Source organism: Hypanus sabinus, chromosome 4 (genome assembly GCF_030144855.1).
Source record: "Hypanus sabinus isolate sHypSab1 chromosome 4, sHypSab1.hap1, whole genome shotgun sequence".
Classification (NCBI taxonomy): domain Eukaryota; kingdom Metazoa; phylum Chordata; class Chondrichthyes; order Myliobatiformes; family Dasyatidae; genus Hypanus; species Hypanus sabinus.
The window spans coordinates 74,979,593-75,081,145 of record NC_082709.1 but is presented as its reverse complement, the minus strand read 5'-3'; the positions used below and the strand labels follow the sequence as shown (position 1 = coordinate 75,081,145).

Below are 101,553 nucleotides of genomic sequence, written 5' to 3'. Positions count from 1 at the left end.
TGTCCTGAACATATTTGACAACTGAACATCACACCCTACCTCGCCAGTGAATTTTAGACATATTCCCTTCTTTTCTGCGCCCTGCACGATGGGAACCTATGGTTTCTAAAAGTTACCATATGAAGCTCATCACCTGCTCTGCTGCGACAGTTGATAGCCGTGGTAAAATAAGGGCAGATACTGCCTGGCCTGCTGAGTTCCTCGAACACTTAGTGTATGTTGTTCGGATTTCCAGCATCTGCAGATTTTCTCTAGCCTGTAGCGGTGCTTCCGCCAATTTTCTGACAGGAGTTTCGTAGCGCAGACAAGGCGGTGGGATTGCTGTGACTGACAGTAGATTCTGCCTATAATCCCTGCGGTTAACAAAAGACCTCGCCTTCTGATTGGTAGTTGCCCGAGGCCAAGGGGTGGGTTATTTGTGACAGCCCAGCGGTGGGCGGGGCAGTCGATGTGATCGACAATCTGGGTTGGTTGGCGCTTTGGGCGGTTGGAGCTGGTTGCTGTGGTTACCGAGGCCTAGTGGGTTGTCTGCACTGTGCGAACCCCGAGCTTGACTGAAGTTTAAGGCCCCATCAAACTGATTGAGGGATGGATTCGCGGTTCTTCAAAAACCCCTATTTGGACTATGAGGGCCCAGCATCTACAGAAAAACTGTTCGACTCCGCAGGACATGTGAGTGTGGGAGACAGGGTCCTAGAAGCTGCAGTCTGGCAGATGAGGATGGGGGGCGGGGTGTGGTGGTAAGGACGTAGCCCCGGTGATGCGAGGGAGTGTAGTCGGGTGCTGGGAGAGATGTGAATTGGATTTTTGATTGAGGGTTTTCTGTGTCGTGATGGGCCTGAGTCTAAGTCTAGGAGGGACAGCTGGTCAGTAGGATGCAGAGGAATCTCCTCTGGAGAGGAGGGGGCAGGACCGGGCGGGGGTAGTCCAGGGTGAAAGAACTAGGCTGGCCTGGGAAAGAGAGGGACCTGAATAACTACGGGTTGGATCTGGATCTGGGCCTGGGCTGGAACTTGACCCATGGATGCTTGCGTTCCCAGGCCTGCTCAGCTATCTGAAACAACACACACAAAATGTTGGAGGAATTTAGCAGGTCAGGCAGCATCTGTGGGGGTAAATGAACAGTCAATGTTTCTGGCCGTGATCCTTCACCAAGACCTGTCCTGATTGAAGGGTTTCAACAAGAAATAGATGCTGTCTGACTTGAGTTTCTTCAGCCTTTTGTGTGTGCTGCTTATCTGTTGTGTAACTTTTTTTGGAGGAGACAACCGTGATGCCTTTCCAGTGCTGCAAGGTGCATCCAAGAAGACCACAAGCTTTGAGCTGAGTCTGATCTCTTCATCTTCAGATATGCTTATCCTCATCAGCCAAAGTTGGTGCTGCCACATTTGAAGACAGTGATCAATTTTATCATTGACATTTGCTCATGCTGCATCCACAGCAATATGATAATTGATAAATGGTTGGTGAAAATGTCAATAAGTGAGGATTCTGTTATTAAAACAAGTAAAAATTTTGTACTAATTGTGTGTCTCCTTATAGTTGTAGTTATAACAAAACCTTGTGAATTGACCCCAAAGTGTGAATTTTTAGCAAAGTCCAAATTGCTCAATGACCAAAACACTAAAAGCCCATGGGAACTAAGGGAAGTTGATGTTGGAGACAAAATTTGTACATGATCATCAAGAATTTTGGGTAATCAGTTCCATTTTATATTTGTATTTATCTACAAACTTCTATATTTAATATATAATAACTTTATAGACCAATTTTCAAAAGACCATGTAGTTTGAAATGTTTTACATTGGGATAAAAGTACAATCATAAAAATTAAGTATAAAAAAACCCCCTGGAAATAAAAAACAAAAAGATGTTAGTTAAAAAGAAGGTTAAGGAAATAAGTTTTGAGCTGGTGTTTAAAATTGTCAGCTTAGTCTGCATCCCTTGTAGCTTCAGGTATTGAATTTCACAGTTTAGGAGCGTAGTTCAAAAATGCGATTGACATGTGAGAAAACTGGAAGCAACACCTGCAAATGAAATGCTAACCAACATGGTGAAGCTGCAACCCAGGACAACATGTATGCTGAACTGTGAGCATGACATATAGTAGAATGTGCACAACTAACTGTACAGATTACGCTCTGTGTCTTGTCACATCCATTTGTGAACAGCGGCATACATTTAGACAACTAACAGGAGTGCAGGTTCTGAGAACATCACCATCCTCAACATTGACAGGACTTAGTATGCGAATGGAAAGATAACGCTAAATTAAAGAAAGAGACATAAAAACCTTTCGCAAAATACTGATGGTCCAAGAGTCCCATGCAAGGAAGGAAGTAAAAGAAATCAGTAACATTGGGGACAAAGGATCTTCATCTTTCAAATGTTAAGTTAAAGGTCCATCCTTCCACATGCTTTAGTGAATGAGAATACATTGGCTTGGAATTGCAAACTGGGCATACCCAAACACAATTGCCATCTGTGTACCACAGAATAACTGCTGGAGTTTGGGTAATTGGGGTTCTAAATTGTGGTTGCCATAGGCTGATCAGTTTTCCAAAAATTCAGAAGATTGGGTCCATTCCACTGTTGGACGTGAGGTGCAAAATTGCAGCAAGAAAAATTTAAAACTGTAAAAAATGAGGGGTAGAGTTTTGACTCAGTGATAGTGAGTGCTCACAAGTATTTGGACTTGAGATTGAGTATTTTGTGGCTTCCTTTATCCTTTAAGGTGGTAAATGTTGTGGGTTTCAAAGGTGCAATCACAAGGGTTGCTATGCACCTTGTAGATAATGCCACAGCCATATTGAATAAATATTGAAGGTGGGAGATAGAGTGCCTGTCAGCCACATTATTTTCTGCTGAATGATAGGAAGTATCTTAAGTTGGAATGGCACTTAATAAATCAAGAGTATTTCTGTTTTTCTTTCTGGCACAGATTTAATAAAATGAACCAGTCTTTGTAAAATATTGTGCAATTCTAAACCTACAATCTTCAGAAATATTCTGCCAAAAATAGACTCTGCATGCACTACTGGGTGTGTCCCAGAGGCACTCCTTTGGAGAACTTGAAACAAATTCCCAAAATTAATTTTGATGTTTTTTGGATGCAATACAGACAGACAGCATACTTTATTGATCCCGAGGGAAACTGGATTTCATTAAAAGCGTATATTTTATTTTTGAATTTTTCACAGTGTTACAATCTAGCAAGGAAATGGTCTAGGTACTTTTTAAAGATTATTTTAATCAGTTTAACTGAAGATGAGGGATTGAGTCTTTAATGTGAAATGATTTTTTTTAGGATGAGTTAGTGATGTCAGACATAGGAGCACCAGTGAGTTCTCAAACTTGTATGCTATCCTGACCTACAAAGGCATGCTGCTGCTGCTATCTAATGGTATAAATCCAGGAGTTCCACCCAAAAACAGTGGAATTTTTTTTCTAGTTCTTAAAATTTTCAGTGTATGTATTCCATCCCTAAATGCTTCTAGAAGATGGTGGTAAGAATACCTGCGAACTGCTGCAGGCTTTCTGCTGAAGATACTTCCATAGTATCTGAAGTGGAATTTTTTTTACAGATACAGCGCAGAACAGGCCCATCCAGCCTAATAAGCTGTGCCGCCCAGCAACACACCTATTTAACCCTAGCCTAATCACAGGGCAATTTACAATGACCAATTAACCTGCTAATCTGTGGAACGTGGGAGGAAACCGAATACCCAGACAAGACCCACATGCTTCACGAGAAGGACGTTCATGGAGATGGTGCTGGAATTGAACTCTAACGCCCTGAACTGTAATAGTCATGCTATGCTAGCGTAGATCCAGGGCATTAAGGACGATACATTTCTAAGTGAGGATGACACAGGTCTTGGAGGGGAACATGCAGCTGGTGGTATTGCTTTATGCCTGCTGCCTGTGTCTTCATGGGCAAGGTTTTGGAAGCAGTGTAGGAGTGGCCTAGTGCGTTGATGGGTGGAGAGAATGAATATTGAAGTTAGAGAGTGTAGTATTAATTATGCAGGCTGCTTTGTCCCAAATGGTGCTGAACTTCTTCAGTTAAGAATATTTCTGGTTTTCTTTCTGGGAGAGAGTATGATCACTTTGATGTGGTTCTATTATAACCCATGTCAACAGTCTGAGGGAATTAGATTAGGCAAAACATGTAGAGATTACAGATGTCTAAGAATGAAAGGGTTGTAATGGAACGTGATTTTAACGTCGCTCATATTGGTTAAGAATGCCTTTGTGCAAAGAGACTGGATGGTGTGGAATTTGTTAAATTTATCTGAGAGAGTTTTCTCCAACAGTATGTAGATAGCCCTACTAGAGTGCGGGATGCACTGCACCTCCTTTTGGGAATGAAGTAAGATATATGAATGAGTGTAAGTAGGAGAGTAGTTTGGAACCAACAACCATAATTTGATTAGTTTTTAAAATAGTTATGGAAAAAGATAGTAGTTCATGAGTTAAAGTCCTAAACTGGAGCAAGGCAAATTATGAAGACATTTGACAGGATCATGCAAAAGTTGACTCAGACTGGCTGTTTGTAGGTAAGGAGATGTCTGGCAAGTGGGAGGCTTTTAGCATTGAGATATGGAGAGTTCAGAGACAGCATGTTCCTGGTGGAGTAGATAGAGAGACTGGCAGAATTTGGGAGCACTGGGATTGATATTGAGGCCTTGGCCAAGAAAAACGAGGAGCTGCATTATGGGTCTAGGCAGCTGTGATCAAGCAAGTCATATAATGACTATAAGGAGTACACCAGAAGGGGAAATTAGGACAGAAAGAGATATGAGATAGCTTTGGCATATAAAGTAAAGGAGAGTGTGAAGAAATTTTGCAATAATATTGAGAGGGTGACTAAGGAAGGAATAAGTCCCATTCAGGGTCAATGAGGCCATCTCTGTGTGGAGCCAAATAAGATGAACAAGATAACATTTAAAAGACATTGGATAGGAAGGTTTTTGACGGATATAGGGCAAATGGGACTGTTGTTAATGAACACCTTGGTCTGAATGGAAAATTGGGGTTAAATGGTCTATTTCCATTCTATATTACAGCAAGACCATGTAAAATAAATATTGCTGATCTTTATCTACCATGGAGAAGGTCTTGGAAGCTAAAGACTTAAGGGAAATGAATGGTGATGTCTTGGAACATGTCCACGTTATAAAAGAGAAAGTACTGGTTGTTCTTAAAGCATCTTTGGGTGGATGAATACCCAGAACCCAATTAGGTGTATCCTTAGACATTATGAGAAGTTGGGGGAGAAATTGCACAGCCCCTTGCAAAAATTTGCATCATCTTTAGCCATGGGCAAGGTATCAGAAGACTGAAGGATGGTTAATATTTCACTTTTATTTAAAAAGGGCCATAGAACTAAACACCAGTGGACCTGACCGAAGTGGCGAGAGAGTTGCTGGAGGGGTTTTTGGGTTTTTGAGGGACAGAGTGGACCAGCATTGGGAAGACTAGGGTAGATTAGAGATAGAATGGCTTTGTGCTTGGAAAATCATGTCATATTTGATGGAAGATTTTTTTTTGAAGAGGTGATAAAAACGTTTGACAAGGGCACAACAGTGTATATGAATTGTGTTGACTTTTGCAGTCTCTGATGAGGTCTCATGTGGTAGGATAGTTTGGCAGATTAGAACACATGGATTCAAGTTGGGCTCGCCAATTGAATACAAAATTGGCTTGGTGGAAGTGGACAGTTAATTTTTTCAGATTGGAAGCCTGTGTGTAGTGGCGTGCTTGAAGAATTTCTGCTGGGTCCACTGCTGTTTGTCATCTATATTAACAATCTAGATGAGTGTGTAGTTGGCCTTGTCTAGTAAGTTTGCAGATGACAACAATATTTGGTGGTACAGGAGATAGTGAAGAGGGTTATCTAAGATTACAAGAGTATCCCAGGTCAACTGTAGAAGTGGACCAAACGTAGTAGTTGGAATTTATCTTTGACAAGTGCAAGATGTACTTTGGTAAGTTAAACATGGCAGAGGATTTGCACAGTAAATTACGGGTCATTGAAAGTGGAGACGCAGGTTGACAGGCATTTGACACGCTTGTCTTCACAATCATGGCTTTGAGTACAGAAGTTGAGATGTCATGTTAGAGCTACAGAAGTCACAGCTGAAACCACACTTGGGAGTATTGCATTTGGTTCTGGTCATTCACCTATGGAAATGATGTTGTTAAGTTGGAAAGGGTGCAGAGGATTGTAGGGCCTATATTATGAAGAGAGCTGGATAGTCTCAGTCTGTTTCCCTAGGGCAGGGGTCAGCAACCTTTACCACTGAAAGAGCCACTTGGACCCGTTTCCCACAGAAAAGAAAACACTGGGAGCCGCAAAACCCGTTTGACATTTAAAATGAAATAACACTGCATACAACGTTTTTTTGCCTTTATGCTATGTATAAACAAACTATAATGTGTTGCATTTATGAAATTGATGAACTCCTGCAGAGAAAACGAAATTACATTTCTGCATGCAACAAAAACATTTTGAACTCCGAAAAAAAGACATTGGGTTGAAGGTTACTTTTAACTAAAATACTCAATGTCTATTTGAGTTCTTCTTGTATTTATGAAAAACGCTGAACTTAAATTTTCCGCCAGCAGCAAACCAAAAATAACATCAGCCAGCTGTCAACCTGAAAAATAAAAGGACTATTTCACTAAACAATGAAAAAATATGAATATTCCTAAAATAATAGGCAATTAAAATATGTATCATACTTGGTTAATGGGATTTCTGCTCCTGGACCTCAGCGCACAGCATCTGCACATCAGGGCTGTATGACGTCACCTTCATCTTTACACAGAATCGCAAGCTGTCATCTGTGAGGTGTGCTCAATGTTTGTTTTTAATAAAGTTCATGTTGGAGAACACCTGCTCACATACATATGTGGATCCAAAGATCGACAGGACTCCAAGCGCATACTTTTTAATGTTTACATAAATGTCGGGGATAGCATTCCATGTTTCGAACACAAGTTTGTCCGGTTTAGGGAGGTTTTCAATATCACTCCATTTGTGATTCTGAGCAAGAACGGCCTTCTGACGGGCAACATCTTCAAGGTCTGCTGTCAAGCGTCTAAACTTGGACACCCATATGTCTTTGTCGGCTATTTCGGCCAGTTCCATCTCAAGATCAGGTTTACTCACACCTGCCAATGCAGTCGTATTCAGTAGAGATGAATCGATGCTTGGGGGAGTGACCGGGAAGGATAATGTGTTTTTTTTCCTCTCTGAACTCACAGAAGCGTTTCCCAAACGATGTTTGCATTGCGATGATTGCAGAATGTAAATACTCCGAATTTATCATGTCGTGACCTTGTTTGAACTCTCTCAAATTGGGGAAGTGAGACAAAGTGCCTTTCTGTCAATCTCTGGCAAGCACTGTCAACTTGCGCTCGAATGCCAAAACATCCTCCAACATGTGTAGGGCTGTACGTCCTTTCCCCTGAAGAGCTGTGTTCAGCGTGTTCAGGTGCGCTGTCGTGTCTACCATGAAGTGTAGCTTTTCCAGCCCTTTGCTGCCCAGGAAAGTTTTCACTTCTTCCAGACACGCGACAAAGCGTTTCAGCACCTCCCCTCTGGACAGCCACCGGACTTTGTTGTGCAGCAGGAGATCAGAATATGCGCTTTCCAGCTCGTCCAGTAACAAACGGAATTGACGGTGATTTAAACTTTTTGCCATTATTTTATTGACAATCTGAATGACAACATCCATTACTTCTGTGCATTCCGGAGGAAATGTTTGAGCGCACAGTGCCTCTTGGTGCAAGATGCAGTGAAAAATCAGCAGCTTTCTGTCCAGCGACTTCTGCAGAAAAGCCATAATTCCCTTGTGCGTTCCCGTCATATTCGGTGCCCCCATCAGTAGCTACTGACACCAGGTGGGTTTATTCCTTTGGCTCTTAAACAATTCAAGACAGCCTCACAGATGTCCGCCCCCCATGTTTGGTCTTTTAGAGGTATCAACTCAATCAGTTCTTCCCGTGGCCCGGCAGAGTTTACATACCGGCAGAACAACGCTATTTGTTCAATATCACCTTTGTCTTTAGACTCGTCACAGGCAATCGAGTAGGCCACAGCTGAATTGATGTCTTTAATTTGCTGTCTTGTGATGTCTTCTGCCATTTTTATGGTTCTGTCTTTGACAGTCTTTACAGAGAGGGGCATATCCCTGATTTTCTGCACAATTTCACTCTTGTTTTTAAAGTCCGTGAATATATGTTCTGAAATCTTAATGAAAGATTCTTTTATATATTCACCATCTGTAAACTGCTTCCCGTGCCTGACTATTTCCTAAGCGGCAATATAACTAGCGTATGTCGTTGGTTTTCCGGACTTCATCCATTGCTTGAAATGATTTTTGCTCAGATCAACCTTCCGCATCAGTTCCGATACGGCTTTTTTTCTCTCATCTCCATCCGGATATTTTTGAGCAAAGGCTGCGTGTTTATTCTAGAAATGCTTTGCAACATTTGACTTTTTGTTGTTTGCTAGTTTCTCATTGCATATTAAGCATACCGGTAAACCAGTCTCGTCAGCAGTGAAAGCAAATGAATCTGTCCACGTATCATTAAATGTTCTGTTTTCTTCAGTCACTTTTCTTTTTTTTAGAATTCTCCATAGTTGGCCTACCTTGGATCGAAAAATTAAAGAAATCGCGCACTGACGGGTGTCAGGTATTGGCAGTGGTGACGTATATTAATAGCGATAAAAACACGTTGTAGCGGTGTGCTCACGCAGTCAGTAAACTGCAGTCGAATAACTTTATTTGAACTAAACAGCCTTGCTTTTAAGCCTCCCTCAACCTGGCCCCCATGGGCGCGGATGCTGCAAAAGACCAATTATTTCCCAAAGCAACAGGGAGCTGCAGCACAGAGGTAAAAGAGCCGCATGTGGCTCCGGAGCCGCGGGTTGCCAACCCCCGCCCTAGGGTAACGGAAGCTGAGGGCTAACCTTAAAGGAGTAGATTAATCATGAGGGACATAGATAAGATGAATCCTTACAGTCTTTTTTCTCCTCAACCATTGGGCTCCTGAACCAGTGTGGATAACCTAAGTAATCTCAACTCTAAACTGATTCTACAATCTATTGATTCACTTTCAAGGTTCTACAACTCAGGCTTTCAGTATTATTTATTGGTTGATGCACAAACTCATCTGTAGTTAACAGTCACTGTTCTGTGGCATTTGAACATCTTACAATTAAATGCTAGACAAATTACCTGCTCAGAGATTTTCCTGCTGTCTACGTTCCCCCAAGCGTAAATGCCAAGGACACACTAGTAGAACTTTACTGCATCGTCAGCTCTCTACAAAGCAAGCATCTGGACGCTCTCTTCATAATTGAAGAGAGACTTCATGACCATAATTAAAGGAGACTTCAGTCATGTTAACCTGCAGGATATTTTCACCCAAATTCTACCAAAACATCACCATTAGGGGAACAAATAGACATGATACTTACAAAGCCATCCCATGCCCTCATCTTGACCTTTCTGACCACATCTCCATAATGTTAATCCTAGCATACCAACTGCTGCTGAAAGTGGATAAACCAGTTAGAGCAACATCACTGTATGGCCTAATGAGGCAATCTTTATGCGTCAGGATTGTTTTGGATGGACTAGCTGGCAGATGTTCAAAGAGGCTCTGCCAGAAACAGGGAAGTCACAGGCCTTGAAGGATATACCTCATCTGTAACCGGCTGCATTTGTAAGTGTGTAGACGGCATTAGTTCTTCAAGTACAGTCATCTCATGGCCAACCAGAAGCCCTGCTGAATGCTGAGGTGTGCTGGGATAGTGCTTTCAAGTCTGGAGACAGAACAGCCAGGGGAACCCTCAACTTGGGCATCAGGAGGGCAAAGATCACCTATGCACAAAACTTCCAAAACACCTATCCAATAACAAGCCTCGGCATATGTAACTAGGCGTCAAGAGCATTACTGACAACGGGAGAAAAAAACAGCATCAACTGTACTAGTGACACCACCCTCCCTGACACTCTAAATAACTTTTATGCATGCTTCGAGGCATGCAACACAACACTAGCCACGAATGCTGCCCTCCCTTCCCGGTGAACAGCCACTTTCTGAAATAGCAGTAGATGTGAGAAGAACTCTGCACAGAGTCAACCCCAATAAGGCTGCCATGCCAGACAGCATCTCTAGCTGAGTACTCAGTGAGTGTGCACACCAACTCACCAATGTCTTCGCAGACATATTCAACACTTCACTTATCTAGGCTGCTGACCTCAGAGGTTTCAAAAGCCACTATAGTCTCTGTACCAAAGAACTCTACACCTTCAGAACTAAATGACTAGCATCTGGTGGCACTGACACCAATCATCATGAGGTGCTTTGAATGGCTGGTGAGACCCTTCGTTGGTCAGGGTTGATGGTAGACATTGTGCCCCAGCCGTCTACATGATGCACAAGCCAAGACAGTGTGATGTGGATAGAAAGCTATTTTCTATGAAGCAGGCTCTCCCTCTGCACACAGCTGATGAATCTAAAGTAATGGCAGAGACTGATACAATTTGGCTCCAGCAGCGTCACAGGAGTAGCCAGTCAGCATTGAACTTAACGTAGGACTGCCTTAGGGACTCCAGCTCCAGATTTTTCCTTGGTGTTTACTCCCAAAGCCTTTCCCATGAGTAGGTATAGCTGCAAGACAGCAGATGTTTGAGATCAGAGATCTCCTTTACCTAAATGAGCTGCTATCCATGGCTGATGAGCCCAACGGCCTAAAGCGACTGGTTTTAAGGTACCAGTAACCCATCTTTTCCCTTCTCCTGTCAGTAGAAATGGTTCTGCCGGGCTTAGTAGCTAAGCCACACATGAAGGCCTGGAGCTGGACTTGATCTTCAGAGGCTATTTGTGATACATGCCATTGGGAACATTTAATATGTAGTAGGAGCTTATCCCCACTGCCACTACTGGCTATAACAACCTTAAGGAACCAGAGGATGGTAATGATACACTTAAAAAAAAACTCCATTTTTGCCATACTGGACACCTAACAATATGCCTACCAACAGAGCCACTCTGCATATGACCCTGATACACCTAGAAAACAAGGACACTTGTGTCAGAATATTGTTTCTAGATTTCAATTCAGCGTTCAATACAAGTGAACAAAACTCCTTGATGTAAATACACCACTGTGCAACTGGGTGTTGGACTTCCTATCCAACAGACCTCAGATAGACAGGATGCACACCATTCCTTCCCTCCTGTCATTCTAAACACAGGTGATCCCCAGGGTTGTGTGCTGAGTCCATTGCTGTACGCTCTGCTCACACAGGACTACACGGCTAAACACTCGAATAATCATATTGTCAAGTTCAACAATGGTAGGACAGTGGTAGGGCGCATCACCAACTACAATGAGATAGCTACAGAGAAAAGGTAGATGAGCTTGATGCCTAATGCCATGCAAATAACTACTTCCTTAGTGTCAGCAAGACAAAGGAGATGGTTATTGACTTCAGGAGAACACGCGCCACTCACACACCCATTTACAGAAGTGGAAACTGCAAGCAGTTTCAAACTCCTGGGAGTGCACATCTCATACGACCTTTCAAAATCCCAGAATGCAACCTACGCAATCAAGAAAGCTCACAATGCTTCTACTTTCTGAGGAAACACACCAATGCTCCAGATGTACAGTAGAGGCCATCCTAACATACTGTAACACTGCATGGTATGGAAACTGCCCAATGCATCACTGGCACCAGCCTACCGGCCATCAAGGACATATATACAGAAATGTGCTGGAAAGGGGCCAGCAATGTCATGAAGGAACCCATCCACCCTGCTCATGTTCTGTTTGTCCCACTCCCATCAGGAAGTAGGCTACTTATTATTCATGCCAAAACCACCAGACTCAAAATCACCACCTTCTTTATCATTTCCTGTCAAGAGTCACCTTATGTACAGACATTCCTGAACCTACTATCATTTTATGTACATACAAAGTATGTACAGTATATAAGTTATCTTGTGTATTTATTTTTATTGTGATTTTTTAAAAATTAGTTTTCTTTATCTCAGTGTGTTTTAATCGGTTCTTTTGTATTTCTTCGTTTTACCGTGACTGCCTACAAGAAAATGAATCTCAAGGTGGTGACATATACATACTTGGGTAACAAATTTACTTTGGCCTCATTTTTCCAGTAGAGAGGAGCCTAAGCTAAAAGGCATAAGTTTCAGGTGAGAGGGAAAAGATTTTCCTCTATAATTCTATAATTCGATTATTTGCATCTTTGGCGTGTTAGGAGGTGATCCACTCAGTACAGGACATCAGCCTTTGACTATTCTTGTAGACACAGTACTTGTAGCTTGAACTGTAGTCAGTAGAGAGCCCTAAGATACCTGGTGATAGTATCACCATTAAATGTCAAGAATAGGTAGTTAGATACTTATTTGTTGGAAGCAGTCATTTTTGCCCATGAATGAATGTTATCTGTGTCTTGCAGTATGTAGGCATGGACTGAGTCACTTGTTGAGAAGTTGTGAATGGAATTGAACATCATGCAGTCATCAGCAGGTACCCCATGAAAGTCAATGATGAAGTAACTGTAGATGGCTGTACCCAAGATAATAGTCCTTCAGCAGTTACAACAATCTTCCATTGAGCAAGCTATTTTCCAACAATGACCGAAGTAAATTTATTATCAAAGCGCATGTATGCCACCATCCATTTTCTCAGAGGTATTCTCAGTAGAACAATAAAATAATATTAATGAAAAACTACACACAGTGACAAGCAACCAATGTGCAAAAGACAAGCTCTGCAAATAAAAAAAAACAAATAATAATGTTAAATAAGTAAATATATAAATAATGTTGACAACATGAGTTGTAAAGTCCTTGAAAGTGAGTCCATAAATTGTGGAATCTGTTCAGAGTTGAGGTGAATGAAGTTATCCATGATGACTCAGGAGCCTGATGGTTGAAAGGTAATAACTGTACCTGAACCTGGTGTTGTGGGGCTCAAAGCTCTTGTACCTCATTCCCAATGGCGGCAGCAGCAAGAAGAGAACATGGCCTGGATGGTGTGGGTCCTTGATGATGGATGCAGCTTTCTTGTGGCAGCACTCCATTGAGATGTGCTCAGTGATGGAGAGGGCTTTTCCTGTAAAGGACTGGGCTGTATCCACATTAGAACATTTTCCCTTGTGACCCATTGATTTCAGTTTTACCAAGATTCTTGGTTTCATTCTGCAGCAATGCCTGATGACAAAAATAATCATTCTCTGAAACATGGAGAAGAGCAGGTCACAGACAGGTTCTTTGGTCTATTATGCTAAGTTAATTAAACTAATAATTAAGTGCTTAACTAAAGAGCCTAAAGGTAAATATGGAGCAATAGGAAGAAGCTAAAATGCAGTGCTACAAGGGTAGTAATCACCGGATTACTGCCTGTGCTGCTTGGCAGTGATGGTAAGAATAGATTTGGTACATGAATGCATGAGAGTTAGTAAAGGCTGTCAGATTTGTGGATCATCAAGTTCTCATCTGGGTAAGGTATGACCTGTACAAAAAGGATGGCTTATACCTGAACTTGAGAGGGCTCAACGTCCTTGCAGGCGGGTTTGCTAAAACTGTTGGGTAGGCTTTAAATGAGATTGGCAGGGTTTTAGGAACCAAGGCATTAGGTCAGATGATGAAGCAGTTGGTGTAAATGTACAGTAGATGCATGTTGTGACTGCGAGACAGTGAAGCAGGTGACAGAAAGGTTTTTATACAGCAGGATAATTAGATATTCTTCTGGAGACCCTCTCGGTAGGGTCCCTTAAACACAAAGTGCAGCACATTTTTTTATAGGTGATTCAATACAATTTCAATAGTTACAATGGCATTGTTTACTTCCAATACTTTGGGTTGCCAGTGCTTCCTTTGAGTTACATATCTACAATGGGTGTCATCTTTGAATGTTCAAACTCTTTAGCTGGGATAAAGTCATTCACACAAATGGCCTAAAAGCTTTTGGGGAGAGAGATCCCAGACACCCAAAATTAATGTTGTGAGTGGCTGACTCTCTGAGTCCACAAATAACCGAAGTATTGATTAATCACCTACATCTGTGACCGTGTTTGATATGCCTAGTGACAACTTCAGTCTGGTCTGCCTGCTTGAATTCAGTTACAACGGTACAAATAACTTAGTCAGTGTTGCCTAGTTTGATGCAGGCCAATTAACGTAATCCTACTGTGTTATGTTTGGCTGATGTAGACAACATCTCATGGTGACATCTCATTGCTAAGCAGCTCTTGAGCAGCCAGCCCTGTGCCGTGGGCCTGTTCTCCGCAGACAGTGCTGTTTGTTTGCAAAGCTATCCTTTTAACTAATTATTGCTTGCAATTAACATTAACAACTGATGATAGCTTGTGTGAATTAATATCTGCTATATTCACAAAACTTGAGAACTCTACAAGAATACAATGTGCAGAGTAATTGAGGAAGGATAGGCAGTAGATAAGGCATAAATGCAGTCTGTTGGATGGGTTGAAATGTGTTTACTTTAATCCGAGAAGTATTAAGAACAAGGATGATGAACTTACAGCAAGAATCAGTACATAGAATTATGATGTTGTAGCCATTACCAAGACCTGGCTGATGCAGGGGCAGGATTGGCTGCTTGATATTTGGGAGCTTAGACATCGAGGTAAAAGAAGGGAAAAAGTGACATTGATAATCAGGGATAGTATCACAAAATGCAGAAAGGTTGGATATTATAGCGTAATTATCTATTGATTCAGTGTCGGTGGTAGTTAGAAACAGGAAGGGAGCAATCATTGTGTTGGGGATACTCTATTGAACGTCCAAATGCAACAGGGTACAGAAGAGTAGGTAATGGGCAGATTTTAGAAATGTGCACAAATAACTGTTGTTAGCATGGAAGACTCCAACTTCCCTAAATGACTCCTCCTTAGTGCATTGGTTTTAGTTGGGGCAGAATGTGTTAGTTTGTCCAGGAAGGATTCCTGACATAGTATATGTACAGGCTGACTAGAGGAGAGGCCTTACTGGATCTAGTACTAGATAATGAACCTGATCAGGTGACAGATCTGTTGGTGGGCGAGCATTTTGGAAGTAGTGACAACATCTCCCTGGCCTTTGGCATAAACAAAGGCAAGAGCAATAAGTATGAGAAAGTACTTAATTTTAGGAGTGATAATTACAATGATATTAGGCAGGACTTTTGAAACATATTGGGAACAGATTTCAGGGAAATACACAGTGAAAATGTGGAGATTGTTAAGGGAGCACTTGTATGGGGTTCTGGATAGGTTTGTTCCATTGAGACGGGAAGGATGCTAGTGTGTAGTTGACAGGACAGATGGAATATTTGGTCACAAGGAAGAAGGAAGTATACTTAAGGTCTGGGAAGAAAAAACCAGATGGGGTTCTTGTAAGTTATAAGGTAGCCAGGAAGGAGCTTAAGAAGTGAGTTGGCAGAGCTAGGAGGGTACGTGAATAGGACTAAGGAAACCCCAAGGTGTTCTATACATATGTGAAGAACAGGAGGATGACTAGAGTAAGGTAGGGCTGCTCAAGGATAAAAGGCTTGGAGGCAGACGATGTAGGGAAAATCCTAAGTGAATACTTTGCTTCATTGTTTACCAGGGAGAGGGACCTTGACAGATGTGAGGTCAGTGTAGAACAGACTGATATGCTGGAAGATGTTGAGGATAGGTAAGAGAAAGTGTCAGACAGGATATTACCTTGGATATTACAGGAATTGAAGGAAGAGGCTGTTGAGGCATTGATGATGATCTTTGTGGCCACAGGAGTAGTACCAGAAGATGGCAAATGTTATTTCTTTGTTCAGGAAAGGGAGTAGGACCATAGACAGTCATAGACCAGTGAATCTTATATTAGCGATTGCCAACTAATGAAAAGGATTCTTAGGGGCAGTATTTACGACCTTGTGGAGAACTAAAGTCTCATTAGGGATAATCAGCATGGCTTTGTGAGATGAAGGTTGTGCCTCAAGACCTGATCAATTCTTTTCAAGGAAGTGACAAAACAAAATGTTAAAAGTAGAGCAGTCGATGTGGTATAAATGGATTCATGGAAACTTGGCTGTGCGGATACAGAATTGGCTTGCTTACAGAATACGACGTGTGATAATAGATGGAATGTATTCTGCCTGGAGGTCAGTGACTAGTGGTGTTCCATAGGGATCTGTTGTGGAACCACTGCTGATTGTGATTTCTATTAGGTGACTTGGGCGAGGAAATAGAGGGTGGGTTAGTCAGTTTGCACATGACACAAATACTGATGGTGTTGATGATAGCATAGAAAGTTGTCATAGGTTACAACAGGACATTGAGGGGATGCAGAGCTGGGCTGAGAAGTAACAGATGGAATTCAGTCTGGAAAAGCGTGAAGTGATTTGCCTTGAAAGGTCGAACTTAAAGGCAGAGTACAGGGTGGCTACTAACAGGATTCTTAGCAGTGTGGAGAACCAGAGAGGTCTTGGGAATTCCACATCTATAGACTGCTCAAAGTTGCTGCACAAGTTGTTAATAAGATGTTTAAGAAAACATATGGTGTGTTGACCTTCATTACTTATGGGATTGAGTTCAAGGTCTGCAATGTAATATTGCAGCTCTATGAAACTATGGTTAGGGCACACACGGAGTATTGTGTTTAGTTCTGATCTCCCCATTATGAAAAGATGTGGAAGGTTTAGAGAGGGTGCAAAGGAGATTTAACAGAATGCTGCTCAGATAGAGAACATGTCTAATATGGAAAGGTTGCTTGAGCTAGGGCTTTTCGCTTTGAAAAGATGAGAAGCGACAATAGAGATGTATAAGACTATAAGAAGCATGAACAGGGTGGACAGCCAGCAACTTTTCTTGGGGTAGTAATTGATATCCTTTTAAGCTTACTGGAGGAAAGTTTAGGGGAGATGTCATGGGCAGATTTTTATACACAGAAAAATAGTAAGTGCCTGGAATGAACTGTTGGGGTTGGCGGTAGAGGCTGATAGAGTAGTGATATTTAAGAAGTTTACATAGGTACATGGATGAAAGAAAAATGGAGGGTCATGGGCTATGTCGGAGGGAGGAGTTAGATTGAACATGGAGCAGGGTTATACAGTGCTTATAAAAAGTATTCACCCTCTTTGAAAGTTTTCAAGTTTTTATTGTTTTACAACATTGAATCACAGTGGATTACATGGAGCAGGGTTATACAGTGCTTATAAAAAGTATTCACCCTCTTTGAAAGTTTTCAAGTTTTTATTGTTTTACAACATTGAATCACAGTGGATTTAATTTGGCTTTTTTGACACTGATCAAAAGAAAAAGACTCGTGTCAAAGTGAAAACTGATCTCTACAAAGTGATCTAAATTAATTACAAATATAAAACACAAAATAATTATTGCATAAATATTCAACCCCTTCAAGTCAGTATTTAGTAAATGTACCTTTGGCAGTAATTACAGCCTTAAGCCTTGTGTGGACAGGTCGCTATCAGCTTTGCACATCTGGATACTGCAACTTTTCCTCATTCTTCTTTACAAAAGTGCTCAACTTAGATTGCATGGGGATCATGAGTGAACATTCCTTTACAAGTCCAGCCACAAATTCTCAATTGGATTGAGGTCTTGACTCTGACTTGGCCACTCCAAGACATTAACTGTGTTGTTTTTAAGCCATTTCTCTGTAGGTTTGGCTTTATACTTGGGGTCATTGTCTTGCTGGAAAACAAATCTTCTCCTAAGTCATAGTTCTCTTGCAGACTGCATCAGGTTTTCCTCCAAGATTTACCTGTATTTTGCTGCATTCATTTTACCCTCCACCTTTAGAAGCCTTCCATGGCCTGCTGCAGTGCAGCATCTCCACATCATGCTTCATGGTAAGGATGATGCATTTTTGATGATGTGCGGTGCTTGGCTTACACCAAATATAGTGTTTAATCTGATGACCAAAAAGCTCAATTTTGGGTTCCTCAGGCCATAGAACCTTCTTCCAGCTGACTTCAGAGTCTCCCACATGCCTTCTGGCATACTGTAGTTGAGATTTCATGTGAGTTTATTTCAACTGTGGCTTTCTCTTAGCCATTCTCCCATGAAGCTGCGACTGGTGAAGCACCCGGGCAACAGTTGTTGTATGCACAGTCTCTCCCATCTCAGTCACTGAAGCTTGCAACTCCTCCAGAATTGTCATAGGTGCCTTGGTGGCCTCCCTCACTGGTCCCCTTCTTGCATGGTCACTCAGTTCTTGAGCACAGCCTGCTCTATGCAGATTTACAGCTGTGCCATATTTTTTCCATTTCTTGATGATTGCCTTAACTGTACTCCAAGGGATATTCAATGTCTTAGAAATTTTCTTGTATCCATCTACTGATTTGTGGTTTCCAGTAACCTTTTCACAGAGTTGCTTGAAGTGTTATTTTGCCTTCAAGGTGTAGTTTTTGCCAGGATACTGACTCCCCCTTAGTTGGACCTTCCAGATACAGGTATTTTTACTACAATCCATTGAAACACCTTGATTGCACACAGGTCTCAAAAAACAAATCTCCATTTAACTAACTATTTGACATCTAAAACCAATTGGCTGCACCCATGATGTTGTGGTGTGTCATATTAAGGGGGGGGGGATGGGGTGAATGCTTATGCAATCAATTATTTTGTGTTTTATATTTGTAAATGTTCTAGATTATTTTATAGAGATCAGTTTTTCTGTTGATCAATGTTTTAAAAAAAAACAAATTAAATCCACTGTGATTCAATGTTGCAAAATAGTAAAACATGAAAACTTCCAAAGGGAGAAGGTGAATACTTTTTTATAGGCAGTGTACTGTATATGTCAGCACATTATTGTTGCAGAAGATCCCATACTGTGCTAGACTATTCTGTGTTCTAAAACTAAACCTTTCTCCTGCAGTGTTAATATGCCCCTCTCATATTTGCACCCATTACTAAGCATGGAAGAACATTCCAGGTACACGCAACTCTGTGTAGTTTAAAAAAAAAAGGCCTGCGTATCTTCTCTGGTAAAGGCTTGTGATGTCTAAAGCTAAGTAATTCTGCCAAAACCCAACTAAGCATATGCGGATCAGTTATTTTATAAGTAAGTGTTTCTTGATTAAGTCATAGAGAGCTACAGCACAGAAACAAGCCCAAGCTGTTATTCTACCTAGTCCCATCAACCTGCACATGGACCATAGCCCTCCACCCCTCTCCCGTCTAATTACTTATCCAAGCTTTTCTTAAATGCTACAATTGATTCTGTATCCCCCACCTCTGCTGGCAGCTCGTTCCACACACTCACCACTCTCTGAGTGAAGAAGTTCCCCCTCATGTTTCACCATTAACCCATGACCTTTCGTTCTAGTCTCATCCAACCTCAGTAGAAAAAACCTATTTGTATTTAACCTATAATAATATTGTTGATGACACATTTAATGGTTGAGAGTTGACTGATTCATTTCTTGTGATCAGAGGATCACTGCAGGAAACGTTCTTTATCAAAGATAGATAAAACTAGAGGATATAGATTTTGGGTCAGGGATAAGAGATTTAGAGGGGATCTGAGAGGGAATTTTGTCATCTAAAGAATGGTATGTATCTGGAGTGCTCTGCAGAGGAAGTGTGGAAATAGTCACTGACAGCAGTTAAGATGTGTCTAGACAGGCACTTAAATGATCTGGGCATTGAAGGCTTTCCACCAAGTGCTGAAATATGGGATTAATATGGATGGGTGCCCGCTGTTAAGTACAGATATAGTGGTGCAAATAGGCCTTTTCCATGCAGTGTGATACACTGACTCCTTGATTAAGTTTTGGGAATAGAACATGCAGCTCAATTGTGAACAAGACATACCTTGGCAATTCTTAACATTCTGAGGGACTTGCCGTTGTTCATTTTGCACTGAAACCGGTAAGCTGGAGATGTGGCTGTTTTATACAGAACTATAACCAAGGAAAGTTTAGGAGAGATGTTACTGGCTCATTTTTTATACGGAGAGAGATAAGAGCTTGGAATGAATAGTCAGGATTAGTAGTAGAGGCTGTACTACAGTTCATCCATCTAGTCGTTGATGTACCCATGCATTCAGTATTCCTTGGTATTGTCTGCAGTGAACTGAATCTTCTGAAGATTGCTTTCTGTAGCGGTGAGAAGGTCGGCAGGACTGACTGCAGCTGTTCAGGAAGGCCATCGCCATCCAATGAAAAAAGGATTTTTTTTAAATTGTGTATACTACTAATATTAAACTAGTTAAGAGTCTAAAACTTGGCAAAGGAGCTTTCAGTGAAGTGTAAGGTGAATCATTTGGAGAGCACAAACTTTCCACACACAGTAAATGGTAGAATGGTAAGAAGTATAGAGACTATATGAAATAGATAATTTACAGATCCCCAATTATGGAAGGATTAAGAGATAAGATAAGCTGATAGATAAACTGTAAAAGATACTTCTATTGATTGAAGCATAGTCTACTAGATGAGGGATTCTGTTATGGTTGGAGATTTATGAAGCTAGGCTTTTTATTTGGAACTTCATTAAGAGCAGAACAGATGAAGATACCTGAATAAGTTGTGTGCTTTCTTTTCTGGTGATCTAATCTTTGAAAAAAAATCTCCTTTTATTAACTCTTTACAGTTAACCAGCAGCTTCATTCAACATCTGCAGAGCAAGATCAGTGATTTTCTGCAGTATATGGAAAATGGGCTTTTAAAAGCTGATCAAACTGATTGCAGCACCTACACTGGATGGGCAGGTACTGTGAGCACTGAATATCTGAAAATAATTACATATGTAAATTATATTGTCCTAAGGTAGAGAACACATAATATTACACATGAGAAGGTGTTAGAGATACAGACAACTATTTAATATAAGTAGTTCTGGAATAAACCGGTAGCCTTCTGAGTGAGAAAAAATTGGATAAAAGATTGGATAAAAAATTGGCTTAAAGGAAGAAAGTATTCTGCCTGGAGGTCGGTGAATAGTGGAGTGCAACAGGGATCTGTCCTGGGACCCTTGCTATTTGTGATTTTTATAAATGACCTGGATGTTGAGGTGGAAATTTGGGTGAGTAAGTTTGCAGATGACACAAAGATTGGAGGAGTTGTGGATGGAGCTATAGGTGGTCAAAGGTTACAAGACAATAAAGACAGGCTGCAGAGTTGGGCAAAAAAATGGTAGATGGAGTTCAATCCGGACAAGTGTGAGGTGATGCATTTTGGAAGGACAAAGCAGAAGACTGAGTACAGGATTAATGGTCAGTTACTTAAGAGTGTGGATGAACAAAGGGACCTTGGGGTTCAAATCCATACATTCCTCAAGGTCGCTGCACAGGTTGATAGGGTAGTTAAGAAGGCCTGTGGGATGCTAGGCTTCATTAACACGGGGATTGAGTTCAAGAGTAGAGAGGTTATGTTGCAACTCTACAAATCTCTGGTGACACCGTACTTAGAGTATTGTGTTCAATTCTGGTCACCTCATTATAGGAAGGATGTGGAAGCTATGCAGAGGGTGCAGGGGAGATTTACCAGGATGTTGCCTGGATTGGAGAACAAGTCATATGAAGCAAGGTTAGCAGAACTGGGACTTTTCTCTTTGGAGTGTAGAAGAATGAGAGGGGAGTTGATAGAGGTCTACAAGATTATGAGAGGCATGGATAGGGTGGATAGTCAGTACCTGTTTCCCAGGGCACCAATAACGAACACCAGAGGGCATATGTACAAAATTAAGGGAGGGAAGTTTAGGGAAGACATCGGGGTAAGTTTTTTACACAGAGGGTTGTGAGTGTCTGGAATGACTTGCCAGGAATGGTGGTGGAGGCTAAAACATTAGGGATATTTAGGAGCCTCTTGGACAGGCACATGGATGAAAGAAAAATGGAGGGATATGGGGTACTGTGGGTGTAGTACTTTTTTTTTAAGGATTATATGGTCAGCACAACATGGAGGGCTGAAGGAAGGGCCTGTACTGTGCTGTAGTGTTCTATGGTTCTATGGTTGAGAAGTCCAAGTGGCATTTGAAATTGAGTCTTGAGTGGCATGCTCCACAGCGTGTGCTACATAGTTGACGCCTTTCCCTTGAGATATTAAGCTATTCATATACACGCACAAATTCTGAAGATGTTGGAAATCCAAAGTAACACACACACAATGCTGGAGGAACTCAGCAGGTTAGGCAGTATCTTTGGAGAGGAATGGAGACCAAGAACCTTTATCAGGACTTGAAAGGAAGGGCAGGGAGGGAGGGGAGGAGTACAAGCTGGTAGGTGAAACCAGGCAAGGGGGAGAAGGTAGGTGGGTGCAGGAGGGAGAAGAAGTGAGAATCTGGGAGGTGATGGGTGGAAAAGGTAAAGGGCTGAAGAAGAAGGAATAATAGGAAAGGAGAAGGGACCATGGGAGAAAGAGGAGGAGATAGAAGTTCCTGTGCACTGTTTTGAAAGAGAAATGAGACATCTCTTGTACAATGATTATATTATTTTCACTATATTACCACTTAAGTTTCAATGAAAGGTCTCAACCCAAATTGTCGACTGTCCATTTCCCTCCAAAATCACTGAGTTCCACAAGCGGTTTGTTTTTTTATTTGTTGTATTATTGTTGTGTTTACTTTCAGCATGTAAGTTAGCTGCTGTGTCTGTTTTGCAACTGTGACCATACTTCGAAAGTACTTCATTGAGTAATGAAACAATTTTAGGATACCCTGAGGTTGTGAAAGCTACCGTTTTAAATACAGCCATAAATCTATATCAATTTATGTTTAAAACCTAAGCTTTGTATTACCTGATACATATTCTAGTTTAACGGTGTCCTGCATAACAGGATTTGACCCTGATGATAGACCTATCAATTTCTTTCTTGGTATAAATACTGCATATTCAAGAGGCATCTGGATAGGTTTTTGTCTGAAGATAGAATGAAGTTCAAAGGTTCATTTATATTCCATATATTCCATGTATTCCATATACAGGTCTGAAATTTGTATTCTCCAGATAGCCACAAAACAAAGAACATGAAAATTATTCAGACTTGCCCCCCCATACAAAAAAGAATAGCATCCTGATCATCAACCCCTCCCCCAAAACCCCCTTCCCTGCACAAAGCAAACAGAACATCAACCCCCAAACACCCTCCCCTCGCACAACAAAATGGAAAAGGAAAGAGTGATTTTAAAAGAACACAGAATATTAAAAACTGTAAATCTGAAAGGTCACTCAAAGATTCCTTCAACAACAATCAAAAGGCAGGCAGTTGGCGTTGAAACTCTTGCTTGCCTTCGGCATTTGTCTCAATGTCTCAATTTTCATCGATACTTGAATTGGTGATTAATAGATGCTTTAACCAACGAAATAGAGTCTAAAACATTTGGTTACACCCCATCTCGAAGTTTCTTTGCATCAAGACTATGCAAGTGCTCGCTTCCAGGAATCTTTTTGGAGACAGCAAAGTGCTGGATCACTTAAATGATCTCCAAACTGTAAATCACGGGCTCTAACAGTCCCAGAAGCACATTTAAGGCTAAAAACAGATGTAAAAGAGTAAAAAAGATATTTTCATTTGTTATCTGAAAAATGTTGTCCAAGGGAGCGTTTTATGCTGGTGCCATCTTGACTGGAAGATAAAGTAAAGAATAATGTGAGATAATTCCAAAATAAAGTCAAGATGAGCTAAAAATCAGGATATAGCAAAAACAGCAATAACATTTGAAAGCTGATGAACATTGTCTGAAACCAAGATCTTCCAGTGGAGTTGTAACACATGTTTGTAAGAGGCTGTGGTGAAGTATGTGTAACTTGGCTGCTGATTTCTTCATCAGCTTGACTGCATGAACGTGCATCACTGGGTTGTGTGGATTTCTACTGAATATTGATATTTTCTAGAACTGATTTCCAGGTGTAGTTTATATGTTTAGGACCATCACAATTTGTTTGCCCTCATTGCTGTTTGCATTGTGTTTCTTTGGAGTTGCTGATTTTGAGGTTTTATTGATTGTCTTTATATGGAAAAATACCAGTAAACATCAATAACCTTGGTGAAGGCAGTAGTGATGACAACACACATTGACTGGGCTTGAGGGGATTTGTTGGAAGTAGTGTAGTTTGATCAAGAGTTGAGAATGTTTTTGTCATTTTTTTATTTGCTATAGTTTCACTTACAATCAAAATTGGTGGCCGAATAGCATGTGACTAGTTCTTATCTATTAATTCTTATAACCTTGGAATTGGTTTGTGAGGACATTAATCAACAGCCATTCACTAAACAATGGTTACACACTAGGCTTATAGTTTTAAAGTATGGAAGTTGCTCAAAGATATTAGGACACTGATTTTCAGTTCTGTAGATCATTAGCTGTTTGCGAATAGTTAAATACTGTGTTTGCACGACAGAAACACTGAATTATTTAAATTGTTTTATCTGTTTATTACTCCTATAAAATAAAAGCAAGTACCATCTATGAAAGCAGATGAAATGCAAAACCTTTCCCTATCTCAAACACATTTTGTTCTTACTGGGGTTCAGTGCTGTATTTTAAGCTTTCACCACAACTCCCAGTTCAAGAATTCAGAACTGCCAACGACAGTACCATTCTGGTATCACTCCAGTTAACTTCTGCACCTGTGTCAAGACTTAAGTTGGGAAATTCATTTACTATTGTTGCATGTACCTACGTTCAGTGAAGAACTTGTCTTGCATATTTAGGTACAGTACAGTGAAAAACCTGTCTTGCATTCATTGCGACAGTGCATTGAGGTATACATGGTAAAACACTAGCTGACTACAGAACAATGTGCTGGAGTATAGAGAAAGTACAATGTGGGTAGACAATAAGGATGAAGGTCACAATGAGATAGATTGTGAGTCCATTTTATCATACTGGGGAACCATTCAGAAATCTTATACAGATTGAGTACCTCTTATCCGAAATGCTTGGAGCTGGAAGTATTTTGGATTTTGGAATACATAATGAGATAGCTTGGGATCACTATCTTTTCAGACTCTGAATTTATATGCTACCAGTAAGCAGTCTTTGTTTTACACTTGTTCATTACATATATGTACTTAACAGTAAAAGATGATTACATACCATTAGTATAATGTGTGCAGGGTAACAAAAGCAGCATTCTGGAGCTAGATTTTCATCATCAAAGTTAAAAGTAACTTTGCACCAAGCTGCAGCTCTTCAGAGAATGTGTTAAGGAACTGGACCTGTAGCTCAATGAGCTTTGGCTTATACAGGAGATTGAGGAAGTGGTCAGTTGGAGCTATAGGGAGTTAGACCACCCTAAGTTGGAGGAGGCGGGTAACTGGGTGACTGTCAGGAGAAGGAAGGGAAGTGGGTGGCCAGTTCAATGTACCTGTGTAGACATTCCCCTCAAGAATAAATATATCGCTTTGAATACTGTTGAGGGAGATGACCTACCAGGGTGGGGGGTGGAGGTGGGGTAGCTGCAGCGACTGGGTCTCTGGCGCCAAGTCTGGTGCCAAAGAGAATAGAGATGAAGAGGACTGCAGTGGTGATTGGAGATCGATAGTTAGAGCAACAGAGGAAAGATTCTGTGGGCGCGATAGAAACACCTGGATGGTATTTACCTCCTAGGTGCCAAGATCAGGGATGTTTCAGTTTGGGTCTACAGCATTCTAAAGCACCCAGAAGTCTTGGTACATATTGGCAACAAAATGACTCAGGTAGGTTAGGGGAAGAGGTCCTGAAGAGAGAGTTTAGGGAGCTATATAGAAAACTGATATGCAGGTCCTCCTGGGTAATAATCTTTGGATTAATTCTCGTACCACGTACCAGTGAGAGTGAGAATAGGGTGATGATTTGGCAGATGAATGTGTGGTAAGTGAACTGGTGCAGGGTCCAGGGGTTCAGATTTATGGATCATTTGGGATCTCTTCTCAGGAAGGTACAACCTGTACAAAGGGATGGGACCATTTGGCTGGGGGGGATTGGGAATAGGAATGATAGTGCTGAGGGTGGGGTAGTTGGTTACAAACAGGCAATGTGTAGTGGAGACTGCTAGTAAGAAGAGTCTGATGATGGCTAAAATTGTGATGATCAGGATGAGTTGCAATGTAAAAGGTGGACTACATTGAAAAGGATTAATGCAGGACTGAATGTGTTATTTTTGAATACAAGCAATATACAGAATAAGGTAGATGAGCTAATAGCACAATTAATATTGGCATATGTGATGTAGGCATCTCTAAATCATGGCTGCAAGAAGATCATAGCTGGGAGCTTAATATCCAAGGAAACTTTATATTGAAGAGGTAGGCAGAAGGGTTGGTGAGGGGGCTCTGTAGGGAAAAAAAATAAATCAAATCACCTTAGAAAGAGGTAACATAGGATTGGAGGTGTAGAATCATTGTTAGTAGAGTTAAGGAACTGCAAGGGTAAAAAAGACCTAATTGGAGTTATATCCAGACCTCCCAATGGGAGTAAAGATGTGGTCTGGAAATTGCAATCCAAGATAGAAAATGCATGTCAAAAGGGCAATGTTACAATAGTCCTGGGGGATTTTGATATGCAGGTCAATTAAGAAAATCAGGTTGGTGCTAGGTTACAGGAGGAAAAATTTGTAGAGTGTCTACTAGATGGGTTTTTAGACAGCATTCCGGAGGCCCAGTCAGCTTCAGGAGCAGAACATTTCAAAAAGGTTACTTGTAGGTCGACAAAGCTTGTATAAAAGGAGAGCTTCACAGTCATTTGGACATTACGGGGACCCAATCAGCAGCGGGAGCAAAGTACTTCGAATTAAATAAAAGTACAGAAGGGGCAAGCGGGACGGTCATTGTTGGAAGTAGGCCAATAGTGAGAGTAGGAGTGTCAGGCTTTGACTCAAGAGGCTTCAGCGAGAAGGGGCTGAGGCCAAAGAAACAGGTTAGGAGATCTGGTCTTGGTTGCCCATTGTACAGTGCAAGCAGAATGGCAGATACGGCAGTGGGATGCTCCTCGAGGATGTGAGAATTCATGGAACCTGATAGTCACCCTGATAACTACATCTGCAGGAAGTGCACCCAACTCCAGCTCATGAAAGATAGCATTAAGGAGCTGGAGCTGGAGTTAGATGAACTTAGGATCATCTGGGAGGCAAAGCAATTGATAGATTCAACTTTCGATCTGGTGGTTACACCCAGAGTGCCAAATTCGGGGAGTAGATAGGTGAACACCAAGAAAAGTAAAGGGAGAAGGAAGTAGGTGCAGGGTTCCTCTGTGGTCATTCCCTTCAGCAACTGGTATACCCCTTTGGATACTTCTGAGGGGGATGACCTATCTGGGCAAGGCAGCAGCAGCCAACCAATAATACTGTGGTCAGCTCGGAGCCTCAGAAGGGTAGGGTGAAGTCAGGCGGAGCAATAGTCATGGGGATTCGATAGGAGATTCTGCGGTGGCGAAAGAGATGCTAGGATAGTGTGTTACCTGCCGGGTGCAGGAAGTCTGAGCAGTTACAGAATATTATTGAAGGGGAGGGTGAGTAACCAGAGGATGTGGTACACATTAGTTCCAATGACATAGGCAGGAGAGGGGTAGTGGTCCTGCGCAGTAAGTTTAGGGAGTTAGGAAGGAGGCTGAAGAGCAGGTCTTCCAAGGTGGTAATCTCCGGATTGCTCCAAGTGCCATGAGCTAGGAAGGTCAAAACAGGAAGATAGTGCAGATGAATGAGTAGCTGAGGAGATGGTGTAGGGGACAGGGTTTCAAGTTCTTGGATCATTGGACCCTTTTCTGAGGAGGAGTGACCTGTACAAGTGGGATAGGTTACAGCTGAACTGGAGGATAACTGGGAGGGAGGTTTGCTAATCCTATCGGGGAGACTTTAAACTAGATATGCTGTGGAGTTGGAACTGAAGCAAAGAGGCAGAGGATGGGGGTTTAGCGCACAAGTAGAGACAGCTTGTCGGGAGTTTGTGAAGAAGGATAAGCAGATGATAGAGCAAAGATGCACTCAGCCAGATGATTTGAGATGTTTTTATTTTAATGCAAGGAATATCATAAGCAATGTGGAACCATGATGTTGTGGCTATTGCAGAGACTTGGATGTCTCAACCAGGAATGACTGCTGATTGTGCCAGGCTTTAGATGTTTGAAAAAGGACAGGGAGGGAGGCAAAAGAGGTGGGGAAGTGTCAACCTCACTACAGGAAGGATTTGGATACTATAGAGAGAGTGCAGAGGAGATTTACAAGGATGTTGCCTGAATTTGGGAACTGGCCTTATGAGAATAGGTTGAGTGAACTTGGCTTTTCCTCCTTGGAGCGTCAGAGGTTCAGAGGTGACTTGATAGTGGTGTATAAGCTGATGAGAGGCAGTGATCGTGTGGATAGCCAGAGGCTTTTTCCCAGGGCTGAAATGGCTAACATGAGGGGACATAGTTTTAAAGTGCTTGGAAGTAGGTACAAAGGGGATGTCAGAGGTAAGTTGTTCAGACAGAGAGTGCGGATGTGTGGAATGCACTGCCAGTGACAGTGTTAGAGGAGGATACAGTGGGGTCTTTTAAGAGAATCTTGGATAGGTACATGGAGCTTAGAAAAATAGAGGGCTATGTAGTAGGGAATTCTAGGCAGTTTCTAGAGTAGATTACATGGTCAGTACAACATTGTGGCTGAAGGGCCTGTAATGTGATGTAGATTTCTATGTTCTATTTTAACTCATGGTTGAGCCCATTAGGGGATCAGCATTTCTGGATTAAGTGTTGTGCAGTCAACTGGAATTGATTAGAGAACTTAAGATAAAGTAAACATCATCATAATATGATAGAATTCACCCTGCAATTTGAGAAAGAGAAGCTAAAGTCAGATGTTTCGCTATTATAGTGGAGTAAAAGGAAATACAGAGGCATGAGACATAAGCTGGCCACGTTTAATTGGAAGGGAACTGTAGCAGAGATGACAGCACAGCAGCAATGGCTAGAATTTCTGGGAGCAATTTGAAGGCATAGGTTATATGTATTACAAAGAAGTATTCTAAAGGCAGGGTGACACATCCATGGTGGACTAGAACAATCAAAGTAAACATAAAAGCCAAAGAGAAAGTATACAACGGAACAAAAAAAATAGTGAGAAGTTTGAGGATTGGGAAGCTTTTAAAAACCAGCAGAAGGGAGCTAAAGAAGTAACAAAGAAGGTAAAGATGGAATACAAAAGTAAGCTAGCCAATAATATTGAAAAAGATACCAAAAGCTTCTTCAGATATCTAAAGTGTAAAAGAGAAGCAAGAATAGATATTGGACCACTAGAAAATGTTGCTAGATAAGGAAATGGTGGATGAACTGAATAAGTATTTTACATCAGTCATCACTATAGATGCTTGAGAGTGTCAGGCAGAATGTATGAAGTGTGCCATTACTAGGGAGAAACTTCTTGGGAAACTGAAAGGTCTGAAGATAGTTAAGTCACCTGGACAAGGTGGTATACACCACAGGGGTCTGAAAAAGATGGCTGAAGAAATTGTAGAGGCATTAGTAATGATCTTTCAGGAATCAACAGATTCTGACATGTTTTTGGAGGATTGAAAAATAGTAAATGTCACTCAACTCTTTGAGAAGAAGGCAGAAGAAATCTTGCCTGGCAAATCTGTTGGAATTTATTGAAGAAACAACAAGCAGGATGGACAAAGGAGAATTGGTGGATGTTGTGTACTTAGATTTTCAGAAGGCCTTTGACAAGGTGCTGTACATGAACCTTCTTAACAAGCTAAGAGTCCATGGTATTACTGTAAATATACTAGCATGGATAGAGGACTGGCTGATTGGCAGTAGGTAAAGAGTGAGAATAAAGGGAGCCTTTTCAGGTTGGCTGCCAATAACTAGAAGTAATCCACAAGGGTCTGTGTTGGGACCAATTCTTTTTGCATTATATGTCAATGATTTGGATAATGGAATTGATGGCTTTGTGGCTAAGTTTGCAGACAATACAAAGATAGGTAGAGGGGTAGGTAGGTTTGAAGAAGCAGAGTGGCTACAGAAGGACTTTGATTGGAAGAATTGGCAAAGAAGTGGCAGATGGAATTTTGTGTTGGGAAGTGTATGGTCATGAACTTTGAAGAAATCAAAGCATAGACTATTTTCTAAATTATGAGAAAATTCAAAAATCTGGGGTGCAAAGAGACTTAGGAGTCCTTGTGTAGAATTCCTTATAGATTAATTTGCAGGTTGAATCGATGTTGAGGAAAGCAAATGTGATGTTGGCATTCATTTCAAGAGGACTGGAATATAAAAGCAAGGATGTAGTGTTGAGACTTTATGAAGCACTGGTGAGGCCTCACTTGGAGTATTGTGAGCAGGTTTGGGCCCTTTACTTAAGAAAGGATCTGCTGACATTGGAGAGAGTTCAAAGGAGGTTCACGAAAATTATCCCAAAATTGAAAGGCTTGGCAGATGAGGTGTGTTTGATGGCTTTGGGCCTGTACTCACTAGAATTCTGAAGAATGTGAGTTGACCTCATTGAAACTGATTGAATGTTGAAAGACCTTGATAGAGTGGATGTGGAGAGGATGTTTCCTATAGTGGGGAGACTAATTCCAAAGGCACAACTTCAAAATCAACAGGTGTCCTTGTATAAAGAAGATGAAGAATTTCTTCAGCCAGAGTGGTGAATCTGTGGTATTCGTTGCCACAGGCAGCTATGAAGGCTGAGTCATTGGGCATATTTGAGGCAGAGGTTAATGGGTTCTTAATTAGGGTCTGAAGGGATACAGAGGGAAGGCAGGACATTGGGACTGAGAGAGAAAATGGATCAGCCATGATGAAATGCAGAACAGACACAATGGGCCAAATGGCCTTATTATTTAAATACATCTTGTGGTTGTAAATTTTATTATCAAAGTATATATGCTACTATGTACAACCCTTAGATTCATTTTCTTGTTGATATACTCAAATCTATAGAATATTAACTGCAACATAATCAATGAAAGATCAGTCAGAGTGCAGTGGACAAACTGTACAAATACAAATGTAAATAAATAGCAATAAAGAATAAGAACATGAGATAAAGAGTCCTTGAAGGTGAGTTCATTGGTTGTGGGAACATTTCAAGGATGGAGCAACTGAAGTTGAGAGTAGTTATCTGCTTTTGTTCAAAGGCCTGATGGTTGAGGGATAGTAATTGTTTTTGGACCTGGTGGTGGGAGTCCTTGCTGATTCAAGTTGATTCAACTAGAATTTCTACTTTGCCCATGAGGTGACTTTCCAGAGATCATACCTACACCTCTTGCAGCCTTCTTGGTCTCCAGACATGAATGCCTCTGATCTGGCCCTCAGCATATTTTGAAACTTATGGTTTATACAGGCTTCTGATTGGAGAAGACTCTGAATGATTTAATGGGTACACACTCGTCTATGGCTGTTTTAATAAAGTCCATTACAATTATGGTGTATTAATTCAGATCTCTAAATATGTGCTTGAATACAGCCCAGTCCACAGACTCAAAGTAATCCTGTAATCGTTCCTCTTCTTCCTCTGATCACCTCTTTGTTGTCTAATCTCTGAAGCTTTGCTTCTTAGCCTCTGCCTGAATGCAGGTAGGAGGACAGTCAAGTGAACCATTTAACCAAAATGGGGACTGGGCAAGGAATGGAATGGTAGGCATTTCTTATCTTAGTATAACAGTGGTCTAGTAGGTTGGGATGCTTAAAAAATTTAATGCCATATCTTTCTTAAATTTCTTCAACCGGCCTTCTGAATATTCACAATTGCCCTCAATTTTCAGTTCGTCATGATAGATCCCATTCCGTTAAGTAGCATATATTTACTGTAACATTGAAGAAACATAATTGAGATCTTCACTCTTTGCTTTATGCAGTGTTTTTCTCTTTTTCATCTGTTCATTACACATGTGAGGTCACTTCTCTGAGCTCTCTGTGGTACAGAGATCTGTGCATCGCCTGGGAACCTTCCCAGCACCTTGTGGAGTTTTTCATTTGTGGCATCATGTCAGCACTCAAAAAACATTTGAATTTCAAATGATTTTGAATTTTGGAATTTCGTATAAGGGGTACTCAACCCTCAGCAGAAAGAAGGCATCCGTAAGCCTGGTTGTACACACTTTCAGGCTGTTGTATCTTCTGCCTCATGGAAGAAGAGAGAAGAGAAAATGTCTGGGGTGGATGGAATCCTTGATTATGCTGGCTGCTTTACTAAGGCAGTGCGAAGTATAGAGAGAGTCCATGGTTACTGCAATGTGTTAAGTTGTATCCACAATTCTCTGCAGTTTCTTGCAATCTTGGGCAAAGCAACTGCCATACCAAGCTGTGAAGTGTCTGGATATGATGCTTTCTATGATACATTGATAAAAATTGGTAAGACTGAAATAGGACATGAAAAAAATTCGTTATCTTTGGTGTTGGTGAGCTTTCTTGGTCATGGCATCAAAGTGGATGGAGCAAACGAGCTATTGGTCATACTCAGTCCCAGGAACTCTCAACTGTCTTAACCTCAGCAGCATTGATGTAAATAGGAGCATGAAGTAAATAATCAGTTCTTTTATTTTACTGACATTAAAGGAAAGATTGCTGTTATGACACCATGACACCATATCCCTTTTAAAATTCCTTCCTTTCACCTTTAAACTTTTGTCTTTATACCCCAACACAGGAAGAAGATTTTAACTATCTTTTATATAACTTCTATACTTCAATCATTTACCATTTGGCCTCTTTCGCTCCAGCAAAAATAAACCCAACCAGTCCAATCTTTCTCCACAACTAATGTCCTCTAATCCAGGTAACATGAATTGAATTGAATTGACTTTATTACTTATATCCTTCTTGTACATGAGTAAAAATCTTTACGTTACATCTCTGTCTAAATGTGCAATGTGCAATTTATAGTAATTTATAATAAATATCATGTTCAACAGGACAGTCAATATAAAATAGAAACACAGTTGTGTTAGTATGAATTAAGCAGTCTGATGGCCCGGTAGAAGAAGCTGTTCAAAAGGCTGTTGGACTTGGCTTTTATGCTGTGGTGCTGTTTCCCGGATGATAGCTGCTGAGACAGCATATGGTTGAGGTGACTCAGTCCCCAATTATTCTTCGGGCCCTTTTTACACATCTGTCTCTGTAAATGATCTGAATAGTGGGAAGCTCTCATCTACAGATATGTGGGGCTGTCCGTACCACTCTCTGCAGGGCCCTGCAATTGAAAGAAGTACAGTTCCCATACCAGGCAGCGATGCAGCCAGTCAGGATGCTCTCAATTGTGTCCCTATAGGAAGTTCTTAGGACTTGGGGGCCCATACCAAACTTCTTCAACTGTCTGAGCTGAAAAAGGCACTGTTCTGCCTTTTGCACCACACAGCCGGTATGTGCAGACCACATGAGATCCTCAGTGATGATCCTCAAGGAACTTAAAGTTGTTGACTCTGTCAACTCCAGATTCATTGATGTCAATAGGGGCTAGCCTGTCTCCATTCTGCCTGTAATCCATAACCAGATCCTTTGTCTTAGCAACATTGAGGGAGAGGTTGTTTTCTTGGACACCACTGTGTCAGGGTGATGACTTCCTTCTCTGTAGGCTGCCTCATTATTATTTGAGATTAGGCCAATCAGTGTAGTGTTGTCAGCAAATTTAGTTAGCAGATTGGAGCTATGGGTGGCAATACAGTCATGGGTATAGTAAAGGAGGGGGCTTAGCACCTATGTTTCCTTTACCTCCAATCTGGACATCATCCTGGTGAATGTCCTTTGCACTCTCAAGTCAAGTCACTTTTTATTGTCATTTCGACCATAATTGCTGGTACAGTACACAGTAAAAATGAGAACGTTTTTCAGGACCATGGTGTTACATGACACAGTAGAAAAACTAGACTGAACTACGTAAAAAAAAACAACACAGAGAAAGCTACACTAGACTACAGACCTACACAGGACTGCATAAAGTGCATAAAAACAGTACAGGCATTACAATAAATAATAAACAGGACAGTAGGGCAAGGTGTCAGTCCAGGCTTCGGGTATTTAGGAGTCTGATAGCTTGGGGGAAGAAACTGTTACATAGTCTGGTCGTGAGAGCCCGAATGCTTCGGAGCCTTTTCCCAGACAGCAGGAGGGAGAAGAGATTGTATGAGGGGTGCATGGGGTCCTTCATAATGTTGTTTCCTTTGCGGATGCAGCATGTAGTGCAGTCTTTCCACTGCAGTCACTTTCTTCCTTTAGTATAACAAGCAAAGTTACATAGTACTCTGTGCAGCCTCACCAATGTTTTGTAATGTTGCAATGTAACCTCTTAAATTTGGATACTGTGCCATGCCATGTGAAGGCAAAGGTGCCATATGCCTTCTTCACCACCCAATTTCTCCTGTTTTGCAACTTTCAGGGAATTATGAACTTGAACCCCAAGGTTCATATGTTCATTAACATTAAATGGTGTTAGAGGTACTTTGACCAAACTTCCTTGCTATCCACACTTTTCTATCATCCACAGACTTACTGATTATGCCTCTTGCATTCATATCCAAAACATCGATGTATGACACAAAACAGCAAAGGTCCCAGCACTGTTCCATCTTGTACCATACATTTCCATACTCCTGAACAACCTCAGCCCACTGCAGTTTGCCTACAGTTGAGACAGATCTACATCAGATACCACCTCCTTGGCCTTAGACTCATTTCTGAAGCATCTTGTCAGTAAAGACATCTATGTTAGACTATTGTTTATTGACTACAGTTTGGCCTTCAATACTATAATTCCAAGCAAACTCCTAGACCTGGGACTTAACACCTCCCTTTGAAACTGAATCATTGACTTTTTGATGAGCAGACCACAATTGTAAGGATAGGCAACAGCAATTTCATTATGTTTATCCTCAACACTGGTCCACCTTAAGGCTGCATTCTTAGTTCACTCTTGAGGCCACAGTCAAGAAAACTCACCAGCACCTCTTCTTCCTTATCTCCTTTGACCTTTACCAATTTGTATTGATGCAGCATAGGAAGAATCCAATCTGACTGCAAAAAACTGTACCAGAACACCGGTCTTCCCTCTATGGACTATGTATACATTCCTTTCTGCCTCGGTGAAGCAGCCAGAATTATCAAAGACCCCACCTTCTCTCTTCTCCCTCCCATCAGGCAGAAGGTACAAAAGCCTAGAAGCACATACCACCAGGCTCAAGGACAGCTTGAATTCCACAATTGTAAGACTATTGAATGGTTCCCTACTATGATAAGATGGACTCCTGACCTTAAAATCTACCTCATTATGAATCTGCACAATATTGTTTGCCTGCACTGCACTTTCTTTGTAGCTGCTGCACTTTATTCTGCACTCTGTTATTTTACCTGTATTACCTCAATGCACATATATAATGAATTGATGTGTATGAACAGTATGCAGACAAGATTTTCACTGCACTTTGGGGCATAACACAAATTCCCTATAAACTAGTTTTCCGTGCCCATTAACTTTCTGGACCAGCCTACCATGTAGGACCTTGTCAGATGCCTTACTGAAGTCTATATAGACAATGCTATCTCCCTACCTTCAGTCAATCTTTTTCGTAACTTCTTAACCAACTCAATCCAACAGTGAGACAGGATTCCCTGACACACAAAGCCATACTCACTATCCAACCAACCTGTCTTTCCAAATGTTCACAAATTCTATTTTTTTTGTTGGAATTTTTCAACAATAATTTCCAGGCCTCTTTGTACTTGTTAAAATTGGTCCTTTGTATTGCTTTACTACTTCTTTTCCTCCAGAAACTAATTCTTATTCAGCTGCAGAACTCAACAACAGCAGCAAGACTAGGAATTACTGTGCATCCACTGTATCTTTAAGGCACTGTTATGCCAGCTGTTTAAACTACTGCAGACTACCTGGTGAAGGGGCACCAGTAATGTGTTTGTTAGCAATTTCAGGACTTATAACCAGTGAAAATGTCTCAATTGCTATATACTTTTAAGTCTGAACAGCATGCAGTGTGGGAAGGGAACAAAGGCAGCAAAATTCTTGTGCCAGCTTTCTACACCCTTCCAGATGATGGAGGTAATCAATTTGAGTGTTGTCAAAGTTGTTTTCATGAGCTGCTTCAGTGAATCTTCTAGATGGTACCCCTGTCAACCACAATACTCTGGTTGTATTCCAACATTGTTTGCATGCTGCCTTTTATTCTAAATATCCTACCAGAATTTGATTCTGGAAACTACATTACTACACATATCTGGATTAATTTCCATCTGCCATCACTCCACCCAACTTTCCAGTGTCCTGCTATATACTTAAACAACCTTCTATGCTGTCTAATACTCCACCAGTTTATGTGTCATATGCAGACTTGCTAATCATACATCCTGCATTCTCATCCAGGCCATTTACCACAAGAATAAAGGTTCTGACTTTCATTTCTATGGTGCACCACTTATTGTAAATTTCCAGTCAGAAACGCACCTGCCCACCACTATCCTCTTACAACAAGCTGGAGGAACTCAGCAGGTCGGGGCAGCATCCGTGGAAATGAACAGTCAACGTTTTGGGCTGAGACCCTTCGTCAGGACTGAAGAGGAAGGGGGCAGGGGCCCTATAAAGAAGGTAGGGGGAGGGTGGGAAGAAGGCTGGGAGGTGCCAGGTGAAAAACCAATAAGAGGAAGAGCAAGGGGTGGGGGAGGGGATAGGCAGGAAAGGTGGTGAAAGAATGTAAAGGGAAAGCACTATGTGTAGTAGAAGAAGGCAGAATCAGAGAGGTGATAGGTAGCTGGAGGAGGAGGCAGAGTGAAACTGGGATGGGGGAAGGGAAAAGGAGGGAATTACCGGAAGTTCGAGAATTTAATGTTCATGCCAAGGGGCTGGAGTCTACCCAGACGGTATATGAAGTGTTGCTCCTCCAACATGAGTTTGGCCTCATTATGCCAGTAGAGGAGGCCATGTATGGACATATCTGAATGGGAATGTGAAGCAGATTTGAAGTGGGTGGCAACCGGGAGATCCTGTCTGTTGTGGCAGACAGAGCGGAGGTGCTCGACGAAGCGGTCCCCCAATCTGCATCGGTTCTCACTGATGTAGAGGAGGCCACACCAGGAGCACCAGATGCAATAGATGACCCCAACAGACTCACAAGTGAAGTGTTGCCTCACCTGGAAGGGCTGTTTGGGGCCCTGAATGGTGGTAGCAGAGAGGTGTGGGGACAGGTGTAGCACTTACGCTTGCAGGGTAAGTGCCAGGTGGGAGATCTGTGGGGAGGGATGTGTGGACCAGGCAGTTGCGGAGAATGGTCCCTGTGAAAAGGTATGTTTAGTGGTGGGGTCCTGTTTAAGGTGGCAGAAGTTGCGGAGGATAATACGCTGGATCTGGAGACTGGTGGGGTGGTAGGTGAGGACAAGGGGAACTTGGTCCCTGGAGTGGGGCCGAAGTGCGGGAAATGGAGGAGATGCGGGTGAAGGTGGCAGAGGAGAAACCACGGTTCTTAAAAGAGGACACTTGAGATGTCCTGGAACGGAAAGCCTCATCCTGGGAGCAGGATGGAATAGAGAATAGCATTTTTGCGTTTGGCAGGGTGGGAAAAGGTATAGTTGAGGTAGTTATGAGAGTCAGTGGGTTGATAGAAGATGTCAGTGGACAGTCTGTCTCCAGAGATGACCAAGAGATTGAGAAAGGGGAGAGAAATGTCCAAGATGGACCAAGTGAATTTGAGGGCTGGGTGGAAGTTAGAGGCAAAGTCGATGAAATTGACAAGCTCAGCATGGGTGCAGGAAACAGCACCAGTGTAGTCGATACGTCCATACATGGCCTCCTCTACCTATCACCTCTCTCATGATTCTGCCTTCTTCTACTACACATAGTGCTTTCCCCTTACATCTCTTCTTCACCTTTCCTGCCTATCCCCTCCCTGCTTCTCCTCCCCACCCCTTGATCTTCCTCATTGGTTTTTCACCTGGCACCTACCAGCCTTCTCCTTCCCACCCTCCCCCCACCATCTTTATAGGGCCCCTACCCCCTCCCTCTTCAGTCCTGACGAAGGGTCTCAGCCCGAAACGTTGACTATTCGTTTCCACGGATGCTGCCCAACCACATTTGGATCTTGTTGGCTAACACACTTCAGATCCCTTGTGCCTTAACTTTCTGCACCAGTTTACAATGCAGGACCTTGTCTAAAGATTAATTGTAACTTACTGAACTAAAACTACTTTTTTAGGTTGTAAGGAATACCTGTTTTGTTGTCTGTATGATTGCAATTATCTGTATAATTGTCCAATTATCTGTGAACATCCTTGCCTTTTGCCCTGAATGTTGATGGGTAAAGATATTATGATACAGCTGAAAATAGTTGGGCTGGGAACATGCTGTAAAGTAATTCTGTGACAAAGCCTTGGGTCTGACACCACTAGCTTCAACAGACACAACTACCCTCCAAAGTATTATGTAATAGTTTAGTCATGAGAGCATTAGCCTCAGTTTTCCATCTTCAGTCAATTCTGTTCTAATGTTGAAGGCAATCACTTTCACCTCAGCTCCAAAAATTCAGTCATCTATGTTTGGAACTAATTTATAATGAAATTTGGAAGTGCATAATTACAGCAAAACCTGAAATGATTATTGCATACGTCTGTTTCAGCTTTCCAACTCCCCCCCCCCCCAATATACTGCGAGGCTCAAGAATTTTTGGCTAATCTTGAACAATCAAGATACAATTAATCTGCTCCTCTGTTGAAATCAACATTTCATTTCATTGACCTGTCTCTCAGCGTCATATACTCTTTAGTTGTTTACAGAGTTTCTTTGCTAGTTTGGACCCACCCTTCTGCTGAAGCTGCTGATTTGGGAGTGTTGTTTCATGGATGTTGGTTACTCATCAGCTAGTTAAGCAAGTAGCCACTCCTAATATGATAGTCTAGTGTTAACAGTTGAGGGTAAATTAACAATTCGATTTTGATTCTGTTCATGTGTGTTTCCATTTTATGATCAGCATTAGAAACCAATGTTGATTTATTTTCCCTCCCCAGGCAAATTGATCATTGCCCTAAACCACAGGAAAATAAAAGCCAAGTTATTTTTGTTTTGTAATAGTCAGGAGTATAGTAATTATTTTGAACAAAGAAAGATCTTACAAACCAAAGTGAATTCAACAATTGGCTAGTTTATGATGAATGAGAGATGGTTATCAGGAGAATTCCACTTTCCCTTTGCACAAATGAAATCTTTTACATTCACACATAAAAGCAGTTTGGTGGTGATGTAAGTTGTTGAGCTGCCTCACCCAGAGGTCCAGACTAACATTCTAGAAATGTAAGTTCAAGCCTATCTTGATAGCTCTGGAATTTAAATTTTGTTAATAATGTGAAATTTTAGTTCAAAAATCAGTCATAGTAAGGATGAATATGAAACAATTGAGTTATTGTAAAAGCTCCTTTGGTTCACCACTATCATTTGAGGGAGGAAACCTGCATTCCTTACCCAGTTTAACCAATGTGTAACTCCAAAATGAGCAATGTGGATGACTGTTTAACTGCCCATAAAATGCCCAATCAAACAATTCCCTTGTATTGTAACCATTGCTTTGGAGCAGAATGACCATCCAGCAACCTAACCACTGACTTCAGTCACAGGAAGATTGTTCCCAGCTCAACTCACCTTGCAAGCAACTTCCTCCTCACAAATATCTGAACCATTGTGATTTAAATGGGTGTGTTGTCCCATGGTTTTGTTAAGTAACGGTCTGTCCTGGTGCTCATGGAATCAGTAAGCCATGCTCCTGTATCAGAAATGTACTATCAAAGAATGTACAGGTATATGTCACTATATACTACCCCAAAATTCATTTTCATGCAGGCATTCACAGTAGGACAAAGAAATGCAATAGATTCTTGAAAAACTACCCACAACAAAGATTGACAAAAAACCAATATGAAAAAGGCAAACAGTGCAAATACAAAAGAAAAAATTAAATAATAATATTAATAAATAACTAATACTGAGACATGAGTTGTAGAGTCCATGAAAGTGAGTCTGTAGGTTGCCGAATCAGTTCAAGAGTTGAGACAAGTGAAGTTATCTATACCTGTTCAGGAGCCTGGAGGGTATAGGGTAATAACTGTTCCTGAACCTGGTGGTGTGGAACCTAAGGATCCTGTTCCTCCTACCCAATGATCATAACTAGAAGAGAGCTTGGCCTGGATGATGGAAGTCCTTGATGGTGGATGCTGCTTTCTCATGGCAATGCACATGTAGATATGCTAAATGGTAGGGAGGGATTTTCCTGTGATGTACTGGACTGTATCCAGCTGTAGACTTTTCTGCTCCTATATATTGGTGTTTCAATAATGGGCCATGATGTAACCAGTCAGGATATTCTCCACTGTGCATCTGTAGAAGTTTGTCAAAGTTTTAGACAACATGCCAAATCTGTGCAAACTTAGAATGTAGAGATGCTGCCATGTCTTTCTGATAGCATTTGCGTACTGGTTCTCTGATGTGATAACGCCAAGGAATTTAAAGTAACTGACCCTCTCCATTTCTGATCCTCTAATGAGGGCTCTGCTTTTTTTGCTTCCTGTAGTCAATAATTAGCTCTGTGGTTTTGCTGGTGTTGCATGAGAGGTTGTTGTGGCACCATTCAACCAGATTTCCATTCTCCCCTATGTATGTTGATTCATTATCACCTTTGATTTGGCCAAAAACAGTGGTGTCATCAGCCAAATTAAGTGTGGCATTGGAGCTGTGCTTGGCCTCACAGTCATAGGTATAAAGTTAGTAGAGTAGGGGGCTAAGCACACAGCCTTATGGTGTACTTGTGCTGATGGTTATTGTTGCCAATCCATACTAACTGGAGTCTACAATTGAGGAAATTGAAAATCCATTTGCACAGGGAGGTGTGAAGGTCTAGGTCTTAAACCCCTTCCCAAAGTAACCTGAAGTACATCTCAGCTGACATAGTGACTTCCCTATCCTAATGCTTCTGGGAAACTGCAGCACTGTATTTTTCCTAACCTTGACATGTTCTAGTACATTAGCCTGTTCTACACTGACCTTATTTTTGTCAGTGGCACCCTCCTTGTGAACACTGAAGCAAAAGGACCTCTCTTATGTTTCCATCTCCAGGCACGTTTCTTTCTTTATCCCTAAAGCAGACTTGCCCTTGTGCAAGTCATCCTCCTGTTCTCACATGCATGTTGAATGCCTTGGAGTTTTCTTAATCCTACTTGCCAAGGTCTATTCATGTCCTTTCTAGCTCTCCAAAGTCCCTTCTCAATCTTCTTCCTAGTGACTACCTTATAATTCTCAAGAACCATTGGTGATTCTTGCTTCCTAAACCTGAAGTATGCTTCCTTCTTCCTCTTAACTAAACGTTCCACCTCTCTTGTCAACCATGGCTCCTTCAGCCTACCATCTTTTCTCTATCTATCTGGGCAAACCTATCCAGAACCCTGTGCAAGTGCTCCTTAAACAACTGCCACATTTCTATGGTGAATTTCCCTGAGAACATGGGTTCCCAATTTATGCCTCAAGGTTTCTGACTAATAGATCTTAATTAGCCCTTCCCCCAAGGTCAGGGAGTTGTGGTTGCTATCTCCAAAATGCTTATCCATGGAGAGGTCTGTCAGCTGGCCAGGCTCTTTACCTAGTAACAGATCCAATATGGCCTCTCCTTTAGTCAGCCTGTGCACATATTATGTCAGGAATCCTTCTAGACACACCTAACAAATTCTTAAAGATTTAAACTTCTGGCACTGAGGAGATACCAATGAATATTATGAAGTTGAAGTCACCCGTGACAACAGCTTTGTTATTTTTCCTTGCCAATATCTGCCTACTTATCTGTTCCTGGATGTTCCAGTGGCTGTTCGGGAACCTATAGGATACCGCCAATAAAGTCATTACTCTATTGCATCTTCCATTTCTGCAGCTGTTTTACCATCCTTGATTAACAAAACTACTCTTTCCCCTCCCCCACTTCTTTTAACTCCCTCCTTGTCCCTTCTGAAGCATCTGGACCTCAAAACATGAGCAGCCAATCCTGCCCTTGCAACAGTACAGTCTCTGTAATGGCCACAAAATCATAATTCCACATGCTGCTCTATGCTGAGTTCATCCCCCTTATTCTTAATGCTTCTCATGTCAAACACGTTTCAACCCATCCAGCTGAGAGAGGCAGAATCATAGGGAAGCTCTAACTACTGCCTGTCCTTCCTTACAGTCTCTTTGTGAATTGCACCTATCTTTACATCCATTGCTCCATCATCTGACCTAATTCTAGTTCCCATACCCCTGCCAACCTAGTTTAATCTCTCATCAACAACTCTAGTAAACCTGCCAGCAAGGATATTGGTCCTTTTGAGTTCAGGTGACAGGTCATACCTTACCCAGAAAAGATCCCGATGATTTGTAAATCAGAAACCCTGCCTCCTGCACCAACTCCTCAGTCATGCATTCATCGTACCCTCACTGGTGTGTAACACAGGTAGCAATTCAGAGATTACTTACCTTTGAGGTCCTGCTGAGCTTCCTTCCTCACTCTCTATATTCCCCCTTCAGGGTCTCATCCCTTATCCTGTCTATGTTATTGGTTCAAATTTGTACCACGACTTATGGCTGCTTTACCTTCTCCTTTAAGAATGCTGTGGACTTGATTGATCTGGCACCTGGGAGGCAACATACCGTCCAGGCATTTTATTGTAATCTACGGATTCTTTCTTTTATTCCCCTGACCAATGAATTGCCTATCACTACCGCTTTTTTCTCTCCTCTTCCCTTTTGGAGCCACTAAAATAGCCTCAGTGTTAGTGACCTGACCGCCGTGGAACACTTCTGTTCCGCCTAAAACTAACTTGTTTTCTCTCTTCCTCAATTGCAAAGAAGGGACTTTGCCCTGAATCTAACTATTTCTCCTTTCACAAATGCTGCCTGATCTGATAAAATGTTTCAGAATTTTCTGTTTTTCGACTGGGTTACAGGTTGTCATCATTGAAATAAGTCTTGAACCTATTACTAACTGGTTTTGAGAGCTCCCAGGTGAAGCAAGGAACATCTCCAATAGACCTATTCTGACTAAATGAGGCAGTGCTGCCATTAACAAAATATTGGATGGTGTGAGTGAAACAAGTTAATCTGTCATCTGTCATCATCTTGTTAATTATTGATTATATTTGTATTAAAAGGCATGGGGTGGTAGTAGGTGGAACATAGCTCTGTCCAGGACCCCTGCTCTTTGTGATTTTTATAAATGACTTGAATGAAGAAGTGGAGAGATAGCTAATAAATTTGCAGATGACACAAAGTTGAAGGTGTTGTGGATAGAGTGGGTTGTTGTGGGTTTACAATGAGATATAGACAGGTGTTGAGTTAGTTGAATAAGTGGAAAGTGGAATCCAGTCCGAAAAAGTGTGAAGTGATGCTCAGGAAAATCTAATTTGAAGTTGAGTACAAGGCAGGATTTGTAGCATTATGGAGGAATGAAGGACCTTGGGGTCCAAGTTCATAGATCCCTCAAAGTTGTTGCGCAAGTTGATAGGATGGTTAAGAAGGTGTATGATGTGCTCACCTTTGTTAGTTCGGGGTTTGAGTTCAAGATCTGTGAAATAATGTTGCAACTCTATAAAACTCTGGTTAGACCACACTTGGAGTAATGTGTTCAGTTCTGGTCACCTCTTTTTTTTAGAATGATATGGAAGTTTTAGAGAGAGTGCAGAAGAGATTTATCACCATGCTGCTTGGATTAAAGACCATGTCGCACGAGTAAAGTTGAGTGAGCTAGAGCTTTTATCTTTGAGGTGGCAGGATGAGAGATGACGTTGTTACAGGAGGCATAGATGGACTGGACAGCCAACATATTTTTCCTAGGCACCAGTGGCCAATGCCAGGAGGCATGCATTCAAAATGAGAGAAGGAAAGTTTAGGGGAGATGCCAGAGGTAGGTTTTTTTACACAGCGAGTGGTGGGTGCCTGGATTACACAGCTGGGGTGGTGGGAAATGCTGGTACTGCAGGAGTATTTAAAAGACTCCAAGATAGCCACATGAATTTAAGAAGAATGGAGGTTACAAGCTATGTAGGAGGGAAGTGGGTAGACTGATCATGGAGGAGGTTTATATAAGTTGACTCAGCTTCATAGGCTGACAGGCCCATGTATGTACTATTCAGTGCTCTATGTTAGTTAAATAGTATAATTGTATTAACAGCAGTTTGTGAATCTTCAGGAGTACTATCTAGAAATATCATGGGTAACCTATAGCTGCACTTGGAAAGTGTCAATATTGACAATTGGTCATGTTCTTGGCCCAAATTATTGACTATATCTGAGAAAGTACCCCTTTCATGAGAAGGGTTAAGCCATTTTGGCCTTTCTTCATAAACTGATTTCGGACACAATAGTTTATGCCTGATTGTTTGGCAATGGAAATGCTTTATAACTTCTTGTGTATAACGATGTATTTGTATTCCTTCAGGGATTGCTTTGCTGTACCTACACTTGCACAATGTGTATGGTGATCAAAATTTTCTGCAAAAAGCTGCTGAGTACGTAAATAAAAGCTTGAAATGCCTTACTGGGCGTGTGGTGACTTTCCTGTGTGGCGATGCAGGACCCCTGGCCATTGCTGCAGTTGTGTGCCATAAGCTGCAGCAAATACAAGAATCAGACAATTATATCAACCAGTAAGTAACGGTTTCCTTGACAAACAAGAATTTGGGTATTTCATAAATTTTCTTCTCCAGCACCTCTTTTTCTGACCTGCATCAGCATTAGCTCCTAATCCTGTGATTACCTTAAAAATTTGCTTCTTGGTTAAATTCCCCTTCTGGGTTAAGCCTCAATTTATTTCTGCCTCTGACTCTCATATTGCTGAAAAACTCTTTGCTCCTACTGCATGTAGGTGGGGCTCTGGTGAGCCCATACCTGAAATTTGTGTTGCAGTGTTAGCAACGGAATGAGAGCATTGTCATGTATGTTTTATGGTCATGGAGTCACATAAAATGAAATGGGATCTTCTGTGCAAGCTAACCTTTTTCCCCCATCTTCATTAGTCCCATTTTTTAGTGTCAGGATCATATCCCTTTAAGCATTGCCTATTTAAGTCACTCTTTAATGCCACTTAAACATAGTAATTGTCATTCATTGCACTGTCTCTAGGTATCAAACACCACTCCTTTTTAAAATAAAATCCCTTTGAAAACTTCTTCCTCTCCCTCCAGACCTGTCTCCTTTTGTATTCATACACTGACCATAGTAAAAAGATTTTGACTGTTTAGCCTTTCTATGCCTCTCATAATTTTAACAGTATATCTCACTGTCTGTGGAAAATAAGCCAGAAACTATCGAGTTCCATCCATAACTAATGCCCTTCAATCCAGCCAAAGCCCTGGACAATCTCCTGTCTCCGTTTTCAATGCAGTTGCACCCTCTCTATAGAGGGGCAACAAGTTGCATGCAAGTGCAGCAAAATGTTTTGTAAAGAAGTAGCATAATGCCCCAGCTCTTCCGTTTCCAGCCTATGAAGGTAAGCTTGCCGTATGTCTTTTACACCACTCTGTGAACCTGTACTGCCATTTTAAATGAACTATGGACTTGATCCCCTGAGTCTCTCTCCCACTATTTTTGAAAAAAAAGCTTGTTAACATATGTTCCAAAATATGCTACATTTGCCCATCCAAAACAAAACTTGTGAAGAAAACAATGAAATTTGATGTTAGCTTAAAAACTACAGGAATCACATTTCTAAAGAAGCTGTACTGGAGTGAGATATTATGATTTTTATGATGAAACTTTTACTTTGTTGGAAGTTATGGTGATCAATATAAGGAAAAGCACTTGGGCCATGATAGCATCTATATCTACGTGACTTAAATACAATACAGTTCACTTGCTTAATTATTTTTGGTGAATTAAAGGTTAGAATTTTTTTAAAAACAGATTTTGGTTGATTTAATCTTACAATGTTGACAGTTCAGTGCCACTATTGCATGGTTGTGTATTCTTTGGTTAATCTTTGAAAGCAGTGGTGTAATGTGAATGGTTCAAAGATTTCTGATTTAACAAAGGGTCAGCTCTGGCTCTAGCTTCTGAGAAACATCAATTGTACAACTTTCTGCCTTTTACGCACTGCCTGCTTGGTCATTGCACTTTGGTCAATTGGAATTTGGACTATTTATTAAAAAGCAGTGCTAAAGGCAAAGGTTACGATTTCTTTCAGACTGAAGTGTTACTTCCATTCCCACAACTCAAAGTATACTTTATATTATCAGTAAATTGTTAATGTCTTTCAAGGACTTTTTCTGCAGCATGGAACTGCTCTGGATTTGTAACTTTTCTTGTGTAAGACACACAGCAGAGGAAATTTGATTACCAGTGTTTGCAGTGAATATTGATTTTCAGCTGAAGTAATAATTAGGGTGCCTCAATGGATTTCAGTGCCTTGAAGGTATTTGGATAGAAATCCCTTCCTTTCTCCCTGTAAACTGGAGAAGAAGGCATTTTATGCTCAAGTTTTCAAATTGTTAATAAAGCAGCCTTCTGTTGTTACTAATGGTAATGTATACTGTATTTTTCTACTATACGTACACAGCACAGAAAAAGGTCCTTTGCCCCACCAGGTCCAACTCAACTATTAAGTACCCATCTTTACTAATCATATTATCTTCAATCTTGCATATACAGGACCTGTTAGGGTACCCCTCCACCCCCACCTCCACAAATGCTACCTAACCATTTTCTCCTCACAACTGAAATGTTCCATCCCAGACACCAAACTGGGATAGCTCCAGTGCAATAATGTCTTTACTATGGTGAAAATTTAAAAAAAGGTGCATATGCAGGAAATGTAAAACAAAAGCATAAAATGCTAAAAATCCTCAGGAGATCAGGTCACATCTGTGGAAAGAGAAACAGCGCCAGGAGGACCTACCTGAAACACTGGAGTTTCTGTTTTTGTTTTACATATCCTTCCTACCTTGTATTCATCAGTACTCCAGCTATTATGTAACCTAGGCCAGGAAATTCTTTCTCTTTTATAATATATGCCCTGATTAATAAAGGCAAATATCTAAGTAGAACCTACAGCTTTCTTCACTGCCTTATCAAACTATTCTGCCTCCTTCAGGGATTTTTGGGCTTGTATTCCAAGATCTGTCTGTTCCTCAGTACACCTAAAGGCCTAACCATTCATTTTACTACCAATATTAGTCCTTTCAAAGTATATTGAATGTACAGTGCTGCGCAAAAGCCTTAGACACATATATATAGTTAGGGTGCCTAGGACTTTTGCACAGAACTGTAGTAATTTTATGTATTGCACTGTACTACTGCCATTTAAACAAAAATCATTACATGTGTAAGTGATGATAAACCTGATTCTGATGCAGGTCTCCAGTGTGGATGGAGAGTAAGAAGGGGTCCAGAAGAAGGGAATCATGGTTGGGAAAATAAGAAGGGAGAGGGGAAGGAACAGGAAGCACCAGAGAGACATTCTGTAATAATCAATTAACCAATGTTGTGGAATCAAATTACCTTTCCTGGTGTCTTAGGGCTGGATGCATCTGCACCCACACCATCCTCCACCCTAGTACTCCTTTCTGCCACCTGTCCCACACCCCTCCCACAGTGTTCCACCCTCACCAATCCCAGCATACTTTGCTGTGCCAGATTTACAAACTCACTCTTCACTCCAAAATTATGAAGGGATATTAGTGGGATTATGTTTTAACGAGGAAGGTTTCCAAATTATATGTCAGGATATAGATCAGTTGGAAATTTAGATGGAGTTACATCCAGAAAAGTGAGATGATGCATTTTAAGAGCATTAGTGTACAGAGAGATCTTCCTTTGCAGGCTCATAGCTTTCTGACAGTGGCAACGCAAGTAGAGAGGGTGGCAAACAAGGCATACAGTCAGATGCCTTCCTCCTCTTCAGCCAGGGCATTGATGATAAAAGCTGGGAATTCATGTTGCAGCTGTACAAGACTTTGGTTACCCTGTATTTAGAGTATTGTGTGCAGTTCTGGTTGCCAGAATGTCAAAGGATTTGGAGGCTTTGGAAAAGGTACAGAAAAAATGCACTAGGATCCTGTCTGCTTTGGAGTATATTAATGAGAGAGAAGTTGGACAAACTTGAGTTATTTTCTCTGGAGTATTAGAGGCTAAAGGGAGACCTACCAAGATTTTGTAAAATTATGTGAAACATTGATAAGGCAGACAGAATATTTTCCCAAGTGGAAATGCTAGAGGGTATGGGTTTAAAGTGAGAGGGGACAAAGTTTAAAGATTTGTGAGGAAAGATTTTTACCTGGAGTGGTAGGTGCCAAGAGTGTATTTCCAGGGGAAGTGGTAGAAACAGATATGATAGCAACATTTAAGAGGCAATTAGATAGACACAGCAACAGGCAAGAAATAGATTAAATGGATCATGCTAAGGCAGATGGAATTAGATTAGATCAGGGGTTCACAACCTTTTTTATGACATGGGACCCTTACCATTAACCAAAGGGTCTCTGGACCAGTTGGGAACCTCTGGTTTAGATTGACATCATGGTGGGTGCAAACAGGGTGGTGTGAATGGCCTTTTCCTAAGCTGTACTGTTCTATAAATAAGGAATATCACTCTTATTTTCAAATTAAAATACCTGAATTTTGCTATTTTTAAAAAATGTGTTGTACAGGCTTCTCCATCTACGTCAATCTGCAGTGAAGTCAAGTTCAAAATTACCAAATGAGCTCCTGTATGGTCGGATGGGTTATCTATATGCATTACTATTTGTTAATGAGCAGTTTGGCAGTGAGAGGATCCCTTTGCAGTACATGAAAGAGGTAGGTGTACATTTTTCTAATGGAATGAATAATTTTATAATAAAGCATTTTATCTTTCCCACTTATCACCTACCCTCACATGCTTTCTGAAACTAAGAGTCTTTGTAATCATGCTGTGATATGTTATCAGAGCATGCTGGAGTGGATTTTACGGTCAGCAGCAGAGTTTTGTTGTAGCTTAATTCCAAAGTATGGTCCATTTTATTGCATTACTTGACAATATTTAGGTTAAATTTGTTTGCAAGTTTACAACACAATAATCTTTGGGTCTCAGTTTAGTGAGCTGTAGAAAATGTGTTAATTAAGTGAAAATCATTTGATTGAAACTAATGAGTTTGTTGCCCATGGGTCAGATTTATAAAGATTTGACTTTTCTGCTCTGCCAAAAAGATTAATAAAGAGTAATAATCCAAATTATTTTTTTTGAGTTGTACAATGATAGCCCTCCATTGCTTTGATTTAGTATGTCAACTGACAAACAGTTGCCACATGGCTCATGCAAACCAGGTCATTCAACTTCCCTTCCAGTTCCTCGTGGCTGTTGATCTGCCAACTTGATGACATGGTCTCCCTTCAATTCAAGTTTGCCAATCATGAGCAGTGAGTGAACATGAAAGCAAAAACTAACACACTTGACCTTTGTAACTATAGCTGCATCCCCATTCTCCTTTGCCTGTCCAGTAACCATATGCATAATGCAGATTCAAATGTGTTTCAGTCTTCTATTAACTCCCTTTTTGAAATTCTCTCACTTTTTTTGCACAGTTCATCTCTACTCATTTTAAAACTTACATTGTCCTTGCCTTTCATCTCTGCAGCCTTTATCACTAGCTACATTATCCCCTTCCGAGTCCCGATAAAGGGTCTTGGCCCAAAGTGTCAACTGTTTATTCCTCTCTGTAGATGCTGCATGACCTGCTGAGTTCATCCAGCATACTGTGTGTGGTGCTCTGGATTTCCAGCACCTACAGAATCATTTGAGTTTATCCTCTGCTTGTGTTGCCTCTGTTTCCTATTAATTTTTTCCCTCTCACCTTAAATCTATGCTTTCTAGCTCTTGATTCCCCATCCTGGATACATTTACCCTATGCCCCTTGTGACTTTATAAACCTCATAACGATCACCTCATTCTCCTACATTCTAATGAGTAGTCATAACTCTCCATAGCTCATTCTCATAAATCTCCTCTGTACTTTTTCCTGTAGTTAATGTAAATCACAGTGAAATTTATCTCTAGTTTTGACCATTGCAAAGGTTGCCTCCAATTTTCCACTCTAGGCTATTGTTATCTGCCACTGTGCTCCCTACCTATGTTGGATTCCACCAAACAGAATGAAGATTTAAAAATTCTTGTCATAGTACTTGAATCCCTTCATGGCCTCACACTTTCAAGTTTCAAGTAAATTTATTAAAATACAAATATGCTACCTTGGGATTCATTTTCTTGTAGGCATTTACAGGGGTGGAAAAAGAAGTACAATAAAATTTATGAAAAGCTCTACTTAAGTGAACAAGAACTGACAAACAACCAACGTGCAAAAGAAGATAAACTGCGCAAATAAAAATAACACTGAGAACTTAAGTTGTAAAGAGTCCTTGAAAGTGAGTGTGTAGGTCGTAGACTCAGTTCAGAATAGTGGTGATTGAAGTTACACACATTGGTTCATAATGGTTGTAGGGTAATAACTGATCCTGAACCTGGTGGTGTGGTATTTAAGGCTTCTTTACCCTCCTGCCTGATGGTAGTAGTGAAAAGGTGACATGGCTTGGATGGCGGGGAGTGGGGGGGGGGGGTGGTCTTTGATGGATGCTGCCTTCTTGTGGCAGTGCTCCATGTAAGTGTACTCATTTGTGGGGAGGGTTTTGCCTTTGATGGTCTGGGTTGCATCTACCAGCCTGTGTAGCTTTTTCCATTCCTAGGCATTAGTGTTCCCATGTCAGACTGTGATGCAACTGGTATTCTATCTCTGTAAGCTCTTCCACCCTTCATAACTCTCTTAACATACCATGTTCCTCCAATTCAACCCTTCTAGGTTTGTAATTCCTCCTAAGCCTAACCATGATAGATAGCCCTCCAAGGTTTTTTTTTTCCTGATTGCAGTTCTGTGAAGTTGCTTAGGATATTTTACTACCTTTAAAGTTAATAGACAATGAAAATTCAGTAGAATGTGGGACAGTCAGCACAGAATCACGCCCTTCAGCCCACAATGTTTCCAATGATCATAAATGGTGACCTAAACTAATCCCATCTGCCACGTACATGGGCCATTCACTCCATTCTTGCCCTGTTCATGTAAGGGCGTCGTAAACATTGCTATCATGTCTGCTTCCACCACCTCCCCAGTCAGCATTTTCCATACCCCTACCACTCCATATAATAAAAGAAAAACTTGCCCCATAAATCTTTAATCTTTAATCTACCCCTTATGGTAAACTTGTACCCTCTGATATTTGACATTTCCACCTTGGAGGAAGACTCTGACCATCAACTCTATCTGTACTTGTCAGTCTACACACTTTAAACTGGTCAACCCGTGTCTTCACTCTAGGGACAACAAGCACAGTGTACACAATCTTATTCCTTTAATAAATGTATTCCAATCCAGGCAGTAGGTCAACTGGCCAAAGAATGAGAGATGAAATTTAACTTGGGCAAGTGCTGCTTATTGTGTTTTGAGAAACTGAACCAGGACAGGACATGCACAGTTTGTGGCAGAACACTGGGGAGTGTGGTAGAGCAGAGACTCCTCTGTTCCATGAAAATGATAACACAGTAAAGAGTGAATGGTGAAGAAGGTGTTTGGTACACCAGTCTTCATTACTCAGGTCATTGAGTGTAAGAGTTGTTAAGTGATGTTATAGCTGTACAAGGCATTGGTGAGACCACAATTTGACTATTGTGTTTAGTTCTGGTCACCTAGCTATAGACTTAAAACTTCAAAGTAAATTTATTATCCAAGTACATATGTCACTACATACAACCCTGAGATTCATTTCTTGCAGGCACACTCAATGAATCCAATAACCATAATAGAATCGATTAAATACCACACCAACAGGGTAGACAACAGGTGTGCAAAAGACAACAAATGGTTCAAATCAAAAATAAATAATAATAACATAAGCAATAAACATCGAGAACCTGACATGAAAAGTCCTTAAAAGTGAATCCATTGGTTGTGGGAATAGTTCACTCATGGGATGAGTGGAATTGAAAGAAGTTATCCCCTCTGGTTCAAGATCCTGATGGTTGACGAATAATAACTGTTCCTTAACATGTTGGTGTGAGTCCTGAGGCTCTTGTACCTTCTTCCTGATAACAGCAGCGAGAAGAGAGCGTGTCATGGGTGGTGGAGGTTCATGATGATGGATGCTGCTTTCCTGCAACACCACTGTGTAGATGTGCTCAGTAGTGGGGAGGGCTTTATCCATGATGGACTTGGCTGTATCCACTACTTTTTGTAGGATTTTCCATTCAAGATCTAAGGCCTCCGTTGGTCAGAGTTGACCATGGATATTGCGTCCTAGCTGTCTAGATACACAAGCCTGGGCAGTACAATATGAAGAGCAAGCTGTTGCACATGAAGCAAGCACCCTCTCCCCAAGCATCTGATGAACCCAAAGGAACGGTAGAGACCAATACAATTTGGTACCAACAGCATTGCAGGAAGTGCCAGTCAATGTTGAACTCTATGTAGGACTGCCTGAGGGACTTTAGCTCTGGATTTTTCCCTCAGGGTTTACTCCTCATGAGTGGGTATAGCTGCAAGACAGCAGAACTTTGAGGTCAGAGTTTTCCTTATCCTAGATGAGCTGCCAACCGTGGCTGAAGAGCCCCATCTTCCCGAAGTGACTGATTTTAAGGCACCAGTAAACAGCCTTTGCCCCTTCTCCTGTCAGTAGAAATGGTTCTGCTGGGCTTAGTAGCTAAGCCACACATGAAGGTCAGGAGCTGGACTTGGTTGTGAGCTATTTGAGGCGCACGCCATTAGGAGCATTTAATAGGTAGTGGGAGTTTGTCCCCATTACCCCTCCCCCAGCTATAACAATGTAAAGGAAACATCCGTTCAAGGCCATTGGTGTTTTCATACCTAGCAGTGATGCAGTCAGTCAATATAGTCCCCACCACACATCTTTAGAAGTTTGTCAAAGTTTTAGAAGTCATGCCAAATGTTTGCAAACTTCTAAAGAAGCAGAAGCACTGTCATTCTGATTAGCCAAAGGATATTATTAAGCTAAAAAGGATGCAGAAAAGCTTCACAAATATGTTATTTGGTCTAGAGAACTTGAGTAATAAGGGCAGGCTGGATAAGCTGGGCTGTTCTCTCTAGAGTGAAAGGGGCTTACTTATTTTTTAGAGACTTATAAAATCAGGAGGGCCATGGGAGGTTTATGATCTCATTCTTTTTCCCATGGTAGGAGAATCTAAAACTACAGGGCATGTTTAAGGTAAGTGGATGGGGGAATTACTTAAAGGCTATTTGAGGGACGACATTTTTCCCGGAGAGCTGTGAGTATAAAGCAAATTGCCAGAAGAAGTGGTAAAAGTAGGTACACTTACAATGTTTAAAAGATACTTAGACAGGTACAGTGGATTCTGATTGGGACATAGCTGACCCAATTAGCTGAAGTTTCATGGAAATGTATTTTTAAAAACACAAACTAAGTAACGAAGGGTCTCAGCCCGAAACGTCGACAGTACTTCTCCTATAGATGCTGCCTGGCCTGCTGTGTTCCACCAGCATTTTATGCGTGTTGTTTGAATTTCCAGCATCTGCAGATTTCCTCGTGTTTGCTAAGTAAAAAATTGTGTATTTAAATGAAGTATGGAACAAATTAGAACACTACCAATGGTACTGCAGTACTATAAAGCTGTATTAGTTCCTAATAGTAATGACGGAGGAATTCATCCAGTGTACATTTGAGCAAAATCAGTACAGATAATGGATTGCCTTCATACAATGCTATCGACGATTTCATTCTCCAAATCTTCATTTTTTCATTGTAACATTCAAGATGATTGTTGATACCTGCAAATTATTTGTAGTTCCTAACTTGTTCAAATAGTGAAATAGATTCATTTCTACTCTCGGCTGTTTCTGGTCTCCAAGCCATAATGCTTAAAAACACGGTGAACAAGACAGTTCTGAATTGTCTTACTGCTTATTTGTCATGAATTACCAGTGACAAAAAAAATCACTGAATCACTGCTTTTTGAATGCAAACACACACAACCTATTCTGTTCCTTTGAAGCACAGTGTAGCGTCTAACAGCCATGCAAATGCACATGACTGATGCTAGTTAGAACCTGTTTGGCAACAGTCTCCTGCCCCAGTTAAGCAGCATAGTGTTCCACATAAACAAAGAGAATCCCGGCAATTTTCTTGATTAGTTGTAGTTCTTTAAGAATTGTCCCAAATAAGTGGCTGTCCCAATTAACCATTTGACCAATTAACCGGAATCCACTGTGTATGGATTGGTAAGGTTGAATGGGATAAAGGACAAATGCAGGCAAATGAAACTAGCTTGATTGGCATCTTGTTGGCATGGACAATTTGGGCCAAAGGACCTGTTTCTGAGCTGTATAACTACATAACTCTAGCATTCTCAGCTACTGCCCAGCACAGTCACATCCTCACAATACTGCTGCCAATCCATACTAACTGGGATCGGTCAGGGTATCAAGAATCCAGTTGATCATGGAGGTACCAGTGCCCAGGTTTTGGAGCTTAGTCATGAGTTTTGAGGGGATGATGGTGTTGAATGCTGTGCTGTAGTCAATGAAGAGGCATTTTCATTGTCCATGTCTTCAAGATCTGAGTGAAGAGCCAGAGAAATGGTATTTGCTGTTGACTTGTTGTGATAGACAGTTTGGAGCGGATCCAGATCACTGCACAGGCAGGAGTTGATATGTTTCATGGCCAACCTCTCGAAGCACTTCATCACAATAGACACTCAGGCAAGTTACCATGTTCTTGTGGGGCATTGGTATGATTGGTACCTGCGTGAAGCAGGAGGGTACTTCAGACTGCCAAAACAAGAGGTTGACTATGTCAGTTTGAAAAACTACAGCCATTTGATTAACACAGGTCTTCAATACTGAGCCAGGTATGCCATCTGGGCCAGATGCTTTTCATGGATTCACCCCCCCCCCCCCCCCCCACAAATGATGCTCTCATATCAGCTCCAGAGGAGATTACAGGCTCAGCAGGGCCTGTTGGGGTGTTGTGAAGGTGCTTCTATGTTCTGTCAGTTAAAGTGAGTATAAAAGGCATTGAGTCTTCCAGAAACAAAACCTTATACAGAAGCACAGTGAAGAGTATCTTAACTGGTTGCATCATGGCCTGGTATGAAAACACAAGTGCCCGGGAGTGGAAAAGGCTGTAGAAATCAGTGGATACAGCCCAGTCCATCGATGGCAAAGCCTTCCCCACCATTGACTATATATACATGGAGCATTGCCTCAAAAAAGCAATATCCATCATCAATGTCCTTCAACATTCAGACCGCGCCCTGCTCTTGCTACTACCATCAGGCAGGAGGTATAGGAGTCTTAGGACCCACGCCACCAGTTTCAGGAACAGTTACTACCCTACAACCACCAGGATTCTGAACTGGTGTGGATAATTTCTTTCACCACTGCTCTGAGCTAATTCTACAATCTACAGGCTCACTTTCAAGGACTCTTTACAACTCATGTTCTCTATTATTTTTTATTTGCATAGTTTGTCTTGTACATTGGTTGTTTGTTAGTCTTTGGCTGTTCATGTATTCTATAGTTTTTTGTAAAATTCTATTGTATTCCTTTTTTTCCTAATTTTGATGGTAAAGTATCTGGCAAGTGTGGATTTGGGTAGGTTGTTTTCTGGCAAAGTTGTATTTGGTGAATGGAAGGACTTCAAAAGTAAAATTTTGTGTGTACAGAGTTTGTATATGCCTGTCAGAATAAAAAACAAGGAAAGCAGATGTTGAGAACCTTTGTTGAGGCCCTAGTTAAGGACAAGAAGGAGCTGCTTAACAGATGTTGACAGGAAGAAGCTACTGAAGTAATTGAGTATACGAAATGCAAGAGAACACTTAAGAAGGAAATTTTGAGGGCTAAAAGAAGGCATGGAGCTACTCTAGCAGACAAGGTGAAAGAGATGTATTAAGGGCGAAAGGATACCAAGGGACAAAATTGGCCCTCTGGAAGGTGAGTGGTAATCTACACGTGGTGCCGAAATAGATGGGGGAGCCCTTAAATAGATGTTTTGCATCTGTATTTACTCAGTAGATGGATAGAGTCTAAAGAAGTGAGGCAAAGCAGCAGTGAGGTCTTGTTTGTGCTACAGAGAAGAAGGCGTTTGCTGTCTTGAGGCAAATCAGGGTGGAAAAATCGACAGGGTCTGACAGATTGTACCCTTGGACTCTGGGAGGCCAGTGCAGAAATTACAGAGGGCCTAGCAGAGATAATTAAAACATCCTTAGCCATGGGTATGGTGCCGGAGGATTGGAGGACAGCTAATGTTGCTCCGTTATTTAAGAAGGGCTCTAAGAATAAGCCAGGAAATTATAAACTGGTGTGACTGATATCAATAATGGGTAAGTTATTGGAGGGTATTCTAAGGAATCAAATGTATAAGAATTTGGATTGGCAATGACTGATTTGGGATAGTCAACATGACTTTGTACGTGGTGTATTGTGTCTAACCAATTCTTTGAAGTTCTTGAAGAAGTTACCAGGAAAGTTGATGAAGGCAAGGCAGTGGATATTTTCTGGATTGGACTTTAGTAAGGCCTTTGACAAGGTCTTACACGGGATGTTGGTCAAGAAAATTCAGTTGTTTGGCAATACTGGTAGTAGATGGTTGCCTCTCAGACAGGAGGTGTGTAACTAGTGGTGTGCCACAGCGATCGGTGCTCATTCCATTGTTTTTCATTCATATCAAAGATCTGGATGATAATGTGTTAAGCTGAATCGGCAGATTTCTGGATAACATCAAAATGGGGGCATAATGGACAGCAAGGAAGACTTACAGCAGGATCTGGACCAGCTGGAAAAATGGGCTGACAAAAAGCGGATAGAATTTTAGTGCAGATAAGTGTGAGGTGCTGCACTTTGGAAGGGCAAATAAAGTAGGACTTGTATGTCCTGCACGTGTAGCAGTAAGGCAATGAGGAGTGTGGTACAACACAGGGATCTGAGAATACAGATCCATAATTCCTTGAAATTGGCGACACGGGTAAATAGGGCCATAAAGAAAACTTCTGGCACATTTGCCTTCATAAATGAAAGCATTAGAATATTAGAATATTTTAATATTCTATTCATTTTATGTAATTCTCTTTAAAAAATAATAAATAAATACAAATTTTAAAAAATAAATAAATGAAAGCATTGGGTGCAGGAGTTAGGACATTATGTTGAAGTTGTGGAAGACAGCAGTGAGGCCTAATTTGGAGTACTGTGTCCAGCTTTGGTCACCTACCTGTAGGAAAGATGTCAATAAGATTGAAAGAGTGCAGAAAAAGTTTACAAGAGTGTTGCCAGGGCTTGAGGTCCCAAGTTATAGGGAAAGATTGAATAGGTTAAGATATTCTCTAGAGTATAGTAGAATGAGGGAAGATTTTATAGAGGTACTGTATACAAAATTTTGAGGGTACAGATAGGGTGAAGGCAAGCAGGCTATTTCCATTGAAGTTGGGTGCAACTGGAACTAGAAGTCATGAGTGAAGTGTGAAAGGTGTGATGTTTAAGATGAAAATGAGGGGGAATTTCTTCACTCAGAATATGGTGGAAGTGTGGAACGAGTTGCCAGCAGAAGTGATAGATGCGGGTTCAATTTCAACATTTAAGAGAAATTTGGATAGTCACATGAATGGGAGTGCTATGGTCCAGGTGCAGATCGATGGGACTAGGCCGATTAATAGATCAACTGGATTAGAAGGGCCTGTTTCTATGCTGTAGTTTTCTATGACTAAATATCTGGAGGAAAATGAATCTCAACATAGTATATGGTAATATGTGTATTTTGATAATAAATTTACTTAGACATTTTAACACTGTGGTGATCAGAATAGCACACAATACACCAAGTGTGGTCTAACCAGTGCTTTGTGAAGTTGCAGCATTGTGTCCTATCTCTTTTCCCTGACCTATGAAGACAAGCATGCTATTTGCTTTCTTCACCACCTGATCCATCTGTGCCACCCGTTTCAGAAAACTATAGACTTGGACCCAAAGGTCTTTATTTATTAACATACCTTCATTCTGTGATCTACAAACACGTGGTTATTTGAGTTACTGTTGTCTTCCTTTCAGTTTGAACCAGGCTGGCCATTCTCCTCTGACTTCTCACATTAACAAGGTGTTTACATCCACAGAACTGTCAGTCACTGGATGCAATTTGTTTTTCTCACCATTGTCTATAAACTTTACAGACTTTTGAGCAGCAGCCAATCAGCGATTGGAAACATGAGAAGACATTGCTCACTCAGGTTCGCTGATTTAAGTACGTAAAGCATTGACTCATGACAGTTTGGCTTTTGAACAGTAGGCAATCAGCAGTTGAGATTGGTGGCAAGAACAAATAAAAATAAGGCAGGGACAAGCAGAGTGCCTGTTGTTGAAGTGGACAGTGTTAGAGTGGTTATTTGAGGCTTCAGCTCTTTGAAGCTTGAGTGAGAGGAGGCAGAAAGGCTGCAGGTATATTTTTTTCCCACAGCTTATGTAGTGTCTCCTCCTTTGTATTTGCACAGTTGGAACAGTAGAGATTCCAGGCAAGATAATAGAATGCTGCTCTTGCAGGATGTGGGAAGGCAGGGAGACCTCCATGTCCCTGATGACTTCATCTGCAAGTGCATCCTGCTGCAGCTTCCAACACTCCGCTTTAAGGAGTTTGAACTGGATGAACTTCAGTTAATTCGGGAATTTGAGAGGGTGATAGATAAGATATATAGAGAGGTAGTTGCACCCAAGGTGCAGGGCACTGGAGATTGGGTGACAATCAGGAAGGAGAAAGGGGTTAAGTAGCCAATGCAGAATGCCACTGTGGCCATTCCCCTCAACAACAGGTATACCACTTTGGATACGGTTGGGAGGGATGACCTAGCAGAGGAAAGTCACAGCAGTGGGGTCTCTGGCGCTGAGTTTGACTGTGACTCAGAAGAGAAGGGGGATAAGAGGTAACCTGTGGTGATAGGGGATTCATTACTTGTGGGAACAGAAGGGAGGTTCTGGATGAGAACAAGATTCTCAGAAGGTATGTTGCCTCCTGGGTGCCAGGGTCTGGCACATCTCAGATTGAGTCCTTAGGATTCTTAAGTGGGAGGGAGAGCAGCCAGAGTTCATGGTTTAAAGTAGAGTTACAGGGGAATGGCAACCAGAGAGCCAGAGCAGATAATGGAGAGGTTGTGAAGTTGTAGAGGCAGGAATCAAAAGATGGAACATGGTTCAACTAACGTTCTGAGCTGCCAATATATCAGTGCAAAAAGTACCATAGGAACGGCAGAAGAACTCAGGAATCAACACCTGGAATTTTGATATTGTAGCCATTAGTGAGACGAGCAGGACTGGCAGCTCAATAGTTCGTAATTCCATTGTTTTAGATGTGATAGAACAGGCAGGATTAAAGGGTAAGGAGTAGCACTGATAGGATTCAAAACTGGGCTGAGAAGTGGCAGATGGAGTTCAACTCTGCTAAGTGTGAAGTGGTTCATTTTGGTAGGTCAAATATGATGGCAGAATATAGTATTAATAGTAAGACTCTTGGCAGTGGAGAATCAGAGGGATCTTGGGGTCCAAGACCATAGGACACTCAAAGCAGCTGTGCAGGTTGACTCTGTCTGGGGAATTGAATACAAGAGCAAGGATGTCCTTTTGCATTTGTACAGGGCCCTGGTGAGACCACACCTGGAATATTGTGTACAGTTTTGGTCTCCAGGTTTAAGGAAGGACATTCTGGCAGTTGAGGAAGATTCACTAGGTTGATTCCTGGGATGGCAGGGCTGTCTTACGCAGAGAGATTGGAGAGATTGGGCTTGTACACGCTGGAATTGAGGAGATTGAGAGGGGATCTGATTGAAACATTTAAGATAATTAAAGGATTTGATAGGATTGAGGCAGGAAATATGTTCCAGATGTTGGGAGAGTCCAGTACCAGAGGGCATGGATTGAGAATAAGAGGTCAGTTATTTAAAACAGAGTTGAGGAAGAGCTTCTTCTCCCAGAGAGTTGTGCAAGTGTGGAATGCACTACCTCGGAAGACGGTGGAGGCCAATTCTCTGGATGCTTTCAAGAAGGAGCTAGATAGATATCTGATGGATAGGGGAATCAAGGGATATGGGGACAAGGCAGGGACTGGGTATTGATAGTGAATGATCAGCCATGATCTCAGAATGGCGGTGCAGACTCGAGGGGCCGAATGGTCTACTTCTGCACCTATTGTCTATTGTCTATATTGTCTGTGGTTAAGAAGGTGTACAGTGTATTCATCAATCGTGGTATAGAATTTAGGAACTGAGAGGTAATGCTACAGCTATGTAGGACCCTGGTCAGACCTTACTTGGTTGCCTCACTCTAGGAAGGATGTGGAAGCCATAGGAAGGGTGCAGAGGAGATTTACAAGGATGTTACCTGGATTGGGGAGCATGCCTTATGAGAACAGGTTGAGCGAACTCGGATTTTTTTCCTTGGAATGACAGAGGATAAGAGGTGTATAAGAAGAGGTGTATACACCTCATAGAGGTGTATAAGATGATGAGAGGCATTGATCATGTGGATGGTCGGAGGCTTTTTCCCAGGTCTGAAATGGTTGCCACAAGAGGACACAGGTTTAAGGTGCTGGGGAGTAGGTACAGAGGAGATGTCAGGGGTAAGTTTTTTTATGGCTTTAAGGTAAGGGGAGGGAAGTTCAAGGGGGATATTAGAGGAAGGTTTTTTACTCAGAGTGGTTGGTGCATGGAATGCACTGCCTGAATCAGTGGTGGAGGCAGATACACTAGTGAAGTTTAAGAGACTACTAGACAGGTATATGGAGGAATTTAAGGTGGGGGGTTATACGGGAGGCAGGATTTGAGGGTCGGCACAACATCGTGGGCCGAAGGGCCTGTAATATGCTGTACTATTCTATGTTCTACTCAGAGAGTAGTGAGTGCATGGAATGGGCTGCTGGCAATGGTGGTGGAAGTGGGTACAATAGGGTCTTTAAGAGACTTTTGGATAGGTACATGGAGCTTAGAAAAATAGAGGGCTATAGCCAAGCCTAGTAATTTCTAAGGTAGGGACATGTTCGGCTCAACTTTGTGGGCAGAAGGGCTTGTATTGTGCTATAGGTTTTCTATGTTTCTATTACTAGTCAGAGAAAATGTCACAGCAGTGCTTAGTCAGGACAGGCTGGAGAACTTATCTAGTGGGGTTTTATGGGTAGAAACACAGAATAAAAAATGTATGACCATGTTAATGGGGCTAAATTATAGACCACTCAACAGTCCATGGGGTTTAGATGAACAAATTTGTAGAGAGATTGCAGGAACATAAGGTTATAATAGTAGGTGATTTAAACTTTCCACATATTGACTGGGACTCCCAAACTAAAAGGATTGGATGGGAAAAAAATTGTCAAATGTATTCAGTAAGTTTCCTTCATCAGTACATAAAAGTCTCAACTTAACAGTGCAATACTAGATCTCCTATTAGGGAATGAGACAAGGCAGGTGATAGAAGTTTGTATAGGGAATACTTTGAATCTAGTGATCATAATGCCTTTAGTTTCAAAATAAAAATGGAAAAGGATATTTCTGAGTCGCAGGTTTAGATTCTAAACTGGAGGAAGGTCAGTTTTGATTGTATCAGACATGATCTGGCATACATGGATTGGGACAGGCTGTTTTCTGACAAAAGTTACTTAGTAAGTCGGGGGCCTTCCAAAAGTGACATTTTGAGAGTAAAAAGCTTGAGTGCCTGTCAGAATAAAAGGTAAAGCTGACACGTTTAGGGAACCTTGGCCTTCAAGAGATATTGAGGTGCAGGTTAAGAAGAAAAAAGAGATGTACAGCAGGTATAGACAGGTAGAAAGAAATGGGGTACTTATGGAGTATAAGAAGTGCAAGAGAACACTTAAAAAGGAAATCAGGAGAACTAAAGGAAGGAATGAGGTTGTCGTAGCAGACAAAGTGAAGGGGAATCCTGAGGGATTCTACGGATAAATTAAGAACAAAAGGATTGCAGGGGACAAAATTGTTCTTCTGGAAGATCTGAACGGTAATCTGTACATGGAACCAAAAGAGATGGGGGAGATCTTAAATAGATTTTTTACATCTGCATTTATTCGGGAGATGGACATAGAATCTACGGAAGTGAGGCAAAACAACAGAGAGGTGATTGACCCTATACAGATTACAGAGGAGGAGGTGTTGCTGTCTTTAGGCAAATTAGAGTGGATAGATCCCAGGACCTGATCCTGACAAAGTGCTCCCTTGGACCCTGTGGGAGGCAAGTGCAGAAAATGTAGGGAACCTAGCAGAGATATTTAAATTATCCTTGGCAACAGGTGAGGTTCCAGAAGTTTGGAGGATAGCTAATGTTCTGCTGTTTAAAAAAGGCTGTAAAAGCAAAACAGGAAATTATAGGCCTGACATCAGTAGTAGCAAAGTTATTGAAAGGTATTGTAAGTGTCAGGATATATAAATATTTGGATAGACAGAGACTGATTAGGGATAGTCAGCATCTTTGTACATGATAGGTCGTATCTAACCAGTCTTATACAGTTGTTCAAAGAAGTTACCAGTAATGTTGATGAAGGCAAGGTAGTAAATGTTGACTAAATGGACTTTAGCAAGGCATTTGATGATGTCCCACATGAGAGGTTGGTCAAGAAGTTTTAGTCATTTGGCATTCAAGTTGAGGTAGTAAATTGGATTTGACATTGGCTTTGTGGGACAAACTAGAGAGTGGTAGTAGATGGTTGCCCCTCAATCTGAAGGTCTGTGAATAGTGGAGTGCCATTGGGAATGGTGCTGGGTCCATTGTTGTTTGTCATCTATATCAATGATCTGGATGATAATATGGTTAATTGGATTAGCAAATTTGCAGATGACAACAGGTTGGGGGCTGTAGTGGACAGTGAGGAAGACTATCAGAGTTGCAATGGGATCTGGAGCAGCTGGAAAAATGAGCTGAGAAAAGAACAGATGGAATTTAATGCAGACAAGTTTGAGGTTTTGCTGTTTGGTAGGACCAACCAGAGTTGGTCTCACACAGTGAACGGGAGGATGCTGAGGAGTGCATTAGAACAAAGGGATCTGGAACTACAGGTCCATAATTTATTGAAAGTGGCAGCACAGGTAGATAGGTCATTAAGACAGCTTTTGGTGCATTGGTTTTCATAAATCAAAGTAATGAGTTAAGATGATGGGATGTTATGTTGAAGTTGTATAGGAAGTTGGTGAGGCCTAATTTTGAGTTTTGTATGCAGTTTTGGTTATCTACCTACAGAAAAGATGTAGATAAAGTTGAGTGAGTACAGAGAAAGTTTAGAAGGTTGCTGGGACTGGAGGACCTGAGCTATAATGAAAGATTGAACAGCTTGGGACTTCATTCTTTGGAATTTAGAAGATTAAGGGGATATTTGATAGAAGTATATAAAATCATGATGGGTATAGATAGGATAAATGCAAGCAGGCTTTTTCCACTCATTTTGGGTGGGACTACAAGAGGTCATGGGTGAGAGGTGAAAAGTTTAAGGGGAACATGAGGGGAAATTTCTTTACTTGGAGGGAGAAACGAGCTGCCGATGCAAGTAATGCATGCAGTGTTGATTTCAGCTGTTAAGAGAAGTTTGAATAGGTTGTTGGTTGGCAGGGGGATGGAGGGCAGCTTGATGGGATTAGGCAAATTAAATGGTTTGACACACTAGATGGGCCAAAGGGGCTGTTTCAGCACTGTACTTTTCTCTGGCTGTGACTTCTATGTGAAAATCCTCGGAGATCAGCAATTTCTGAGATACTCAAACCACCCCATGTGGCACCAACAATTGTTCAATGGTGGAAATCATTTAGATCACATTTCTTCACTATTCTGATGTTTGGTCTGAACAACAACTGAACCTCTTGACCATGTCTGCATGTTTTTTATGCATTGAATTGCTGCCACATGATTAGATATTTGCATTAGCGATCAGGTACAGCTAATAAAATGGCCACTGAGTGTGTTTTCTGCTGTAGCCTAAGTAAATCTTCCTCCCTATCCACAACACCACTAACTTTTGTGTCATCTTAATAATCATACTTTTTACATTCATATCCTTATCATTAATATACGAAAGATCCCAGTAGGAATCCCTGTTCCTTGGTACATTGTAATCAAAAATGTATCATTCCAGTCCTGTCCTCTGACTCCTATGAACAAGCTAATCATTTGGCAGTTTGTCAAAAATCCATATATATGACATCTACCAGTGTATCTTCATCAATCTCCTTTGTTTCCTCCTCAAAATACTCAATCAGTGAGACAAGGATTGTCCCTCACAAAGCCATTTTGACTGTCCCACAACAAAAGTAAAGATATTGAAGGGTCTTGACTGACAACTTATATACCACTTCAAAGTTCAAGTTCAAAGTAAATGTATAATCAAAATACTTACTGTATATGTCACCCTAGAAACTATAGGCCAGTTAGTCTGACATCAGTGGTTGGAATCAATTATTAAGGATGAGGTCTCAGGTTATTTGGAGGCATGTGATAAAATAGGCCATAGTCAGCATGGTTTCCTCAAGGGAAAATCTTGCCTGACAGATCTATTGGAATTCTTTGAAGAAGTAACAAGTAGAATAGACAAAGGAGAATTGGTTGATGTTGTGTACTTGGATTTTCATAAGGCCTTCGACAAGGTGCCACACATGAGGCTGCTTAACAAGCTACGAGTCCATGGTATTGCAGGAAAGATTCTAACATGGATAAAGTAGTGGCTGATTGGCAGGACACAAAGAGTGGGAATCAAGAGAGCCTTTTCTGACTGGCTGCTGGTGACTAGGGGTGTTCCACAGAGGTTTGTGTTGCTATATGTCAATGATTTGGATAACAGAATTGATGGCTTTGTAAAGTTTGCAGACAATATGAAACTAGTTGGAGGGGCATGTAGTTTTGAGAAAGTGGAGAGGCTGCAGAAGGACAGACAGATTAGGAGAATGGCAAAGAAATAGCAGATGGAATACAGTTTTGGGAAATGTATGGTCATGCACTTTGATAGAAGAAAGGAAAGGGTTGACTAATTTCTAACTGGAGAGAAAATACAAAAAACTGAGGTGCAAAAGGATTTGGGAGTCCTTATGCAGGATTCCCGAAAGGTTAGTTTGCAGGTTGACTCTGTGGTGAGGACGGCAAGTGCAATGGTAACATTAATTTCATGAGGACTAGAATATAAAAGCAGGGGTGTAATGTTGAAACTTTATAAAGCACTGGTCAGGTCTCACTTGGAGTATTGTGAGCAGGTTTGGGCCCCTTAGCTTAGAAAGGATGGGCTGAAACGGGAGAAAATCGACAGATGCTGGAAATCCAAGCAACACACAAAAAATGCTGAAGGAACTCAACAGGCTTGGCAGCATCTATGGAAAAGAGTATAGTCAATGTTTCAGGCCGAAATCCTTCATCAGGACTGGAAGCAAAGATGAGGGGTCGGGGTAAGAAAGTGGAGGGAGGGGTGGAAGAAACACAAGGTGATAGGTGAACCCGGGAGGTGGGGAAGGGTGAAGTAAAAAGCTGGGAAGTTGATTGGTGAAAGAGACACAGGGTTGGAGAAGGGGGAATCTGATGGGAGAAGACAGAAGGCCGTGGAAGAAAGTAAAGGGAGAGGAGCACCAAGGGGATATGATAAGTAGTTAAGGAGATAAGATGAGAGGGAAATGGTGAATGAGGTTGGGGGGAGGGCATTACCGGAAGTTCGAGAATCAATGTTCATGCCATCGGGTTGGAGGCTACCCAGACAGAATATGTGTTGCTCCTCCAGTTTGGGTGTGGCCTCTTCATAACAGTAGAGGAGGCCGTGGACTGACCTGTCAGAAGGGAATGGGAAGTAAAATTAAAATGGGTGGCCACCGGGAGACCCAGCTTTTACTGGTGCTCGACGAAGCGTTCTCCCAGTCTGCGTTGTGTCTCCCTGATCTGATGTCTATTATAAACACATTGACTCTCACAGCTACCTGGACAATACCTCTTCCTACCCTGTTACCTGTAAAATCAACATCCCCTTCTCTCAATTCCTCTATCTCCGCCGCATTGCTCTCAGGATGAGGCTTTTCATTCCAGAACTAAAGAGATGTCCTCCTCTGAAGAAAGGAGCTTCCCTTCCTCCATCATCAACGCTGCCCTCAATCGCATCTCATCTATTTCGCACACATCTGCCCTCACCCCATCCTCCCACCACCCCAGCAGGATGGTGTTCCTCTTGTTCTACCAGCCCACTAGCCTCCACGTTCAGCACATAAATCTCCATAACTTCCACCATGTTCAGTGAGATCCCACAACCAAGCACATTTTTCCCTCCCCTCCTCCCCCCACTTCCTGCTTTCTGCACAGATCATTTCCTATGCAACACCCTTGTGCATTCGTCCTTCCTCACTGATACATCTCCCCTCTCACAACTATTCAGGGCCTCAAACAGTCCTTCCAGCTGAAGCAACACTTCACCTGTGAATCATTAGAGGTCATCTACTGTATCCCGCGTTCCCAGGGTGGCCTCCTCTATATCGGTGATACCCGATGCAGATCGGGAGACCATTTCACCAAACACCTATGCTCCGTCTGCCCAAAAAAAGTGGTATCTCCCAGTGGCCACTCATTTTAATTCCACTTCCTTATCCAATCTGACATTTTAGTCCATGACCTCGTCTACTGTTGCGATGAGGCCACACTCAGGTTGGACGAAAACCATCTTGTATTCCGCCTGGGTAGCCTCCAACCTGATGGCATGAGCATCGATTTCTCGAACTTCTGACAAAGCATTCCTCCCCCCACCATTCCCCATTCCAATTTCCCTCTCACATTATCTCCTTACCAACCTATCACTCCCTCCCTCTGATGTTTCTCCCCCTTTTCCATTGCTTTCTGTCTTCTCCTATCAGATTTCCCCCTTCTCAGCCCTGTATCGTTTCCACCAATCAACTTCCCAGCTTTCTACTTCACCCCTGCCCCCCACTTCCTGGTTTCACTTGTGGTTCTTCCTCCCCTCCCCCCTCCCCCAGTTTCTTACTTCGATTCCTCATCTATTTTTCCAGTCCTGATGAAGGGTTTTGGCCCAAAATGTCCAGACTACTCTTTTCCGTAGATGCTGCCTGGCCTGCTGAACTCCTCCAGCATTTTAAGCGTGTTGTTGAAACTGGAGAGGGTTCAAAGAAGGTTCATAAAAATGATTCCAGGATTGAATGGCTTGTCATATGAAGAGCGTATGATGGCTCTGGGCCTGTATCCACTAGAATTCAGAAGAACCTCATTAAAACATATCAAATATTGAAAGGCCATGTTAGAGTGAATGTGAAGAGGATGTTTCCTATGGTTGAAGAGTCTAAGACCAGAGGATACAACCTCAGAATAGAGGGGCATCCTTTTAGGACAAAGATGAGGAAGAATTGCTTTAGCAAGATGGTGTTGAATTTGTGGAATTCTTTGCCACAGGAAGCTGTAGAAGCCAAGTCTTTATGTATATTTAAGGTAGATGTTCATAGATTCTTGATTGGTCAGGACTTGAAGGGATACAGGGAGAAGGCAAGAGATTGGAGCTGAAAGAAAAATTGGATCAGCCATGATGGAGCAGACTCAATGAGCCAAATGTCTTAATTCTGCTCCTGTATCTTATGGTCTTGTATAACAATCTTGAGATTCATTTTCTTGCAAGTATTCACAATAGAAACCACGAAAAGCTGCACACAATGACAAAGGTAGTATTTAAATATAAGGTGTAGGTACTCTGTCTAACTTAATTCATCTTCACTCTCCTAGTCACCATCGGAAAATGAGTAATTGCCTCAATCTCTTTCACCTTAAATCTCAGAGCAATATTTTACTTCATTGATTGTATTCTTCTCATTAAATTATCATTCTGTGCTAACGTGATATATACCAAATAAATTAAATCAAAAATTATATTGTGAAACTTCTTTGTGTCTTTCAAGATCTGTACTGCTGTTATAACTTCTGGAGAAAAACTAGGCAGCAGAACAAGTTATTCCAAAAGTCCATTGATGTATGAATGGTACCAGGAGCATTATGTTGGAGCAGCTCATGGCTTAGCGGGAATCTATTATTATCTGATGCAGGTACGTGGTTAAATCCTAATCCTCTGAAGTTTCCCTCATTAGCAGGTAAAGAAGTGTCAATACAGTGTATTGCATCAATAGTGCAGGTCCCACTCATTACTTAATATTTCTAATTATTTAAATAATGATTTTATGACGACAATAAGCTTTTTGCATTAATTGTCAGAGATGAGGATATAATTGGTGGGGACAAAGTTCAAAGTGTAGTACATTCTGAGATGGATTGCAGTAGTGAATGTCTTCACAGAGAAGTGGTTTGATATGGCCCAAATAAATCTGGTTGTTCATGATGTATGTTCAGGTCTACAGTATGCCCCTTAAACTTAAAGGAATGGAGGGATTGGTTCCAGGTGAATGGCCTGGCTAGAGTATGGGATTGTTTTAGTGGGACCCACGTAGGAAAGTCGGAGATGAGCAAATAGTAGTTACAGGAATGCTGAGCAAACATGTGGAAAGTTGAACTTAAATTATGTCTATTCCCTTGATGACACCATCCCCAATTACAACTACATTTCTCTTCTCTTCCCCCTCCCCTTGAATGGCTTCCAGAACCTTGGAGACATGGTTTGGTTGCTCATCCTTCCTAAAGCCCCCTCTCTTATCTTCAGAGGGAGCAACTATCTCAGAACTATTGGGCAGGCTCAAGGGCTCCTCCAGCACTAGCTCTTGGATCCCCTACCTGCCTCACTTGCAGTCACACTCTTGTCCCTGGCCACATAGTGAATTTGAAGTACAGTGATTCCAGTTACACTCAGACCAATATGTTTTGGGCCAATAAAGCAGCTGTCCTAATTAACTGAATTTTCATTGAAATAGTTTAAAAAGGTATTAAAAAAAAAGACATACTCAGTAACAAATTATGTATTAAATGACATATAAAACAAATTAAAATTCTACCAATACTACTGCAGCGCTATAAAACTGTGTATTAGTTCTTAATGTTTATTGATGGAGCAATTCTTCTAACTACAAATGAACAAAATCAGCACATACACCTAATGCAGATAATGTACTGTCTTCATACAATGCTATCAACGATTTCCAAATTTTCTTTTTCATTGTAACATTCAAGATGGTTGTTGATACCTTCAAATTCTCCGTAGTTTCTAACTTTTTGAAGTAGCGAAATCATTTCGTTTTCACTCCCTGTTTCTAGCAATTCCAATCATGAATCCTTAAAAGTACAGTAAGCAAAACTGTTCTGAATTGTCTTGCTGCTTATTTCTCCCTAACTATAAGTGACAAAAATTGCTGCTTCCTGAAGACAAGCGCACACAACAGACTATTTAAAAACTTCACTCTAAGTGTAAGGTCTTAACTGCAACACAAGTGCACATGTGACACAAGTTGGAAACTGTTTGACAACTGTCTCCTGTCCCAATTAAGAGGCATAGTATCTGAAATAAACATAGGGAAACCTGCTATTTTCTTAATTAGATTTTGTTATTTACGAGTTGTCCAAAGTAAGTGGCTGCTCCAATCAACTAGAATCCACTGTAGTTAACTTAATAGATGCAGCTGCCCTCCTGTAAAACAATGTCCAGATAACTTACCCCCCCCCCCCCCCAGTCAGTGTTTGAAGGTCAGATTACACGTTATCAACTTTGAACCTGAATTCTTCAAGTGCCCAACACTTGCTGCTGATGTTACCAGGAATCTCAATGGAGTCCACCAGCTCCCACATCATGCATCCCTATTTGTTGTAATTTGGTATCTTTTTAGATACAATCTATATAATGTTTCTGCCTACTACCTACTACTCACCTATGCCTCCTTTCTGAAGCCTCTTGAACCAAAACCTCAGATCTTAGACTCCTCCACTAGGCCACTCACACAATGGCCTATTGAAAATTGCCTCTACCTCTTCTCACCAAAGCCTCTTGATCTGCAGCTTCAATTTCTCACTCTAATATTGGCCCGCTCCAACAATGGCTGCTCCCTCAATGCCCACTTCTTTTTATTGGTTCAAGTGAAACTCACTTGCAACGAGACATGTTTTTAATGGTCTCGCCTTCGCACAGATCTTGCAAACGCTATTCCAAAGTGAAATACTTAGTCATAGAGTCGTAGAACACAACAGCACAGAAACAGACTCTTTGGTCCATCTATTCTCTGCCAAGCCATTAATCTATCCTTCTCCCATGAACTGCACCCAGACCATAGCCATCCATACCCCTCTCATCAATGTACCTATCCAAATTTCTCTTAAATGTTGAAATCGACCATGCATCCACCTGGAAGCTTGTTCCATACTCTCACCACCCTCTGAGTGAAGAAGCTTCCCCTCATGCTCCCCTTAAATACTTCACCTTTTACCCTTAACCCATAACAACCTCTAATGGAAAAAGACTGTTGCACTTACCCTATCTATACCACTCCTCTCAATCTTCTACACTGTAGGGAATAAACTCCTAACCTATTCAACCTTTTCCTAAAGCACCTTAGGTCCCGGTAACATCCTTACAAATTTTCTCAACACTCTTTCAATCTTATTTACATCTGTCCTATAGGGAGTTAAGCAAAACTGCACAATTCTCCAAATTAAGCCTCTCCAACATCTTAATCAGTTTTAACATTACATTCCAATTCCTGTACTTAATACTTTGATTTCTGAAGGCTGTTGTACTAAAAGCTTTCTTTACAACCCTTTCTACTGTATCTACCCTGGTTGGTCCTCCCATAGTTCAACACCTCACACTTGTCTGTGTTAAAACTCCATCTGCAATTTTTTAGCCCAGTTCTACAGCTGGTCCAGATCCCACTGCAAACCACGATAGCCTTCCTCCCTGTCTACTGCACCCCCAGTCTTGATGTCACCTGCAAATTTGCTAATCCGGTATCATCCAGATCATTGATACAGATGATATACAACAATGGACCTAGCACCGATCACTCAGTCCATCCACTAGTCACAGCCCTCCAGTCAGAGTGGCAGCCATCTACTTCCACACCAGCTTCTCCCACAAGACCTATGTCTATTCCAATTTACTAATTCATCTTGAATACCGAGTGACTGAATTTTCTTGGCCAACCTTCCATGGGAGAACTTGTCAAATGCCTTACTAAAGACCATGTAGACAACATCCTCTGCCTTGCTTTCTAACTATCCTGGTAACTTCCTCAAAAAAACTCTTGTAAGATTGGTTAAACACAATTTACCACGCACAAAGCCATGTTGACTTTCCATAATCCATCCCTGTTTATCCAAATGCTTTTATATCAGGTCCCTTCCCACTACTGATGTCAATAATTTTCCCACTACTGATGTCAGCTTCAATGACCAATAATTACTTGGCTTATTCTTAGAGCCTGTCTTGAGCAACAGAACAACATTAGCTATCCTCCAATCCTCCTGCACCTTAACTGTGGCTAACAATATTTTAAGAATCTCTGTAAGGACCACACAATTTCTGCACTAGCCTCCCACAGGGTCCAAGGGGAGCACCTTGCAAAGCCCTGGGGATTTATCCACCCTAATTTGCCTCAAGACAGCAAACATCTCCTTCTCTATAATCTGTATAGGGCTCATGACATCTCTGCTGCATTTCCTCATTGTTTCCCAAGTAAATACAGATGCAAAAAATCCATTTAAGATCTCCCCCATCTCTTGGGCTCCATGCATAGATTGCTACTCTGATCTTCCAGAGCACCAATTTTGTCTCTTGCTATCTGTTTGCTCTTAATCTATCTGTAGAAGCCCTTATGATCTTCCTTCACCTTGTCTTCTAGAGCAATCTCATGCCTTCTTTTAGCTCTCCAGATTTTCTTCTTAAGTGTTCTCTTGCATTTCCTATACTCCTCAAGTGCTTCATTTGTTCCTTCCTGCCTATACCAGCTACGCACCTCCTCCTTTTTCTTAACCAGGGCCTCAATACTCTTGAAAATCAAGATTCCCTAAATCTGTTATCCTTGGCTTTTATTCTGCCAGGAACATACAAACTCTGTACTCTCAAATTTCAGATCAAGTTATAATGGCATTAGGATCGCTAGATGCAAAGTGTTCCCTTACACAGACTTCTGTCTCCTGCTCAGTCTCATTCCTTAATTGGATTTCTAGTATTGCACTCTCTAGTAGAGACTTCTGTGTACTGATTAAGAAAACTTTACTGAACACATTTGACAAATTCTTTCCCAACCAGCCCTTTTGCATTATGGGAGTTCCAGTCAATATGTGGAAAGTTAAAAGCACCTACTATCACAACCTTATGTTTTTGCAACTATCGCTGATCTCTCTATAAATTTACTCCTCTAAATTCCTCAAACTGTTGTATGGTCTATGATATAATCCCATAAACATGGTCATACCTTTCTTATTCTTCAGTTCTACCCATAAAGCCTAAATAGACAAGCTCTCTAGTCTGCCCTATCTGAGCACTGCTGTGATTTTTTACCCCTTACTAGTAATGCCACACTTCCCGCCTCCCCCACTTAATCCCTCCCACTCTATTTCATCCAGTACAACAGAAACCTGGAACACTGAGCTGCCAGTCCTGCCCCTCCTACAACCAAGTCTCACTAACGGCTTCAGTCCATCTCTCCTACAATACTGTTTGCATTGAAGTACCTGCAGCTCAGAACATTAATCCCACATTGCTCAACCTTCTGATTCCTGACCTTGTATGCAGGCTTAACAACATCTTTCTCCACAACCACTCCACTACTCCACTATCTGTTCTGGTATTTTTCCCATCTACACTCCCCCTCCCCCCAGCAACTCTAGTTTACACACCCCTGTGCAGCACAGTAAATATCCTAGCAGGAAGGTTAGTCCTCTTCCAGTTCAGATGCAAACTGTCCCTTCTGTAGAGATCCCACCTTCCCTGGAAGAGAACCCAGTGATCCAAAAATATGAAGCCCTCCCTCCTGCACCAACTCCTTACCCTGCATATTAAACTGTATGATCTTCCTACTTCTCCCCTCACTAGCACGTGACACAGGTAGCAAACCTGAAATCACAGCCCTGGAGGTCTTGTCCTTTAACTTGGTACCTAATTCCCTGGATTCACTTTGCAAGACCTCGTCATCCATCCTATCCAATGTAGACCACAACCTCTGGCGGCTCACCCTCCCATTTAACATTGCTGTGGTCTCAATCCGAGATGTCCCTGACCCTGGCATCTGGTGGGGGTGCGGGGGGGGGGGCAACAAACCATCCAGGAATCTTGCTCTCATCTACAGAATTTCTTTTCTGTTCCTCTAACTAACAAATCCCCGATCACTGCTGTTCGCCCCTTGTCCCCTCTTCCCTTCTGACCCACAGCTCTACACTCAGTGTTAGAGACTTGCTCACTGTAGCTACTCCCTGGTAGGTCATCCTTGCCCCCCCCCGCCACCAAAAGTATCCAAAACAGTGTACTTATTATTGAGAGGAATGGCTACAGGGGAACTCTGCACTAGCTGCCTTTTTCCTTTCCCTCTCCTGACAGTCACCCAGGTACCTTCCTCCTGCAACTTGGGGTTGACTGCCTCCTTGTAGCTCCTATCTATCACCTCCTCATTCTCCCGTATGAGCTGAAGGTCATCGAGTTATAGCTCCAGTTCCTTAATACTTTCTCTAAGGAGCTGCAGCTCTGTGCACTTCGTGCAGATGTAGGTATCAAGGAAACTGGAGATCTCCTGAAGTTCCCACATTTTAACCCAAGGAACATACCCCTGACTCTGAACCCGTTCTCAGCATACTATGTACTAACAGGAAAAAAACCTACTAAAAATGTACTTCCCAATGAGACTTGCAGTTTTCAAATGTCTCCTGCCCTACAAGATGTTGCCCTCTCACTCACTACTTCAAAACAGAGAAAGGATTCTTAGAGATAGGATTTGAGAATATTTGGAGAAGCGTAGTCTGGTTAGGAATGATCAGCATTGCTTTTGTAACGGGCAGGTTTTGCCTCACAAGCCTGATTGAATTCTTGAAGATGTGACAAAGCACATTGATGAAGGTATTGCACTGGATGATGGATGACGTGTATATGGATTTTAGTAAGGCATTTAATATGGTAGGCAGGAAGTATGGGATCTAGGGAAACTTGGCTGTGTGGTTTAGGAATTGACTTGCCCATAGAAGGCAGAGGGTGTTAGTAGATAAAGCATTTTCTACATGGAAGTCAGTGATCAGTGATGTTCTGCAGGGATCTGTACTTGACCCCTGTGCTTAGTGATTTTAATAGATGACTTGAATGAAGAAGTGAAAGGGTGGATTAGTAAGTTTGCAGGTAACATGAAGGTTAATGGTGTTGTAGATAGTGTTGAAGGTTGTCGTAAGTCACAATGAGATATTGACACGATGGGTAATGAGCTGAGAAGTAGCCGATGGACTTCAACCCAGGAAAGTGTGAAGTGTTTGATTTTGGAAAGCCACATTTGAGAAAGAGAGTTAATGGAAGGATTCATAGCAGTGTGGTGGAACAGAAGGATCTTGGGAACATGTCTATAGAACTTGTCAAAGTTGCAGCCCAAGTTGATAAGGTTGTCAAGAAGTTTTATAGTGTGTTGGCCTTTATTAGTTGGGGACTAATTTGAAGAGCTGCAAAGTAATGTAACCCTGATTAAATCACACTTGGAATATTTTGTTCAATTCCATTTGCCTCATGTAGGAAGAATGAAGAAGCTTTAGAGTGTAGAGGAGATTTTTCAGAATATTGCCTGGCTTAGTGAGTATGTTTGATGAAAATATATTGAGTGAGCTAGGGCTTTTGTGTTTGGAGTGAAGGAAGATGAGAGGTGACTTGATAGAGTGAACAGCTAGAGAGTTTTTCCAAGTATGTGGGGAATATTCACAGGCAAGTTTTTTACACAGTGAGTGTGTACATCGAATGCCCAGCCAGGAGTTGTAATAGAGACCCGTTAGCGTAGTGGTTACCACAATGTATTGTAGTACCAGTGACCTGGGTTCGATTTCCCCCATTGCCTGTTTGGAGTTTGTTTGTTCTCCCTGTGACCTCGTAGGTTTCTTTTGGTTTCCCTCACGGTCCAAAGATATACCATTTGGTAGGCTAATTGGTCATTGTAAATTGTCCTGTGATTGGGGCAGGATTAGATTGGGGGATTACTGGCCAGCTCAGCTCTGACGGGCCAGAAGGGCCTATTCCACACTGTATATCAATAACTTTTAAAAAATGTATTAGGGGCATTTAAAATCTCATAGACACATGGATGATAGAAAAATGGAGGGCTATGTAGAAGGGAAGCATTAGGTTGATCTTAGATTTGGTTAAAGGGCTGGCACAACATCTTGAGCTGAAAGGCCCATACTCCGCTGTAATCTAAGTGACAGGTGTTTTACAGAGCATATGCAAGCAAAATTGAGATAGCAAAGAGAACATAGGAAGATAGAGATAGCAGGAAGGGAAGTATTGCCTCATTCTAAAAATGTCAACATTTGTCTCATCTTTCTGATTTTTTTGCTCTTAGTGATATGATATGCAAAGAGCATTTAGAACAAAACCGGGAACTGGTGAAGTACTCAACAAGTCAGGCTGTAAATTATGATAAAAGTAATAGAGTCATTGTTTCGGCTCAGAGACTCTTCATTAGAATTGAAAAGGAGACAAAAGAAGCTTGTTTAGCTGCAGCAAAGGTGACAGCAGGGTTGTCTGATAGGGTAAAACCAGAGTAACCTTGGAATAAGTAATAAACAAGGCTATTTAGTCAATGAGTGAATAGGAGAAGCCTAGAGAAAAGAATGTAGGAGTTACGAAGTACAGAACAACACGACAAACTCAGAATCTCAGGCCAGGCTTATCCTCTACTCCCTAAAGTTGCAATATTCAATATTGAGTCCAGAAGGCAATGTGCCCAGATGGAAAATTCCTACCCTTACTACCAAATGGTTCCGGGAATAATCCAGAAATTACAACCCTTGATGTCCTACTTTTTAACCTGTTGCCTAACTCCCTGTATTCAGTCTTCAGGACCTCACCCCCTTTTCTACCTATGTCATTGATGCCAATGTGTACAACAAATTTTCTGGAAGAACCTATAAGAATTGATGTACAGAGAGAACCTGGAGTGCAACTCCATAGCTCTCAGACAATAGCGACACAAATGGATAGGCGGCAAAAAAGTGTTTTGACAGTGAATGAGCTACGCACGCTGACTTGAGTTAGAGATGCGAAGGGTCTTATTCAGTAGGACAAGAAGGTCTTCTATGGAATATATTTATTTCTCTTTATCTCTGTGGTAGTGTAAAAATTTATCATTTATGAACAAGAGGATAATAATAGGTTATTGAAGACAGTTTCAATCATTTATTTAGAGATACAACACAGTGACAGGCCCTTCCAGTCCAATGAGCCCATGCCACCCAGTTATACCCATGTGATTTTGCAGTGTGGGAGGAAACCTGAGCACTTGGAGGAAACCCAGTGGTCACAGGGAGACTATGCAAACTCTTTACAGACAGCAACAGGAATAGTTGTTATTACCTATGTTAACATTTTGGGTGTAGACAAGTAAATTTGAAGAATTAGATATTTATAGTATGAGCACATAACTATAAATAGTTTTAAAGTGCTTGGAAGTAGGTACAAAGGGGAATGGCAGAGTTAAGTTTTTCACACAGAGTGGTGGGTGCATGGAATGCACTGCCAGCATCAGTGGTAGAGGTGGATACAGTTGGGTCTTTTAACAGATTCTTAGAAAGATACATGGAGCTTAGAAAAATAGAGGGCTACACAGTAGGGGATTTCGAGGCATTTTCTAGAGTAGGTTATATGGTTGGCACAACATTGTGGGCAGTGGTGCCTGTAATGTGCTGTAGATTTCTATGTCCTATGTTCACAGCTGCAAGACATCTTTAACTATTCATATACTGCTGAATAGCCTGAAGAGCTCTGAGCACAAAACCCCAGACATGCAGAATATAGTTCTTTTATAAGTGTTGGGCACGGTGCTGCCCCTTGGATATACAAATACCCAGAATATTAATTGACAAAACAAGTATGCCTTGAATGTGTTAAGTGGCAGGGATATGTCTCTAACTATGTGTATACAGAGGTGGCTACTTCATACCTTCCATGATCTCATCTAGGAGTATTAATCAGGGACGATTAACATAAATTGATTATTGTCTAACTTTGACTATTACAGTGGTGCAAAATCAGACTATCCCACATCCATTGGCATGTTTCAGTGTCTTTAAAGGTTCTTGCTTTCTGAAGACTGGTTCCTGTTTATATTAACTGCCTGCAAGCACTATCTCATAACGCCTGAAAGATGTTCCAAGCCCAGCAATCCCTTTTCTATGTTCAATGTTCTGGAACAACAGTCTTTTTATTCTATATACTGGCCATCTTCCTTCTGCACACTCAGTCATAATGCAGGGTCTTGACCTGAAATATCGATCATTCCTCTGCCTCCACAGATACTGAATGACCTGCTAAGTATCCCAGCAGTTTACTTTTCACTCCAGGTTCAGCATCTGTAGACTCTTGTGTCTTCTTTCTTACAATTCCATAGCTACCTTCCTTAGTTTTTGCTTAACAAAATCTGTCCGTTTCATAATTAGAGTTAACAATTGTATCATTTGCTATAGAAGGATATGTTCTGTGAGCCTAGGTATTCTTTAACTTCACTTCTGAAAGGCCTGGGTTGTCTGTCAATTTTTTTGTAAATTAATCAAGATATTATTCTGGTAAGTAAGCCCTGTTCTCCATCCAAAGGTGTGTGTTCTGAATGCTCTCATTTTGCCCATGATTGTGTACATGAAGCCGTATGTTTCATGGAAATATACTTTTAGTTTAACAATAGTTCCATTGCAGTTAATTATCAGTTGTGGAATAGGCTGCCACCTAGTGTATCAAATGCCAGTAGAACAAGCAGTTAAAATGAAATTGTAAAGAAAGCTAACAATATAGAGAAAGCTGACTGATTTCATCTTTCCACCTGTCCCATTGGCATAGAACCTTTGAGATATAAGCCCAGAAACAGTCACCTTGGTCCACTGAATCCACACCAATCATTAAATGCCCATTTATACTAATAATGCAATCATCTCATTTTATTCTTCTCATATTAACATAGAACATTACAGCATAGTACGGGCCCTTTGGCCCACTATGTTGTGCCAACATCTTAACCTACTGTAAGACCAATCTAACATTGCCTGCAACTTCCCCAGTTGCATGATTTACCTGCTCATTGGCAGAATTTATAATGGCCAATTTACCTGCCAACTGGATTGATGGCTTAGCACATAAAGCTTTTAATGTTTAACATGTCATATGATATTTTAAATTTTTAATTGAAGGAAGTTACATATAGATGTTGGTGTTATGTTTTAACTGCTGAAAGACAGAGCATCATCCCACCAAATTAATAATTGGATCCATATAAACCTAAGCAGACTATGTGGCAGTGAAAGGAATTATTGCTGCCACTTCATACCTCTCGTGATCTGGGTTTGATTTTGGGCCCTGATGCTGTTTGACAGGAGTGGTTAAGAAGTTCCCACAGATTGGAAAGTTGTGAATGTCACAGCACTATTAAAGAAATAAGTTTGATAAGGTTCTCCATGTGAGGTTTATTCAGAAAGAGGCATGGGATCCAAGAAGACCTTGCTTTGTGGATCCAGAATTGGCTTGACTACAGAAGGCAAAGGGTGGTTGTGGATGGTTTGTATTCTGCATGGAGGACAAGTACCAGTGGTGTTCTGGACCCCTCCTGTTTGTGATTTTTATAAATGACCTGGATGGGGAAGTAGAAGGGTGGGTTAGTAAGTTTGCTGATGATACAAAAGATGGGGGTATTGTGCATAGTCTGGAGGGTTGTCAGCACAACATTGATAAGATGCAGAACTGGACTGAGAAGTAGTAGATAGAGTTCAACCCAGATAAGTGTGAAGTGGTTCATTTCAGTAGACCAAATTTGAAGATAGAATATAATATTAATGGTAAGACTCTTGGCTGACAGAGTAGAGGATCAGCGAGATCTTGGGGTCCATGTCAAAAGGACACTCAATGCTGCTGCGCAGGTTGACAGTGTTGTTAAGAAGGCTTATGGTGTGTTGGCCTTCATCAACTGTAGGATTGAGTTCAAAAGCAGTGAGGTAATGTTATAGCTATATAAGATCTTAGTTAGACCCCCACTTGGAGTACTGTGTTCAGTTCTGGTCACCCCATTATGGGAAGGATGTGGATGCTATAGAGAGAGTACAGAGGAGATTTACTAGGATATTGCCTGGATTGGACAGCATGCCTTATGAGAATAGGTTGACTGAACTTGGCCTTTTTTCCTTGAAGCGACAGAAGATGGGAGATGACCTGATAGAGGTGTATAAGATGATGAGAGGAATTGATCATGTGGATAGCCAGAGGCTTTTTCCCAGGGTTGAAATGGCTAACATGAGGGGGCATTGTTCTAAGGTGCTTGGAAGTAGTTACAGGGTGGAAGTCAGAAGTGGTGGGTGCATTGAATGCACTGACAGTGAAGGTGGTAGAGATGGATTCAATAGGGTCTTAGATTGGTACATGGAGCTTAGAGGACTCAGCAGTTTCTAGAGAAGGCCCTGTAATGTGCTGTGGATTTTCTATGTCTATGTTTCTGAAATAAAGACAGACATTGTGGGTCTGTTCCTGTGCTGTTCTAAACTCTAATTATTCACGTACACATAAATCCATATCAGTTATACTAATTTTTATTAGCTAATGTTCTGTTTTATAATCTACTTTTCTAAATCACTTTTCAAGATTCTGCATTGCCTCCTTACAACTAGTTTTTATTTACAAATTTGACTGCCCCTCAATGATTGTATTAATGTAAATGAAAGAAAGCAGTGTCTGTTGCTGATGTGTCCTCCCATAAATAGTTACTAAATTGCAGCTGCATTCCTCCTGCTTATCACATCTTCCCATTCTGAATCTGAGCTGTGAATTTATCTGACAGGTAATGATTTAGCAATTTATCCAAAATTATGCATACAGTCTTGAAATTAAGGAATGACTATTTCAAATCCTGATTGCCACTTTAGGAGGAAAACTCTTATTCCTATTGTTCTCTTTTTCTTCTCTTTAGCCAGAGTTGGGGATTGAACAAGATATACTCCAAAATATGGTGAAGCCCAGTGTGGATTATGTATGTCAACTGAAATTTTCATCTGGAAATTATCCTCCATGTATCGGTGAATCCAGAGATAATCTAGTTCACTGGTGCCATGGGTCACCCGGAGTCATTTATATGCTCATACAAGCCTATAAGGTATTCTGTGACTACAAGTATCATGAATAAAATCTGCATTATTGATTATATTTAACATTCTTTGCAGAATAGGTAAAGGTATTTGTCCTTAATTACAACATTGACAATAATGTTCTGTTTAATGATCTAAAATAATCTTTTGTGATTAAGATCATTCTATGTTTGGACTAAAAAGGTGAAGGCAAGTGGGGATAGTACAGAAATTATGACTTGAAGGTAAGCCATAATCGTACAGTAAAATAGATTCAAGGGGCCATCCAGCTTATCCTTTGAACTCTTGAAAACAATCTAATTGGAAATACAAACAATTTTAAATAGTGACTTTATGTTATTTACATTATTCTCATTTTAGCAAGATCATTTCAAGAGTTAAAGAAAATGTTTGTTTATATTAATTTGTTCGTTACACTTGAGGCAAATATAACTTTAAGTAAACTTGTGTTTGTAGCAAAGATCTACCCATTGATTGCTTTGTCAACTATAGTTTTAACCAAATTAAGTTGTAACATAATCATCAGTAATTCTCAAAAATATATTGATTTGAGCTTGGATTGGGGAAAAGCCACATTAAACATCACTATTTTATAACCTGATAACTACAAGCATCAAATACTAAAGCTCAACGGAAATGATCTGCCATTCATTTTGATTTGTTATATTTTCCTTTTAAATTTACTTTTCAGATAGAACATCATTATTTTTGCGTTGTTTTATGATAAATGACAACTTTTTTTTAATGAGCTGCATTGTGACAGCCATGGAGTTGGCACTCTGGAAGGTGGCTGAAGGTGAAAGGATCCCTCTCTTCCAAGAGCATCTCAGGTTTCCTGTAAATAAGATGTGTTCCCATCAACAAGCATAGCTTTAAGAGAAGCTAATTACATGAAGAACAAAGGAATTAAAATTATGCAGAGTTGGATATAATGAGAACAGTCTCATGTGATGTAGAGATAAATATCATATGTCCATTTCATCACTGTATATTTTATGTGCTCTATAGGCCTGTTGTTTTGTATACAGATTTATGGAGTTGAAATTTTTCCACAGTATTATAGTTAATGCCACTCAGATCAGTGAGCTATAGATTCATAGCTAGCATGACTTGCTGAATTGCTGGTGTTGTGGATGTGGATAGAATGGAAATACATACATGTATAGCATTTTCCCACAAAAAAGGAAGGAAAATGAATGAACAGTGTTTCTCTGCACTGTTTTTATTTCTGCCTCGCAAGCCTTTAGTGTGGCCATGGACATGCCAATTATTTAACTTCTTGGTTGGAGCTGCAAGCTGCACCAAAGGCAGAGTGAAGAGTAAAAAAATTTCAAACATTGCCTTATCCGCAGTACAAACTATCAGTTACCATCTCCTTAAAAACTGTAATGGGAGCAAGACAGGCGAGAATAATGTGCTACTAGCTATGCATCTGTATGGTGCTACCCAACCAGCTCAACTTATTCATGAAAATACGGCATCCAGCTATCAGGAGGCAGTGCAGCCCAATAACTAAAATAAACTGTTTTTAACACTGAGTGTCTTGCTCCTGGATATTAGCAACTTTAGTGAGATACTGTACCATTTCCTGTTTGGAGCCTCCAAAGTAAAACAAGATGTGTAAAGATTGTTTACAAAAAGCTCTGCAGTTGTGTGAGTCAGGCTGGATGGGCCAATTAATTTTTTTCTAGTCCATAATTGCTGTACATTTGGTAACACATCAGGAAATTTTAAATGGACAAGTGAAAGTGACAGAAGTGCTCAAGCTTCCTAAAGCCAGTGATTGCAACGTGAGCTGACAGAAAGATCAGTAAACAAGGAAGGATGGAATGTGAACAAGGCTTTTAAGACATAAACAGGACAATACCACCTTTGCCTAGGAAAGTGGCATACATATCAAATCACTGCTTTGAGGGTATATTGTGCAGGTGGATGTCTTTTGTTGATGAGCTGGGTAATAGGATAAGTGCTTTTAAAATACAAGAATGAGCTGTATCAAATAATCGCATTCAGAGAGGTTAAAATCATTGGTCACCCTAAAGGACTCTCAGAACAAGATAGAGATGTGTTACAGTTGATTGGGTGATAAAGAAGGCATATGACATACTTGCCTTTAATAGTTGAGGCATTACGTTCAATAGTTGGAAGGGTATGTTGCAGCTTCACATTATTCTGATTAAGCTGCATCCGCCATACTCCATTCAATTCTGATTCCCTATTATAGGAAAGATGTGGTGGCTTTTAAAGGTGCAGAAGAGTTGTACCAGGAAGCTGATTGGATTAGAGGGCTTATGCCATGAGACATTAGACCAACTTGCATAGTTTTTTCTGAAGTTGGAGAGGCTGAGAGGAGACCTGATCTTATAAACTTCCATAAGATTATGAGGAGCCTATATAGAGTAGGCAACTGGTATATTTCTCCCAGGGCTGGAATGCATATGGCATGTATTTAAGGTCAAAGGGAGTAAATTAAAAGTAAGTGTGAACAAGTTTTTTTTTAAACAACTTGCCTGGAATACATTGCCAGGGATGGTATGGAAACAAATAGGATAGAAGCAGTTAAAATCAAAATCAAAATCAGGTTTATTATCACTGGTATGTGACGTGAAATTTGTTAACTTAGCAGCAGCAGTTCAATGTAATACATAACCTAGCAGAGAAAAAATAAATAAATGAATAGAATAAATAATAATAATAATAAATAAACAAGTAAGTCAATTTTGTATATTGAATAGATTTTTTAAAAGTCCAAAAACCGAAATAAAACGTGAGGTGGTGTCCAAAGATTCAATGTTCATTTAGGAATCGGAAGACAGAGGGGAAGAAGCTGTTCCTGAATCACTGAGTGTGTGCCTTCAGGCTTCTGTACCTCCTGCCTGATGGTAACAGTGAGAAAAGGGCATGACCTAGATGCTAGAGATCCTTAATAATGGATGCTGCCTTTCTGAGACACAGTTCCTTTTAGATGTCCTGGGTGCTTTGTAGGCTAGTACCCAAGATGGAGCTGACTAGATTTACAACCTTCTGCAGCTTCTTTCGGTCCTGTGCAGTAACCCCACCATACCAGTCAGTGATGCAGCCTGTCAAAATAGTCTCCATGGTACAACTATAGAAGTTTTTGAGTGTATTTTTGACATGCCAAATCTCTCCAAACTCCTAATAAAGTATAGCTCCTTAGATAGGCACATGAATGTGCAGAGAATGGAGAAATAAGGATATTGTGTGGGCAGAAGGGATTAGTTTAGTTAGGCATTTAATTACTAGTTTAGTTTTTCACAGTGTCATTGATTGCAGGGCTTGTTTCTGTGCTGTACTGTACTATTCTATGTTCTTTTATTGCAGAACCATTCATGAGAAAAAGGTGTAAGTAATTCAGAGGACTGATGAGAAGTAGACACTACTTGGTGAAAGTTTTTGACAGAATGGGTATGGGAATGCTTCCATCTCAGGAGAACAGAACTGGAGGCTGTCAGTTAGAAATGGTCACTTAGAAATCCAGTGGTGATTTCAGAGAAAACCTCTTTTGATGATGAATGGATAAATGGTTGAAGTGAATAGTAGGTAGAGTCACAGAGCAATGTAGCGCAGCTACAGGCCCTTTGGCCCATTGGATCCATGCCAACCACTGTACCCACTCAGCTAGTTCCAAATTCCTGCAGTCTGTCCATATCCCCCTCTGCTCTGCTCCTTCATGTACCTATCAAAGTACTTCTTAAATGATACTATTGTACCCGCTTCAACCACTTCCTTTGTCAACTTGTTCTAAATATTCATCAGAGTCAGGTTTATCATCACTGACACAGGTGAAATGTGTTATGTGGCAACAGTACAGTGCAAGACATAAATATACTGTAAATTCCAACAAGTAAATACTGCAAAAGAGGAATAGTGGGGCAGTGTGCATGGTCCATTCTGAAATCTGATGGCAGCAGGGAAGAATATATTCCTAAAACAGAGTGTTGTATCAGGTCCTGTACCGCGTCCCTGATGGTAGTAATGAAAAGAGGACACATCAAGGATGCTTTCTTGAGGCGTCACCAGGATGTTCTCGGTGACAGAGAGAGTTGTGCCTATGTTTGAGCTGGCTGTGTCTACAATTCTGTGCAGCTTCTTCCAACCGTGCACATTGGAGCCTCCATAGCAGGCAGTGATACAACCAGTCAGAATACTCTCACTGTACATCCATAGAAATTTGCTAGAGTTTTTGATGCCATACCAAATCTCCTCAAATTCCTAATAAAGTTTTGCTGCTAGTGTGTCTTCATGATTGCATGAATATGTTGTGCCCAGCATAGATCCTCAGAGATGTGGACTTGAAACTGCTCACCCTTCCCACTGTTGACCCCTCAGTGTGGGGTGTGTATTCTCCTGACTTCCCCTTCCTGAAATCTACAATCAATTTCTTGGTCTTACTGATGTTGAGCACAAGGCTGCGGTTGTGAGAGGACTCAACCAGCCAATCTATTTCACTCCTGTGCACCACCTTGTTGCCATCTGAGACTCTGCCAACAACAGTGGTGTCATTGTCGTATTTGTAGATGCCATTTGATCTGAGCCCAGCCACACCTTCGTGAGTGTAGAGAGAATAAAGCAGTGGGTTAATTACATATCTTTGATAATCAGGAAGGAAAAGTTATTTCCTTCTGCCTGAAAAGCTTTTCCCTCAAGTCCCTTTTAAATCTTTCCCCTTTCACCCTAAATCTATGTCCCCCTAGTTTTGAATTCCCCTACCTTAGGGTAAAGACTGTTAACATGCACCTTATCTATGTCCCTTCAGCCTTCATCCTAAGGAGTAAAGGCATAACCTGGCTAATCTCTCCCTACAGTCCAATCCTCAAGTCCTGGCTATAACCTCAAATCGGTTCTGTGCTCATTCCAGTTTAACTATATCTTTAAATATTTATTTTAAAAAAGCGTTGGCCAGATAGGGAGAAGGAAATTGGGGAAGGACGAAACATTTCTTGAATAATATTGTTCCTTCAAAAGGGCAGCAACCATACTGCCCAAGAAGAGCAGGGTGTGCTACCTAAAGGACTGCCTGCCAATAGCTCTCACATCTACAGTAATGGGTTACTTTTGAGATTTGTTTCTGGCTAGTATTATGTTGTGCCCGAGTGAGGCTCTGGACCTGCTACTATTTGCCTACTGCTGCAACGGATGCAATCTCCATAGCTCTCCACTCTCTTTGGAGTGCCTAGACAACAACAAAACGTATATCAAGCTGATGTTATATTGATCATAGCTCGCCATTCAATGCCATCATCCCTTAGTCTCTCTTAGTATCTTAGCGCTCGGTGGAGATGGTGCTTGGTGTCGGAGGGCTGGTCGGAGGCTCGAAGTTTTCGGACAGACTCGGAGTTGGCTGTGGTCAGGACTCCCAAAGTGCTGTATCGGCAAGCTGCGGCACTGGAGGTTCATGGCAGTAAGAAGTTTTTCTTCCTTCTACCATCTGTGTGAGATGATGGGCTGTCGGGACTTTGAGACTTTCTTTTAAACCGTGCCATGGACTGCTCTTTATCAGATTACAGTATTGCTTTGCACTGTTGAAACTATGTGTTATAATTATGTGGTCTTTGTCAGTTAGTCTTTTATCAATTATGTTATTGTCTGCACTGTTGAAACTATATGTAACTATGTGGTTTTGTGTAGGTCTTGTAGCTTTAGGTTTGTCTGATGGGTTTGTAGTTCCTTTCCGGGGAACGTGCTAAGATGGTAGCGTCTTATATCAATACGCAGCAGCCTCTCCGGACTCTGGATTGGGGGTTACCAAACGTTATGTGGTTGTTCTTGTGTGGTCTGTTCTGTGCTTTTTCGTGATATCATTCCAGAGAACATTGTCTCATTTTTTAACTGCATTGTATTTGTGGTTTATAAATGACAATAAACGGAATCTGAATCTGAAATTGAGTGGCCATTGTTCAGATCCAGCAATAATATGTTCATTCCTAACAATCAAAGATGCATACTTAGCCCACTCCTCTATGCTGTCTGCACTCATGAGTGTGTCACTAAGCAGAGCTCAAATGCCATCTATTAGTTCTCAGATGACATCCCAGTTGTTGGTAAAATCTCAGATGGTGACAAGGTGGTGTACAGGAGTAAGATAGATCGGCTGGTTGAGGTGTTGTAAAAACAATCTTGCACTCAACATCAACATTACCGTGGAATTGATTGTGGACCAAGGGAAGTCAGGAGAACATGCATACTCATTTAGGGGTCCGCAGTGGAAAGGGTGAGTAGCTTCAAGGTCCTGGGCATCAGCATCTTGGAGAATCTATCCTAGGCCCAATACATTGATGTAGTCACATAGAAGGCACGCAGGCATCTCTACTTCATTATGAGTTTGAGGAGATTTGATATGTCACCAAAGACTTGCAAATTACTAGAGGCATATAGTTGAGTGCATTCTAAATAGTTGCATCACACACTAGTATGAAGCCTCCTATGCACAGGATCATGAGAGGCTGCAAAGGACTGTAGGCTCAGCCAGTTCCATCGCAGACTCAATCCTCCCGCCATTGAGGACATCTTCAAGAGCTGATGTCTCAAGAAGGCGGTTTCTATCATTAAAGACCCTCACCATCTCTTTTCATTACTACCATCGGGGAAGAGATATTTTTATTTATTTTTGTAACTTCTAGTATTTTCTGTCTTTATACTGTACTGCTGTTGTAAAATCACAATTTCACACCATATAAGTTGATAATAAACCAGATTTTGATTCTGAACATTGTCAGCTATGAATTGAGTTAAATAACCAGATTTAATGGCATCCTTTTGTAATGTGTGCAGGTTTCCTGTGGCTTTGTCTGCTTTCATTTAATCTGTTCTTTAATTTGGCAATAGATGTTCAAGGATGAAAAATACTTGAAAGACGCTTTTGATTCCACTGAAGTAATTTGGCAGAGAGGACTGTTGAAAAAAGGATATGGACTATGCCATGGGCCTGCTGGGAATGCTTATGGATTTCTAGCTATGTTCAATCTTACTCAAGATAAGAAGTATTTGTACAGAGCCTGCAAGGTATGTAGTAGTGTCTATTTGTGGGGAGACACACCAGACATTCCCAACACATTACTGTGGCAGCATGGTGGCATAGTGAATAGTGCATTGTTTTACAGCACCAGCAACTTGGGTTCCATTCTCACGGCTGTCTGTAAGGAACTCTGCTCACTGCTGTCTTAGAGTTCTTCCTGTGACTGCATAGGTTTCCTCTGGGTGCTCCAGTTTCCTCCCACATTCCAAAGGTTAATTAGTCACATGGGTGTAACTCGGCGGCACAGATTTGTTGGGCTGGAAGGGCCTGTTACTGTGCTGATCTCTAAGTAAATGAAAAGAAAATGCTTAAATATAAATATGTTAATATGTTACTCACTTGGCACTTCAACGTATTTACAGTTGGCACACTTTGGTCTGCTTTATGTTAGCTGGAAGCTGTGAGAATTGAACTGTTGGGAAAAAGAACAGGAAAGCAAAACATTTTAATATTTTGTTAGCTTCCTGGTGGCAGCGCTGGGGATCACGTTACATGTTGTTCTGGCACTGAGCACTATTTGTTGTGAGGAAACGTAGATTGGGAAGATAATTTGCCTATTATATTCTGGGATTACAGTTAACAAATAGAAGCTTGTTCTGCTTTTTCATTGAGCATAGAAAGTTATTTTGTATCTGCACACCTTTACTAACGTACTTCATCACCTATGAGATGTGAATAACATTGGTGAAAGTGATTTGGTGCAGCATAGTGCTGCACACCTGCACAATCTGCAAATTGTCACTATATTCCAGTCTTTGCTGAGAGGATCCTCAACAAAGTTATCACCAGCATTATAGGACATTAAAAGAGAATTTAATGTAGAAACATAGAAAAATCTACAGCACAATACAGGCCTTTCAGCCCACAAAGCTGTGCCAAACATGTCCTTACCTTAGAAATGACCTAGGGTTACCCAAAGCACTCTATTTTTTTAAGCTCCATGCACCTATCCAGGAGCCTCTTAAAAGACCTTATCGTATCCGCCTCCACCACTGTCGCCGGCAGCCCATTCCACGCACTCACCACTCTCTGCATTTATATATAAAAAAAATCTCCTCTGTACCTCCTTCCAAGCACCTTAAAACTATGCCCTCTCGTGCTAGCCATTTCAGCCCTGGGAGAAAGCCTTTGGCTATCCACACAATCATTGCCCCTTATCATCTTATACATCTCTATCATGTCAGCTCTCATCCTCCATTGCTCCATGCAGAAAAGGCCAAGTTCACTCAACCTGTTCTCATAAGGCATGCTTCTCAATCCAGGCAACATTCTTGTAAATCTCCTCTGCACCCTTTCTATGGTTTCCACATCCTTCATGTAGTGAGGCGACCAGAACTGAGCTCAGTACTCCAAGTGGGGTCTGACCAAGGTCCTATATAGCTGCAACATTACCTCTCGGCTCCTAAACACAGTCCCATGATTGATGAAGGCCAATGCACTGTATGCCTCCTTAACCACAGGGTCAACCTACACAGCAGCTTTAAGTGTCCTATGGACTCAGACCCCAAGATCCCTCTGATCCTCCACACTGCCAAGAGTCGTACCATTAATACTATATTATGCCATCATATTTGATCTATCAAAATGAACCACCTCACACTTATCTAGGTTGAACTCCATCTGCCACTTCTCAGCCCAGCTTTGCATTCTACAATGTCCCGCTATAACCTCTGACGGCCCTGCACACTATCCACAATACCCCCAACCTTTGTATCATCAGCAGATTTACTAACCCATCCCTCCACTTCCTCATCCAGGTCGTTTATAAAAATCACCAAGGGTAGGGGTCCCGGAACAGATCCCTGAGGTACACCACTGGTCACCGACCTCCATGCAAAACATGACCCGTCTACAACCACTCTTTGCCTTCTGTAGGCAAGCCAGTTCTGGATCCACAAAGCAGTGTACCCTTGGATCCCATGCCTCCTTACTTTCTCACTAAGCCTTACATGGTGTTCCTTATCAAATGCCTTGCTGAAATCCATATACACTACATCTACTGCTCTTCATCAAGTGTGTTTACATCCTCAAAAAATTCATCAGGTTTGTAAGGCATGGCCTGCCTTTGACAAAGCCATGCTGACTATTTCTAATCATATTATGCCTCTCCAAATGTTCATAAATCCTGCCTCTCAGTATCTTTTCCATCAACTTACCAACCACTGAAGTAAGACTCACTGGTCTATAATTTCCTGGGCTATCTCTGCTCCCTTTCTTGAATAATGGAACAACATCCACAGCCCTCCAATCCTCCAGAACCTCTCCTGTCCCCATTGATGATGCCAAAATCATTGCCAGAGGCTGAGCAATCTCCTCCCTCACCTCCCACAGTAACCTGGGGTACATCTCGTCCAGTCCCGGATGCTTTCCAAAAGCTCCAGCATATCCTCTTGCTTAATATCTACATGTTCAAGCTTTTCAATCCGCTGTAGTCATCCCTATAATCACCAAGATCCTTTTCTGTAGTGAATACTGAAGCAAAGTATTCATTAAGTACCTCTGCTATCTCCGGTTTCATACATGCTGTCACATGTCCATTCCACTGTCACATTATTATGTATCTTTGTTTCATGTTTAATGCATTTCCTCTAACTGAAGATATTTGGTTTTAAGTTTGCAGAATGGTGCCTTGATTATGGGAAACATGGGTGTCGGACACCGGACTCTCCTTTCTCCCTCTTTGAAGGTAATAAGGGATTAGAATCTCTTTATATCTAGAATCTGCTTTTCCTATTTTGTTCAACCCTTTCTCCATCATTTTACTATTTTTCTACATATCTGTAAGTAATAAATTCAGATTCCAGTATGGAAGTTTTTCCCTGTGTCCTTGTTTCTTTATCCTTGTATTTTACAACTGTGACCCAAGGAAAAAAGGCCTCCAACAATTCACTCTGTCCAGACCCCTGTCATTTTGTATGTGCCTATGAGATCGCTCCTTACTCTTCCTTTTTGTTTCCTTAGAGAAATTACACACAGCTTGTGTAATCTGCCCTTGGACCTGTCAGTTCCTTATCTCAGGAACCATTTTCTTAAATCTTTTTGGACCCTCTGTAATGTTTTCACATCCTTCCAATAATGCAGTCACCTGAATTGTGCACTGTTCTAGTTTAAGGTTCCATATAACTTCCTTGTTTAAACAAGCTCAAGGAGAAGAGGCACACGTTCAGCTTCTGACTTACGAAAGGAAACAGTAGGGATCATTATGCCCAAATTGCCATGTCACCTTGATTGATTTGTGAATGCATACCTACAATCTCACTGCCCTTGCAATCTGTCCAGAAACAATGGCCAAGTGCAGCAGGGATTGCAAGGTAGATAGCAAAGACAGTGAGGAGTTTGCATGCAGATAGCATATTGCTGATGATTGACTGATGACATGGAATGGCATGACATTGACAAACCTCACAGTGGAGAGTGCCAGGTTACATCATGGCCTGGTTTGGAAACACCAATGCCCAAGAACAGAAAAGTCTACAAAAAGTGCTGGACACAGCCCAATCCATCACAGGCAAAAATTTCCCCATCACTGAGAATATCTACAAAGAGCACTGCCACAAGAAAGCAGCATCCATCAACAAGGACCCCCATCATCCAGGTTATGCTCTCTTCTCACTAGTACTAATTGGACAGGAGGTACAGGAGCCTTAGCTCCCACACCACTAGGTTTAGCAATAGTTATTACCCCACAAACATCAGGCTCTCAAACCAGTGTGAATAAAACGCTGACCATTCATCAATAGAACTAGGTTAGGAAATTAATGATGCAACTCATAATTAATCGAAGCTTGCACTTTATTGTCAGTGTACAAACAACAACATAGCTATGTTGACCCAGGGCTGACAACTTAAAACATAAATTTTGCTATTGCTCTACCAATACTCACTCAGACCGCTATCCCAATTTACCACACCAAAATAAGGGATCTCCGATGGCCAGATGATTGACCCCATCTTCTCCCTGTCCCTGGCATAGGGGTTCTTCCTTGCAATGGTGATTCTCAGGAAAAAGTTATCACTGATAGTGCACTTGCTTTTATATTCATTCCTTATCAATGCAAACTTTGCCTTTCACTGTCATTAGCTGTATGTCACTTGATTGACCTTTAATACCTGTTTATTGGGTCTGATGCAAAAATCACAACTGGTAATTCATGGCTCTTTGTTCTCTTCAGTAACCAGCTCGAGTCATCCCAGGCAGGCACAGACCCCAACATTCACAAACCTGCATGTTATATTGTATCAAAGAACACCTCACAAATAACTTCTTATTTGGAAATTGCCTTTAGTCTAACAGATTACCCAAAGCACTTGTGTATACTTTAAAACACTAAAAGCCAAGCAACTTCATCTCACAAAATGGAGGATGTAAAATAGTTCCAAAAATGGCAGCCTCCATCTCCAAGCACATGGCAAGAACAAAGACAGTTGATTTGTCTGCTTCCATTGTCCTTGACCGTATTCCAGTTTGACGTTTTCTTCCATATTTTAAATCTGTCATGGTCAACACTTCATTCACCACAACCTATGGATTCACTTTTAAGGACCCTACAACTCATGTTCTCAGAATTATTTATTTACTAATTTTTTTATTTTCACAGTGGCTGTTTGCCTCTCTTTGTTTGTGTATGATTCTTCATTGTATTTCCCTTTTCAGCTATGAGTGCCTGCAAGGAAATGAATTTCATGATAGTATACTATATCTTGACATGTATGTACTTTGATAATAGATTACTTTGAACTGGAATTAGATCTTTGATATGAAATTAAAGTAATAATCTGAAGCAAATTCATTGATGTTCAGATGAACAAAAGTTACTGTAATTGTACTTTATTTGGGAGTGAATGAACAAGGGAGATCTTGGTGATCATTTGTCAACTGTGCGTTTAGCTTTATATAGAATAACTAGGTGTCCCCCCCCCCCCCCCCAAACATGCCTTCGAGGATGGTCCTGCTCTATGTCAAGACTTTGACCTGTGGGCCAGTTCTGTCTGTTTTCCATAATTGTTTTAAAACTAATAGAATTGTGTAATATATTTGTGATCACTGGATTCAAACTGGCTCCCTACTGCCACATCAGTTACTTGACTCTCCTCGTTCTGTAAGAGGAAGTCTAGTGTTGCTCCTCTCCATGTACTAATGTTCCTCTATATATTGTTTGAGGAAACTGCCTTGGGTGTACCATACAAGTTCCATCCCATCCAGGCGTTTTGTGCTCTGGGTGGCTAGTTGAAACCAAGAAAATGTAAACCTCTCACTACCACTACCCTACTATTCTTATTGTGCAATTTTTCAACAAATCTGCTTCTCAAGTTCCTCCTAACTACTGGGGGCGAGGGCTGGAGTGGGGGGTCAGATGGGAGCATTGGTCATCTCTTATATCAAGGTGACTATCCACTTCTTATTTGATGATCCTTCAAGAATATCCTCTCAGATATGTCCTCCCTTATCAACAAGGCAAGTTACCAGGTGGGAGGTGGTGCAGTCAGTGTGTTTTAATGGATGTTGGTGAATATTCTGTCTCTTGAAATGGGGACAGAGACATTAGGAAAGGGGGGAGAGATGTCAGAGATGGACCCAATGAATTTGAAGGCAGACTGGAAATTGGCACTTGAAATTGATGAAATTAACAAGTTCTGCATAGGTACAAAAGGCAGCACCAGTGTAGTCATCAGAGTAACAGAAAAGGAACCGGGAGTAGTGCAGGTGTAAGTTTGGAACATGGATTGCTCCATGCAGTCAATTAAAAAGGCAGGCATAACTGGGGCCCATGCACTTGCCCATGGTGACATCCTTGGTTTGGAGTAAGTGGGAGGAAAGTTTGAGTCAGATGCAGATTGGTGGATCGTTTCACTGAAGATGATTGAATCTTCAGCCAGCCATTTCAATTTGACTTCCCATTTCCACACTGACATGACTGTCACTGGTCTCCTTCACTGCCATATCAAGACTAAATGTGAATTATAGGAACAGCACATCATATTCCGCCTGAGCAGTCTTCAGTCTGATGCATGAACACTGAATTCTCAAACTTCTGGTAACTATTCCCATTGACCCTTTTATATTCCTACTTATCCAACAGTTTCTATCACCATATCTTTTACTCTCCTCATTCTCTCCATCACCCATCCACTTCTCCCACTAGCACCTTCCCCATCTCCCTCCTTTTATTCAATTGCTCTACCTTACTGTCCCATCTGATTCAATCCTCTTCAGCCCTTTGTCACTTTCAACTATCACCTCCCAGCCTCTGACATGATTCCCACTCTCCCCAGCCTCCCTCACTTAGAACCACCCATCATTGCCAGTTCCTGGGCCACCCTTACCCTCCACATTTTATATTGGCCATCTCCCCTCTATCTTTCAGGCCAAATGAAGGGTCTTAACCTGAATTGTCAACTGTCCATTTCCCTCCATAGATGCTGCCTGACCCAATGAGTTCATTCAGTGTTTCGTGTAGATTTTGTGGTAGATTGTGTTATTTGTGTAAATTTGTGCCAATTCCAGCATCTGCAGCCTCTTGAGGCTCCAAGGGGATACATGTTAGGATTGATTTATTTGCTATACAATATGGCATGGCCTTATTGAAAAACCTGAATTGCAAAATACAATTTTATTAATGGTTACTGCATAGTGAAGGTAAGGTTTGTATCGCTGTTGTGAGAGGGCTATTTGAGTTCAGAGGTTCAAAGGTTCATTAATTGTCAAAGTATGCAACTCTGAAATTCTTTTTCTCCAGATAGCTGTGAAACCAAGAACGAAAAGAACAGCTGTATTTCTATGCTTTACTTTTATTGTCACCAAACAATTGATACTAGTGCGTACAATCATCATAGCAATATTTGAATCTGCGCTTCGCGCTCCCTGAAATACAAATCGAAGTAAATATAATAAAAATTTAAATTGTAAATCATATTTAGAAAATAGAAAAGGGAAAGTAAGGTAGTGCAAGTCAGGTTCGGATATTTGGAACGTACGGCCCAGATCCCAGTCAGGATCCGTTCAGCAGTCTTATCGCAGTTGGAAAGAAGCTGTTCCCAAATCTGGCCGAATGAATCTTCAAGCTCCTGAACCTTCTCTCAGAGCGAAGTGGGACAAAAAGTGTGTTGGCTGGGTGGGTCGTGACCTTGATTATCCTGGCAGCACTGCTCCGACAGTGTGCATGTAAAGTGAGTCCAAGGATGGAAGATTGGTTTGTGTGATGTGCTGGGCTATGTTCACAATCTTCTGCAGCTTCTTCCGGTCTTGGACGGGACAACTTCCATACCAGGGTGTGATTCACCCTAGAAGAATGCTTTCTACAGTGCACCTATAAAAAAATTAGTGGGGGTTTTAGGGGACAGGCCAAATTTCTTCAGCTTTCTCAGGAAGTAAAGGTGCTGGTGGGCCTTCTTGGCAGTGGACTCTGCTTGGTTAGACCAAGTCAGGTCATTTGTGATATTCACTCCGAGGAACTTAAAGCTTTTGACCTGTTCCACCTGCGCACCACCGATATAGATGGGGTCGTTTGGTCCGCTACTCCTTCTGAAGTCAACAACTCCTTCATCTTGCTGACGTTGAGGGATAGGTTATTGTCTTCGCACTATACCACCAGGTTCTTAATTTCCTCTCTGTACTCAGACTCATCATTACCCAAGATACAGCCTACAATTGTGGTGTCATCAGCAAACTTATATATTGAGTTTGATGGAAACTTGGCTACACAATCATGGGTGTACAGTGAGTACAGCTGGGGGCTGAGTACATAGCCTTGTGGGGCACTGGTGCTCAGAGTGATTGTAGAGGAGAGCTTGTCCCTTATCTTTACAGCCTGGGTCCTGTCTGTGAGGAAGTTGAAGATCCAGCTGCAGATCTGAGTGCTAAGACCCAGGTTCTGGAGCTTAGGAATCAGTTTATTTGGAATGATGGTATTAAAGGCAGAGCTGTAGTCAATGAAAAGGAGCCTTACATATGCATCTTTATTCTCCAGGTGTTCTAAGGAGAATGTAGTGCCAGAGAGATGGCATCTGCCATTGACCTGTTGCTCCGGTAGGCGAATTGCAAAACGTCAAGGTTGACCGGTAGGTTATGGTTGATGTGTGCCATAACTAATCGCTCGAAGCACTTCATAGCAATTGATGTCAGAGTCACAGGTCGATAGTCATTCAGGGATGCCACCTTGCTTTTCTTCGGCACCGGGATTATCATTCCCTTCTTAAAACACGAGGGGATCTTAAACTGAAGCAGGGAGCAGTTGAAGATGTCAGCAAACACTCCAGCTAGCTCGCTTGCACAGGCCCGGAGAGCCCGTCTCAGGATGCCATCTGGGCCCATCACCTTTCTTGGATTTATCTTCAGGAAGGCTCTTCTAATGTCTTCCTCGGTGACGATGAATCTCGCTGCCACCAGATCCGGTTCATCCAGAGGGGGCGGGACACTCCTCTTCTGTTTGAATCTTGCATAGAATACGTTAAGTTCGTCAGGAAGAGAAGCACTACAGTTATTGATATTCCCAGCCTTTTCTTTGCGCCCAGTGATCTCATTTAGACCCTGCTATTGTCTACTGGCATCCCTATGGTTAGCCTGGGCTTCCAACTTGGCTCAATATTGCCTCTTGGCGCCCTTAATGGCTTTCCGGAGTTCACGCCCGGATTCCATGTAGCAACTGGTATCCCCGGACCTAAAAGCTGCAGCTCTAGCCTTCAAAAGGGACTGGATGTCATAATTAATCCAAGGTTTCCGGTTAGAGAATACCCGGATCATCTTGCAAGACACACAGTCCTCTGTGCATTTCCAGATAAAGTCCATGACAGCTGAGGCATACTCCTCGAGGTTAGCTGCCGAGTCCTTGAATACTAGCCAGTCAACCGATTCAAAACAGTCATGGAGGACCTCATCCCTTTTCTCTGTCCAACACGACACCACTTTTGACACCATGACCTCCCACTTCAGTTTCTGTTTGTAAGCCGGGAGGAGGAGTACGGCCTGATGGTCTGATTTTTCCGAAGTGAGGTCGTTGGAGGGAACGATAGGTATCCTTGACTGCTGTGTAGCAGTGGTCAAGTATATTCGGGCCTCTAGTGGAGCAGGAGACATGTTGGTATAACTTTGGCAGCGCTTTTCTGAGGTTGGCCTGGTTAAAGTTCCCAGCTGTAATTAGCAAAGCCTCCGGATACCTGGTCTCAAGTTCACTGATGTTGACATACGGTGTATTCACAGCACACTCCACGCCCGCCTGGGGGGGTGGGGGGGAATGTAGACTGCTGTCAGTATTACCGAGGTGCATTCCCATGGCAGATAATAGGGACGACACTTCACTCACAGATGTTCCAGGTCCGGACTGCAGGAGCTTGTCAGTGCCACTGTATCTGAGCACCATGCAGTGTTGATCAGTAGGCAGATACCACCTCCCTTCGTCTTGCCCGAAGACGCCATGCAGTCCATCTGATGGATCGAAAATCCCTCTGGTTGAATGGCACAGTCGGGGGTGCAGGGGAGAGCCAGGTCTCTGTGAGACAGAATACAGAGCAGTTCTGCATCTCCCTCCAGTAGGTGAGTCTCCCTTTAAGATCATCCACCTTGTTCCCTATGGCTTGCACATTAGCTAGTAAGATGGTGGGCAGAGGGACCCTAAAGCCTCTCCGCATCAATCTGACCAGCAGCCCAGCTCTTTTCCCATGCTTCCTCGGTAAAAGTGCATCTTTCCAGGTTTCCATCAATGCAGTGTGTTGTTGGCAGCTCTTTGAGGTTGGTGGACGCGTCCTGCGGGGATCGATCTGCGGGTCGCGTCGTTGGGCGCTCCAGGTTGGTCCAAGTGATGGGGGAGGCTCCGCTGCCACTTCCAACTGTCGGGGGCCCGGGCTGTCGATCGGGTCGGGCCCCGAAGCCGTTACTTAATCCCGGAGGGCCAGGCTGCCGGCTGAAACAAGTCCGTGAACTGAGTCACAGTTGCGGGGGCCTCCGCTCCATCTGAGCCCCAGGCTCGATTTCCAAGGTCGGCGGCGGAGGCCTCACTTCTGGCAGCTGTAGATGGCCACCTACGGTGGTTGGTCCAGAGAAGCGTCTGGGGTACCTTGAGGTCACCAACGTCACTTCTCTGTGGTCGTCTACTTCGGAGAGGTGCTGGTCGGAATGGGCCACATCTGCAGGCGCTCCAACATGGTAGCAGGCCGCGAATCTACGGGAACTTGGTGGACTTCGGACCAGGCCTCGATGATCGGGTCCAGGTGCCGTACAGAGTTGAAGCAATTCTGGCGCGTTGGTGATCTCTAGCTGGGTCAGTAACTTTGCTATGTTGTTGTTGATCTTGCTAGATGTAGCAAATTGGAGGTTTAGAAGGGTTTCTCAGGTATAGGATAGTGTAGAGGGCAGTTTGCTCGGGAGAGCACGCGCAGCGCCACCAGATACCGGCGCCTTCTTAACTACATGATCATCAACCTCCAAATCCCTCTTCCCCACACAAAAATCAAACAAAAACAGTGCAGGCACATTGACCTCCAAATCCCTCTCCCTCACACACAAAAAAATGTGGAAGATCAGACAAAAACCACAGAATAATAAAAAAACTGAGACTGAAAAAAAGTCTATAGTCCAAGTCCATATCCATTACACAGAAAATCTGGGTAGCATTCTCCGGCCCCTGCAGCAGGCCTTTCGCTGCCCGTAGTAGAGCGATCCCATCAGTGATCAAAAGACAATTTCCCCTCTCTGGCAGCAAAGCTGTCTCCCCTGTCCAGCAGCAGAGTAGTCCCACTAGCGATCAAAAGGCAGGCAATCAGCACGGGCCTTTCACATTCACCTCAATGTTTCAATCTCCCTCTTCATTTTAATCGGCGAAATAGAGTCAAGCACCTGCTCACGATCCACAGCCTTCTCACCACAAGGTTTCCACATGCTGCCTCTTCCATCTGGAATCCTCTTGGAAACTGCAGAGTGCTGAAACACTCAAACAATCTCCAAACTGCAAATCATCGGCTCCAACAGTTCCAGAATCTCATACCAAATTTTTAAAAAAACAAACGTAAGGTATACTTAAACCATAAAACAAAGGTAAAATATATGTTTTCATGATCTATCCAGAAGATGTCGACTGAAGGAGAGTTGTACGCAGGCACCATCTTGACTAGAAGTCTGTCCTGGAAGTTGCTGATACTGGATGAATTTTACCTGAAAACAGTGCACTAACTTGCACAATGTGCTGGCTGTAAGCACACAAGCCAGCACATTGAAAGAGAGCTTTGAGTAAATGCCAGAGATGACCTGTGGCTCAGCAAAGTCATGTGCAGGCAGTCAGTTCACACTTTGTTCTCTGGGATGCCCCTAATGCAAAAAAACTGCGTTCTACTTTCTACACTCTGGTGTGATGTTGCGAAAAGCTCCGGAAGGAGCCAGGCACACATTTGGATGATATGATGACACTGATGCTGTGATCCTTGAGCTGGTCGAAAGTTGCAGTTGTGACCACAGAAATTAGCACATTTCAGTGATGACATCCACGCAGGAACAGGCTTCTGAAACACTGCTCATAACTGAGATTCAGGAGGTGGATTAGTCCCAAAACATCCTGAGTGATTAAAGCCTGCTGCTGACAACTGCTGCTATCTCAACTCATTCTTTGTGCCTCTGCTCATTCTCAGAGTTGTATTCACTTTCAGCAAAAAAAAAGCTATTTCTGTGCCCCGAACATGAGCAAGTAGTTTCTGAAGGTTTAAAGTCAACCAAATGTTTTACAGCACTTTTCCTATCAAATTTTGAAACCTGAAGCTACAAAAGAAATGTAGAAGCAACTAATACTCAGCTGAAGATCACTGCTTGGGGCAGTGGGATCCTTCTTCCTATTTAAAAGCATAAAAACACAGACGGAAGTAGGAATGGATTATTTGGCCCCTTGAGCCTGCTCAATGTTCAATAAGCTCATAATTGATCTTTCACCTCAGCTCTGCTTCCTTACTCTAGACCATTTCCCTTGACTCACTTGATTTACAAAAATCTGTCAATAATTTCCTGAATATATTTAGTGACTGGGTTTCTTGGATAGTAAATTCTAAAAACTCACCACTCTCTGGAGTCCAGAATGATTGACACTTCATTTTGAGACTCCTGGTGTGAGACACAACAGTAGAGAAAGAATGCAGGCCCAGGATGTATAATCTGCAGTCACCTCACCCAACCCAGGAATTAAGCTGATGAGATCTTCACTGTATCCTTTTATCACAAGTGTAGCTTTCCTTGAGTAGCCTGACCAGACCTGTACACCTGTATTCCAGAAGCCCACTCACCCGGACTGTATGTAACTGAAGTAAGACATCTCTGCTTTTGTTCTCAAACCCTCTTATAGTAGAACATTGAACAGTACAGCACAGGAAGAGGCCCTTCTGCTCTACTGAACTAATTCCTTCTGCCTTCTAGAAGTCAACATACATTTGCCTTTCTGTTTGCTTGTTGTATCTTTATGTTCTGTTTAGTATCAAGGTTAAGAGAAAGCGTGGAGTTAAATGGTGGCAGTGCATTTTAAAAGGAATTGAGAAATTAATGTCTTTTACAAGTAATTTTGATATATCCATGTCTCGTGTGTTGCAAAAACAATGCAGTTTATTTTTCTGATTATCAATTGCTAAACAGAACTAATCATTTTGTTAATTTCATTTAAGGAATAGCAGGAACCATTTACTTCCTTGCTGACATGCTGCAGCCCACAAAGGCAAAGTTCCCTGCGTTTGAAGTATAAATCTTACATGGTATGAACATAAGCTATTGGATGTGATACAATCTTCATATTGCATGTTGCGTATTTTTGTTTCGGGTGTGGAACATACTGCCAATGGAGAGATTCACTTAAGCCATCAGTAGCACTCCTCTGCTAACTCCAATGTCTTAAGAGGAATGTAGTGAAATATTTCTCTTTTCTGTACTACGGTGTCTGCCAGCCACAGATGTCATGAGTTCTCAAAGCTTTGAGTAGCCATATTATAACAGTACTGACAGTGCTGCACATTTAATTTGTTTAAAACCTTTGTTTGATGTATTTATCTGAAACATAGTAACAAATTAAAACAGGTGTGTACAGTTTTGTTTCGTATATTTAAGTATTTTTGTCACCGTTTATTATAGCTCTATAATCTTTGAAGATCAGTTGCCCAATAAGGCAAGTCATTTTATGAAGTATGATAGTTGATTGTTGAAAACCAAGACACGTGAACATATATTTCAAAAATGATGTGGAAAATGTAATAAAAAAACATGCCACTCAATTACCAACATAAAATACATTATTTTGTGATTGTAGCAATCTTAAAACTGGTATTGAGAACTGGCCAGTGAGAAAAAGCTATCGTTAACCTGTGCTATTTTTGTATTGATTGCTCTGGTTTATCCTGTTGTTTGCATAACAAATATATTGTTTGCATTCTATAAATGTATTGTTCAACTTTGATTCAACATTGCTGATGTTAAATATTAAATTTCTGGCATGATGTGAGAAGTATATAGTTCCATATTTACTGAAAACTGAGTAACTGCTGGATATGGATAACCACCTAACTGTGGGATATGGCTTCCTTTCTACTCTACATTCTGTGCTAAGTTGTTGATTTTATCTCAAAATATATGACTTAATTGAGAGAAAACAATTTGCAAAATAACTTGTCAATAGAAGCAAATTAAAATTTCTTCAAATACATTGGTTGTATATTCTGCTTCTTTTGAACTAGATTTTACTATCTTACAGGCGTGAACTATTCTAGGGTCCAGTGTTAAGTCCTAAGTGATGTGGGGGAGAAGTCTTTCCTTCAACTCTTCTGGAAGTCAGCTGTCCAAGCTGTTGGGATTTTGACATGTTTTTAAATTATTTTACCATTCAGAAGTATTTAAAGCTATTATAAATATGTAAACAATTAATATTTAAAATATTTAATGTCAAGCAAAAACTTTCAAATAATTAGAAACATTAAGTTTTTATTTGTGATCCCTTTATCTCGGATTCCGATTCAAGATTGTTTAATGTCACTTCCAGTACACAAGCGTAAAGAAGAACGAAATAGTTGTTAGTATAGATCCAGTGCAGCGCAAAAATACACAATTAAGATAAAGAACACAATAATAAAAAATGCAATAACTATAAATATAAGATGGCTTAGATATCTTATAAGCACACTGTATATCAACTGTCCATAAAGTGATGCTAAGTATAGGAGGATCTGTACATAAGGTGACTGACAAGAAATGAAGTACTGATGGTGGGGTGCGTGGTGAAGTGGATTAGGGGTGGAAGTGTTGATCAGCCATACTACTTGGGGAAAGTAACTGTGTCTAGTGATCCTGGC

General features: G+C 41.5%; 1 protein-coding gene across 1 annotated transcript; it reads left to right on the top strand.

Annotated features, from left to right (window-relative positions):
• Nucleotides 1-459: 459 nt before the first annotated feature.
• On the top strand, nucleotides 460-100,902 carry lancl1 (LanC antibiotic synthetase component C-like 1 (bacterial)). The gene is made up of 9 exons (XM_059967442.1): nucleotides 460-672; nucleotides 20,652-20,769; nucleotides 44,396-44,603; nucleotides 48,600-48,747; nucleotides 67,892-68,035; nucleotides 80,045-80,227; nucleotides 87,066-87,242; nucleotides 89,869-89,941; nucleotides 99,883-100,902. Exons 1-9 carry the CDS (start codon nucleotides 589-591, stop codon nucleotides 99,957-99,959), a joined length of 1,212 nt encoding a protein of 403 aa, XP_059823425.1. The 5' UTR covers nucleotides 460-588; the 3' UTR covers nucleotides 99,960-100,902.
• Nucleotides 100,903-101,553: the final 651 nt, after the last annotated feature.

Excerpts from the sequence above, each read along its gene's own strand:
- lancl1 (XM_059967442.1), top strand. The coding sequence starts at position 589 with ATGGATTCGCGGTTCTTCAAAAACCCCTATTTGGACTATGAGGGCCCA. Across the intron at positions 44,604-48,599 it reads TCAGACAATTATATCAACCA|GCTTCTCCATCTACGTCAAT; the intron begins GTAAGTAACGGT and ends TGTGTTGTACAG. Across the intron at positions 68,036-80,044 it reads TCTATTATTATCTGATGCAG|CCAGAGTTGGGGATTGAACA; the intron begins GTACGTGGTTAA and ends TCTTCTCTTTAG.